Source organism: Narcine bancroftii, chromosome 2 (genome assembly GCF_036971445.1).
Source record: "Narcine bancroftii isolate sNarBan1 chromosome 2, sNarBan1.hap1, whole genome shotgun sequence".
In the NCBI taxonomy this organism is placed as follows: Eukaryota; Metazoa; Chordata; class Chondrichthyes; order Torpediniformes; family Narcinidae; genus Narcine; species Narcine bancroftii.
This window is the reverse complement of record NC_091470.1, coordinates 250,512,398-250,656,576: the sequence shown is the minus strand read 5'-3', so window position 1 is coordinate 250,656,576 and position 144,179 is coordinate 250,512,398. Positions and strand designations below refer to the sequence as shown.

At 39.5% G+C, this 144,179-nt stretch overlaps 1 protein-coding gene and 1 long non-coding RNA gene across 9 annotated transcripts in view; one reads left to right on the top strand and one right to left on the bottom strand.

The window, feature by feature from the left end:
• Positions 1-60,289: 60,289 nt before the first annotated feature.
• Positions 60,290-121,820, bottom strand: LOC138755219 (sal-like protein 3). 5 transcript variants are annotated; one of them, XM_069920810.1, is made up of 4 exons: positions 121,640-121,819; positions 73,826-76,747; positions 73,269-73,609; positions 60,290-64,755 (listed from the first exon to the last, which is right to left on the bottom strand). In XM_069920810.1, the coding sequence occupies exons 1-4, from the start codon at positions 121,713-121,715 to the stop codon at positions 64,324-64,326; spliced, it is 3,771 nt and encodes a 1,256-aa protein (XP_069776911.1). In that variant the 5' UTR covers positions 121,716-121,819; the 3' UTR covers positions 60,290-64,323. The 5 variants fall into 5 exon arrangements, with proteins under 5 accessions (XP_069776911.1, XP_069776910.1, XP_069776909.1 ...); XM_069920809.1 differs by lacking the exon at positions 121,640-121,819 and adding exons at positions 87,985-88,105; positions 90,336-91,326 and having other exon boundaries at positions 73,269-76,747; XM_069920808.1 differs by having other exon boundaries at positions 73,269-76,747; positions 121,640-121,820.
• A 22,132-nt stretch (positions 121,821-143,952) lies between these two features.
• Positions 143,953-144,179, top strand: part of LOC138755218 (uncharacterized) — a 29,119-nt gene continuing 28,892 nt past the window's right edge. Inside the window, exon 1 of one of the 4 annotated variants that reach the window (XR_011352125.1) lies at positions 143,953-144,031. This is a non-coding gene — a long non-coding RNA (uncharacterized lncRNA). The remainder of the gene's footprint in view (positions 144,032-144,179) is intronic. The other 3 variants (XR_011352127.1, XR_011352124.1, XR_011352126.1) reach the window with 3 other exon arrangements.

Here is a 144,179-nt window from a genome sequence, read left to right as displayed (position 1 = left end):
TAAATTTAGGACAGAAATGAGGTGGAACTGCTTTTCCAAGAGGGATGTGAATCTGTGAAATTCACTGCCCATTGAAGCAGTGGAGATGACCTCAGTAATTATATTTAAGACCAGGTTGGATAGATTTCTATATAGTAAGGGAATAACAAATATGGGGAAAAGGCAGGACGGTACAGATGAGCCTATCATCAGATTAGGCTTGATCACATTGAATGGCGGAGCAAGTTCGATGCGCTGGTTGACCTACTCCTGCTCCTATTTCTTGCGTTCTTATATTATTATTCTTTGAACAGATACCTAACAGGATCTAATGTAGGAAAAGGTTTGCTAATAGTTTAGCTATTATCTTATAATCTGTGTTAAGTAAAGATATTGGTCTATATGACGCTGGTGCGAGTGGATCTTTCCCTGTCTTTGGTATTACTGTAATTATTGCTGTTTTGCATGAATCTGGTAAGCTTTGTGTTTTATCAATCTGGTTGATTACTTCCAGGAGGGGAGGAATTAATAAATCTTTAAATGTTTTATAGAATTCTATTGGGAATCCATCCTCTCCTGGTGTTTTATTATTCGGTAGTTTTTTTTTTATTATCTCTTGGATTTCTACTATTTCAAATGGTTCTGTTAATTTATTTTGTTTTTCTGTTTGTAATTTCGGTAGTTCAATTTTAGTTAAAAATTCATCTATTTTGTCTTCTTTCCCTTCGTTTTCAGTTTGGTATAATTGTTTGTAGAATTCTCTGAAGTTTTCATTAATCTCCATTCGATTATATGTGATTTGTTTGTCTGTTTTCCTTGATGCCAATACCATTCTCTTAGTTTGTTCTGTCTTAAGCTGCCACGCTAGAATTTTGTGCGTTTTTTCTCCTAGTTCATAATATTTCTGTTTTGTCTTCATTATGTTCTTCTCCACCTTATAGGTTTGTAGTGTTTCATATTTTATTTTTTTATCTGCCAATTCTCTTCTTTTAGTTGTGTCTTCCTTCATTGCTAATTCTTTTTCTATATTTGCTATTCCCCTTTCCAACTGCTCTGTTTCCTGATTGTAGTCCTTCTTCATCTTGGTTATATAACTTATTATTTGCCTTCTGATGAACGCTTTCATTGCGTCCCATAGTATAAACTTATCTTTCACTGATTCCGTATTTATTTCAAAGTACATTTTAATTTGTAGTTCAATGAATTCTCTAAAATCCTGCCTTTTAAGTAGCATGGAGTTTAATCTCCATCTATACATTCTTGGAGGGATGTCCTCTAACTCTATTGTCAATATCAGGGGTGAGTGGTCCGATAATATTCTAGCTTTATATTCTGTTTTCCTAACTCTGTCTTGGATGCGAGCTGATAACAGGAATAGGTCTATTCTTGAGTATGTTTTATGTCTACCGAAATAATATGAATATTCCTTTTCCTTTGGGTGTTGTTTCCTCCATATATCCAAAAGTTGCATTTCTTGCATCGATTTAATTATAAATTTGGTTACTTTGTTCTTTTTATTAATTTTTTTCCCAGTTTTATCCATGTTTGAATCCAAATTAAGGTCGAAATCCCCTCCTATTAGTATGTTCCCTTGCGTGTCTGCTATCTTCAAAAAAATACCTTGCATAAATTTTTGATCTTCTTCGTTAGGTGAATATACATTGAGTAAATTCCAAAACTCCGAATATATCTGACATTTTATCATTACATATCTCCCTGCTGGATCTATTATTTCCTCTTCTATTTTAATTGGTACATTTTTACTGATTAATATAGCTACTCCTTTAGCTTTTGAATTATATGACACTGCTGTTACATGTCCTATCCAATCTCTCTTTAATTTCTTATGCTCCACTTCAGTTAAGTGTGTTTCTTGCACGAATGCTATATCAATTTTTTATTTTTTCAGTAAATTTAGCAGTTTCTTCCTTTTGATTTGGTTATGTATTCCATTAATATTTAAAGTCATATAGTTCAACATAGCCATTTCATACTTTGTTTATCTTTCCTTTCCGTTTCCTCATCATCACCTTTCCTTCTTATCCATTTCTGCTTTCTTTTTTTGAACATTTTATAAGACAACATTTCTAAAACATAAAACATTTCCCTTATTCTCTTATCTAAAATTTCTTTTACCCCACTATCCCCTCCCCTTCCTGAGTTGCCCTTTATCCCTTGTCGGGCAACCACATCTCCCCTCTCCATTTGGATTTGCGAATTCACTCGCAAGCATCAACTGATTTCGCAGTGACCGTAACTCTTCCCCACCCAGCCCCCCCAGAAAAGATTTTAATTTTCATATACAACAAAGGTCACTCTCTTAATTCCCCCCATACTTCCTTTCTTCCCTTTCTTTCCCTTCTTAGTTCTTACCTATATTCTATTTTTTTTTATATATACATACACACATACACATACATATATATATACCTACATACACACATACATATAGTTTCTGGTAATTTTTGTTCTCGTTACATATCTTCCTCTCTCTGTCTGTTTTGTAGTTGTTCTGCAAATGTTCTTGCTTCCTCCAGATCCAAGAATAGTCTGTTTTCCTGCCCTGGAATAACTATTTTAAGTACCACTGGATACTTTAGCCTGCAGCTGACGTGGACTTTTTACCCCCTCCATAAATCTTCGTCCGCGAAGCCAAGCCAAAGAGAATATCCTTTTTTCCATAGGATCGTTTTTGCTGCATTAAACTCCTTCCTCTTCTTCAGGAGTTCAAAACTTATATCTGGATAGAAAAAAAAATTTTGATCTTTGTATTCCAGTGGTTTTTTGTCTTCTCTTATTTTCCTCATTGCTTTCTCCAATATATTTTCTCTTGTTGTATATCTTAAGAATTTTACTGGAATGGATTTTGGTTTTTGTTGTGGTTGTGGTTTAGGGGCTAATGTTCTGTGTGCCCTTTCTATTTCCATTTCTTCCTGTAATTCTGGTTTTCCTAGGACCCTGGGGATCCATTCTTTTATAAATTCTCTCATATTCTTGCCTTCTTCATCTTCCTTAAGGCCCACTATCTTTATATTGTTTCTTCTACTATAATTTTCCATTATATCTATCTTCTGAGCTAACAGCTCTTGTGTCTCTTTAACTTTTTTATCAGATTCTTCTAATTTCTTTTTTAAGTCCTCTACTTCCATTTCTATGGCTGTTTCTCGTTCTTCCACCTTGTCCACTCTTTTTCCTATATCTGACATGATCATCTCTAATCTATTCATTTTTTCTTCTGTACTTTTTACTCTTCTTTTTATTTCACTGAATTCTTGTGACTGCCATTCTTTTACTGATTCCATATATTCTTTAAAAAAAATATATCCATTGTCTTGCCCTTCCCTTCATCTTCCATTTCTCTGTGTTCTTCCTCTTCTTCTTCTGAGTCCATTCCAGGATCTGTCTCTTCTGGTTTTCTTGTTGGTTTGTTTGTTTTATTTTGTTGGGTATTTTTGGTCTTCTTATTTTTATTTGAAGTGTCTTGCTGCTGGTCTTCTTCCTCTGGGTTGGTCATCTGTTGTTTCTTTTGATTTCTTTTTACTCTCTTCTTTCCTGCTCTCATTATTTTCTGTGTCTTCCTCTTGCTGTTTTGTTGTGGTTGTCATTCTCAGTTGTGGAGATCGACTCCTCAGCTGGTCCCCCCTCCCGTCAGTGTTATTTTTGTCTTGCGCATCAACTCCTCGCGCACTTTTGCTTGGCTTCGTGAGCCATTTTTGTAGTCCCGAGTTTGGGACTTCAACTGACCTGAGGGAGCGGGCTTCTCTCTCCGCGGCGGGCCTCCTCGGACAGGTAAGGCCTTCACCTTCTTCTTCCGACGTCCTTTCTTCTTCTCTTCTTCCCGTTGCTTTTGGCTTTTCTTTTTTCGCTGCCATCTTCTCCACACCTTTATTTTGTGTTTGTGCCTTCGTTTTTTCACTGTCTTTATTTTACTTTTCTGAAGAGGGCTGGAATTCCCCGACCGGCCACTACTCCATCACGTGACTCCTCCCCATGTAGGAAAAGGTTGAGTTCCCATCAGATTGTGATGCCATTAGAGGCAACTTTCTTTTTAGGAGGAGTTTTTATTTTGTTGCTAATCATAAGCCACTTTATTTTCAGGTTTTCTGCTACAATTCCTGGGTACCTAAGGAGCTTGATCTAGCCTACACCAAATTAAGCTTAATGGATATAGAAGGATTAACAAATTCCACATTTAGATAAATTTATCTATCTTCTAAAGCACCTTCAATGAAAATAAATTCTGATAACCGGGTAGTTTCTTCATATACGAATGCAAATCTGTTGGATAATTTCACCATACAACTCAATGGAAAGTAAGGATCCAGCTAGATCTCGTCTCACAATGTCAGCACTAAATAGAGGCAGGTAGGTGTGTACATAGTTGTAATTACTATAGCTGCACATTAATAAGACAACACTTGGAGTATCATGTAATGTTCTTGTTAACCAGATCAAGTTAAGCCAAATCAAGTCAGCTTTATTTATCGTTCATACCATGCTCGCATGGTAAAGACAAGATAGCATTTCTCCAGGACCGTGGAGTATATTTAGAATAGAAATTAAACATATTGAAATATTAAAATATTAAGATGTATACAGTAAAAAGTCCACATATGTTTTGGGAATTCAGGAGCCTGATTGCTTGAGGGAAAAGCTATCGCCCAATCTGGACATAAGAGCCCAAGTTCTTCAGTACTTCCTTCCAGATGGCAGAAGGGAGAACAGTTTACTTGAGGGGTGCATGGAGTCCTTCAAAATGTTTATTGCCTTTCACCTGCATCAAGTGTTGTAGATGTCCTTCATGGTAGGAAGAGACCCCCATGATCTTTTCTGCTGACTTCACTATCCTCAGCAGGGTCTTGCATTCCAAGATAGTACAGCTTCCAAACCAGGCAGTAATGCAGTGGCACAGCCTGCTCTCAATACATCCTCTGTAGTATGTAATGAGGATGGAGGAAGTAGAGGCTTTCTTCGTTATGGAGCTGGTGTTAAGGGCCCAGTGCATTCCAAGGAACTTGATGACCTCAACTTTCAAGGTGTCAATGGTCAGCGGAGCGGGGTATCCCAAGGTCCTTCTGAAGTTGACAACCGTCTCTTTTGTTCATATACAAGTTGTTGGCTCTGTGCCAGTCTGTTAGTGACTGCACCTCATCTCTGTATGCTGACTCCTCATTCTTACTGATAAGGCCCACCACGGTCATGTCATCAGTGAATTTGATGATGTGGCTCGAGCTGTGTTTAGTTGTCCAGTCATGGGCCAGCAGAGTGAACACTCCCCCATGCTCATTGTGATAGGCTTAGAAGTGTTGTTACCAATCTGGACTGCTTGAGGTCTCCCCGACAAGAAGTCTAAAATTCAACTGCAGAAGGAGATGTTTAGACCCACCAGGTTCAACTTCCTTATCAGGTACTGAGGTATGATTGTATTGAATGCTGAACTGAAGTTGATAAACAGCATTTTAACATACGAGCTCTTATTTTCTAGGTGGGTGGGGGCTAGATGTAGGGTGGTGGCAATGGCATCATCTGTGGAGCGGTTGGATCTGTATGCAAACTGCAGGGGGTCCAGTGACGGGGGCAACAGGAGTATGATGTGGCCATGATGAGCCTCTCGAAGCACTTCATGATGATTAATGCGAGTGCGACGGGGGGGCGGGGAGGGGGGTAGTCATTGAGGCAGGACACCAATGAGTTATATTGGAATAATAAGTTGGAAACGGTGTAGAAAAGATTCACAAGAATGTTACTGTGACTGCTGGGCTCTAATTATAAGAATAGGGTGTATAGCCTGGGAATTCTTTTTCCTTCGAGCGTAGAAGGGTGAGGGAGGAACTTGTGGAAGTTCATGAAATCACAGAGGGACAGAGAAAAGATAAATAGTCATTATGTTTCCCACAGTCAGGGAGTCTTAAACTAGCTTTAAGGTGAGAGGGGAAAAAGTTAAAAAGAGCTGAGAGCTACCTTTATTATGCATTGGAGGTGGGTATATAAAATGAGCTGCCAGAATACAATTGTAACATTCAAAAAGCATTTAGACAGACACATGAATACGAAAATGTTTAAAGGGATACAGGGCTAATGCAAGCAAATGAGAATAGCTTGGACAGACAACTAAGTTGGCATGGACAAGCTGGAAAGAAGGGCAAAATGTACCATAAATTTGAGAGAGATGATGTTAATGAAAGAATTGTAATGATAAATACGTTTTATGATTCCAGCATGAATGTTTAAATTATTGTTTCACGTCAATGCACAAAATAATCATGATTAAAGAGTTTGCAAAGTTTCCCTCTGCTTTTGTGAAATGAAGGAATGTTTAAAACATTGTAAATGAAATAGCAAGGCCAATTAGGAAAATCCCACAGATTCCTGTCCTTTTAAGAGATTTCACGCCACACAGCTTTCCTTTATTATACACTGCAGGCACATTTCCTAGGCAGTCGCCTTCAATTCTTTCACTGCAGGAGGCTTTTGAGACAAACTTCAGCAGTGAGACCACCCACGTTCATTTCCGTTTGGATCAAGGAGAAAAAAACTTCTTTAAAATTGGTTTATCCACAAAAATAACAAAACCATTTTAATTTTTAAAAGCAGTTTAAAGATTAGGAATCAAATGGTTCAGTGAATTTTATAATGATTTTTGATTGCTGTTTTAGCTTTTAAAAGTTTTTCTTCCTACAGTTGTAGAAGTACAAGTTAGGAGTTTCAGAACTATCCAGTTAAGATACACATTATGCTTTAATTAGGCATCTCAGGAAAAAGTATTGCTACATGGCTGAATAATACTATGAAATGCACCAGGGCACTCCCCACCAAATTAAGAAGGTGTTCATCTTATGGTATTTTACAGGATTCACAAAGGATAGACTTGATACTGCTAGTTTCATATTTCCTTCCCTATGGCCCATCCAGTCCATGCCGACTTTAGAAAAATCCCATCAATCCTATTCTCCTATATATTTCCCTGTAATATATATACTCATTCATTGTAGCAATCAAAACTCCTCTCATACTCCTGTTACCTTCTTCTTAATTGTGTCAAACTATTATTCCAACTAGAATGTATATGAGATGTGGGCAGAAACTCGAGCGCCCCAAGAAAAATATACAGTCACAGAACTAAGGTGCAAACTCCTCAAAGGCAGGAGCGAAGAAACATGAGAGTGACTTAATAGAGGTCTATAAGATTTTGAGAAACATAGATAAGGTAGACAGCCAGTGCCTTTTTCCCAGGGCAGGGATAGCAAACACCAGAGGACATCTATACAAAGTAAAGGGAGGAAAGTTTAGGGGAGACATCAGGGGAAGTTTTTTTTACACAGAGAGTTGTGGGTGCCTGGAATACCTTACCAGGGTTAGTGGTGGAGGGTGAAACATAGGAGCATTTAAAAGAATCTTAGGCACATAAATGAAAGAAAAATAGAGTAGAAGTCTGAAAACCCAGACTGCTTAGAAATTGGGTCATTCTGGATTTTCAGATTTTCCAGATTTCCGGGCAGTACCTTTAAAATTAAAACTTATGGAGGAATAAAGAAGAGATAAACAGGTAAAATTTGACAGTTTATTCATTAGCAAATACAGCATCCTTCATTTATTAAAATGAACAGTTTTAAAGAAAAATAAAGTCAATACTTGTTGCCACTGTGCAGCTGTGGCAATTATGCATGCACACATGCTCACAAAACGTCTGTTAAATTAAAAAAGTTTGAGAGTTTTCAAAATGTCCAGATTCTCAGGTGGTCCAGATCTATGGAATTTGGATTTTTGGACTTCTACCATGAAGGGTTACAAATTTTTTTTTGTAGGATTATATAGGTTGGCTCATCAAGAGCCGAAGGGCGTGTACTGTGCTGCATTTTTCTATATTCTGTGTTCTAAATCTGAGACATTGAGCTATGAGGCAACAATAGTATCTGCTACACCACCTTAGAATTCTGTTACCTTACCCTATAGTATATTGGAAATAGCATCACTCTTCTTATGTGCATCAAATAAATCTTCTTTAAAACTCTGTTTATGAACAATTACACAAGTTTATTCCATCCTGGAATACAATGACAAAAATGATTATGTTCCTCCATCCTAACCTGATGAATTAGTGACATGAGATCAAATCATAGTGCAGCCGCTGTGGAATTCACAGTCAATTGATCGATTCAATTAATCTGAAATTTTAAAAATCTATCAGCAGTTAAGGTGAAACAACCACAATGCTGAATTGTAGCCCTTCCTTCCTTTCTTTCCTTCACTGATACCTTAAGCCTATTGAGTGTATTGGAGATCTCCAGCCTTGGAGAATCAGTAAGTGTTCAGTCAGAAGTATTGCAGATGATGCATTTTGTTTTTCTAAACTTTCTACGTGCCAAAGGGAGAAGAAACTTCTCATAATGTTCTCTTCCAAAACCTAACATGCTTTAGGTTTATCAATTTTTTTTGCACCATGGGAGGAGACATTTTAGATGATTGGGTGTCTGATGGGCCTCAAAACAAACCCTTACCTGCTCATATATCTCTATATGTTTTCTTTCTCACATGTAGTTCAACTCCATTCCAATTCTCCTACTACCAACATCTTTGGCTTGGCTTCGCGGATGAAGATTTATGGAGGGGGTAAATGTCCATGTCAGCTGCAGGCTCATTTGTGGCTGACAAGTCCGATGCGGGATAGGCAGACACGGTTGCAGCGGTTGCAGGGGAAAATTGGTTGGTTGGGGTTGGGTGTTGGGTTTTTCCTCCTTTGTCTTTTGTCAGTGAGGTGGGCTCTGCGGTCTTCTTCAAAGGAGGTTGCTGCCCGCCGAACTGTGAGGCGCCAAGATGTACGGTTTGAGGCGATATCAGCCCACTGGCGGTGGTCAATGTGGCAGGCACCAAGAGATTTCTTTAGGCAGTCCTTGTACCTCTTCTTTGGTGCACCTCTGTCACGGTGGCCAGTGGAGAGCTCGCCATATAACACGATCTTGGGAAGGCGATTGTCCTCCATTCTGGAGACGTGACCCACCCAGCACAGCTGGATCTTCAGCAGCGTGGACTCGATGCTGTCGGCCTCTGCCATCTCGAGTACTTCGATGTTAGGGATGAAGACGCTCCAATGAATGTTGAGGATGGAGCGGAGACAACGCTGGTGGAAGCGTTCTAGGAGCCATAGGTGATGCCGGTAGAGGACCCATGATTCGGAGCCGAACAGGAGTGTGGGTATGACAACGGCTCTGTATACGCTTATCTTTGTGAGGTTTTTCAGTTGGTTGTTTTTCCAGACTCTTTTGTGTAGTCTTCCAAAGGCGCTATTTGCCTTGGCGAGTCTGTTGTCTATCTCGTTGTCGATCCTTGCATCTGATGAAATGGTGCAGCCGAGATAGGTAAACTGGTTGACCGTTTTGAGTTTTGTGTGCCCGATGGAGATGTGGAGGGGCTGGTAGTCATGGTGGGGAGCTGGCTGATGGAGGACCTCAGTTTTCTTCAGGCTGACTTCCAGGCCAAACATTTTGGCAGTTTCCGCAAAACAGGACGTCAAGCGCTGAAGAGCTGGCTCTGAATGGGCAACTAAAGCGGCATCGTCTGCAAAGAGTAGTTCACGGACAAGTTTCTCTTGTGTCTTGGTGTGAGCTTGCAGGCGCCTCAGATTGAAGAGACTGCCATCCGTGCGGTACCGGATGTAAACAGCGTCTTCATTGTTGGGGTCTTTCATGGCTTGGTTCAGCTTCATGCTGAAGAAGATTGAAAAGAGGATTGGTGCGAGAACACAGCCTTGCTTCACGCCATTGTTAATGGAGAAGGGTTCAGAGAGCTCATTGCTGTATCTGACCCGACCTTGTTGGTTTTTGTGCAGTTGGATAACCATGTTGAGGAACTTTGGGGGGCGTCCTGTCCAGAGAAGAAACAAGCCTTCCGTCGCGCATGCAGCCATCTTCAGCGCAAACTCCGGGAGATCCAAAATGAATGGTGGACTAGCCTCGCCAAGCGAACCCAGCTCAGCGCGGACATTGGCGACTTCAGGGGTTTCTACGAGGCTCTAAAGGGTGCGTACCCTCCCCCCGTCCAAAGCCCGCTGCGCAGCTCAGACGGCAAAGTCCTCCTCAGCGACAAGATCTCCATCCTCAACCGATGGTCAGAACACTTCCAATCTCTTTTCAGTGCCAACTGCTCAGTTCAAGATTCCGCCCTGCTCCAGCTCCCTCTACAGCCCCTAAGGCTAGAGCTGGATGAGGTCCTCTCCCAGGATGAGACATATAAAGCAATTGAACAACTGAAAAGTGGCAAAGCAGCAGGTATGGATGGAATCCCCCCAGAGGTCTGGAAGGCTGGCGGCAAAACTCTGCATGTCAAACTGCATGAGTTTTTCAAGCTTTGTTGGGACCAAGGAAAACTGCCTCAGGACCTTCGTGATGCCATCATCATCACCCTGTACAAAAACAAAGGCAAGAAATCAGACTGCTCAAACTACAGGGGAATCACGCTGCTCTCCATTGCAGGCAAAATCTTCGCTAGGATTCTCCTAAATAGAATAATACCTCGTGTCGCCGAGAATATTCTCCCAGAATCACAGAGGAACTACTGACATGGTCTTTGCCCTCAGACAGCTCCAAGAAAAGTGCAGAGAACAAAACAAAGGACTCTACATCACCTTTGTTGACCTCACCAAAGCCTTTGACACCGTGAGCAGGAAAGGGCTTTGGCAAATACTAGAGTTCATCGGATGCCCCCCAAAGTTCCTCAACATGGTTATAGTTGCCAATTATCCTACCAATTAAATGCATTTGAGATATGGGAGGAAATAGGAATTCAGTGGTCATGATCAAACCTAGGTCACTACCTGCTGTGTTTATTTGATGATCTCCTGGGCTGGTGGAAACAGTGAAACAAGATAGAAATGGGGGTGACTAAAATTATTAAAAATGTTGTTCATGTTGCTGTGTTTAAGGCTGATCAGGACAAGCATTATGTTTTGTTCCTCAAGGTTACATTTGGCCTCACCCTGGACAGTGTGTGTATAGGAATACTGTGGAGAATTGAAATACTTGGCTACTACTGGGAGTTCTAGCTTGGACCCACAAACAGAGCCCAGGTGTTTGGTAAAGTGATCATCCAATGTGCATTGACTCTCACCAATGAAGGGGAAGTCACATTGAGTGCACTTCCTCACCTGGAAGATCCTGAATATTGGTGTAGAGCATAGTTCCAAAAAAATTCTAACCCATTTGTACCAAGCAGAAATTCCAGTTATTGGGTTGGAGTAGAGGCACAGGGAACCATATTTTGAGGACAAACCTTATATTCACATCTCTGAATTAAAAATATGTGTGCTCTGAGTTCTGGCTTTCCTTCGGCATTCTTGTTTTAATTCCTTGAAAAACATTTGAAAAAAAATTGCACAACATATTCAGGAAAATCTTGGTCAATGAGGTAGGTTTTAAAGGGCATCTTGAAAGAAGCAAAGGTGATAACTGACTTTAAGGAAGGAATTCCAGAACCCAGTGTCTTGCAGATGAATGCATGGACATTAATGGTGGGCCAGAATTGAGAGAGAAGAGATACTTTGGAGGTTGGAGAGCTGGATAAGATGACTAAGCTTCGGACAAGTATGGCCATAGAAAATGTAGAAACTCAGTGGGAATTTCAAAGATAAATAAAAACATAAAACTTTGGAAACATTCAACAGGTCAATAGAGAGAGAAGGAGAGTTAACGTCAATGAGGATTGTCAAGACACTGAAGGTAAAAAATGTTTTTTTTTTGCTTTTGAGTTGTGGTTGATTTCCTCCTGTGTATATGAAACACAAGCAGACCAGTTAGCCCTTGAGCTGCCTTTACCATTCAATAAGATCATGGCTCATCAAGTTTTCCCCTCAGCACCACTTTCATAACACCGTGGAACACCTGGACCTCAAAGACGCATACATCAGGATGCTCTTTATTGACTACACTTTAACCTTCAACAACATTATCCCCGCAAAACTGATTAGCAAACTCCAAGACCTTGCTACTGTGTAATTGGATCTTGGATTTCCTCACCTCCAGATCCCAATCAGTGCAAAGTGTTAAGAATAACTCCTCCAGAATCTCCATCATCACTGAAGCACCACAGGGCTGTGTACTTCACCCCATGTTCCACTCTTTACAACTACGACTGCATGGCTCGGGTCGACAACAAGACCATCTACAAATTTGCTGATGATACCATAGTAGTCGGCTGTATAAAAAAGGAGAGATGAGTCAGCCTAGAGGAGGGAGACTGAAAACTTGGCTGAATGGTGTACAATCAACAACATCACAGTCAATGGCACTAAAGCCATGAGGTCTTTAAGAAGGGAAAAGCAGAGGTACACATTGGGGGAATCAGAGGTGGAGAGGGTGAGCTAATTTAAATTCCTTGGAGTTACTATCTCAGAGGACCTTTCCTGGACCCAACTAACTAATGTCATTGTGAAGAAAGAATGTCAGCACCCCTACTTCTTAAGGAGTTTGTGGAGATTTGTCACACAAATTTCTACAAAGGTGTATTGGAAAGTGTGCTGACCGGCAGCATCACAGCCTGGTATGGGAGCACCAATACCTCTGAGCGGAAAGCCCTGCAAAAGGTAGTGGACCCAGTCCAGCACATAACAGGCAAAACTCCCCCCACCATCAAGAAAATCTACATGGATCACCGCCATCGGAGAGCAGCAGAAATCATCAAGGAACAACACCACCCAGGACATGCTCTGTTTTTGCTGCTACCATCAGGAAACATAGAAAACACATAGAAACATAGGAGCAGGAGTAGGTCATTCGACCCTTCGAGCTTGCTCCGCCATTCAACGAGATCATGGCTGATCTTAAAGTTCAGTACCCCGTCCCCGCCTTCTCTCCGTAACCTTTAATACCCTTATACTGAAGAAATAGATCTAATTCCCTCTTAAATATATTTAATGAACCTGCCTCTACTGCCCTCTGTGGCAATGAATTCCACAGATTCACCACCCTCTGGGTAAAGAAATTCCTCCTCATCTCGGTCCTAAATGGTTTGCCTATTATCCTCAAACCATGGCCCCGGGTTCTGGATTTTCCCATCATTGGAAACATTCCATCTGCATCCATTCTGTCCAGTCCTGCCAGAATTTTATATGTCTCTATGAGATCCCCTCTCAATCTTCTAAACTCCAGCGAGTACATCCCAATTCACGCAATCTTTCCTCATAAGTCATTCCTGCTATTCCAGGTATCAGCCTGGTGAATCGCCTCTGCACTCCCTCCATTGCAAGAACATCCTTCCTTAGATAAGGTGACCAAAACAACACACAATACTCCAGGTGTGGTCTCACCAAGGCCCTGGACAGCTGCAGTAAGGTATCCTTGTTCCTATACTCAAACCCTCTTGATATGAAGGCCAACATACCATTTGCCTTTTTAACCACCTGCTGTACCTGCATGCTTGTCTTCAGAGACTGGTGTACAAGTACCCCTAGGTCTCTCTGCACTTCCCCATCTCTTAATCTATTGCCGTTCAAATAGTAATCTGCCCTCCGGTTTGTATTACCAAAGTGGATAACCTCACATTTATCCACATTGTAGTGCATTTGCCATGTATCTGCCCAGTCCCTCAATTTATCCAAATCACACTGGAGCTTCCTGACCCCCCTCTTCCGTGCACACAACCCCTTCTAGCTTAATGTCATCTGCAAATTTGGAGATATTACATCCAATCCCCTCATCCAGATCATTAATGTAAATTGTGAACAGCTGGGGTCCCAGTACAGATCCCTGTGGCACCCCACTGGTCACTGCCTGCCACTCAGAAAACAAGCCATTTATCCCAACTCTCTGTCTTCTACCTGCCAGCCAGTTCTAAATCCACATCAATACTTTGCCCCCAATCCCATGAACCTTGATTTTGTAAGCCAGTCATTTATGCGGGACCTTATCGAAGGCCTTTTGGAAGTCCAGGTACACCACATCCACTGGCTCTCCCCCATCTATTTTACCTGTCACCATTTCAAAGAATTCCAATAGATTTGTCAAGCACGATTTACCTTTTGTAAATCCATGTTGACTCTGTCCAATCCCTTCTCTGCTAGTCATATGCTCCGCTATTACATCCTTTATAATGGATTCTATCATTTTGCCCACTACTGATGTCAGGCTCACTGGCCTATAATTCCCCGCTTTTTCTCTACCCCCCTTTTTAAATAGTGGGGTAACATTAGCTACCCTCCAATCCATGGGTACTAATCCTGAGTCTATCAAGTTCTGGAAAATAATTCTTAAAGCATCTGCTATCTGAATGGCCACTTCCTTAAGTATCCTAGGATGTAGATTATCAGGCCCTTGGGATTTATCTGCCTTCAATCCCATCAATTTCCCCAAGACCATGTCCTTAGAGATACTGATTTCTTTCAGTTCCTCCCTTGCATTAGTCTCTATGTTTCCCAACATCCTTGGGAGGTTATTTGTATCCTCTCTTGTATAAACAGAACTAAAGTAAGAATTTAATTGCTCTGCCATTTCCTTATTCCCCATTATATATTCCCTTGATTCAGACTGCAAAGGACCTACTCTGGATTTCATCAATCTTTTCCTCTTGACATATTTATAAAAGCTTTTGGAGACGGTTTTTATATTTGCCGCAAGCTTACTTTCGTAATTTATTTTTGCTCTCTTGATTAATCCCTTTGTCCTCCTTTGGTGCATCTTGAACTGCTCCCAGTCTTCGGTTGTGGTACTTTTTTTGGCCAATTGATATGCTCTCTCTTTGGACCTAATGCTGTCTCTAATTTCCCTTGTTATCCACGGTTGAGTCACCTTTTTTGGTTTATTTTTATGCCAAACCGGTATAAACGATTTTTGCAATTTCTCCGTTAGATCTGTGAATGCTTTCCATTGTCTATCCACAGTCAATTCCCCCATAAACACCACCCAATCAATCTTACTCAACTCCCGTCTCATACCATCATAATTCCCTTTATTTAAATTCAGGACCTTAGTCTCGGTTTTAATTTCATCACTTTCCATGTCAAGTGAGAATTCGATCATATTGTGATCGCTCCTACCCAAAGGGCAGGACTGTTGATTAGCCCCTTATCATTGCATAATACCCAATCTAAAATGGCCTGCTCCCGAGTTGGTTTCTCGACATATTGGTCTAGATAACCGTCCCATAAACATTCAAGGAATTCCTCCTCCTCAGTATTTTTACTAATTTGGCTAGTCCAATCTATATGCAAATTAAAGTCTCCCATGATGACAGCTGTTCCCTTATTGCACCCTTTTCTAATTTCTCCTTTAATGCCTTCCCTCACCTCTACACTACTATTTGGAGGCCTATATACTACCTCCACTAACGTTTTCTGCCCCTTGCTATTCCTCAGTTCTACCCATATAGATTCCGCATCTTCCGAGTTGATATTCTTTCTGTCAATTGTGTTGGTCCCTTCTCTCACCATCAATGCTACCCCACCCCCTTTTCTTTCTTGCCGATCCCTCCTAAATATCGTATACCCCGGGATGTTAAGTTCCCAGGCTTGCCCACCCTGCAGTCATGTTTCTGTAATCCCAATCAAATCATATTTGTTTATCTCAATTTCCACAGCTAATTCATCTACCTTGTTCCGAATGCTTCTTGCATTAAGATATAAAGCCTTCAGATTTGTTTTTTTCACCCTCCTTGCTCTTTCTGATTTTTTTACTTTCACTGCCTAACCTAACTTTCCAGGAAAGAGGGATTGGTGTCACAAGACTTGTACCAACAGGATGAGGAATTGTTGCTACCCCTCCACCATCAGACTCTTAAACAACAGACTCAATCAGAGACTTATTTAAGGACTCTTACTTTGCATGTTATTTATTACTGATTTTTTTCTGTATTTGTACAGCCAGTTTGTTTGCATTTCTTTCTTTGTTTACATTTCTCTCTTTTGCATATGTACCTTTTTCTTGAGTTCAGTTTACACTACGGATAAATAAAAATTCTGCATGGCGCACAGGAAAAAAATCTCAGCGTTGTTTTTAATGTCTTGTATGTACTCTGGCAATAAATTTGAACTTGAACTTCCTACTCTCCCCATACATCATAACTCCCTGAAATTTCAAGGATCTGCTTCTCTCCTCCTTGAATATTTTAAATGGCCCCACCTCCAGAGTTCTCAAGGTTAAGAATTCCAAAGATCCAAGTTATTAAGAGAGCGAAAATACTTCCCCATCTCCATTTTAAAACTTCCACATTTCAGATTGTTTCTCTCAGCATCCACAGGGTCAGTTCCTCAAACCATAAAGTTAGGTTTGATTATTGCTACACTGGGAGAAACTACTCTTCTGAGATGTTCTGTCCTTATCCATCTAGTGAGAAGAATGTAGCACTCAATCAGTCTTGCAGTTTTGTAAACCACAGAAATTTGAGAAGCATGCTGACGCCATTACATGCTATCCAATTAATATTAAGTGAGAAATCACCGCTTCATGAACAGTATTTAATAGTTTTCTCATACAGTGTGAAATATAATGTTGCAATTTTATTTGCTCCATTAACAACATGCAGGAGCAGAATCTTAATCATAGACAATTGCATTTTGGGCTGTGCTGAACTCTAATATAAATAGATATTTAATTCAGTCACAGTTATATTTTGAGAAAGTTAGAACTCTTGTGCACTAATCGGAATGATATATGCTCCTTACTTTGATATTTTTGTTAAAAATGTAAAGTTCATTTTCCTTCCAAAGGTTTTATGACATTGAATTAAACTCTTTCTTGTGAAATTAGAAGCTAATATTTTACATTGCTTGTCCCTGCATGGAACTAACATTCACAATTGCAACAAATTGCTGAAATATACAGTATGTATTCCCTCCCATCATCTCAATTCACACTGGAATATGGAAATGCAAGCTCAAGGTGTCTAAAATAAACTGCAAACTTTTTTCCACATTTGAGAACAAAGTGAAGCACATGCAACAATCAAATAATACTGTTATTTTTGTCCAATACTCAAAAGCAAAAGCTTGTATTGTTACAATAGATCTCAAATTTGCAGTAATTGTTATTAAAGTGCATCATTTGTAGTCTTCATGTAAAAGGACTTCATGTCATTTACAACTTCACTGCTTTATATTTAGACCACAAATTTGACCCAATGATCAAGTTAAAAGACCCTTCAGCTGTATTGTACACTGGTATCCTGCATGTTTTTCTTAGGTATATCCATCAGATGACATTTCCCATCCAGGATCCTATGCAGCAATTTAGATTTAAATTTAGACTCAGCACTGTAACAGGCCCTTTTGGCCCACAAGCCAGTGCCGCCCAATTACACTCAATTGACTTACAACCCCGGCATTTTTAGAAGGGTGGGAGGAAACTGGAGTACCCAGAGGAAACCCATGTGGACATGAGGAGAAAATACAAATTCTTTACAGACAGCACCAGATTCGAACCCAAGTCGCTGGTGCTGTAACAGCATTGCGCTAACTGCTACATTAACCATGGAACAGCTAATTGTGGTAAAGAGAAAAAAAAGAGCACATTATTTTTCAGTAATGTGGAGAAAGAAATGAGGAATGGGGAGAACAAAGAGGCTTCAATAGCTCAGTGGTTAGGTGTTGGTCTTGTAAACCTGGGGACATGAGTTTGTTGCTTGCTGGGGTTTCATTTCTGTGAGGGGCACTAGACAAAGTGACAACTCCCTACCTTCCTTATGGTAGACAAAGATAACGAATTTCATGTATGTTACATTCTAAATGTAGTATTACTTGACAATAATGGAACCTTTACCATCTTGTAGAAGGGTAAATGATAAGCATGCTAATAAGAAAAGAATAAATTGAATTAGTTTACTTTTTTTAATTTTCACCTGCACTGTGATTCAGTGAAAAGCTTTGTTTTGTGTGTTATCCAGGCAAGTTATAGATTAATCTATACTTAAGTATAGCAGGAGGAGCAATAATAAAAAAAAATGCAAGGTACAATATTTCAGTGATTCAAAGAGTGCAGGATATAGTGTTACAAAGACACAAATAGTGCAGGGTGAAGAGAAAAGTACAGTTAAAACAGTGCAAGGGTGTCTCTTTTGCCAATGAAAGGCCCATTAAAGACCTTGATAATAGAAGAATAAAATCAAATCTAAACTAACCAGCAAGAAGGTAGTTTTATAGTGAGGATCAATCTACCCATCCATCTCCTACTGGCACTCTTCACTAAACCTTGCTCACAATACTCCTGAAATGCACATTTGGCCTGGGTAGCAAACTGCCACATTCAGAGGAGGCAGTTTTTTGAAAACTCCAGAGTATGTGAACAAACAAAATATGTTCACTCTATCCTAAACCTCCAGACGAACAAACGAATACCACAATTTCAATTTTCACCACAGCAACTGGAGAATTTCATTAATGCTAGAAGAAACTAGAATCCCCAAGCAGTCTGGATTTTCAGAATTCTATATTTTTCTTCCATCCTTGTGCCTGTTTAAGAGTTTCTTAAATGCTTCTTATGTTTGAGACTCCACCACTACCCCTAAAAAGACATTCCAAGCATCCACAACTCTCTGTATAAAAAAACGTACCCCTGATATCTACCCTAAACCTTCCTCAATTCACGTTATACAAATGTCCTCTGGTGTTTGCTACTCCCACCCTGGGGAAAAGGTGCTGGCTGTTGACCTTGTTTATGCCTCTCAGAATCTTGTAGACCTCTATTAAGTCATTTCTCATCCTTCTTCACTCCAAAGAGAAAAGTCCTCGCTCTGCTAACCATGCCTCATCCTGGTAAATCTCCTCTGCACCCTCTCCATGGCTTCCATATTCCTCCTATAATGAGGTGATCAGAAGTAAACACAATTCTCTCAATGTAGTCTCACCAGATATTTGTAGAGTTGCACCAGAGAGGCTGGAACCTTAGGAGCATTTAAGTAACTCTTGGTCAGACATATGGATGAAAGAAAAGTAGAGGATTGTGAGGTAGCATTATTTTGTTGGTAGGAATATGTAGGTTAGCACAACATCGTGGATTGAAGGGCCTGTACTGTGAGTGATGTTCTATGTACTATTAAGATTTTAAATGATATTCACAACCATGATAGGGCAAAGATATACCTTTTGGTGCAAGAAAATTTCAAGTTGTCCTGGGCGACAATGAAGTTGTAAATTCCTTTGTAGTTATTCATTTGCTAATAATAGTACATTTTTTGGTCCTGACATTTCACTGCCAAGGCTGGAGGTGCTAACAAGTCGGAATAGTTTTAAAAACCCTAATCGCCAATGCATCTGTAAATGGGCTGCCTTTGGCGCTGTTTTATTTGAATATTTTATTTATTCAACATATATAATGTCAAAAAATTAAGAATGTTATAGCATAAGTACATAATAAAATATTAATAAATATATACTGAAACTCTATTTATAAAAAAATAAAATACTAAAATCTAAAAACTAAAAAAGACTACAAACTACAAAAAAAACCTATTAGTCCACCCTCCCCCCCCCACCTCCAAGCTAAAATATTTCATTATAAAACAATTACAAGTAATTAATTTGGATTGCATCAGTTGACACTCAAAGACCTCAAAAACGTTAAAAATTGTTTTATTTTTAGGGAAATTTTCACTGATCAAGAAATAAATTAATAAAATTATAATTTTAATTTCATTATTTTAGCATACAGACTCCAAATTTGCAAAAATAAAGAATGAAGATATCAATGTTTTAGCTGCCTTGGATTTCACTGTATTTCTTCAAGACTTATCCAATACAGGTTCTAAACAAAAATTAAAATCATCACCCATCAAAACATTTTCATGTACATTCACTAAGTTTAAAAAAGTATCCTGTATAAATTTCTGATCATCTAAATTCAGGGCATAAATATTCAATAAAGTCCATTCTTCAGAAAATATTTGACAATTTACTATAAGATACCTTCCCGCTAGATCTGTAATTACATCTTGAATTTTAACTAGTAATTTTTTAAAATAAAATTACCACTCCCCTAACTTTATAGTTAAATGTAGAGAAAGCTACTTAACCTACCCAATCTCTTTTCAATTTTAAGTGTTGACTTTCAGTTAATTGAGTCTCCTGTAAAAAAGAAATATTTACTCCTAATTTTGTGATATACAATACCTTCTTTCTTTTAATGTTCCCATTAATCCCATTAATATTAAAACTTAATAATGTTATCTGTTTACCCATTATTTTACAAATTATTAACATACATTCCTATCCAGGAAGATTCCCATAATTAAATTGGTTTTAGGTGTCATCATCTGCAATCCAAAAACACTGAACTTATTCAAAATAAAAATATTATGTAAAATGCCAGAAAGACCAGCATCACTACCCTCCATTTTATGGGTTGTGGTTAAACCATGAAAACACATGTAGTCATCAGAAACGAACAAACACAACCCCTGCCTCCTGGGAGAAAAAGAAAAAAAAATTATAGAAAGAGGAGAACATACTCCCCATTTTAATAAATTGTTTCAACAAGTCCACTTGTGGTAAGTGAGCCATGGGCAGATCGTTAACAAAATCTCCATGCTGAATATAGTTGGTGAAAAAGACATTCTGCAGATCTGGAATAAAAACTTTCAAAGTTGCTGGATATCGCTACACAAATCTATAGCCTTTAACCAGGTTAAACTCTTTCCTCCTCTTCAAAAGAGCTCGACTCACATCTGGATTTAAAAAAAAGATCTTGTCACCCTTGTAATTCAAAGTTCCATGTTCCTTAGCTCTTCTCATTGCCGATCCAAATATCTTATCTCTATCTTGATAGTTTAAAAATCTAATCATTATAGGCCAAGGTCTTTGATTCAGTCCTGGTTTTGGTCAGAGAGCTCTATGAGCTCTTGCAATCAAAATGTTCTCATCCAAAAAATGAATTACATCTTGGCCTTTATCATTTTATCCATATTTTTTCTTTACAAGCTTTGCCTTGCCTTTAAATTCTTCTTCTTCTGTAGTTGTGTCTTCATCTTCACTTGTAGAGTCACTAGAATCATCTTCCATACCTGGTAAGTCTTCTTCTCCTTCTTCTTGCAGACCTGAAGCACTGGACTGGCCCTTTAAAAGGGATGAAGATTTTTTTCCCTTTAATTTTTCAGCCGCAACGCACATGCGCAGTGCAGGCGTAGTTTTTGGGACGGCGCCATCATTGCAGAGAGCCACAAGGAGAGCTCCGTAAGATGGTCCCTCTCCAGGGCTGTCTCCAGCGGGTCCAGGAAGAATTCCAACAGCCAGCTTCATTGAAGAGGTAGGCCCAAGTTCTTTTTCTTTCTTTGGTTCGCATTTTTCTTTCAGTGTAGTTTTCAGAGTTTTCCTTTTTACGGTGACATTATAATTAAAGTTGTCAGTAAAAAGACTTTAAATTAAACTTTATTGGTAAAAACTTTACTTAATTATCACTTTTAAACTAAAATCCCCGGGAGTCGTAAGGGAGCATTGTGTTCCCTATGGCATCACGTGACCTCCCATTGTCTTTGGCACTGTTTATCTTGAAAAAGAATTTGGCCCAATCAACTTCCAGACCAGTGGGTCACATGATCTCCTGGAACACTTGAGGGAATGTAGAGGAATTATTGAGCAATCCACCGACCTTTGCCTTTGTGATTTTTTTCAAAATCACAAAGCTACCCTGAAATTCAAGTCAAGTTTAATATCATCTGAACACACAAGAACTATCTAATGAAATAGCATTCTCCAGTCCTCAGTGCAAAACACACAGACACACAACCAGACATCATACATATACAGACAAACAGTATATAATGTGGACTAGTATTCCGAGATACAAATAAATAAATAAATATTGTTTCATAAATATGAGAGTCTCGAATGGTTAGTGTGCGCAGATCCTTTGGTCATTCAGTATTCTCACTGCCCATAATAAAAAGTTGTTTCTCAGTCTGCTGGTGGAGGCTCTGATACTGATGGGAGCAGTTGAAAGATGCTGTGTGCAGGGTGGAAGGGGTCCTCACTGATTTTGTGTGTCTTTTTCAGACAACAATCCTGGTGATCCCCTCTGCCACCTTGATAGTCCTGTGGATTGATCTCCGATCCATTTCTCTACAGCAACTGTTCCACACTGTGTGGCAGCCAGCCAGGACACTCTCGATAGAGCTCCTGTAGAAGTTTGACATGATGGTGGTTGGTAGCCTTAGTGTCTTCCTGACAAGTGAGGAATTGTATGTCTGCAATAGGTAACTAGTTCAGTAAATTCCAAGAAATTTAATCTGCTCTCAAAAAAAATCACACCAGAAAAGAAAGGACCACTTAAAAGTAGGAAATGGGTTTTGGCAGTTTTTCAATTGTCCCTCAAATGGTATTTTGAAACTCGATGTGGGGCTGTAAATGATCATGTCCATCTGATTGCATAAATAGAGAAAACAAACTTTGTCCTAATGTTAGCAACTTTGTATATAGTTCCTTCAGGCAATAGTTTAAGTTCAAGTTCAAGCAATAGTTTAAGTTCAAGTTCAAGATTGTACCAGTATAACCCGAAGAAACAGCGTTCTTAGGTCCAGTGCAAAACAGTGCAAACACACATACAGACAAGTACAGTACATGTATACATATACTTAATATAAATATTATTAATAAATAGTGGAGTTACTTAGTGTTGTTCTAGCAATCCATGAGTCATCCGGCAGTCTCACTGCCCTTAAGTAGAAGTTGTTCCTCAGTCTGGTGGTTTCATAAGAACATAAGAAATTCTGGCTCTAAATTCTGTACTTTTTTCCCTATGGGAGTAGCTAGAAGATGCTGTGCACGGGGTGGTTAGGGCCATCAGAAATTTTATGAGCTCTCTTTAAGCAATAATTCCTGTAAATCACATTGATGTGGAGGGGGTGGGAGTCCCTTCTGATCCTCTCTGCTGCTTTTATGTTTCTGTGGATCAAATGCTGTACAGGAACTGTACAACTATGTGAGGCAGCTAGCCAGTATGCCCTCCATAGAGCTCCTGTAGAAAGTTCATAGAAGTTCAGTCAATGTTTTACCTTCCTGACAAATGAGGAGATGTTGTGTGTCCAGGATAGGTCATTTCTCAAGTGGACTCTGAGGAACTTGGTGCTCTCTACTTGCTCCACTACTGAGGTATTAACGTGTAGTGGAGGGTGGTCATCCCTGGACTTCCTAAAGTCCACAATCATCTCCTTTTGTTTTACCCACATTGAGACTCAGGATGTTATTCTAGCACCATTTCACAAAACTTTCCAACTCTGCTCTGTAGTGTGACTCATTATTGTTGCTGATGAGGGCAACTACTGTCGTGTCATCTGCAAACCTGATGACTGTGTTTGTGCTGGATCTGGCGATGCAATCATGGATCAGTAGCATGAACAGAAGAGCACACAGCCCTGAGATGCACCAGCACTCAGCCTGATAATTCAAAGTCTGCTGCTAACCTGGACAGAATGTATTTTTCCATTAGGAAGTCTAGAGCTCAGTTACAGAGAAGGGTGTTGAGTCCCAGCAAGGGCAGTTTCTCCACTAGACTCTGGGGTTTGATTGTATTAAATGCCAAAAAAAGACAATGAAAAACAGCCTAGCGTATGAGACATTGTTGTCCAGGTGGGTCAAGATGGAGTGGAGGGTGTTAGGTCTGCTTTGTTCATGAATGAGTGAGTCAGACACCAGACTGAGTCGAAATCAAGGTTCTTTGTTCTTTATTACCGGATTGTAACACTTGCAACTAACAGTGTTAGTTGGAGAAGGCGCATTCTGCCGTTATCAGCAAGTGGTGTTTTTTTTATACCTCAGGATACGTACTTAGTAAATTATCATACCATTACATTGTCCAATGAATAAACTGTTGCTATCCTTCTCTGTTAGTCTGCTGCACATCATTCTTGTTAGTGCAAAGCTTATCTTGAGTGTACAAGGTCACATCTGCATTCTGTTACTCCTTAGTACTGGGTGACTCCTTCTCCGGTCCCATCTCATGATGTTTTTACCTTCCAAGGGACAAAGCTATAGCATTATCAATGGAACAGTTCTGTCTGTAGGTGAACTGAAATGAATCCAGTGTCTCTGGGAAGTACACTTTGATATGTTCCATCACCTGGCCAGTTGTCATTGAGGCCTGCTACAGTCACCCTCTTTGGTACTGAGATGATGGTGGCTGCCTTGAAATCCGTGGGGATGATGGAGTGCTGTAATGATGTGTTGAAGATGTCTATAAGGTCCTCCATCAGTTGCTCTGGACGGTGCTTCAGTACGTGGCCAGGTATGTTGTCTGGTCCGCTGCCTTGAGTGGGATTGCTTTGGATAGGATTCACCTCACCTCAGCCACAGCTATGCAAAGGGCATGTTCTTTACAGGGAGACAGAGCAGTCTCTGGTAATGTCCAGTCTGTTCAAAACAGAGGTGTCATTATTGTTGACTCACAAAGTTGTCTTGTGATCTGTTATTGTTTGATACCTTGCCACACGCATCTCATGTCACTGGTGCGGCACAGCTGATTATGAATCTTCTGTGCATATCCATTCCTTGCCTTCCAGATTGCACGGGAGGGTTTAGCCCTGGCTGATCTTAGTGCCATCTTGTCACCTGTTCTGAAGGCTGCATCCTGTGCATGAACCTCTTTGACCAATCATGGTTTCTGGTTAGCCCGGGCTGTGTGGGATTGTGAGGCATTTGCTTATGAAGCCAGTCACCGAGTTTGTAACAATAGATTTTGCTTATTTTTCTTCTCTCATTCATTTTTGTCACTCTCGTAAAGACTTGTGGATGATAGGATTAGACTAGTTCAAAGAGCTATCCAGCAGCACTAGTCTCAGGTAGAGAAAAATAAAAAGTGAGAAGAACTCAGCAGATCAAGCAACATCTGTAAAGTCAGGGATGGTTGTCATTTCAGGCTGAGACCCTGCATCAGGACTGACAGTTTAGAAGAAAGATAGCCAGCAGATAGAAATGAGAGGGAGAGGTAAGATAAGTCTTGGTAAGTGATGGATAGAACCTGATGAGAGGGAGTGATGATGGGGTGATGGAACTAGGTGGGAGATGGAAGGCAGAGTATGGACACAAACTGGTATATGATAGGTGGGAAAAAAGGAAAAGAAGAAAAGCAATGAGCAGATGAAGCCAGACAGGGAAGGGGAGAGGGGTTGGGAGAAAGAGTCATGACAGAGGCTAGTTGGTGAAAGGTTGAACCAGATAAGGGAGTGATTATGGCTGGATGGAATCAGATAAGGGAGTGATGAGGGGAAAATCAAGGTGAACCAAGAAGATAGGTGCATAGGTGGTCAGCAGATGGAACCTAGTGGCGGAGGACGACAAATTAACTAGTGAAGGAATGGGGATGGAAAAGATCATCAAATGGAGAGACCCTAGATGGACGTGGACATGGGGAAGGAATTCAGGGGATGGAATATTCATACATTGGATGGTAGGGTCCCTGAGCAGAATATATGATGCTGTTATTCTCATTTATGATTGACCTCAACCTGGCAGTGTAGAAGGCCAAAGACAGACAGGTCAGTGTAGAAATGGGAAGGAGATTTCTCACTTGTCCTATCACATTTATATACTGGCAATCTGCCTTCTACACTCACAGCCCTGATTCAGGTGTTCAACACAAAACATAGACCTTAATTTTGTCTGCAGAGATGCTGCTTGGCTTGCTGAGTTCTTCCAACAAATTGTTTTTTTGCTCCAGATTCCAGTATTTGCGGTCTCTTACTATCAGATATCTGTGAAAAGTTCAAAGCATACTGTCTGATCAAGCTGCAAGCACACTGAAAAATAATAATTGAATTCAGATATTTGTGCAATCATAAAGCTATGTGATATTTCATTAATTAGCCAGAAATGTATAGACAGGAGAGCCTGGACTATATCTGTTGAAGCACCAGATTAATAAATGATGAAATTGGTGCAATAGGACGTACATCACCTAAAATGCCTTTGACTCAATATTCTCTTATATCTTTTTCAAAAGCTAATCACTTTTTGGATATTTGGTTTTGTAAGGGGATTATAAATGGGATTAGAAATAGTCTTTCACAGAATTCACAAATAGCTTCACAAAAGAATAAAATTTGTCCTCACCAAACTTATGTAAAAAAAAAACCACAAAATTAATTTTTTTCAAAACTCACATTTCTTAACCATGTGCAAATTAAGTGCCTTTATTATGGAAAATTGTGATGAGGAATGCAACCTTCCCTGTACACTTAAATAGCAGGAGACCGGAGGAGTCACGTGATGGAGTAGTGGCCGGTAGGAGAACCAGCCCTCTCCAGAAAAGAAGGAAAAAAGTGAAGAAAAAACAAAGCCCCAGACACACATATCACAACAAATTAAAAAATAAAGGTGTGGAGAAAATGGCACCTCAGAAAGAAAAGCCAAAAACAACTGGAAGAAAAGAAGAAAGAAAGACGCCAGAAGAGAAAGATGAAGGCCTTACTGCACGAAAAAGCAGGGACCTGCCCGTGGAAAGAGGAGCCCACTCCCCAAGGTTAATGGAGACCCCGCAGGGTCATGACCCAATGAACCGCAGGACTGCAAAAATGGCTCACAAAGCCAAACAGAGGTGCTCGATGTGCACGACAAGGACAACATCGACGGGAGGGGGGGACCAGCTGTGGAGTGAAACTCCACAGTACGAACAGCTGAGAGAGACCTGACAGCAGGGTTCCTAGTTGAAAGATAAAGAAAACAACGGGAACAGGAGGGGTGAGAACGAAAAAAGGAAACTAGAGACACAACAGATAACCATCCCAGAAGAAGTGGACCAACATCAAGACACCATGGTAAAAAAAATACCCAACAAACTGAGACAAACAGCTCAACAAGAAAGTCAGAAGAGACACAGATACAAGGAAGAGAAATAGAAGACACAAACCCAAGAGCAGACACAGAAGAAGAAGAAGGAGAACACCAAGCTCTACACAGAGGAATAGGAGGTAAAATGAATGGACAGTACATAGATAAAAAAAATTTTCAAGAACAAATGAAACCATTGAGAGAATGGCTGACACTAGAATTTAGTGAAATGAAAAGAAAAATGAAAAGTACAGAAGAAAAAGTGAGTAGAATAGAGCTGGTCATAACAGATGTAGGGAAAAGATTAGAAAATGTGGAATAATGTATAATGGCGGTAGATTAAAAAGAAAATTGGAAGAATGATAAAAAAGTTAAAGAAACACAAGAGTTGTTAGCTCAGAAGACGGATATAATGGAAAACTATAGTAGGGGAAACAATATAAAGATAGTGGGCCTTGAGAAAGATGAAGAAGGAAAAGATATGAAAGAATTTATAAAAGAATGGACCCCAAAAGACCTGGGAATGCAAGAAATGCAGGAAGGAACGGAAATAGAAAGAGCACCCAGAACATTAGCCCCGAACCCACAGTCACAACAAAAACCAAGATCCGTTTTAGTAAAATTCCTGAGATACACGACAAGAGAAAATATATTGGAGAAGGCAATGAATAAAATGAGATAAGAGAAAAAACCACTGGAATACAAAGGTCAAAAAAATTATTTTCTACCCAGACATAAGTTTTGAGCTCCTGAAGAAGAGGAAGGAGTTTAACACAGCAAAATCGATCCTATGGAAGAAAGGCTATAAATTTATGTTAAGATATCCAGCGGTGCCTAAAAGAGTTATCCCGGGGCAGCAAAACAGACTGTTCTCAGATCCGGAGAAAGCACAAGAATTTGCAGAATGCCTGCAAGACAGAAAGAGAGATGAAGAGATGTAACAAGAACAAAGAACGACAACAAACTACATATAAAGAAGTAAAAATAATGAATAAGTAAGAACTAAAGGAGGGAAGAAAAAGGAAGTAAGGGAGAAGGGGGGGGAAGAGGAGGGGGTGTTAAAAAAATTAATAATAAATAAATAAAACAAAAATAAAAAGAGAAGAAACGAGGGGGAGCTTTGTTGTAATGGGAAGATAAAAGTCTTTTCTGGAGGGGGTTGGGTGGGAAAGAATAACAGTCACTGCAAAATCAGTTGACACTTGCGAACGGGTTCACAGTCCGAATGGAGAGGGGAGTTGTGGTTGCCCAGCAAGGGACAAGGGGTGACTCGGGGGGGGGGGGGGGGGGGGGAGAAACACTTGGGGTTAAGGGAATTTTAGATGTGGGAATGGTTGAAATATTTCATGTTTTAGAAGTGTTGTCATACAGTGCATTCAAAACAAGAAAACTGACAAATGGAAATGGGGAAAAGGGGAAAGGTGGTGGTGATGAAGCTGAAATGAGATGTAAACAAAGTATGAAATGGCCATGTTGAACTATATGAGTATAAATATTAACAGAATACATAACCAAATCAAAATGAATAGGCTAAATTTACTGAAAAAAGAAAAAAATTGATATAGCATTCATGCAGGAAACGCATCTAACGGAAGTGGAACACAAGAAATTAAGGAGAGACTGGGTAGGGCACGTAACAGCAGCATCATATAACTCAAAAGCCAGAGGTGTAGCTATATTAATCAATAAAAATGTACCAGTCAAAGTAGAGGAAGAAATAATAGATCCAGCAGGGAGGTATGTAATGATAAAATGTCAGATATATTCAGAATTTTGGAATTTGCTCAATATATATGCAACTAATGAAGAGGATCAAAAGTTTATGCAAGATATCTTTTTGAAGATTGTAGATACGCAGGGGAATATATTGATAGGAGGGGACTTTAACATTAATTTGGATTCAAAGATGGATAAAACTGGACAAAAGACTAGCAGAAACAACAAAGTAGCCAAATTTATGGTTAAATCAATGCAGGAAATGCAACTTATGGATATATGGAGGAGACAACACCCAAAGGAGAAGGAATACTCATATTATTCGAGTAGACATCAAACATACTCAAGGATTGACCTGTTCCTGTTGTCAGCCCATATCCAAGGGAGAGTTAAGAAAATGAAATATAAACCTAGATTATTATTGGATCACTCACCCCTGCTATTAGTAATAGAGCTGGAGGACATCCCACCAAGAACATATAGATAGAAATTAAACCCCATGCTACTTAAAAGACAGGATTTTAGAGAATTAATTGAGCGCCAAATTAAAATGTACTTTGAAATAAATACGGAATCAGTGAAAGATAAATTTATATTATGGGATGCAATGAAAGCTTTCATCAGAGGGCAGATAATTAGTTATGTAACTTAAGTTGAAGAAAGACAACAATCGGGAAATAAAACAGCTGGAAAGGGAGATAGTAAGTACAGAAAAAGAACTAGCAACAAGGGAAGATACAACAAAAAGAGAATTGGCAGACAAAAAAATAAAATACGAAACACTACAAATGTATAAGGTAGAGAAGAACATAATGAAGACAAAGCAGAAGTATTATGAGCTAGGAGAAAAAATGCAAAATACTAGCTTGGCAGCTTAAAACAGGACAAGCTAAAAGAACGGTATTGGCATCAAGGAAAAAGGACAAACAAATTACATATAACCCAACAGAGATCAATGAAAACTTCAAGGAATTCTACGAGCAATTATACCGAACTGAGAACAAAGGGAAAGAAGACAAAATAGATGAGTTTCTAGCTAAAATTGAACTACCGAAATTGCAAGAAGAGGAGCAAAACAAATTAATAAAACCATTTGAAATAGAGAAAATACAGGATATATTAAAAAAGCTACTGAACAATAAAATGCCTGGAGAGGACAGACTCCCAGTAGAATTCTATAAAACATTTAAAGACTTATTAATTCCTCCTCTCCTGGAAGTAATGAACCAGATTGAAGAAACACAAAACATGCCATATTCATGTAAAACAGCAATAATTACAGTAATACCAAAGACGGGGAAAGATCCACTAACACCAGCATCATATAGTCCAATATCTCTACTTAACTCAGATTATAAGATAATAGCAAAACTATTAGCAAACAGATTGGCCGACTGTGTACCAAAAATAGTAAAACTAGATCAAACTGGATTTATTAAGAAAAGTCGAACAACGGACAATATCTGTAAGTTCATTAAATAAGACGCCAACAGTGGTGGTTGCTTTAGACGCAGAGAAAGCCTTTGACAGGATAGAATGGAATTATTTATTCAAAGTACTACAAAGGTTCAACCTACCAGATAAATATATTAATTGGATTAAAGCATTATATAAGGGACCATTGGCGAAGGTGACAGTAAATGGATATATATCGAACCAATTTAAATTAAGCAGATCAACTAGGCAGGGATGTCCACTATCTCCCTCACTGTTCGCTTTAGCTATAGAACCCTTGGCAGAACTGATAAGAACAGAAAATAAAATAAAAGGGATAAAAATAAAAGAGAAGGAATATAAAATCAGTCTATTTGCAGATGACATCATAGTATACTGCTTAATGTTTATAAAGGTAAGTTTTAGTCGATAAGATTTTCGGAGATCCAAGTTGATGACCATGAGTCAGAAAGCAAGATGGAGATCAAGAATCTGGTTGTGTGGTGCCAGGACAACAATCTTGCTTTCAATTTCAATAAGATTCCACCTGCATTGAATTCGCCCGTCATTATTGAATGAAGATCTACCGGGACCAGTACCTGAAGAGGGCGCACAAAATCAGTGAACCGGTGTGGACTCGAAAGGCCAACATGGCCTGTTTCCACTCCGTAAATGGTTATATGGTTATATGGTTAAATGGCAAACACAAGCAATCTGATACCTAGGTATTAGACTAGATAATAATATAGACCATCTATACAAATTAAATTATCAGCCATTAATGAAGAAATTACAAGATGACTTAGAACATTGTTAAGATTTACAACTAACAATGATTAGGAAGGGTAAATTGCATTAAAATGAATATCTTCCCAAGGACACAATACCTATTTCAATCGTTACCAATTCCCTTAACAGAGAAATTCTTCAATGAGCTAAGAAAATAATAAGGAAATTCTTATGGAAAGGGGGGAAACCGAGGATAGTGCTAGATAAATTAACAGAATGGTACAAACAGCTACCAAACTTTAAGAATTATTATAGAGCAGCACAATTAAGATATCTATCAGATTTTTATCAAACAGTGAAAAAACCAGATTGGACCAGGTTAGAGCTAGATAAAATAGGGGAGAAGGTACCAGAACATGTACTTAATAAGTGGGATGAAAAATTGGTGCAACATAGAAATTCACCAGTACTGCACCATCTGCTCAACATTTGGAAGAAGATTCACGTAGAAAGGAAAAAAACAAATTACCAACGACCAAAATTATTATTGACGTAAAATCAACTAATCCCTTTCACAATAGATAACCTTTCCTTTAGAGAAGGGGAGAGAAAAGGGATCAAAAGAATAGAAAATTGTTTTTTGGGAAATAATTTATTATCTTTTGAACAAATGAAGTACAAATATGGTATAACTCACGGTACAATGTTTGCATACCACCAACTGAAAACCTTCTTGAAGGACAAATTGGGAAGCAGGTTGAGGTTACCAGAAGGAAGCAGTTTTAAATATGTGATTACGGACACAATGATAATTAAAAGATTTATAACAAACATGTACATCAAACTGCAAGAGAAAGAGAACGAGAAAATAAGCTGTAAACCCAAACAAATGTGGGAACAAGATCTAAACATAAAGATAAAAAATGAAAAATGGGAAAAGCTATGCTCCGGAACTATGAGAAATACAATAAACATGAGGTTACGCATGATACAATATAATTGGTTACACAGGCTATATATCACACCCCAAAAGTTAAATAAATGGGACCCAACAGTATCAGATAGATATTTTCGCTGTAAGAAGGAAATGGGAACAACAGTACATGCAATTTGGGCATGTGAGAAAGTGGAAAAGTTTTGGAAATCACAAAAAGCAACATGCCAAAAAATCCAGAGATCTTTCTTCTATGTAATACAAGAAGTAAAGAACTAGGCCTCAATTTGGATGAAGCCCAAAAAAGATTTATTATGATAGCCTTAGCTGTAGCAAAAAAATGTATAATGTCAACCTGGAAATCAGAAGAGAGGCTGAGAGTACAGCAATGATACATGGAAATGAATAAATGTATTCCATTGGAAAAAAAACATATAATTTAAAAAATAACGTCAAAGTATTTGAACAAATTTGGGAACCGTACATGGAACACAACAGAGAGGACTTACTGCGGACCTCCACCCCCTAAAATTATAGAATGAGAAGAAGACAAAATGAACTGACCCAGTGTGTCAAAGCAGATGACACAATTTTCTTGTTTATTTTCATTGTGTGATGACATTGTTTAATGGGTTTATTGTATTGTATATGTTGAATGTTTAGTGGGTATGGAGGGGGGTGGGAAGGAGGGAGGGAAGGGAGGGGGGAAAAAGGGGAGAAATGACACTATGTATATTCAAGAGGGAAATGTTTGTGTGTATTTTGGTTAATATGGTTCATAGTGTGAAAAAAAATTTTTTTAAACCACACCTTAAAAAAAATAGCAGGAGACCAACTCAGAAAATAGAAGAGGAACCTTTTCTGTTTTCTATTTCACCCTCAATTGTCAACTCCACTAGAGCATTTTAGAGCATTGATTCCTCAGTTCGGAAGTAATAATTTCCACACTTCCTTCTTTCTGTTATAATAAAAACCAAAAATGTTGGAAACACACAATCAGCATCTGTGGAAAGAAAAACAGAATTAATGTTTCAGGTCAAAGAGTAATGGACTCAAGGGATTGCCTGAGGAGATCGCTTCGTCATGCAATAAGTAGAATTCCTGCAGACTCGGAGAAGTTTATTCATCCCTCAAACTTGCTTTCACATTCAGATAAATTGTGAGCAAATATAAGTTAAATTCCATTTACCCTCCTTTTCTTTGTAGCATTTCACCCTTCTCCTGCAAAAAATCTCTGCTGGACTCTGGAACTCATCGATATATGAAATACATTGTTCTATGTTTCAATTGTTTATTCTGTTATTTTATTAAATCTACACAAAAAAATTAATCACTAACACAGCATCATTGATAAAACAATTAAGTGGCTTTTCCAATTATATTATTTAATGTTTATAAACAGATTACATTTTAATTCAATATGTGATGGTGCCATATTTTAAATAATTGACCAATTAATATATCAACATTTTATTAATCTTAAAACTACTGAATTTAATTATAACCCTGAATATAAATACTCAAAATAAAGATTTCCAGCATCTGCAGTGTTTTGCTTTTGGATATAATAAAATTGCAATTTGAAATATTGTATGTTGCTCATTGAATGCCCAATCTCTGCAGGACATAAAACTTTAACTCCCTGCATGTTTCACTTCAGCTCGTGAACTGTCAGATTCAGGAGAACTTGAGATTTTACAGTTCATCTTTTTTTTAAAAGAAGGATTCAATTGCCTTGAAGGCAGTGCAAAGACAGTTAATTAGAATAATTTCACTTTCAAGGATTGATTTTATGAGGAAAGATTATGGAGATTGGGTCTATACTTTGAGTTTAAGAAAATGAGCAACGATCCCATTGAAACATAAGATCCTGAAGGGGTTAACAGATTAGATGCTGAAAGGTTATTACCCCCTCCAGGGCAATGTAGAATTTGATGACATTATCACCAATTTAAGACAGAGAAAATAAGGAATTTCTTCCCTTAAAATTGGTGAATATTTGAAATAACCAATCTTTGGTCATTTGAGGAGTGAGTTGTTTGTATGGATAACAATACAATGATTTGGCACCCTTGTGGCTTCAGTGATGCCAGATTGACCGATATTTCAGACTATCGGATATTATATAGAACAGTACAGCATAGGGAACAAGCTTCTCAGTCCAAGTGTCTATGCCAAACATAGTGTTAAAGTTATACTAAATCTCTGCTACTTGCACGTTTCCTGCATATTCATATCTAGAATCCTTTTAAATTAAATTAAATTTAGTGAAAAGGCACAGTAACAGGCCATTTCAGCCCAAGAGCCCGTGCCGCCCAATTTGACCACCACACCTAAAACATTGATCAGATAAGTCTGATTTTGATCTATTCATTTTTTGTGGTGTAAGGTATAACTGATTAAAAAAATCATACTCAACTAATCTATACCTTACATTAATAGTGTTAGTTCTACAATCTCTGCAAAGATCTGCCCATCTTTGTTCATCAATTGCAATATTCAAATCTAGTTCCAACTTTTGTCTAGATTTATGAACTCCATGTTTAGGACTTCCTATTTGTAATAAAGAATATATTGTAGAAGTAAACTTCTTACAATTCCTCTCCTAATAAGAATTTCTATTTCACTACAACAGGTAACAACATGGTTAGTCCTGGCTTGTTTCTGAAATATGCTCTCAATTGAAAATAACAAAACAAAAGGTATTTTGGGTTTATTCCATATTTATTTCTCAAGTGTTCAAATGACATTAATTGACCCCTTTCATAACAATGTTCAACATTTATAATCCCCTTACGAAACCAAATATCCAAAAAGTGATTAGCTTTTGAAAAAGATACAAGAGAATTTTGAGTCACATGCATTCTAGGTGATGTTTGTCCTATTGCACCGATTTCATCATTTATTAATCAGGTGCTTCAACAATGGTGTTTCTTTTTTACCAATCATCAATTTTGCATTCTATTTGTCTGTGAATTCTTCTGCTTTTCTCTCTCTTATTTTATTCAATTCTATTTTAACCCATGCCCGTTTTCTTCTCTTTGAAAAGAATGAAGTAAGAAATGTCATTTGTTTTGCTTGATAATAGTTTTTGAAATTAGGAAGCTGTAAGTCTCCCAATTCATATTTCCAAATTAACTTTTCTATAGAAACTCTTTACATTTTACCTTTCCAGAGGAATTTCCAAACATATTTGTTCAATTATTTTTTAAAAATTGTGGTATTAAAATATGTAATGTTTGAAAAAGATATTGTATACCTGGAAATATATTAATCTTAATGCAATTAACCCTTCCCACTAAAGTTATAGGTAGATTGATCCATTTTTAAAAATCTTCTTCAACCTTTTTAAGTAATGATAAATAATTCAATTTATATAAATTCTTCAATTATCTGTATGAATCCCTAAATATTTAATACTCTAGTGGCCTGCAAACAGAGATACGGACCAGCCCGCAAAATGGCCAATGAATGCGGCGATCACGCAGACCTGGGGATGATACCAGCCATCATCCCAGGTGACCTCCGCAAGTGGGAAGATGGGAAACTCTGACGGGAATGCTGGCCAATCGAAGTCCGACGCTCCGATGACGTGGGGCTCTGATGTCAATGCCTGGGGGGCCCATACAAGTGCAACAGCCAAAGCAATAAACCAGTCTCATTTTCCAAGGCTTTGGTTTGAGTGTCATTCTTATCCATGCTTGCATAGCACGAATGCTACATTGATGACGTCGACAGGTCCAAATGGCAGCTGGACCTGAAGACGATGGATCAAGCAGAGCCAGTGACAATCCACGTGGTCTCTATCAGGCTTCCAACATTTTGAGCGTTACAGCCACACATATAATTCGAAGAGGCCAAGGCTCAGTTCCAGCTTCACCACATTACCACCAATGACACCCACTACTTCTACATCGTGAACGCTTTTGATCAGGACACAACGGCAAGAGTCATAGATTCCCTATGGCAGCCTCGAGAACAAGGCAAATGTGCGACCCTCAAAGAGCTCCTAACCCACACTTTTGGGATATCCTAACGTGAGTGCACTGCCAGATTGTTGCACATGGATGGATTGGGGGATAGGGCCCCGTCTGCCCTCATGAGTGAGATGCTCATTCTAACCAATGGCCACAAGCCTTGTCTGCACTTTGAGAAGATCCTTCTGGAGCAGCTGCCCAAGGATATCTGACTCTTGCTCACAGATGAGGACTTCAGCAAGCCTTGGAGGATCACTGCCTGGGCAGACATTCTCTGGAGAGCAAAGAAGCACACCAGTGACATCGTAGACCACATCAACAAGCCCCATGAACAGCCTTCAGTGAGATCAAGGCGAGAGGAGAGGCAAGTGAATACACTGAGACAGCTATGTTACTTCCATTAGCAATGGGGTGCGGAGGCCCATCAATGCCACCCTGCGAGTTTCCAGAAAATGCTCTGGCCAACTGTTGTCGATGGCTACGGTAGTTGTCCCATGTGATAGCCTCCTCTACATCTGGGACTCCTTGTCAGGCAGGCATTCCTGGTCGACACTGGCACTGAGATAAGCATCCTACCCCCCACCCCCCCACCGGCCTCGACACCCACAACGGCAAGCAGGGCCCAGCACTGAAGGCAGCCATCAGCTCCTGCATCTGAACATTTTGGACCTGCACCATTCCCCTTTGGTTCAGCAACAGCTGCTTTACATGGATCTTCACCCTCGTGGCAGTTGTGCAAACACTCCTGGAGGCTGAATTCCTTCATGCCCACTGCTTGTTTGTTCACTTCAAGGGATGGTGCTTGGTGCACGCCCACATTTTTTCAGATGCTGCCTCTGAGGGAAGCCAAGCTACCCCCCACCTCCAGCTGGACTCTTTTACATTTTGGGACAATTAATTTGCCCGCATCCTGGTGGACTTCTCCTCGATAGTGGAGCAACAGTTATCCTCAGCTGAGCCAAAGTACGGGGTAAGGCACCACACATTGACCAGGGCGCACAGGCTGAACCTTTTGGGAGGAAGGTTCAGCCTGGCGAAGGAGAAGTTTAGGAAAATGGAGGAGCTGGGGATTGTGCAGCGCTTGACAGTCCCTGGGCCACCCCCCTCCACATGGTTCCCAAATCAGCAGGGGCTTGGAGACCATGTGGTGACCACCGCTGCCTCAACAAGGCCACAATGCCCGGACAGATATCCAATGCCCCACATCAAAGACTTTACCGCCAACCTGTACAGTGTACCTCATCTGGGGGGGAAACCACCAAATCCCACTTCTCCCCCAGGATGTCTGCAAGACTGCAATCAAAACCCCCTTTAGCTTGTTTGAATTTCTCCACATGCTCTTCAGTCTAAAGAACGCGGCACAAACATTTCAGTGGCTGATAGACGCAGAGGGCCGGGACCTCCCATTTGCATTCATCTATTTGGACAAAATCGTCGTTGCCACCTGCAGTCCCAAAGACCATGCCACTCACCTGAGACAACTCTGCACCCACTTAAACAAGTTCAGGTTGACTATCAACCTCGCAAAGTGCCAATTCAGTCTGGACACCATCGACTTCCTGGGGCACAGGATTAACTGACATGGGAGGGCTACATTCTTCCAAGAGAAGGTCAAGGCATTTCGCTAAGCCACGCACGGTAAAAGAGCTACAAGAATTAGCCAGTATAATAAACTTTTACCACAGGTGCATACCAGCAGCGGAATGCACAGATAATGGGCAAGTCAAAAGATATTACTTGGGATGATGAGTCTTCCAGGGTGTTCCAGAATGCCACCCCCCTGGTCCACCTAGACCAGCGTCACCTACCGCCCTGACACCTCCAGCGCAGCATGCTGGAACAACCCACTGAGGGCCAGTGGCAACCCCTGGCCTTCTTCAGCAGGCACCTCAGCCCCCCAGAGCTCAAATACAGTGCTTTTGACTGAGAGCTATTGGAGCTGTACCTGGTGATAAGATAGTTCTGTTACTTTTTGGAAAGCTGTAAATTCAAGGCGTTCACTGATCACAAGCTACTGACCTTTGCCTTCCATAAGGTATCGGACCCGTGGTTGGCCTGACAACAGCAACACTTGTCCTATGTTTCCGAATTCACCATGAACATACAGTACATTGAGGGGAAAAACAACGTGATAGCCGATGCTCTGTCACGCCCCGCGATCGAGTCAGTACACACCCTGTCCCAAAAGGTCTATACATGGCTCTCGCCAAAGCACAGCAACAAGACCCTGAACTCTCCGCATATTGGACAGCCCCGTCAGCCCAGGTAACCTGACACTGCTGAGCGACGTCTCTACTGGCAGCCCACGCTGCACTGTTCCGACTGCATGGAGGAGCCAGTTTTTCAAGGCTATCCACAACCTTGCGCACTCCATAATCCGCACCACGGTAAAAATGGTGGCTATGTAAACAGATCAGCCAGTGGGTCAAAATAACACGAACTGTCAGTCCTCCATAATGTAGGTTCACATAAGAGTGCCCACACAGATTTTTGAACCAGCACGACGCAGGTTCAGCCATGCACACATCAACATAATGGGGCCATTATCAGTTTCCCATGGGGTGAGATAGCTCTTGACCATGGTTGACCGCTCCACGAGGTTGTTGGAGGTAGTCCCACTGGGTGATACCACCACAGAAGCCTGCACTAAGGCTTTCATTGACACATGGGTGGGGAGCACAATTCACCTCTGGGCTCTGGGCAGCGCTCGCTAACTTTCTGGGGATGCAGCTCCACCATACCATGGCATTGGTGGAGTGCTTCAACAGGCACCTCAAGGCAGATTTGATGGGCTGGTTCCAGGGTTCCAAATGGGTGGATGAAGTACCTTGGGTCTTGTTGGGAATTCTTACTGCACCGAATGAGGACTTTAATGCCTTGGCAGCTGAGATGGTCCATGGCATGCCTTTAATCATGGCAACCCTCAATAACTTGCAGTGAAAATTGAGGTGCTTGGTCCTGCAGCAATGCCCACCACATGACCAGCCCAAAAATAACATCCAAGGGACTTAAAGGCTTGTCAGTACATATTCTTGAGAAGGGGTGCACACTGGCTACTCTTTCAATGGGCTTAAAAGGGGCCCAACAAGGTCATTAATGACAATGGCCCCATCTTCATCCTCAACATCAGCAGTAAGGAGTACTTTTAATGTCAACTGCCTGAAACTGGACTGTAATGAGCCGGTCTTCACTCCTACCCTGTGATGCAATGGCCTGGGAGCCGATTCTGGGGGGGGGGGGGGCTTGTAGTGGCCTGCGCGTGGAGATACTAACCATCCCGCAAAATGGCCGACAAATGCGGCGACCGTGTGAACCTGAGGGTGACACAGGCCATGATCCCAGTTGGCTTCCACACAGCAAGAAGATGGGGAACTGTTGGGAATGTCAGCTGATCCTAGGCCGCCAATCTGATGATGCAGGGCCCTGACATCAGTGCAACAGCCAAAGCAATAAACCAGTCTTGTTTTCCAAGCCTTTGGTGTGCATTTCATTCTTCTCCACATCTGCATAGTGTGAATGCTACAATACTATCTTTTGGCCATTTAAATTGGGTATCCCTTTGGCATTGACTATAGTCTCCTTCCATTATTGGCATAATTTTACTTTTATCCAAATTTATTTTATAACCCCAAATTCTATCACTTTAACATATAGTTTTTGTAAAGAAGTCTCAGGTTCAGTCAAGTATATTAAAATATCATCTGCAAATAAACTAATTTTACACTCTTCTTGACTAACTCTAAATTCCTTAATTTCCAAATCACTCTGAATTGCTTCTGCAAGTGGTTCTATAGCTAAAATAAACAAAGCTGGAGATAAGGGACATCCTTGTCTACTTGACCTCACCAAATGAAACAGTGCTGATATTTCTCCATTAGACACTACTTTAGCTTCAGGATTATTATATAATACCTAATCCAGTTTACAAAGGTGGATTCAAATCTAAATTTTTTTCCAACCGCTTAAACTAAAAGCCCCATTCCAGTCTATCAAATGCTTTTTCTGCATCTAGAGCCATTACAACACTCAGATCTCCTATTATTTGCACAAAATGGATTATACTAAGTAATCTGGACAGATCTTCATCCGATTATCTCCTTTTTACAAACCTGTCTATCCATATTTATTAATTAAGGTAGTAGTTTAGTCATTCTATTTGCAACAATCTTATAATCTACATTTAATAATGAAATAGATCTATAAGATGAAGGCTTTAAAGGGTATCTACCTTTTTTTTAGGTATCACTGTAATTATTGTCATTGAAAATTATTCTGGGAGAGTATGGGTTTCTGAACCTTAATCTAATACTTCCATAAAAAAAGGAATTAACAAGTCTGTAAATTCTTTATAAAATTCAGGTAGGAATCTATCCTCCACTGGAGATTTATTATTTTGTACTGAACTCATAGCCTCTCTCACCTCTAACTGGATAAAGTGAGCGCTCAATTAAATTTGCGTTTCAAAACTTAATCTAGGCAAAGTTATCTGTGATAAATATCTATCTATTTTATTTTCATCTTTTAAATATTCCGAGCTACACAATTTTAAATAAAAATTCTTAAAGGATTTGTTTATTTCTTGAGGCTTATAAGTAATAACAAGTGTCCTTTTTAATTGCATAAATTGTTCTTGAGACCTGCTTTGCTTTTAATTGCCAAGTAAATACTTTATGTGATCTTTCACCTAATTCATAATATATTTGTTTTGTTCTGGTAATTGCTTTCTCTGTTCTGTAAGTTTGTAATGTTTTGTACTGAAGTTTTTTATTAATTAATTGCCTATACTTACCTTTAGAATCCCATTTTTGAATATTCTTTACCAAGACTGTTATTTCTCTTTCTAACTGATCAGTCTCTCTCATATACTTTTTTAATTTTAGAAGTAAAGCTTTTAATTTGACCTCTTAAATACGCTTTCGAAACATCATTTACCGGGTTCAAATTTATATCACAAAATGACCAAATTTGTGATCACAAAAATGATTTATTTTCAATAATAAAGAATTAAATCTCTTGTGGCGGCCCTTCGCAGCCCCCTCTGGGTGCCTCACGAAATGAAGGACGAACATGATGATCCAGCAGGCTGCACGAGGCCCACAGCACTGCCCTCCAGTTGGCCACAACTAAAGGAGCCTAACTGGCCTGTCAAGGAAAGTGGATCGCAAATGCATCAATCAGTGCTGAGGGGGTTTTGACCACACCCAATAAAGCTCAATGTTAACTGGGGTTCATGTTGTTCTTCCCGGGAACAGCGTGTTCTTTCTATAGCATGCCACTATAACCTCTCCTGTGCTACAGTTGCAGAGCTGTAGCTTGCAGCAGCTAGCTACACTCTATCTATAAATTATTTTCTCCTTATCAAGCATTTTAATAGTTATTAATAAAGGTGAATGATCAGATAAGATTCTTGCTTTATAATCAGCTTCAAAAATCCTAGTTTGCATTTGTGCTGAAATTAAAAATAAATCAATTCTAGAATAAGAATCATGCCTACTCAAATAAAATGAATAATCTTTCTCTCTAGGATGAATCCTCCTCCATACATCTATTAACTTCAGGCCTCTCATTAATACCAATGTAGGTTTTGTTCTCTTCACTACTCAAATGGATCTATCTAACAATGGATCTAAAGAGAAATTAAAATCCCCTCCTATTAAAATATTTTCATGTGCCTCTGCTAAATAAAGAAATGTTTCTCATCATCAATATTTGGAGTGTACCTATTTTTTAAAAAGTCCATAATTCAGAATATACTTGTCAATGTATCATTACACCTCTTCCTGCAGGATCTGTCATGACATTTTGACTTTTAATTGAAAGATTCTTTTTTTAGCATAATTACCACACCTCTTGCCTTAGAATTAAATGAAGGAGCCACTACATATCCAGACCAGTCCCTTTTTAATTTCAAGTGTTCTTTTTTTGGGTAGATTCATTTCTTGGAGAAAAGCCACATCAACTCCCATTTTCTTAATATGTGTTACATGTCTGTTTAACCCATTAACATAAAAATGTATAAATTTCAATAATTTACTCATCTTGATAAATTATAATCAATCCCTTTTATGTTACTTCCATTACCTCACCCCACAAATCTCCTAATTCCATTGTTTGATATCCTATGTGTCAGAAGGCATCTCCTCCAGCAACCCAAATAAAAGACAGATAAACATTTAAAAAATATATAATACCACACTTATAACTCTCTATATATAAAACAAAATCTTCACTATAAGTGTTGTTTAAATAATGTACAACACTACCTCCCTTCATTTTACAGGCTGTGACCAGGGTCACAAAACACACATAATCCTTTAGCAATCAGTACCTTCCACTCCTCCCAACTCCCTTTGTACATTTTCTAAATAATCTTTAATTAATTAGTTATCCACAACTAAAATAGCTTCCCGGAAATCAAAAAGAAAGTAAAAAAAGAATAATTCTCATTCTAATTTCTTTTGTCTTACAAACTTCTGCTTTTTCAATAATAATGAATCAGGGAAAATGAAACAGTTTATTTCAGCAGAGATAAAGTGTCTTCTTGGGACTGCCCTCTAGGGACACCCTGTACAAATTCTTCTGCTTGAACAAAATCAGAAAAGAATTTATTTTTCTCTCCCGGCATGAAAATTTTCAAAGTCACAGGGTAACATAGCACAAATTTGTAGCCTTTATAAAAAAAGAGTTTTTTAACGCCTTCTGGAAATCCAGGTAAACAATGTCCACCTGCTCCCCTCTATCTACCATACTCATTACATCCTCAAAGAACTCCAGTAAATTTATCAAATTGAACCTGCCTCTGCTGTGTCTGCCTGATGGATCCATTTTGCTCCTGATGTCTTAATATTTCTTCTTTAATGATAGCTTCAAAAGTTTTCTCAACTACAGATGTTAAATTAACTGGACTATAGTTCCCTGCCTTTTGGCCACATCCTTTTTGAATAGTTCCATGACATTCACCATTTTCCAATTCACCTGGGCTTGCCCAGAGTCCAGAGAATTTTGGTAAATTATCACCAAAGCCTTCACTATAACTTCTATCTTTTCTTTCAATACCCTGAGATGCATTCTGTCAAGATGAGTGGTCATCTATCTTTAGACCCTCAAATTTTTGAGTGCTACCTCTTTAGTAATAGTTATTTGATACACTGTCAATAATTTCAAAAGACTGGAAGTTACCAGACAACAGGATTTTATTCCCATAAGACTGAACATGGACACATGTTGCTGGCCCGATTCCAGGGTTCATACTGGAGGAGGGACTTGGGCGCAACTACCTTTATTAGGGAATTCCAAGGGGAGGAATGACAGGATTAGTTAGCAAGGAGGCAGGCCAGCCATACACATAGAGACAGTACCAATGGAACAAATAGTATTACTGTGGCATCACCACATTCAACCCCTCTTTTAAAAGAAAGTCCAGCTGGGTGGAATGGGTTCAGTGTCCATCACAAAGTCAGCTGGTCCAGTGGTTTTTTCTATCTCTGGGACTGCCGTAGCACTGGCTGTGGCTCAGCTGTCAGTGTGATGTGTGTCAGCAGATTGCATGTCTGGTGACTGGGGTGGGGCAGCTGTAGTGGGGGTGGGGTATGGTATCGGGATATGTTGTGGTAGGTCACGGTGGCAAGACCAGCTGAGGTGGGGGTGAAGTAGGGTGCCCAGGTGGCTGATCATGGTGGTGGAGCTCACTGGGCTGTCAGTGGCAGACTCGGGATCTCCCATGTGCACCAGGTCTTGGATGGAGACAGTGTCCTCTTGCCCACCAGGTACACCACATACATGTATTGGGGGTTGGCGTGGAGGAGATGGACCTTCTCGATCAGTGGGTCAGTCTTATGGCATTTCCCATGCCTCCGAAGCAGCACTGGTCCTGGAGACATCAACCAGGATGGCAGCGGGGTCCACCACACAGACTTCCTGGGGAAGGAAAACATTCGTTCATGTGGCATGGTGTTGGTGGCCATACATAAGAGGAACCTAATCTTGTGGAGTGCCTCGAGGAGTACCCCTTGCCAATGGGAAACAGGCAGGCCTTTTGATTTCAGGACTAGGAGGACCACCTTCCAAACAGTGGTGTTCTCCCTTTCCACCTGGCCATTACCCCAGTGGTTGAGTGCCTTGGCCATTTGGAAGTTTTCTTTTTTTTGGATTTTGGAACAACAAACAATGGCAGGCTTTTTGAGTGCTGACATGACCCCTTCCACCTGATAGCCCGCTATCAGTCCCCACATCAATCCCAATAGCCCGCCATCAGTCCCCACAATGATCACACCACCCCACTTCCCCCCAACAACCAGTCCCCACACTGATCCCATTGCACTGAACATTCCACTTGTGATGTCACATGCCAGCAATCAACAAGTTTTGGATTTTTTCGGATTTTGAAAACTTGTGTTAACGAGTTCTCCATCTTGCACTATGCCTTACCCTTAGTGGAGAAGCCCAAGGTCAACAGGTTGATGTGGAATTGGAAGGAAAGTTGAATGGGAGCTCAGATGCCCCTCGCACCCTTCTCTACCTTACTTGGCTACATCTGTCTGTCATCTACTAGGATTGGTTGAGACAGGAACGGGAGGACATGGGTGAAGGGTGAAAGGTGAATAGTTGAAGGGGAACATTAGAGGCAACCTCACAGAGGCTGGTGAGAGTGTGGAATGAGCAGCCAGCAGAGGAGGTAGATTCATGTTTAATTTTGACATTTAAAGGAAGTTTGAATAGGTACATGGATGGGAGAGGAATGGAGGACTCCACTCTTGGTGCAGATTGATGGGGCTAGGCAAAATAAATAGGTCAGCAAGGTCTGGAAGGCTGTTTCTGTGCTGTAGTGTTTCGTGGTTGTTTGGTTTTATTCCTTACCACCTCCTTCACTGCCCCTCACCTTTTTATTCTCAATGTTGATGCAGGACCTCAAACTGAAACACAGACAATTCCTTTTTCCCCACAGATGCTTCTTCACCCATTGAGTTCCTCCAGCATTCTGTTTCTTTTCTGCTTTGGATTTCAACACCTGTTGTGTATTGAGTATCCTCTAAGAAAGGAACTGCTCACAGTAAAGCTACATCCTCTAGGTTATTTGAAGTCAAAAGAGGAAATACTTGAAACACACAGTCACAGGGCATCTGTGAAGAGAGAAATAAGAGTTCACGTTTCAAATATATGATCTTTCTTTCTCTTGGTCATTGATGTCAGAAATTGGAGATTATAACTTTGTAACAAAACCATCTTTAATTTGACATTCAAAATGCCATTTCAAGTTGAGATCGAGAATAATAATCAAACTGGTTACATGACCTAATTGCAATAGTGCTGAGTTTATTTTTAAGATTACTTCAATCTGTAGAGGATACGTTTTCTCTCGAGGGTTCTATTCTTTTTTTTGATCAACTTCTAAATAAACCTGAAACTAGGACTGGCGCTGTGTCTGCAATGTAAGAACCATCCACGTAGGAATCATTGATCTATCTGCCTGATCCCTTTTCCTTAGCGAGCTCCTGACTCATTTTGGCCTAGTGTTTCCCAATCAAAGTAAGTAGATGCATATAAACATGGGCAGAACTTTAGGGGCTCCTGCCAGAATTGTAAAGTAAATAACCACAAATGGAAAAGTAATTAATTCAGATGTTAAAAACGTAGCGGATGTTAGCAAAGATCGTCACTGTTCTGTATGTATAAAACTCGGAAAAATATTTTTAAAATTGCATGCCTTAAAAATGAAAAATAAAACCACCTAGCAAGACCATCTGCTAGGGAGGTGGTCCAAGTGATAGGCTCAAAGTGTTGTCGGTTAACCAATTTCTAATTTATTCCTCTCTGACACCAAACTCTCATGAAACCCTTAAAACTCCAATATTACTACGAAGGCACTGACAATATTTTAGCTTACGCATTTTTCAACTGCAACAGGAGTATTTACAGTCAGCTTCAACCTCTTCCTGCTACAGACTGATACCATAGGCAGGAGAGGTCCCAGAGGACTGGAGAGTGGCTTATGTTGTACCTTTGCTCAAAAAAAGAAAAAAGGATAATCCAGGAAATTATGGGTCAGATAGCCTCATATTAGTGGTAGGGAAATGACTGGAATAGATTCTTAGGGATAGGATTTATGCATATTTAGAATGTCACAGCCAGATTAGGAACAGTCAAATTGACTTTGTGAGGAACAGGTCATATCTTGCAAATTTGATTAAGTTTTTTGAAGGGATGACAAATATGGTTGATGAAAGTAGGGCAATGGATATTGGATACATGGACTTCAGCAAGGCATTTCACAACTTCCCTCATGGTAGACTGATTTAGATGATGAGTGACAGTTTGGATACAAAATTGGCTGACCCACAGAAGATAGAGTGTAGTGATGGAAGGCTGTTATTTAGCTGGAGGCCCGTAACCAGTGGTGTTCTGCAGGGATTGAAGTTGGGACTCCTGTTCTTTGTAACAGAAATGAATGATTTGGACTAAAACGTAGCTGGCGGTAAGTTCATAAGTTTTCAGATGATGCAAAGGTTGATAGAGTTGTGGATAGTGTAGAGGGTTGTCAAAGAATCCAACAAGATGCAAATCAGTTACCAATATGGGTAGAGAAATGGCGGATGAAGATTAATCTGGATGTGTGAGATGTTGATATTGGAAGATCAAATGTAAGGATCAAATGTATAGAGTTAAGGGTAGGGTTCTTAAGTGAATTAATGTGCAGAGGGATCTGGGGGTCCAGGTCTATAGACCATTAAAAGTGGTCATGCAGGTGAATAGGCGTTTGGCATGTTTGGCTTCATTAGGTAAAGCATTGAGTATAAAAGTAAAGAGGATAAGTTGCAGCGATACAAAACTTTGCTCAGGCCACATTCTGCAAATTTGGTTGTCCCATTACAGGAAGGAAGTGGAAGCTTTGGAATGGATATTCATGAGGTTTAAAAGGATGTTGCCTGGTTTAGAGGGCGTAAGCTATAGGGAGAGATTGGACAACTTTGGGTTTTATCTGGAGCAAAAGAGGCGAGGGGGTGACCCAACTGAGTGTATAAAATCATGAGAGGCATTGATAGGATGGACAGTTAGAATCTTTTCCCTAGGACAAAAGTGTCATGTACTTTCCCCAGGTCATGTGTTTAAACTGAGGGGGAGGAAGTTTAAGGGAGATATACAGGACAACTATTTAACACAGAGAGTGGTAGGGGCTTGGAATGGACTGCCAGGAGTTGTGGTGGAAGCAGATACGACAGTAGCATATTTGATACTTCTAGATAGATACATGAATATGAAGAGGATGGCGGGACACCCATCAGGAGCAAGTAATTTTATTTGGACATAATATTCAGCACAGACACATGGGCTGAAGGGCTTTTTCCTCTGCTGGGCTTTTTTATGTTCGATGCTTCACCTACCACCACAATAAGTTAATAGCAGAATGCCATCTCTTTGACCCTCCACTCAGTCCTGGAACACCTGACAACAAGGATACCTACGTCAGATACTACTTGTTGACTACAACAGGATAGTACCAAACAAACATCCCCAAACTCTGACCTTGGCCTCAGCACTCCTCTCTGCAACTGGATCCATGACCTCCTATTCTGCATGCCTTAATCAGCAAGGATTAGCAGCAGCTCCTCCACGATTATTCTTAATACCAGGACCTTGAAAGACTGTGTATTCAGTCCCAAATATACTCCATGCACATGCAAATACCACTCCGACTCCATCTTTAAGTTTGGGAATGACACCACCATCATCAGCCTGATCGCTAACAAATGAGCTGAAAATATAGAAGGGAGATAGAGGGACTATTAGCCTGCAGCTGGGAGAACAACATATCCCTCAACACCAAGATTAAGAAGCTGGTCACAGACTTCCAGTTTGGGGGGTGAGGGGGTGGGGGGAGGTAACTCAGTCCAAAATCCACATCAATGTGTTGAAAAGGAGATAGTAGACAGGTTTTAAATTCCTGGGATTAAACACCTCCAGCAAACTACCTCTTGCACCCTTGTCAATGCAATAGCTGAGAAAATACAACACCTCTACTTAGAAGTCTGAAGATATTTGGCATATCACCTACAGTACATTCCTTAACATCTGCAGATGCATCATTAAAAGTATCCTGCTGGGGTGTATCACTGCGAAATACAGGAACTGTTTTGCCTAAGACTGAAAGAAACCACAAAGGATTAACACAGCCCAGACCATCACACAAACATTCCTTGCATCCATCGACACATCTCTGTTACCTTGGAAAAAACAGCATTTATATTAAAAGTTTGCAAATGCTGTGACTGCAGTAAAAACAAAATGCTGGAGGAACTCAGCAGACCACGCTGCATCCATAGGATGTAAAGATATATAAGCAATGTTTCAGGCCTGAGCCATTCTTCAAAATATGAGTATGAGCAAAGAGCGAGCAGGCAATGGAATAAAAAAATCTGGGGGAGGAGGAGCATAAGCCAACAGGGAAAGGCCATAATTTGGACGTAGATAGGACAGGAAAGGCGAGGAATGATAAGGCAAGGGACGTGGCTCTGTGAATGCAGAGCTGCAGGAAAGGAGACATAGGGATAGGTGAAGGAGTGAGATGAGGGGGGTGGGGCTAATGGAAACCGGAGAAGCCGATGTTTATGTCATCTGGTTGGATGGTGCTCAGATGGAATAAAAGACTCATCCTACTCTGGCCACCCCCTTCCCACCAAGAAGAAGATTCAGGATAACACACCACCAGATTCAAGGACAGTTCCTTTCCTGTTATGCATGGTCCTCGTAATTTTAAAATTATGTTGCCCCTGCTCTCTACCATCTGATCTCTCTCTGGAAAACTATGCTTCAGTCTGTGTTTTACTTGCTGTCCTGTGTCTGTGATTTCTTGCTGGACTATTCACAAACCACTCTGCCCCTTTGTATATATGTCAATAAACTTGAACTTGATAAGACTCGAGATCATTGGATGATTTCATAATATGGGAAGAAAGTAGAGGAAGAGGTGAATGAAAAAAATTATGCTGATTCCCATTTTGTTCTGAGAAGTGGGAATTTAGTATTGTGATTGAGCATCAACCATGATCTAGATTAAAAGAACTACTCCTGCTCCAATTCGCTATGTTTTTATGTAAATACAAGTCTCAATTTACACATCCACAGCTTTTTTTTCAGATGAACTTGAATGGGAGAAAGACGTGGATGGTCCATTGTTGAACAAATGGATTTAAAATCCCACTCTCAAAAAAATTCTTATCTCAATACCTGGTCTCTTATGTCGAGACCATTCTCCTTAATTCTATCCCTAAACTTTTCAAGCCTCTGTACATTAACCATGACCAGACTCCTGGAATCCTTTATGGAATGGGTTTGCAATAACAATTTTTGCAATTAATGTTCCATTTCTCCAATAGTCCCATGCTGCAGAGTCAATTTCCCATCATTATTAAAAGGTTGGTGAGCTGCAATCTGTAGATATAAGAGGCAGTTCAGCATTTGAGCTGCCTTGCTTGGTTGCCTGGCATTCCTCCACAAGCACACAATAACTGTATTTGGGCACTTCAAAATCAACTAACATCATCTTAATTTGACTTGCCAGCTCCTACAGGACTTTTCATTTGGATATTCTGACACTCCCTAAACTCCTGCATAAATCTGGATTGCAAGAAGCCTTTATTTCTACTCTTCCTGCTCTGGCTGAAACCTTGGAAACGTTTCAGTTAATGTCAGCTTTCTGGTGAATTTACACACAAATCAACCATTTAGATCCCATATGAATATATTCCTCGAACAAACTTATGAAATAGATCCATTTTTTTAAAAGTATATTCAACAACTGCAATTAATTTGTTTTGCAAAATTGGAAAATAACAAGATGTGGCTAAATACCCCATGACTATAAGAGCTTCATTATCCAAATGCCTGCTCCACATGAGCAAGGAGATTGATTCAATCCTCTCCGAAGCAGACAGGAAAATGCTACACGTTTCAGTTTAATGGATTGTATGTTATTGTTAAAAACCCATAATGTACATGATGCAAGCTCACTTTGGATGTCTAAATGGATACCAGACCAATGCTCAGTATTTAAGTGGCGCAGATTGGAATACAATCCAGATTTTTGGATTTCGTCCAGAGTTTATCACACTTGGGAAACAGGAAGTAGACCCTTTGATATTCCCTTTGGTAATCTGGAAGTTGACAGAGGAATGATCGAGGGAGGGTGGGTAAATTGATGGTTGTGGTTATATACACATGTAAAGAATAGAAACATGATAGACCATCTAATAAACTCAAGGCCAATCTTATCGTGCTATCCCATTTTATACCAAGTCACCATTTACCTTAATTCTTTCATTAATTACAGTTATGAATGTACTCAATAATTCAGAATCCACAACTGCCTAGGGATTGACTATATGGATTTTAACCTATCTTAAACATAAATTCCTTCATATCAAAGTTCTAAATGGCCAATTCCTTATCCTTAGAATATGTCCCTTAATTTCAGCCTCTACAGAGTGATGAAATAGCCAATCAATTCATGAGATCACTTCTAATTTCTCAAACTACAAATGGTTATGAATAATTCCCAATATCTCATCACACAAACGAAGTTTTAATTTCAGAAATTAGTTGAGCAACTTGACTGGTGCAGACATTTGTATGAATTTCTCTGCTACTCTCTCATCCTCTCTCAAAGTCAAAGAAGGCAGTGGCTTCCAGCCATTTTCAGGCAACTATACATTAATGATACATTAACTATACATTAATTGGGATGTCATGCCCAATGCAGTAGCTGATTAATATATTACAAAGCTGATACTATCAGAGAGCAGAAAAAAAGATTTGGAATTGGTCAAAGAACCTTTGACAGAGGCAGATCTTTGTTAGAGCATTAATAACTAGCTCTTGGCCAACATCTGTGAGCTAATTAAGATCTGTGGCATTTGTAAAGATGCAGGGTCTAACACAGGGTTTGGAACTGAAATACTGAGAATTGTTTCCACCCCATCCAACAGAAGCTGCTTGATCAGCTTCGTTCCTCCAGCAGTTTGATTTTTGGACTGAAAGGACAATTTCTAGCACTTGTCTTCAAGACTTGGCAATTCCTGCTTTGGACTGCCACCAGCCTCCCACTCTTCAATTTAAATTTCTCTGCTGACCACTTAATTGAGTCCCCACATGCTTTTTTGAAGGTATCTCTTGAATGGGCAGATTTATGCATGGTAAAAATTAAGAAATGGGAATAAGATTGCTTAATCCTGATATTTTAAAATCACTAATCCTTTGAGTCTTGTGGACTATGCTTGACATCTTTGGCAGCATTTCCTTACACGAGTTATTCCCCCTCTGCCAAGAAAAATGCCAAGGCAGGAAGAAAATTAATCTTTTCTGAGCAGAATTCATTCGTGAAAATATTAGAGCTGTTTTTGTAATTCAATGCTCCGCCTTCTTGTTTTGAAATAAAACCTATCTTGTGTGTGACTGTCTCAATGACAAACAAGCAGATACATGCATTTGATACAGAATTTCTTGAGTGTTGACCACTGAGAACAATTTGGGGCATACTTCTGATTAGTATAAGAACACATGAAAGAGAGAGAGAGGATTTTGCCCATTTGTGTCTCTTCTAGCTCATTCTTGTGAATGAGCTTACTAATTAGTCCCACTTCCAATCCCTTTATGTTCAGCTCTGCAATATTCCACTCCAAGAAATTATCCAACCCTCCTTTTGAACTTGCCATTAAATCAGATTGCACCAGGTTTTCAGGAATCACAGTCTAGCTCACAGCAACTAGTTATGCAAGAATAATTCTCTCCTCAGGTTTTACCTCAAACCCATGCCCTTTTGTATCTGAACCTTTTGCCCACGTAACAAATAGAAGCCAAGTCCCAAATGCTCCCTACTTCCACAATAAATTGCAAGGAACACCCAACAGAGTTTATTCAGCTTTCTTAATGCTATTTCTGATTCAATTACCAGTGAAAATATTAAATTTTCCACAAATATATCCTATACAAGATCTGATTTAATCCAGTTGAACTCTAGTACATTCAGTTCCACATGAATGACAAGTGTATGCATACAACCAGAAATAAAGCAAAGCAAATGTGCATTATAAAGCAATTTACTTGAACCCAATTTTTATGATCTTATTGAAGGCTTATTTCCAGCCACACGGGGCTGTGACCTTGTAACCACGTCATTTAGATTTCTCATTCATTTTTAACCAACCACTCTATGCCAATGGTAAATGGCCGCATGGATCATTTTCATATTTTGATCAAATCCAGATAAATAATTGAAAAGCATTAACTCTGTCATGGCACTGCGCTGAATCCCTTGTTCCGATGCGATAAAATTCTATGTAATCACATCACGACTGATCATGAATGTTTGTGCTCGAACCATCTCATCAGGACAGAATGATTCTTTCTGACACATGATACCAGGATCTACAGTATCAGTCGATTTTAAAAAAACATATTCGTAAACACTTAGACTTAATGGACCAGTAAAAGCAGCTAACACTTCACTATGACGTTTGAAGTCCAGTTATTAAATCCTTCGCTAGAATTTCTCACCGTCATTGGCAAGTAATAATCCTTAAATTTTTCCCTCCCTGCGAGAGAACCGGATTTCGTTCTCTTCTGATGAGCGCCAATTACTGGTGCCAGCGACTGATCTGTAATGCGAACTGTTTCATGTGATCCGCTGTTTCTTTTGCCCGCTGACCGATTCTATTTTTTACGCCGCGACAAATAATTGAGCAATGGGCACAATATTTTCAATTAATTGTTTAATATTCACAAAAAGATGTACTCTATTTTATTAAATATCGCTTCGTCCGACGTGTAATTTATCGGAAAGAATCCGCGATGATACCTAGGGGAAAGCATACATTAGCATTTAAATTATAATTGATGTCTTTAACAAAATACAGTCTAAATAATTTGATATTGCCGTTGTTGTTGGAAATAAAGAACATATATTACAGCCACAAGCCATGTTTTAAGTGCGTTCATTAAATCATAACACAAGAATAAAACGGTGACTAATTTACCAAGGTAATGAAACCCCTATAAATCTCCCAGCAGGTAGTCGAAGTAATTTCCTGCAATTTTAAATGAAAAATAGTAAACTGAACTGCTGATAGATCCTTAAAAAACATATTTGTTTAATGTGCATTCGCGTTCATTGGGGCGAATTCAGGGGAGTTTATTTCCGCGAGGATGTGCATTCTGTACTTGTAACTGATTAGAAGATCAAAGTTGCCACGTTCATTGGTCGGGTCGCCATTACCGCTTCTCTCTAGTTGTCATTGGAACAGCAGTGCCCGTTGTTGTCTCCTCACTGGGGAAGCGATTTCTGCCTGCCCATTTTAAGCAGTTAGTCGCTCGTTATTGGGCCCCGGTGTTTAGAGTTGCAATAAATCTCAGCAACGCATTTCACATTGCAACTCTTTTCTAGTCACCGTGCACTTGTGCTTTCCATTGCAGCAATGCACGACGAGCCGCAGTTGGCCGATATCGTCACACGAGAAATAGCATGTTCGGAGAAGACCAACTCTCGCCAGATTGAATTCTTGGCGCCTCTTATAAATTAGACCCAATTCGTTGATGTCATCTTAAAGATAACCTTGTCATTTTATGAATAATGTATTGTGTACCAAAATCTGAGAATTATGATGCAGGGCTGGGGTGATTTCGGTAGTAATAATTTACAATGCAAAGAAACGAAAAGTTTGCATAACCATTATCAGTCTCTCTCACACACGCTTAACCGTTTGGGGTTTTGACATCTTACCGCAATAACCCGAAAGTAAACGGCCTGAGCTGACATCACCGCGAAACCTGCGGTTTAAAATATTCCCACTTCATTGTAAGTCGAGTGATGTGTTACATCTTCAGAGGCGAGCCCATGAACAGCGAGGTTAATCACTGGGCGTGATTAACCTTCACGATTACAGTAATTTCACGGGCAAATCACAGCAAGAAAGAGTCGACCCAACGAGACACCTTATCTTTAGTACTCAATCCGTGGGAGACGGAGGCAGCTGTTAAACTTCACTGATGCTTCCAGTGATATTCCATTTATTCACATAATCCTTCTCTGTTCTATTCGCCCGATATTTGCATTCAAAAACCCACCTGTTTGCACATTAGCAAGCAATCTTTTTTGACAGTCCATTGGCTCCTGTTAAATTGCCCTTTAAGTGGATCCGACATTCTGATATAATTGATTTATTAAGAATTAATGCTGTGCTCGTTACAATCTACTGAGCGGTCATCTTTCCTGCAACAATCAAATAATAAAACTGGGGACCTCCAGCTTCAAAGTTTCTTGTAAACGTGGCAAAATATTGCCTTTTTTTACACTGCAGTGACAGGATGCTCAAAGCAAACTTAAAGACAGATGTCTGCTCATATAAAGCTTTATTTTAATTCTGGGAAGGCGATCGCCAAGGTTCTGTAATAAATTAAGAAGTAATATTAATTCAGAGAATGTTGATTTTTCCATAAAAATAACACGGCATAAAATAGGACTTTTAAACTGGGTGGCCTTTTTACATTGGAGCCGGTGTTTATCTTTCATCATATTAGCAAGGCAGTATACTTTTGATGATCTTTTGATTTGGCAAACTTTACACTCGTCTTGTTCTCTTTACCTGGGCATTCTGACTCGTACACCCCCATCTGCTCAGAAACCTCAGTCACAAAGAAACCAATGCAACTTGGAAAGCAGGAAATGTCTTCTACAGGTCGTAAACCCGAACAGCAATTAAAATCACGAATAAAAGAGTAACCGTTTATTTAGGCTTAACATAATATCATGAGGGTGGGAGGCTCTCCTTAAATCACAATCGACAGAAACTCCTGGGGCAGCATACAAAATTTGAAAACATTTAACACAAGGTGCCACATTTTGGGAATTGAAAGTGAGACTTTGAGAACAAATACGAACATATTCAACATATTCCGTCGGAAGCAGTCGCAAGGCCCCTTTGTTTTCAAAATTGCATTGAACGTTATGACAAAATAAAGGATTAATATCTAGTAATTCCAGATCTTATACTGAAATAATCTCCCTTGGGGCAATTAGGTTGACTCGTAAATCAATTGAAAATTCGCTCTCACAATTGCAAATACACTATTACTAATAAGTGGACCCACATATTCTGAGAGGAAATGAGACTCCAGCAGGTTTTGTGTTCCATTTTTATAACATACAAAGTTTTGTTTCATTCTGTTAATGTACTATTTTACGATAGTGTGATCGTGAATTTAAAAGAAAAACACTGCAAGGGAACCAAGCAACCACGAAGATAAATTGTTAGGTGCAATGCAACCCTCCTCAATTCTGGCATTGAAATTTTCAATTAAGAATTATTTAAAAAGTATTTAAAAAAAAACATCGATCCTTGACGCGTTTGTGACATTGTCTTTGTTGTGAGAGGCAGAGACTCGAACTAACAGAGAAAATAGGTTTGAAGCAAAATAAATGACACCGTTTAACTGTGCAAATGAGACATCGAACCTGGACATTTTGAATGGTCGGTCTATTTGGAGACGGAGTGGATGAAGTCGAGAGGCAGAACTTAAAAGACATTTAAATATTTAAATGACTCTATGCTTCGAGACAGTGTCCAATGGTGACCTCCGGCTTCAAGTAATTTACAACTAGTTCACAAACGATTCCAGGGGGAGTTGAAATACAACCTTCGCATTTACAAATTGATATTTTTTTTAAAAAGTTAACTCCCGGAATTAGGGAATCACCTCCCGCCAAAATCCACAAAAACAGAAATGATAATATTTGGAAAAACTCGGACATTATTAGTTGTACATTTGAAATAAATAATTCATCCGCCTTTTTAATGCACATTTCCAAATCTGCAGAACGTTCAATGTGTTGACCGGAATTTGATTTTATTTCCTGTGGCTGAAGTGTAGCCCTCGGAATATGATCGAAATGTTGACAACTGCCATCATTAAGTGCGTGGTAAAAACACAAAATAAAACCTGGAGGAATTCAGCGTCTGTAGGAGGTAAACGTTTCGGGCCTGATCCCTTCTTCAAGGCATGACACACCTCAGTAAATGTGTAGAGTGATTTCCAACAATTATCCACTGCGTTTTCTGAAATGTTAGTCTAAGAGTTTTAATGAGATCTGTTTAGCTGCAAGTTCCCAAGTTATTCTATGCATTGGTTTCTCACTCTCTCTACAGCTACTGTCTGTCCTGCCGGTTATTTCCAGCTCCTTCTGATTTTATATTATTATTATCATTGAATAATCTGACTGATAAAGCTTCAATGTTTTTTTTAATTGAAAACCGGGTTCTTTTAACCAGTAAGTGTTTATCGAACAAAAGTGCTTAAAACACAAAAACCATCGTAAACAAAAATCTGTTCAATGTGACACCTCGTGTCTTTACCACTGCGCCAATTTAAATAATCAATCCGGAGGTTTTAGTTCATGTAACTATCCCATGTATGTTTTGGCATTATCTTGAATTCCTGAATATTGATGATTAGATGCATCTCACAGTGGATACTGAGGAAGATCACTCTTTTTGCACAGATGCTAATTTTTCTCCCCAATAGTTTCTGCATTTGCTTCAGATTTCTGTGTTGTTTCAGTTTTGCATTCGGAATCGACATCTCCAACTGGGATGACTGAACGCGCAGTCGGAAACGAGAAACTGAACGGCGAGGAGTGCAGTTGAGATCAATGAGAAGGCGTCATCTGAGATTTGCATGGAACTAGCGTGTGCAGCTGCCTCATCTGATCACGTGAACATCGGTAACCAGTCTGATTTCGTCTCAGGTGGGTGGAGAGACGAATGTTAACTTCACGTTCTCTTAAGATACAATTTTCAAACACCGTTTTCTTTTTCTGGGTTGTATTGGTCCAAACATGTTCAGGTGAATGATCAACAGCTATTAAGTGTGGGAGCTCTGAGCAGCATGACAGTGGAAATTGTTGTTGAACATTCCCAATTCAGAAGATGCTACTGAGTTTTTTTTCTAGCCATTTGCCGGTTGCAGGGTTGATAAAATTAGTTTAGCCGACTTCGTAATTTTCCGTGTTTTTGGTTTGCTCTTTCCTGAATCTGTTTTTCAGTCTTGCTCCTCCCACTTTGTTTCTCCTTTCTCGTTTGACACCTCTCCTTTTAATTTTCAGTCTTCATTGTGCCCACCCTGTTTAATATTCCCCACATTCAGTGTTGACTATTCAACATGATCTTACCCTGGTGGGTTTGGCAAAGTATGTTAGCTGTAGTTAATTTTTAAAATCCTCTTTATGGCTGCTTCACCCGTGTTTGTTCACTGTGGATGCAGTCATAAATTCCCTCCAATCTCACGATCTGGTGGGTTCCTCTGCACAATTAGAGTTCGACGATTGAGCCATAAGTTGCCTGCATTCCTGCCCCTAACCTTAGTCTTTCAAGCCATTGCATAGCAATTGAGAATGCTGCATTGGATTCAACAATGCTGATTTGTATTGCTTTCTGGTGCAGAACCTCTAACTTATACTGGCATTTTAAAAAAAAACAGGATTAAATTAATTGATAACTTTTTTTGAAATTAACAAATATTACTTTCACCAGATAGGTATTCCACATTCATTTATTAAAACCATTTACTTGTACAGTTTGATCAAGTTGGAACTGCTTGTCAGCTTTAAAGGTCTGGATAATATGAAATTTAACTTTGAATCAATAATTGGTATTTAACAGATAATATTGGTCAAAGGTTTACAATGGCATTACATAGGCAATTCAAAGCTATATACCATTTCTGTGGTATGATTGATTTAGCTTTCAATAAAAATATTTAATACAGAATTTTGGAGAGATATTTTGAAAATCATTTTGATTGAAATCAAGAGCACAGGTGGAAGAAAGTTGCTATCCTTTTTTTTCTTTGGCTTGGCTTCGCGGACGAAAATTTATGGAGGGGTATGTCCACATCTGCTGGAGGCTCGTTGGTGACTGATAAGTCTGATGCTGGACAGGAAGGCACGGTTGCAGCGGTTGCAAGGGAAAATTGGTTGGTTGGGGTTGGGTGTTGGGTTTTTCCTCCTATGTCTTTTGTCAGTGAGGTGGGCTGTGCGGTCTTTTTCAAAGGAGGTTGCTGCCTGCCGAACTGTGAGGCGCCAAGATGCACAGTTGGAGGCGATATCAGCCCACTGGCGGTGGTCAATGTGGCAGGCACCAAGAGATTTCTTTAAGCAGTCCTTGTACCTTTTCTTTGGTGCACCTCTATCTCGGTGGTCAGTGGAGAGCTCGCCATAGAACACGACGCTGAGGAGGCGATGGTCCTGCAGAATACTCTGCCAAGTGGTGTGAAGGTCACTTTGAAAAAGTACTTTTGTTCTCCAGAACCGGCAAATAAATTTCTGGTTAATTCTTTGCTGTCACTAAAAGTTTAATTGACGTATGTGGATGTTAGTGAGTGCAACCTTGGTGACAATTCTACTCTCCTGTGTAAAGCACAGTGAATTGATCACTTTAACTCAGCATTGTTAACTCTGCACTTTTGAAAGTTATTGAAAAACAAAATAGTGCCATTTCTGTTCATATTTGTTGGCATTTTAAAAACCTTTCAATGTGTTCTAATTCTAAATATAGAATTCACCTAAAAAGTGAGGTTGTTTTAAAAAAAATTGAGAAGACCCTGACTAGGGCCTGTGGAAAACATGTACATTAAATAACTTTAGCATATTTTCAGGGATTTATAATTTGCGTAATTATTTTACTTAAATCCTTCTTAATATTACATGTATTTTTATGGAATTAAGAGGAAATCATGCTCGATGTGGCTTATTCAAAGGATATGTCATGTTTTAAATTTAAGATGCAATTATAGTAAATAAAGTTTTCCATGATGATATTGCATGAATGCAATGGCAACAATTTTGGTGAGTTATGACATCTAAATTCTAACTTTCTGTGTTCTGCCATTTATCTCACTGGTTCTCAACCTCTTTTTCACCCACAGGTTACCTTAAATTTTTCTTTACTTACTACAGATGACCACTGGGAGGAGGAGAGGGGGTGGAGTCAAGCAGGCTTAAATCCCTTCCCAGACAATGGATGGTATCTTTGTTTTGGTGGTAAAAGATAAGATTTTGTTTTTTTATGAATTTGTTTTACATATAACTTGTTTACTTTAAGAATAATCTTTATCTTTCCCATGAAACATTAGGTTGAGAAATAAAATTGTGTGTGTGTGTTTCTCAGTTTAGAAACTTGCAAGAGTGCATGAAAGAGGAGATGTCTTCTGTGCTCGTTTCTCTTTCAACGAAGAGAACCGAATGCAGTTTAGTTTTTTAAGAAAGTCAGAGGGTATCGTTAAATTCTAATTTTAAAAATTAAAATTAAAATCCAACATTTCCTGGACAGAGTTATTAAGGGTACCAGGGAAATTAATTTATTGCTCTGGAGCAATTCGTACAGCAGCTTTAACAGGAGTTTTGTTTCTGTTCTAAGAGAACAACTTTAACAATGATGGGGAATTTGGATTGATTAAAAAAAATTGTCTTTTTTTATGTCACTTCAAGAAAACTCTGAAAGTTGAAGAAATAAATATGCAGTATTGCAAGGACACGTTAATTTAATCATTTAGGAGAATCGGTGAATGAGGAAGGAATTGGATCTTTTGAATTTTAACCCTCAATGCAATGCTTCCTCTGATCTAAATGATCCACTGAAGTTACAGGCATTTTGAAATAGAAGGTTATGAAGCTCATCACGTCTGTGTCCCTGCTAGCCATCGTATTATCTATTTGTTCCCGCCACCACTTCCTTCTTGATCCTTAGAGTCAAAGGTAATGGTTGTTGCAATTGTCATCCAAGAACCTTTCAAACACGTTGAATGGTTTTGTTTCCATTACCCTTCAGAGTGAGTTCCAGATCCTTTGCTGAACATTCTCCTCCAATACTTTGATAAATTAACTGATATGTGTGCCTTTGAATATTTGCTTCACTGCAAAGGGTAATGGATCTTCCTGTTCAGGCTGACTAAGCCTCTCATAACTTCAGGCACTCAAATTAAATCTCTTCATGACCCTTTTTTTTCCCCACTGAAAATATACCTGACTTGGACAATTTCCCTGAATAATTATAAACTTATAGCTTTGGTGACATCCTTTCAAATCTCTTTAAGCACCCTCTCCATTGATAGGGTATCCTTTCTGTAATAAGGCGACTGTATACCCATTCTAACAGTGGCTGAACTGGTGGTTTATGCAATTTGTGTGCAACCTTGCATCATTTCCTCAATCATTACGGGTAAATATCACGAATATCTTATCTTCCCATCTTGCTACGTCAGCCATTTATGGTATACACTTCAAGACCCTCCTGTTCCTTTATGCTTCGTAGTTTCCTATTATTTATTATGTATTCCCTTAAATAAGTATATGTAATAAACAAAGGTTAAATAAGATATAGCTTCTCAGTTTCAGAAGTAATATTCCACTTCATATTAATAAATTATAGCCAATGAATGATGGTCCCATTTTAACCCCCAGCAGGTCATTTAATAATTCACATTTAATAGTTTATTTTAAATTAGATAACACTTACATCAAATTCCGTTCAAAAAGGATACTGCAGTGTTAAATACTCTCATTAACAGGTTCTATAGAAGGACATCATCATAAACCACAAATTCCTACTCTGTTTTTCTTTGAAAATTGACAGGCCAGGAAAGAAAAAAAAAACACATTTTTTACCTTGCAAATCATATCCTGCATTTGCTTTATTTATTCCATATGACAAAAATAGTAACCTAGACTAAGACATCCATTTCAGTCAGTAGATGTGTCAAGCCATCAAGATTTAATAAAAATATTGGATATAGGTAACAATTCCCAAGTCGTTCAGGTTGGCTTCCCAGCTCCACATGGTATCGCAGTAAAAAAATAGTGTCTCTCTTTACCATGTAGAGAGGAAAACCAGCATCTGAATGCAAAAGGGTTCCGTTTACCTACTGCCCTATTTACATTGCTTTAGAAGTCTTAAGTTACAGATCCTTATGGATAGAACACTACATGGTACCAAATGCTACCATTTGGATAACAAAATTTTCACACTGAAAATGACACAGATAAATAAAACATTCAACTGCTGAAAATACAGCAACGTTAAGTCACCTTACAACTTGTTTTGTTTCATTTTATTTATGCTTTTGAAAGGTTCCCATATTCACCCACACTTAGTGCTATAAAGGTGGAAGTACCACAGGATTGACACATTGTTCTCTCTGCAGGAACAAATCCCCTTGCATTAAATACAACAGTTTTAGAGGGGGGGGCAAAACAGCTCTTCTGCGATCGATCTTGACACTTTATGTTGGTTGATCATGACAAGATGGCAGAAACAACCAGAAAAGTGATTCTTCAAACATTCCTTAAAAGGAGTTGTAAAATTTTCTCTTCAACAAGCGGATTGCCCACTTTTAGTCCATTCGTTATACCTGCTGTGCAAACTCCACCATGATATTACCATGTATTTAGCCCAATTCATATTGCATTATCTCTTCAAATACAATTTGCAGTTTTTACACTACCGTCACCGTGCTTTCAACGCAAATAAAAATGAGGTAGTACTGTACACGAAACGGTTACTGTTAGTTCAAGTTTTGATTAAGCTCCACCCATCACAATTTGCTAGCTTACTTAATATGTAGATTCAAAACATTGTCAAACTCTTAATATGATGTACCATTAATAAACCATCACTTGTTGTGTCACTCTTTTACCATTTGTTTCCAAAGTACTGGTATGTCAAGGAGAAAAAAAGTCAGTTTGGAAGGCATTTCCAGCATTTTAAAGATAAAGGAAAGTTTACAACAGTTTCATCAGCTTCATAAGATAGGCCTTCTTATCATATGCATGTAATGGTTGTGGAAATTGTATTCAACCTTAAATCTGCTGGGTTTAAGAAGGTCAAAGTCCTCTTTTACTCATCTCAACCATATGATAAGGTGCAAGGTATTTATCCCAGCTTCATCACAGAATTAAATCAGTTTAGTGTGAAATTTTTCCAGTTGATAATTTAATGAAGTACAAAATGGGATTTCCTGCTTGTTGATATATTCAGTAAAACTGTTCAGAGGAGGAGCTTCACCTCCCTAAAGATCAGTGGCACAAAGGTCAGACCTGCAACAATACCAAGAGAACCTTTGGAAACAAAATAAAGTTACTCCCCTTGACTTCATTTTGCTTCATTTCCAGGTCTGCATTTTGTCCTATCTGTTTATTACATAACAAAATTTAGACTCACACAGAATGGGGCAACTTTATCATCTTGTTCTAGGAAGAAAACTTTGTCAATCAGAATAATCAAATGGTACATAAACAAAGATGTGCTCTAGTCCATGAATTGACAACACATTTGTAGCAACTTTCACTCTCACATCTCTGTGCATGTGGCTAATAGTGACTTTAGGAAGAATGGGTAATGCTATAACAGGGTTGCTGCTGGTAACCTAGCAGTACTTCGGAGGAGGGTGCGAATGCCAACTCTTGAAGCAGACAAATCCATATGATGTGGATTTTCACAGCACTTCAGTCACGCTTTACAACAACAGTTCCAGATGTGCGTTTATAATTGGGTGTCACTGTGAAGATGAGGGTTCCAGTTAAAGGAAATCCTGAATTAGCAAGATTACTGGATTTTAAACAAAACTCTCTTCTCTATCCTACAGTGGCATGTATATGGGGGAAAGTATGGGCATATGGGCAAAGTTGTTTAAAGATTCTTCATGGACTCTTACTTGTCCTTGGTAAAAGCTCCCTGAAGTGTGCAAAATATAAGCAACTCAAAATTCTTGGGGCAGAAAACTTATGCTCCAGTGTACAAATGCCCCATCTATGGTCACTATTAAAAAAAAATGGAGGAAGTCCAGATTCATGCTGGCATGTGAATTAAAAGAAAATCTTTACAAGCCTTCCATCTTGGTGTGTGCTTTACTAAAAATAATGGAAACAGAACAATTAAATTAGAACTTGCCAGATCGACTTTCTCATGAGCTGCAGCATGTAAAAGTTATTTTCCATCAGAGAAAATAACAGTAAAAGATTTAATGTTGACACCTACTTTAGGGGACAAATAAAATGTCCAGTTTCTAACCAATTAAACAATATAGGACTCTGGTGGTTTCAGTTTCCTTTCTGCAACTTTAGCACACCCATTAACATGTTTCCATAAATTCATGTCTATGCCATTTTAATGTGGAGTCTAAGCCATTCAAAATAATTGAGGTGTGTCAAAAGTGCTCAGATGGATTTTTTGGGGGGAAAATGTTAATTGTACTAAAAAAAGATTGTAATAAATCTACAAGGATTACTGTCTTTAAACAAAAAAAATTATGTTTTGAAATATTTGAAGTACAATGACAGCAAACATATTCTTAGTCCCAAAAATGCATGCTATTTAGCAATCTTTATTAGTGTGCAGAATTGGGGAAGCAAGATGATCACTTAAATATTATTAATTAAAAGAAATGTGCACAAACTATAGTTAGTTTGGGGGAGAAGGGTGGATTGTTCGGAAATCATTTTTTTATCAATAGATCTGTGAAAATAATGCTTTGACACAAACATGTTAAAATAAAACAAGGAATTTCTTTCCTGGGCTGAGATACCATATTTCATAAATTAACTAAAAAATCCCATATATATATATGCTTTTAGGAATAAACAGTGTGTTCTCTCAAAATACTGTAAAATCTGGTGTACGTCTATTTTTGAGGACTCTTGAAAAGTTGTGCATGTAAAAGTGACTTGTACACTGGTATTTAAAGTAACTGAAGTTGGAAGTGAATGCATCTAGAGCATGTTAAAGTTTTAAAATGTCATTTAATGGAGATTTCACTTCCTCACACAAAACTTTATATTTTTTTTATCTGAAATACATATCTGACTTAAAAGGGCATAGCAGCATTAAAAACATTAATTTTATCTCATTCTCACTCCACCCCTCAAAAAAAGTGGTTGCAATAGCAATCGCTTGCAATTGGGGGAAAACGGAGTAAAAATGACAGGTCTGCAACCTTATATTCTTCCTAAAGATGAGAAGAGAGACTTCCAGAATTAACCAAAGTATCTGTGTTCAACTTAAGGTGGTTCTTACAAAGCTGTCAGGAACAGATTTTCATCTGAGAAACATGTTGCTGTTTGTATATACTTTGCATGTATTTATGCAAATGACGAAAAAAGACCATGGGACTGGATACTATTTCTGACCCGCATAATCTTGACATCATAAATAGTACAGATGAGCACACTTTTCATAGAACACGTCTCTGGGGACACAAAATCACTTTTTAAAAAAACAGAGCAGGATATCTTCAAAGAAAAAAAATAAAATTTCAAGTTTCTACTTCATGTGAAGACAATTAGCACACTTGTCCATCCATACTCCAGCCAGTTTTATGCTTTCCAGGCCCTTTAGCAATTCACTTTCAGTACCGTTGTCAAGGAACTAAATTAGAGCCCTGGCCCCACCTTGATTCCAATCCAGCTTGTCCATTCGTTATAATCAAGGGCCTATTAATTTTAAGAATGTACAATTTTTCTAAAAATTTTGAAGTACTTTTCTGAAAAATTTACTATTGAAACAAGTAGTACCATGCAAATCTTGCAAGACAACTCAAACCAAAATCAGAATGTGAAACTTTTGTGATTCCGGCTATGAGTAAAGGAGCAAGAAAAACACAACAACTGAGTATTTGGAGTTGAAGTCATATCTTAACAACTATTGAAGGTATGCTTCAAAAACTGTACACAATATAGTACAAGATTCCAAAGATAAAATGGTCCATTTGTTACTTATGTTTGAGAGTGCCACATTTTAGTTAATGCCAATTTCTTTGCCATCTTCGATAAATCTAGCGAATGGGCGACTTGCACCTCCTTCTGTGCTTTGTTTCTCCAGACTAGCAACTGGTGGGCTGCTCCCTGTACGGACCCTGTCCATTCCGCTGGCCACACTAGTTAAAGCTGGAATACCACTGGCTCCCAGGCTAACAGGGAGCTGAGGGATGCCTCCATTCTGTATAACAGAAATCTCATTATTTTTCATGGCTAGACCATTCGTGATGGCTGCAGCGTATTGGTTCCAGAATGTTGCGTCAACATTCATTGCCCGAGCTGCCAAGTCCTTTTGAAACATCTCTGAGAACTTCACAGCATCACCGCCTAGTAAAGCCATTGGGTTCTCTACTGATAAACGACGTCCTCGTCTTGCTGGAGAGTTATTCCACATATGGGTTCCCATGTGAACCTAACAAGAAACATAAAATGGTAACAAAAAGAAAATGTACTATTAAACAGAATGCACTTTTCAAACAGGATACACTTTCGATATGCAATCATCCCATTTATATGACTGTCTGCAAAGATTCTTTTAACATTTCATTGAACAGAAGAAGCTGATAATAGTGATGGGCAGCATTTACAATTTTGAAATGGAACCGTGGGGACTCTAGAGATGCAAAGCAGATTTGATATGTATCTGAAAGGGGATAAGCTTACACTTTTGATGTGACCCTCATCAAAATACTATTTATCCATTCTGCACCAGACGCAAATCAACCTGTACAACATTTCCAGCAGCTTTTCTACTCATTTCAGATTTTCATTAATTTTTTTTCCTTGGTCGTTATTTCTCAAAATATCTACACTGCTCATGTTACCAGAACTATTTGGCTTGAATTACAAGGAGAGGCTGGGATTTTGCTCCCTGGAGTAAAGAAATGTAAGGGAGGACTTAAGAGAGGAAATATCATGAGGGGCATAGTTAAGTCATCGTCTTGTTCCCTGGGTAGGGGCATCTAAAATTAGAAGGCCTCGATGAATGGCAAGAAGGGAAAGATTTAAAAGGGATTTGAGCAGCATCTTCTCACTCAGAGGATGGTGGGTATATCAAATTATTTGCCAGAGGAAGTGGTAGAAGTGGGGATCATTGAAATGTTCAAAAGGCATCTAGACAGGTACATGGGTAGGGATCTGGGTTGAATACAGGCAAATGGGACTAGCTGGGTCGGTATGGGCAAGTTGCGCTGTGGATCTGTTTCCAAGCTAGAAACTCAATGACTCTATATAATTATAATTGCATCAAGTCGAACATTTGAAACACAATCATAGTTTATACCCACTCAGCTGAAAATTTATAATTCAAGAGATAATGCATTTGTTTTCATTTTCAACTTTTCTTTGTTACTTGTGCACTTCATGTCAATTAGTCATACAATTTTAGAAGGATTCAGAGGTAAACAAGAAAATCTGCAGATGTTGAGGTCCAGTGCAGAAAACAAAAAGTGCTGGAGAAACTCAGCAGGTCATACAGTGAGTCTTCCTTCAGGAGTGCCAAAAAGTCAGACAGATGCCCAAATAAAGAGGGGCGGGGGAAAGCGGAAGGAGGAGGAATGCGGGCCAACAACAAAGAAGTCATAGGTGGACAGAGGAGGAGAGAAGAGGAAGATGCTGAGAAGTTGAAAGAAACTCTCCTCAGTTTATTTCTCTTCAATCTTTACACCCTTACCTCTTACATGTTCCACCCTCTTCTCCTCCCCTCCCACCTTTTTATTCAGGATGCCTGGTTTTCAGCACTCCAGAAGGGAGGTCCATGTCCAAAATGTTGACGGCCTTTTACTTCCAATGGATGCTGCGTGACGCGCTGACTATTTTTGTAAGCACTTTTGTATGCCTGTGAATTTGTATTTACATGAATGTAGAGAAGAAAATTCAAAGTGCTTTGTGGAAGTTAATAAAAAAAGGGGGGGGGGGGGAAGGTATATGGGAAAATGACCACTAATTGATGAAGTTGTTGAGACTTAAAATAATTGTTTTGGCCCACCTACTGTTTGTTCAGGGTAGATGTGGCTGCATGGTGACAAATGTAGAGCTCAGTGTCATCAATACAGGTCAGCAGAACATAATTTCACACCAGGAAAGATGATACTATTACTTTTAACTTGCCACTTGATCATAAATCTTGTGTGGCCACTTTGTTGGCTCTTACAGAAACTGCTTGCTTCATGTACCCAAATGGAAGGAGAAAAGCTATTTTTCATAAGGAAAACAAAAGTTTGCTTTCATAGCAATGAGCAATTGACAAGCCAGTTTTATTCCTCAATTTTAAACTATAAATCTATTGTAGCATGTAGGTGAGGAGGAAGAAGGTAATCCACAATAGGTGCTTGTAAGATTCAGGAGACTGGAGTGTTAAGAGTTGGATGGAAAACTAGATGGACCGAGGGAAAAATCAGGAAGGTAAATTTAAATAGTCAATCCCACAATCTGTATCAAGTAGGCAAAAAAAAACACTGAATTCTGAACAACAGACAGGCTTTAATTCCATAATGACCAAATCTGTTTTGGCAAGTTTAACCTGAGCATGGAATTTAAGAAAAAAAATCACATTATTGTTTTCAAATCCTTCCCTGATTTTGCCACTCTCTATCTATGGAACATCGTTCCCTCTGAAACTATTGCTGTTAGATTTACCTGGTTGCTGGAAGTATTTTGTCATTGGATACAAACTGTGGACTTGAAATTAGAAACTCCAATGAACCCAGCTTCACTAAGAAATAATAATAATTTTATCATTTTATTATTGGGAGACCATTGAGATGATTGAGTCTGTAGCATCTATAACTAGAGCTATCATGTCAGTTCCTTTCTTCCACTCTTTCCCCAAATCCTGCAAATGACGACATTTGTACCTATCCTATCCCCTTTTGAACATACTAATTGTTTTCATTGCCCTTAACGGCAGTGAATTCTCGATTATGAGCATTCTCTGGATACACTATACTTTGGGAATTATGTGATATGATATCTATCTTGAGAAAGCCATTGAAGGATATAAGGTCTCTAACTCCCACCACCACTACCCTCCTCACCCTCCAATAAACCCCATGAACTGATTGCCCTCCTTTGAAATCTATTTTTATAAACAAAGTTTGGTATTTTGGTCCCTACTCTATCTCTATTTGAAACTCCTTGGTCTTGCAAAGAGTAAAAATTGACAGTCGAAGGTTAGCATGAAGAATTGATGAAGAATTATTTTTTGTCTTCAGAATTTTTTTTCCAATGTAACTGGCTTATTCCAAAGGTATGGCCACACAGGGATAGATGCAGAGCCAAGAGTCATCAGTATAGATGAATGGAAAGTAATCTCATATGAGGAATGGAGTATTATCACAGCATGAATCTTATGCAGCGGTTGGATGCCTGATATAGAACACGTTCAATTCACAATTCCAAATGGATGTGAAACATTCTTAATAGGCATCTTGGGATGTTTTACTATGTTACAAATCACCACATAACTGTAGGCTATTGTGCGAATGCAGCACACATCAGGCAGTTACCTAATTTTGTACATATCTGTGTCTTTCTGTCCAGGATCTGCTTAATCCAGGATATATGTTTTTACCAGTAATTTCTCATGACAGTATTATACATTATTAAATTATTCTTGCCTCTGATTTTGAGCTGTGCTTAAATAGCTTCTGATTTTATGGCCACAGGTTCTTCTTATCTTTCAGCAAACATGGGCAATATGCATCCAGAAGAGAGAGGCAATTTGCATCCAAGGGAAATTGCAATTTTGAATGCACTTGTTTGTTTTACTTTGCAATCAAGATGCTTTGCAGATTTAGGCATGTACGCTTTCTGAAGTGAAATGTTTATGTATGCTGCTACATTATTTTAATGAATTCTAAAGATAGATAACAGTGCAAAAGCTTGGTCTGAGAAAGCAACCATTTTTTGAACAGGATTAAATGACTGAGTGGGTTCACTATATGTGTAATAATTTTTAATAACATGGAATTAATCAGTTATTGCTTCTCTATATTGAAATGTTTTATAATAATTTAATGTTATTGATTATGTATTATGTATTAATTTTTCTCTCTTAAATCATGGTTCATACTGCTGCAGAATTCCTGATGTCCTGAATTTGATCTTAAAATTTAAACAGTCACACACTTTATTGAAAACTAATTTATATCAAAAGCAGGGCAGTTATTGGGACTTGCAACACAGTGGTCTGTGGACACTTATTTCCTTTCAAAGGAGGTTTACTGGTTTCAGTTGGGTTGCCAAGAATGAAGGAAGTGTGGAAATATCTTTTAGCATTACCTGTGCAAAGTGAAGCATGGAGTGACATTGAAAGAGGAAATCAGGAAAATGAGAAATCCCACCCAGCAAATTAACAGGGACAGTCTGAATCCACAGGCTTTGGAGAGAACAAAGTATGTCTGTTGTTGTATTAACATTTAGAGAAACTTGTCTCATTCCAGTCATCACAGGTTTCAGAGTCTTGAAGTTGACTTATTCAGTGTCTCATAACTTTGGAGGGAACTGAGTTAGCCTGTGCAAATGGAAAATGTAATAAGCATTTTGAGAAGCTCGTGTGCCTGTCATCCTGAGGAAACTTCTGCCAATTAGTTATTCTGACCGTTGTTGGTTGGGAAGGTGAACCAAATGAAGGAGACATTTTGTGCCATACAAGTTCCCACAAACAGTAGTAAAAAGTGGTTAATCTGCTCTGATAGTCAAGTTGAGAAAAATGCTACCAAGGTCATAGAGAAGCCACAATGCTCTTTCTGAATTGGTGCAATTAGATTTTTAACATCTATTTGAAATGGAACAAGTCCCTGGTTTTAAACCACCCAATATGTTGAAAATTACAAATAACAATAGCCAGATCAGATTTTACCAACTACTGAATGGGAGAAATGGTATCATTTATTCAGAAATTCATTGGTTGCACAAACTGCTGTGCAGAGTTGCTGCAGAGTCTATGTCTGAAAGTCAGTTCTATAAAACAATTGGAACTGAATTTCAAATACAGAGCACAACACAGTTATCACTATTTTATAACAGAATGTTGCCAACCAGAGATGAATTTCCCTGAAGATATAATGTTTGAACTTTAACAAAGGTAATCATCAATCCAGAGATGTACAAATGAACAAACAGCACTGGTCAAAGTAAAGGTTGAACTGGTCTGGGGAAACATTTTAAACTTGGCAAGTGTGGCTGATCAAAATTTTAACTGTGTGTTCACAGTGTGCATTCACTGTGAAGTGAGAAACAACAATTATAATTTAAGATCTAGTCTAATACTTGCTGAAACCAATGTCTGGCAAATGTGATTTTGTTAACTAAGCAGCATCAACAGAAAGTATGATGCCAAACACTTTTATTTCAAAGGAACACTGCAACGCAAGTAACTTTGACCTCCAGTGTGATGAGGCATGGAGAAAGGAATCCTGTTGAAGTGGAGAGAACTTCCTTCAAAGGGGTATGTGACTAAAGCTGAGTGAGTGAGGGAAGAACCGAGGTTGAAATTGCTATGATCAACTCCGGAGCTCCCATTTTTAATTCCCAATCAGTAGTTAATCAGACTGAGGTAGATAAAGATGTCAAGGGATGGGAGAACTGTCCTCATTGTACTGATCCTATAATTAGATTGGTATTTACTAAAGCTCCAGATTTGCCAAAGAAAAGTGATATAACCTATTACAATTTGTTACTTCGCTTTACTTACACTCAGATGATTATTAGCAGTAAGTGAAGCTTAAAATTGTGGACAATGTTATCCATGAGGAAATCAGGATCAAATATGTACTTGGTAAGGGATAAGCATTTGTGGGAATATCAGTTAGCAATTATCCTGAGCTCTTTGTATTTGGTCTTTGACTTAAAACATCTAGCCATCAGAGGTAGGTCCATTTGATTTTCTCATCCTACTGCTAATGTCAAATGTAAGTCCGTGTCTGTAAAGTAAGGGAGCACATTTTACCATCTTTCATGTCGATTGTCACCATTCTAACTAATTATAGGACCAGAAAATGCTGGAAAAACTCAGCAGGCCAGTCAGCATCTCTGGAAAATAGTTAATAATCTAAGTTGAAAACTTCATTAAACTGCCTGAATTGGTGAGCTGTTCCATGACCCTACTGTTTTTATTTCAGACTTCAAGTAACTGCAGAATTTTGATTCTGATTTCCATTTCAGCAAAAGAAATTCCTCCCACTGTTAACATCTATGTCTATCCTTAGCCTCTATGGGTTACTGAATATGGACAAAAATGGGAAAATTCAGGTACAGGAAATTTAAGATGTGAACTCCAACTATGAGTGAATGTGTTTGCAAGGATTTTGACCCATATTTCACATTCCTGCTATTTTCATGAATAAGTCCCTCCAAGTGCATCCAGACATTGTAGTAAAGTAAAATATGAATGAAATTATTTTCCATCCAATTATAAATCTCTTCAAAGGCCCAACTAATATTTGGAGACAAAAAGATTATTAATAAACTAAGGAAATGCTTCTGAAGAGTTTGAACATTTTTTTTATATTTCTTTAATAATATGAAACAATATGAGCTTGAAAACAGATTATGAGTAAGTTATTATAACATGTAATGATGTAGCACCAATCAGCAATGAGGAAAATTTAATTTTCAAACTAAATTACTCTGATTAACAGCAGTTTTTATTCTGACAGGGGAAATACCACAGTTAATTAATCTGCAAATACAGTATTAACAACATTAATGAAAATATACTTTTTGCTTAGTTGATGATACCACGTTTAAAAAAACACGATGGTAGGTTTATGTAAGATAGAGGATATGATGCTGCTTCCCTCTGCTCTGTTAGCTAACTTCTCACAGACATGGGATAAGCAGACCATTAACAAGCTATACTTTGTAATTCTTGCAATTCCAATCTTATTAGCTCAGAACATGCATGCAAATAAAACATTGCGCAGAGATTTTCCCAATTATCAATCATGGTTGAATTTCCTCCTTCTTTCTCCAGGATCTTTGATTTCAGTTGGGCTACAGGCAGAAGGCAGATAGAAATATGTCCTCAGTCAATTGTGATCCAGTATCTCTCCAGTTGTACTCCATTTTTGAAATTTGGCTCCAATGGTTTCATTGCAGTCACTATTCATTCAGTGCAAGCAGCTGAAGATGAATTTCTAGTCCTTGGCACCTTATCATCATGAAAGAGTAACTGAGAAGGGCAGGGGGAAAGAGATGGCCTGCTTCTATTCTCAGCTGTCATTGGCTGGAAGTGAACATCCCCATGGTAATTATGTAAATTGAACTGGGGAGTGGAGCAAAATTTAACCTGGCCATCTGGTTCAAAAGCAAGCCAAAAAATTTGGAAATAAACCACAAGCTGTAAGTGCACAACTTTAGCTTTCAAGAATCAACTCTATCCAGTTTATACCTACAATCTCTTCTAATTAAATTGGTCAACGGTCAAATGATAAAATGTTGAGACATCACAGCTTTAAAATATTTTGGTTATTACATCTGAGAAGGAAAGGAATGTTAATTCAGTGCAGCACATGAACGTTCAGTTACCATGCACAAATTTATTACCAAGTTACTTAAGCAGACATCAGTTTAAAAAGATAGTGGCTTAAAATTCATTCCTGCTTGGCTAGACTGAAGCAGGCCTCGGCCTGTCGCACTCTGCTTCTGAAAATTCATTTCCTAGAACTTCAAGGCAAGGCCCTGCAGAGGTGGAGTCAACTTGCTGATGCTGCTCAAGCACAACCAATTGGCATTGAATTTCCAAGCAGGAATGCTTTATTGTAAAGAGAAAATCAATGCAACATTTTGACTTTGATTTGCCAGTAGTAGTCATTGAAGGAGATGATGCGAACTGATCTGTTTAATGTTTCCTGCGTTTTATTTCAGATTCCATGTGTCTGTCATTTTTATATTTTCATTGCCAGCAATACTGTTACATGACACTTTTAAGAACTGTCAATGCTTAGGATATCAAAAATCAGCACTCTTTTCTGTTCACCAGATAAGCATGGACAGTTTGAGGGATTAATGAAAAGAACACCTTGTATTCATTCTTATGAAATGCATGCCTCAGATCATATATTTAACAGTATTTTAGTAGAGAGGCCAGAGAGTGGAACAGGACGGATCTTGTCTGGTTGTCAATTTGGTCAAGTTGAATTTAAGACTTTATGGTGGTGTGCTCACAAATACTTCAATAACGCATGCAACTACAATCCTTTACTTATGCTATGCATTTGGGAGCCCCCTCATAAAAGAAATGAATGGCAGGCAAAGGTTTTCTCATTTTATAGGACAAAATAAACCTTTCTTGAATATGTTTAGTTTTGTAAGTGAATGTTCAAAGTTTAGCCAGATGTTATGATATCACAGATTTTTTTTTTTAATTAAGTTGACAGTAGAGTCCTTTTTCATGGGTAAACTCCATCACACTTGCTGAATTTACAGTGAGATAATTTCCACAAGAAAATACTATTCAAATAAATCAACTGACAAATGCAGATAGTGCGGTGTGAGACGTGAACTTTGAACAGTGGTCATTGTCAAGCAGTTTTTTTAGATATTTAGTAATGTTTACAATTCAATTGTATGTAAAATTATGATACAATTATTCATTAAAAATAAGTTAACCTATTTTGTTTGTTCATTTAAATAATCTTGTATTCGATTCCCTATAAGATTAGTGTGCATAATATATTAGTATGTCAAACTGTTATTAGTATCTGTGTGTGTGTTTGCTTCTAAAAGTCCACTTAGTCTAAAGTATTAAAGTGAAGATAAATGATCGAAGTGGATATAGTCACAGTTTTCAACCATTAAAACACGGGTCATTATAATTGCTGTGCCAACATTTTACTTCAGATTTATATCTGCAGGTTCATGGTTAAAAGAGAAGCAGCTGATACATTCTTATCACTAATTTATACATCAAAATGATCTTACCTTAAGATTCCCTTTTGTTGTAAAAGCTCTGCCACAGATTGTGCAGCCAAAAGGCTTCTCACCAGTGTGAGTGCGCTCATGGATCTGAAGAGCACTTGCAGAAGAAAAGGTCTTCCCACAGGATGGACAGTTATGCTGCTTGGGAGTCCGACGAGGTGGTGGTGCCAGAATGGGTGTCATACCTGGACTCATAGCTGTCTGTGGTGCAGATGGAGCCTGTATACCAACTGGAACCTGCGTGCCATCACCTAGGGAGATCGGCTTGCTGTGACCATTGACTTCCATTTTGACCACGGTTGGTGCAGTGCTGGTGACCAGGCTAGGAGTACTTTGGGTGGGACCTAGAGTGGAGTTGGGTTCAAATAACTGAGAAGGAAGTTCTTTCATCTTGTGAGTCAGTAAGTGCTGTTTTAAATTACCCATAGTGGAGCAACCACGATTGCAGATTGTGCAAAGGAATGGACGCTCTTTAGTATGGCTGCGGTAGTGAATTTCCAACGCACTTTTACAAGCAAAAGGTTTCCCACAGATACTACAAACAGTACTTTTCAACTTACCACATTCTTGGTTGGGGAACAGCATACAAAAAGCCTCTTCTTTGATGATCGGCCGGCTCAGGTTGTTGGCTGTCAGATCAAGTGCACCATCATTCTCCCGATGAGTTGACGGACTGTCCAATTTTTCTAATTTCACTGGAGTCTCGTGTGGCTCTTCAGGGTTCCCAAAGCCTGGAGACTTTGACCTTTGACTTCCAGCATTGCTGGGCACAGGTGACAAAGCCTGCATTGAAGAAGAGCACTCGGACAGTGCAGGGCTACCAGCACTTTGACTTTCCAGATCACCTACTGCAGAGGAAGAGTCGTTTGTTAAGCGATCGCTCTCCATGGATCCGTTCTCAACAGATTTCACGCTGGATCGCTGCTGTGTGCTTAGGGCGCAATCTATTATCTTCATCTGATTCTCTAGTGCGGCAATGTTAGAAATCATCGAAGGTGGTGAGTTTGGCGATGAGCCAGAATAGCATAACAACTGTTTTGAAGATTCTGTTGTGGCAATGTTTAATTCTGCTTCCTCATCCATTGAATTTTCGTCCATCAGTTCATCATCAGGATAGTTGCTCATTAGTTCTGCATTCATTTCATCACAGGTTAAGTCTCTGTCCAGGCTATCCGAGAAGCCTTCAGGCAATGGAGTGTTGGGAATTTGCCCCCCCATGTGCATGCGAATATGTTGCTGTAAAACAACGGCATTTGTAAATTTCTTCTGGCAAATGGGACAAGAATGCTGTACCCGAAGAGGCGGCTTTGCGCGATGAACTCCAAAGTGTGTCTTTAAGTTCCCCTTGGTGGTAAAAGCCCGTCCACAGATCTTGCATTTGAAGGGCCTCTCGCCTGTGTGTGTGCGGTAATGCATCTTCAGAGCACTCTGACAACTGAGTACACGGTGACAGATAACACACTGGTTGGGGTCTGTCATCTTTTTGTCAATGTTCTCCACCAATTGTTGCAGTTTTGAGGTCTCAGACGTTTGCATAGAATCCAACAGACCGCCAAAGGGAAACTTTGCCTTGAACTGATCAGATATGATCGGGAGCAGAGGACTGGAAAGGGTTGTGGGAACACTGTTTACTTCAGTCTCTGCACATGTAGAAAACGTGGTGGAGCATGCAGCTGAAGAACCTGACTGCCCAGATGCACAGCCTTCTACTGTCTTGAAACTTGAAGTAGGTATGCTTGAACCTTGCACCATGGAAACAATATTACTAGTAATTGACTTTGGGGACTCTGCGGTTATTGGAATGATAGAATCATTCTTGTTCATGTTTGGTGACAAAGAAGCACATTCACTTGATGGAGGTGATGGTCTTTGGGGTGACCTACTTAAAGGAGTCACTGTTGGGGATTCACTGGTAATACTTGACAGAGTTGGAGGCAACTGTAATCCAACTGATGTTGGTATGGTTGACAGCACAGGTTTGGTGTCCAACCAGGTTGTGACTGGTTTTTCAGGTGGCAAGGACATCCCATATGGAATACCTGTGCTAGTTGGTACATTATCCAGGTATTCAGGGACTGGATATGGGTTCATCTGGATGTGAGGGTATTTTTCTTTATGCCTCTGGAAGTGTACTTTGAGATTACCTTTGGTGGAAAACCGATTTCCACAAATATTACACTTGAATGGTCTCTCTCCAGTGTGAGAACGAAGGTGAATCTGCAATGCACTGTCACTTCCAAAGACCTTAGCACAAAACCTACACTTGTGCTTGAAAAATGGATCTTCTGAACTTGTTTTCGGGTCAAAGACAGAAACATTGGGTGGTTTCCCTTTGCGATGCTTCATAAGGGCAGCCAGTGGGTCCAGAGCATTGGTTGTGGCAGCTATGCTGACCAAGGGGTTTGGGAAGATCACACCACTTGAGGAATTCTGAGGTAGCAGTGGATTAGGCATGCTGGAAGTTGGACTGAGGAGACTACCGTGTGCAAGCGATGATGTTGAATACTGCAATTGAGAGGAAGTGTTATTTGTGTTTGAACTGGAACTTGGAGTCAGGGAAGATGCAATTCCACTTGTTGATGGAGGCAAAGTGGACTCCAATCTTGGTGATGCACTTCTGGGCAAAACAGGAGTGCTAGCCCCAGAGGTTGGCTGAGTGATTGGCTGGGAACCATCGAAAGCTGCAGAGTGGGCATTGGGTGCCTGCACTGTGCCCGAAGCTGAAATAACTCCTGACAAGGGGTTAGAAGAATTGTCACTGAAGGAGGCTTGCTGGCTCGTAGCAGATACCGAAGTACCTTGGGAGGGTGCAGAAGGATTTAGAGGGGGCAGCGTCTGTGGGTTCATCATCGCTACCTGGTTCCGGATTTGTTCAATCAGTTGCAGTTGGTGCAGCTGTTGCTGTTGCAAAGCCACTAACTGCTCTAGAATCATAGGAATAGCCATGGTGGGTAATGTATGACTTGAAGTGGGGCTGTTAGATCGGGTGTCCTGTGAGAACTGTGCCACTGCCACTTTCGTGCTCTGCAAGGTCTCTAATGTCACATTAGTGTTTGGCATATTATAATTGGTCATGGAAGATGATTCAGAGATCTGAGGTAGCAAAGTAGCAGTGCTGGAGGCCACTTGATTCTGGTAACCTTTGTCAGTGGATGTGTCCACCTCCATTGGCTCGTCCTGCTCGGTACTCTTTATCTCAGAGCAGTCATTCCCCTCTAACGGAGCACTGTCCTCACCAGCTTCACTCTCCACCTGATCACTCGGGCTACTGGCTGGGGAAGCCTCGGGGAAGTCCTCTGAGCGTGCTGCCTCCTCGTCGTTGACGATTAAGACGAGCGGGTTCTTCGTGCAATTCTTCTGATGCTCCATGAAGTCAGACCACTTGAAGAACTCAGCACAGCATTTCTCGCAGATGTGCGTTTCCTCACTTCCACTTCTACTTTCATTCCCACTGTCTGCATCATCTGGTCCTTCTCCTGGGACTACAAGGAAATGAAAGGGACACATCATCAAGCAATGACTTTTACCGGACAACCCCTCCCTCCAATTTCAAGTTTTTGCACATAAGTAAAATCAATATTTTTTTATTTTGTACAAATTACCTCACTTCAATACATCTCAGGTCCCTCTGTGTGGGTTCTATCACTCCTTCTGCCCAGCTAATCATTTTCTTTGCACAATCCATCAAATTATGAAGCCCTATCAATTGTGGATACCGCTGCTTAATGAAATTCCATAGAAGCTATTGATTTCCAATATTTTCATACAATTCACAGCTGCCTTGTCTGTTGGGTACAAATCAAGCTTTTGATGGACTCATTAGGATTCCCCTTTACCATCAGGTTTCCTCATTTCCAACAAAATTAGAGAAGTCTTTGTCAGTTCACTTGACATGACTAAACTAATCTGTAACCTTTCTGGCTCAAATCAGTACCTGACAGGACAAACTGGCCCTCTGTTACTCAAATGTGGTGTTGGACTGACCAGATTTATTATCTTTATACAGTATCAAGGCAGTATGGATTTAATGTTAGTCTATATATTGTCTTAAATCAATGACTTTAGTGGCTTCAGAAACCTGAAGAGCAATGCACCCTTAAAGCATTAATAAGAGTGCAGTAGCTTTCAGTGCGCTGCTCAATTGAGCTAAATTAATTATTTCCTGTGCTGCCAGTAAAAAAAAACAAAGACTGTGCTGTATCTATTAAAAGTTGTTGATAGAAACTAAATCCTTTGAAACTTTGAATAACATAAGGCCATATTATGTGAGGTGATTTCTTCACTGAACAAAACTGAAACTATCACTGCTATGAAAGAGCCAGAATTTAGACTTATTTTGGCTGCAAAATATTTTTATGATCCTCAATGAGGCCTTCATATATTTATACACTGCCTTCAGTATTTTATACCCTTACCTCACTAGAAAGTGCCTTAAAAGGCTTAGTTAGTCAACATACAAGAAATTTCAATACTTGTCACATTTATACAAGAGAATACTCAGGCACTCACTGATCTGTGCTCAAAAAATACCATGGTGTCTGTGCCAGGAAAAATTACTAACTGGAACACATGTTTAATTACCATTGTTGGTAGTCACTGACTGGACTTGTCTTGTTCCAAATGCCAAACCAACACCTAACATACAAGAAACAGAACTTCAATGGACACCTGATCAACCAGGTAGATTTATAATACAAGTATTCTTTTGTTGTTATCACTGTATTAGTAGGCACCATTATGTCAACTGATATGATTCATCGTTTTTCCACATTCAGCTATTTTGCATAACTGGTTGGCTATTTAACATGATGAAATTAAAGTAAATGTAAACCTTCTGCTGCTTTTTTGTGTAAAGGATTTCCTCTAGTAATTCAATTGGGAAATGTAGTGTTATGCTGGGCCATTGTCTATGAGATGGCCCATTGATGGTGGAGTGTGCTTTGGTAGGAAGTCACTGGTCGGGCAATGGTTAAAAACTGGGTTTCTCAAAGATGAAGAGATTTGACATAACATCCCCAAATGGGTACAGGAATTGTTCTCTACATTCCAATGCAGTATGAGGTCTTCTCAGCCAGCGCCCCTTCCAGCAGTTTTGGTTTCTGTCCCAAACTGTGGCTCAATTGAAAGAATTCTTGTCATTGTGCTGTTAGCCTTTGGTGCAGTCTCATATTAATTTTAGTTTTGAGGGGGTGCTCCACTGTTGCAGAAAATCTCTTTCAGTTGAGACATTGAAGCAAAGTTATCATCTGAATAGAAAAGATCCCACATCACTGTTTTCAGAAGAACTGCAAATAATTTACAATGATATGATCAGCGTTTATCGCTCAGTAGAATACCTGGTTAGAAACATACTTGGCCTTTTATGTGACGAATTGAACTGTCATCAATTCTCTGTAATAATAAGGCTATGCATCAAAATTGTTTCATTGGGTATAAATTACACTGGCACATTCTGAAAACAACACCAAAAGTGCAATACAAGTTGAGGGCATTTTATACTATCAATATACAGTATTTGCCTTGGAGATGGTGCAGCATCGATTCATTAGATTGATTCGTGTGTAATTGCTTGCAGCTTTATCACACACACCTTTCCAGCAATTTTAAGACATTATTTATCGGCATACAACACAGAAACACTGAGTTTGTGGTGTCCATCGAGTACCCATTAAATGAATCCCAATTTATTTTCTCCACATTCTCATCAATGTCCCCACAGTTCCCGACACTCACACTAGGGGCAACTAACAGTGGCTAATTAACCTAACAACCCTGATTGTAGTGTTGTCCTATGAGTATAATTGGCCCAAACCCTCTGGACCTAGGGATTTAAGATTCCATTATTGTCATGTAATAGTTCAGAACATGTAATATTACACAAAATTGCTTTCTGCCTGCCATAAGGCAGACAAAGAGTGACCATGTGTCGCCAAGTGCCCCTGATGGTAAGAGAGAAAGAGAAGCAAAAGAGAGTCCTTTCAGAGTCACCAATTTTCATGGATTCGCTTCCAACACTCCCACAGCCTCTGCAGCCGCATAGACTTCTGTTCAATCCGTCAGCAGCCTGAGCTCTAGGTCCAGCCTTCGGATATAATCAGAAAGCCTTCAGTGCCTGAGGCCTTTTGGAGCCCTTCTTGCCCTCATCACCCTCCTGAATGGAGAAGAGGTATTCTCCCTGTACCATGCAAGATTCTGAGGGATTGACAGGATGGCTGCTGAGATGCTCTGACTGGTCTTTCTAAATGGATGGTATTGTCTGTAGAAAAGCAGTCAGCCATTGAAGCCCAAGAAGAGGAGAATACTCAGAGGGTTAGGAATTTAGGTATTCTTTGCCTGCAAAGGTAGCTGTTGAATGTATTCAAAGGTAGACTTTTGGTCACAGAGTACAAATATGTGTGGAAAGGAAGAAAATTAGCTTGAGCTATAGGAACTTACTGAATTGCAAACAGCTTGGGGGGGAGAGGGGAGGGAATGAGATATAGCATACGGGTCAGGACCTTCTGTCGAGATTTAAGTGGGAAGGGGAGAGAGCATACATAAAAGGCAGGTAGCTGGAGATGGGTCAAGAGGTAAAATAATATATTCCTCCTGAGTAGTCTAGAACCCAATGGCAAGAACATGGGTTTCCAAGTTAGATAACTCCCTCCCTGAATCAATTCCATTGTTTCATTCTCTTATTTACCTCCTCAGTTCCCACTGTTCTCTCAAACCCCAACCCCCCCCCCCCCACCCTACACCCTGTCTCTCCACCTCTCCTACCTGTTTTTGTCCTGTATCCTATCACTTCTTGGCCTCTCTTCAGCACCCACCTCTTTTATTAATGCTTGTCATCTCCCCATCCCACTTTTTCAACAAAGGGCCTTGACCTAAAATATTGACTGTCCTTTTCTAACCGTGGATACTGCCGAAACTGCTGAGCTCCTCCAGCTTCTCTTTGTTCACTTAAGATCCTGGTGTCTGCTTTCTTGTGTTTGTCCTGTTTCTTAGATTTCAGGATACACTGATTCATCTGCATCCTGACATGGTAAGTCACTGTAAAGCATGCAAGTAGTCTCAGTAACTCTGGGTTGGGTAGAGGGGATAAAGATAAGAGGGAATTTCTGTTCCCAGCCACTCAGATAGTCCTGCTCAATTATGTGTGTGTCGGTATGGTGCTTTTGCACACTGAACAAATGATGACCTTCTACATGCCGTTCTGATCTTAGCTGCAGTGAATCAAAACCTCATGGTGTTCCCGTAGGGAAGCAATATCGGATTAATGAAACTGTTGTCATGTTGTCACGACTTCACTTCCTAGCAGCCAGCAGTAAAGAGCACGAACTGAGGTCTGGAAACAGTCTATGAGCTGGTTCTCCTAACAGGAAACTCATAAAACCCACTGGGCCCTTGACTATAATGGAAAGTGTGCCAAGGCAGTGTGTCCTTCACGAGGTGTTGAATGGTTGATCAATAGATTCAAAAATGAAAAGTCCCTTCAAAGCTAATGACTGACAGGACTAGAATCAACCCACAATCCATACATGACATCGGGCAGATACTATGTGCATTTTTATGTTCACATACACATTTCTTGGAGTGTTTCAGATTTAATACTACGTTTGCTTTTAATTTACACAAAGTAGCTGCAATTGAAAATTCATTCACTTGGATGTTTTGTCGTGCTATGTAAATTCAACCTCCCTTTTAAGATCGACTGAGTGTAAATCTGCCCTCCATAATACTCTCTTCCAATATGTCTGATCCCATCTGTGCCACATCAAAGCCTCATGATGTCCCTGTAGGGAAGGGAGATCAGAACTCTGCTTTTTAATATCAAGCAGATGTAATCTTTTGATTGTTGATACATGATAAAAAGATTGCTTATATTAAATGCAATTATTGATGCATTGTGTTTGAGCACAATTTTTGCACAAAACAACACTGGGGCATTTGTTCATCTTCTAGATATAAACCAAGTGCTCAATGCTGGTTATTGTATTCCATTTTCAAAAATCAGTGAATGGAACCGTATTTCAGAATAGTTCAACATGTTATAAATTAGCACATGTAACAGAGGGTGAATCTCTACACATGTAACCTTGTGGAAAGCATAATTGGAGACAAGATGGTTTTTTGAAGGGCAAGAGACTCGCAATTTCCTACCAAATAGTAAAAAGTAATAGTACATGCCAAGCTGCAGAGACAAAGTTCAGTGAGCAATATTCAACAAATAAATTAAAACTAAGTTAGTGGAGACACAAAAGACTGCAGATGCTGCAATCTGTAGGAAATAAAAACAAACTGCTGGAGGAACTCAACAGGTTGAGCAACATTTGTGGATTGAGACCTTGCAGCAGGACAGAGTGGGAAGGGAAGATAACTGTGTAAAGAGGAGAGGGGAAGGGACGATATTGGGGCCAGTAGGCGATGGGTGAATCTAGGATGGATAAAAAATGATGGGCAGGTGGAACCAGGAAAGGGAGGAAGAAGATTGGAGTTGGGCATGAAAGCAGGTGGGTGATAGGTGAGCAAAAAGGAAAAAAGGGAAAATGGAACCATGGGGAGGGAAGAGTGAAGGAGGACACAATCTTTTGGGGTGTGATAAGTGGGAACACAAAGGCTACCAGTGCAGGAATCTGATAGGTAAGGAAGGTGAAAATGGGAAGCATTAAGGGGAAAGAGGAAGGGCAAATGGATCCACATGGGGGGAGGGGGGGGCAGAGACTGGTGGGTGAAATGTATCAAGTCAGTGGATGGAAGGAAGAGGGGTGTGAGAATGGGTTCTGCAAAGAGTCTGGGGGGGGGGGGGGGGGTTAACGAAAGGGAGATCCAGATGTGAGTCAGAGGGAGAGAAGAACACAGAGGTAAATGGCTACCAAAAATGGGAAAATTCAATGTTTGTACCATTGCGTAGATCCAGCTAGTGGTAGGATACCATTGCTGTGAGGAGAATAGTTTAGCCAATGGGTAATCCAATGTAAATTAAGAAGTGAGCAAAGGCTAATTAGGTCCTCTTTTGCCCTGTTGTGTAAAATGTCCCTCAGAATCATTCAAAGAAAAGATGTTGGCAGATTAGTATGTATCATTAATTTAACAGTTGTTGTCAGATTACCTGATCCTATTCTCACTGCTATACACAAGAACGTCCTGAGTCCGAGTGAGATACTGCACTTTCCTGCAGCACAATGATAATAAGTAGAGTTTGCAAGAAGGTTGTCAAACCATTTGCAGTGGTAATGTGATGCATCTGGGAGATCTGCTGCCTCACAGGTCCAGTGTCCAGAGTGTGATCCTGTCCTCTGACGTTGCCTGAATTTAGTTTGCACATTCTCCCTGTGACTGTGTGGATTTCCTCTGGGTGTTGTAGTTTCCTTTCCCATCCCAAAGATGTGGAATTAGCTATTGTCTATCATCACTAGTGTAGGTAGGTGATGGCATTGTATGGAGAATAGGCTATAGGCAAAATTAGTTGGGGGATGGGATTGTCAGAGAGCTAGCAGAAACACAATGAGTGGAATGGCTTCCTTCTGTGTCATAATGAAATTCTAGGATGTCCTGGAATTGTGAAATTTGTTACAGAAATGCAAGCCTTTCTTTTTTTCCCCAAAAACCTTTTCTGAGAACAATTAAAACATTTTTGAGAAATGATAAGATAGTACATTCCAAGATACAATATATATTACTTCACAGGGAAATAATAAAGCAATATTTTCAACTTGTTCTTCTTTAATAAGCTTTTAAAAATCACACACTGAATTATTTCAAATTCACCCTTATATTCTATGGGGGGGGATAAATCTTCACTGTTTATTTAATTCATCAAGAAAGAGTTTTGTCTCTTGTTTAACTGTAACATATAAAAGAATAAGCAGTAGGAAGAGAGTTGTCACACTGTCACCCAGCCCAGAGATTCAGATGAGGTCAAATGTTTTAAAAACCATTTTTGGAATCTTGAAAATGACAATACTGCAAATCTCTGCTTGGCATATAAAATTTTACCACAGATGATAAAACAATAATTATTAAAACATATTGCTAAATCTTGCAGTTGTACTGCATTTGGTTGCATCCACGTTGCAAAGTAAATGTTAGCACAGAATTAAAGGATCAAGTGGATATACGATGTGCCAAACGTTCTAATGGTCAAGCTGGTGAAATAGCTAGATTCTGCCTGTTACTTAAACCCTAAAGCACTAATTTGGCCATATGGCCCATCATATTCACCGAAACATTAGTGCAATTTGTCGCATCCTCCCACTCTCATGGAGACGTATATCAGAGAAGCAGGGTCTTTAGGTCACCATGTCCTTGCTGGCAATCAAGTACCCATCTCTACTTATCTTGGCACTTGGTCCGAAGCCATGTATGATTTGGTCATTTAGGAGCTCTTGTAGATGCCTCTTAAATGTTAAGATAGCACCTGCCTCCATTGCTCCCTCAGGCAGTATGTTCTGGATTGCATCCATCCTCTGGATGAAACAAAAAACCTTCTCAGATCCCTTCAGAACCATATCCTTTACCTTAAATCAATAACCAATGTTAGACCCTTCTCCTGCTGTTTATTTTATCTAGGATTCCCATATGTTTCCTTTTTCAAATATTTATCCAATTCCCTTTTGATAAAGACGATTTAATGCAGTGGTTCTCGACCTTTTTCTTTCCACTCACAGACCACTTTAAGTAATCCCTATGCCATCGGTGCTCTATGATTAGTAAGGGGTTGCTTAAGTTGGTATGTGAGTGGGGAAAAAAAGGTAGAGAATCACTGCTCTAGACCCAGTTGTTACTGAAATATTTTGCATGAGAAAACTCTCATTGGCCCGTGCATATAGCGAGTCAATTAAGTATGATTAAAACAGTGGTTTTCAAACATTTCTTTCTCCACACATACCACCTTACGTAATCCCTTACTAATCACAGAGCACCTATGGCATGGGGAGTACTTAAAGTGGTATGTGAGTGGAAAGAAAAAGGTTGAGAACCACTTATGCATTTCTACAAGCCTTTCGAACAGTGCATTCCAATCACATCAAGTTGGTCCAAACAGTGTCTCTTCCCATCTCTGCTCAGTTTGCTTTTCCAAACAAAAATCTGCAGACATCACGGCTGAAGTAAAAACACACACTGCTGGAGAAACTCAGCAGGTCAAACAGTGTCCTTTATATAGCAATGGTAAAAATACAGAACTGACATTTTGGGCTGGAGCCCATCATCAAGGTATGGGAAAATGTTGGTAGATGTCTGAACAAAGGAGTAGGGGGGGTGGGGGAGGTGCAAAGTAGGAGGTGATAGGTGGAGAAGGGAGGGAGGGGATAGCAGACATCAAGTGGTGGAGGGTTGGCTAGGTGAAGGGAAGGGGAAAGGAGAGATGGGGAAGAGGAGATCAGGTTAGCAGAAACTGGAAAAGTTGATGTTAATGCCATTTGGCCTCAATTTGTAATATACGTTGGTGGAAAGCATGTCTCCAGAGGTGGAGATGGAAAGATCCAGAAAGGGAGAGTGTTTTCAGAGATGAATATATGTTGGCGGAAAGCATTTTGCTTCTTTCTGAACCAGAGACCCAACAAGTCACCCTCTACCCCCACCCTCCTCCACATAGCAGAACTTGTTCTCACATTAAACAACTTCTCACTTCCTCCAAATCAAAGTAGCCGTGGGTACCACTTGAGGCCCAGCTACACCTGCCTGTTTGTGGGCTTTGTGGCGTAATCCATGCTGCAAACCTACACAGGCAAGACCCGTCAACTCTTCCTTTGATATATTGATGACTACATTAGGGCTGCCTCATGCACAAACAATGAGCCTGCCAACTTCTTACACTTTGTGGCTGACTTCCACCCCAATATCAAAGTCAGCTGGTCCATCTTCGACAACACTCTCCCTCTTCCTGGATCTCTCTTTCTCCATCTCGGGAGACAAGCTTTCCACCGACATATATTACAAATCTACTAATTCCCACAACTTGACTACACTTCCTCACACCCTGTTCCCTGCAAGGATTTTATCCCCTTCTCTCAATTTCTCTGTCTCTACTGCATCTGTTCCCAAGATGAGGCCTTCCAGTCCAGATCATCTGAAATGTCTGCTTTCTTCCACAAATGTAGCTTCCCCTCCAAGGCTATTAACTCAGCCCTCACCTGCATCTCCTCCATTTCCTGCTCATCTGCCCTGGCCCCCTCTGCCGCCAGATGCAACAAACATAGAATTCCCCCCCATGCTCACCTATCACCCCACCAGCCTCCACATCCAACACACCATTTTCCAGAATGTCTGGTACTTAGTACAGGATCCCACCACCAGATGCATTTTTCCCTCTCCTCCCCTCTTGGCCTTCTGCAGGGGCCATTCCCTCTGCGATTCTCTCATGAACTCATCCCTCCCCACCTATTGCCCCCACCCTCCCCCAGCACCTTTCCCTATGCCCACAGGAGAACCACTTGCAACCACACCTCCTCCCTCACCACAGTCCAGGGCCCTAAACAGGCCTTTTATGTGAAGCAACACTTCACTTGTTCATCCAGAGGACTTATTTACTGTATCTGGTGCATCCTTTGTGGCTTTCCCTACATCAGAGAGACTTGGTGCAGATTGGGAGATCACTTCGCTGAGCATCTTCACTCCATCCGCAACAGCAAACGATCCTCCCTGTAGCCAACCACTTCAGTTCTGTGTCACTCTCCCACACTTACATGCTGTCCATGGCCTTATGCACTGTCCCACCAGGACCACCTGCAAATTGGATCAACACCTTATTTTTCCGTCTAGGCACCCTCCAGCCAGATGGCATTAACATCAACTTTTCTGGTTTCTGCTAACCTTCCCTTCCCCTTTCCAGTTCTCCTCCCTCCATCTAGCCATCCTTCCCTCCCTTCTCCACTATCACCTCCTGCCTTGCGACTACCCCTTTCCCCTTACTCTTGTTCGGATGCCTACTGACATTTTCCCATACCTTGATGAAGGGCTCAAGCCCAAAATGTCGGTGATGTATTTTCACCTTCGCTAAATGAACGACACTGATTGACCTGCTGAGTTTCTCTAGCGTTGTGTTTTTAACTTAAATTTGCCCTCTGGTTTACCAATCCAACATCCATTGGTATCTTTGAGCTATAAAATTCAGCAGCTCAGAAACCGGCCCCTTGGCCCAACTTGTCCAGAACATCTGCACTAGGTCCATTTACTTGCGTTCAGCCCATATCCCTCTAAATCTTTCTTATGCACATACCTGACTCAATATTCTTTAATCTCTTATCAAACATCTTATATACTTTTTTTTTTATAAATTTTTTTATTTTTCACACCATAAATCACATTAGCCATGATATACACTATTTCTTTTCACACATATACAGTGACTTTTTCTCCCCCCCCCCCCCTTTCCTCCCAAACCACCCCCCCACCCCCCCCCCTCATCCATTTTAGGTATACAATCTAGGTTGCATTAAGCCAGTCAGACAATGTTGTCATTCAACAAAATTACACCAGAAATTCTACTGAGTCCATTCTTTTCTTTCCTTCTCCTTCCATCAACTTAGGTAATGTTTGTCCCCGGTAGGTTTTCGCTATTGTATTTAATGTAAGGCTCCTATACTTGTTCGAATATTTCAATATTATTTCTTAACCAATATGTTATTTTTTCTAATGGAATACATTTATTCATTTAAATTTGGTAGTTTCTTCCTTTTAATTTGGTTATGTATTCCATTAATATTTAAAGACATATAGTTCAGCGTAGCCCTTTTATATTTTGTTTATCTTCTCTTTCTGTTTTTCCATCATTACCTTTCCTCCTTTTCCATTTCTGTTTTCTTATTTTCAACTCTTTATAAGACAACATTAAACATCTTATATACTTGAAGAGCAGGTTCAAGATGAAGAATGCCTGTTTCTTTTTTTATAGTTCAACAATCTAGCATTACACTTCACCAAAGAAATCATTGTACAGTTGGTTTAAGCAATAGCTTCTATGTAGTTTCAAGACGGAGCAGTAAATGTTTTAAAATGTCCTTCTCTTTGAAGCTTTTCCCAGTGACTTTTAATATCCTCAGCTGCCTTGGCTGCTGTATTGGTGATCTCACTACACCATTCTCAGGAATTTTACAGGAAAGTACTGGAGAGTTCCTGCCAAAATCTTACTCCATACGGCAAAACAGACAACACCCCGGAAAATAGGTTGAAGGTTATGGCGGGTTCAAAGCAATTTGTGGAGCTCACCATCTTGCCAACGAGGAAAATACAGGGCTTTGTGTGTTTCAAATTCTTTGCTCTGCTATTTATTTTGAGTGGGCTAATGCATCTGCTGAAATAACAGAGAGGAATTTCAGCTAAAGGTGTCAAATATTCAAACTGCAATATCCCAAAGAGCACTTTTGAGGGCCTAGGTTTTTGCATAAGGTATTAAACTGCAGCCTTAAGAATTTATGTAATCTATTATGCAAAATACATTTACACAATTCATCATTTTACTTTTCTAAACCTATGTCTATGGAATACTTGCACTCCAGACATTTTTAAAAAGTCAAAGGTCCCCTAAATTTTTATCTTTGTGGTGTACAATGTAAATTAAGTGACCTATGCACAGAAATCAAATTCTGAGTTTACAAAAATGTACCAGGCTGAGAGACATCCCCACAAAAAGGAACAGACTATTCAAATATTAAGGGACAGGAGAACATTCGTGATGAAGTTATCAAATAATATGGATAAATGCACATCCAAAGCAACACTTGCTGGAGTTGCTTACCTAAGCAGTCAATTCCCGTGGAACATCTGTTTGCTTGAGAATGCTTCTAACTCTTGGCTCAGTGCCCAATTTCTGACGCACGCTTACACCAAAATGACATGGGCCAAAAGAAGCCTTGGAACTGAGACCCAAGAATTGGTTGAATACAAAGATTATAAAGCAAAAGACATCAATTTTAAAATAAATCAGCAAGAAAGGCAGTTCAGATTGTTCTGTTTTTTTACATGATGTGGAAAATACCAGGGGCTGATTACATTAGTCAATTGATTAAGCACCTACTGATATTCCATATTAATTGGGGCCAAAAGGTTAAACCTTTCAGTCAAGCTTCAGAAATGTTAGGTAATGGCAATATTTTGTGTATTTCTAGAAGACTCATCCAAGGGGGAAAAAATGGAACACTGAAGATGATTTTCTGATGAACAGATAATTTGATCAATTTACACCATTATAAATTTACATTGGAAAAAAATTAGCTAATTTTTTTATGGTACTAAGGCTTGAAATGCTCTTCCAGATGGATGTAAAAGATATGCATTGTACAATTTGAAGAAATCAAGGGAAAGTGTTCTTAATGTTGTGATAATATTGTCCCTCCGTCGATGCCACTAAAAGTTATTCAGCCATAATCTGCCAACTTGTCCTCCTTCCCCCTCCCCCTCACCTTTTTATTTGAGCATCTGCCCATTTCTTGCTATTCCTGATGAAGGAGTTCAGCCCGAAACGTCGACTATCCATTGCCTTCTATGGATGGTGTCTGACCCGCTGAGTTCCTCCAGCATTCTGTGTGGTTCTCCCATGAACGGGAAATTCTTTTCATGATCCCTCAATGTGCCGGTGTCTGGGGATCACAAGAAGAATTTCCTCATTATGAATGCCATATTTCTGGGAAGCTATCATCTGAGGGAGTCAAAGACTAATTTAAGGACTCTTACTTTTCACATTATTCATCACTATTGATTCATTATTTTCTGTATTACACAGTCAGTTAGTTTGCACATTCTTCTTTGTTTACATTTCTCTCTTTTGTATGCACATTTTTTCTTAAGTACAGTTTTTTTCCCCCCTACCGTTAAGTAGAAATTTTGCCTAGCCCACAGGAAAAAGAATCTCAGGGTTGTATGTAATGTTATGTATTTACAATGACAATAAATCTGAACTTTGAACGCCGTATGGCAGAGTGACGAGACATGGTCAAAACAGTATGAGGTCATGAATTCTGGAGGCTCCTGTTTTGGATCTTGTTTCTTGGAGCCATTTCAAACTGGATTTGCCATGCTTGCAATTTTTTTAATGATTGGAATTTCACACCACACATACTGTATTTTAGCACACAATCCTATTTATTGTAAACTGTAAGACATTTATCCTTAACCTAACTGGAAGATTTATGCAAGAAATTATTTCTATGAATTGACTCTCCCTGTCAAAATACAAAAAGCCAGCACTGACACTTCACTGAAAGGTCCTCAAGAGGAGTTTTAATTAAGTGTGAAGAAGTAAATGTATATACTTCTCCCAGCAGAAAATCTGCCTAGTCAGAAAAGCCTTTTGGTGCCAGAGAAGGGCAATGAAGTATTCTATGTGTTCTGTTGAGACATTGATAACCAGAAATTGTGCAAAAGAGCTTGGAAAAGCAAAAATAAGAAGGCAATACCCACAACTAAACAAATACTTAGACATTCAAAATGTACCTTCTGATCCACCAAACGTATTACACTGTGAATTTATTAACTTTTTTTGTATTTATTTTTTTTCCCTTTAATTCAATTTTAAATTCAACTATAACCTTATAACCACTTACAGCACAGAACAGGCCAGTTCGGCCCTACTAGTCCATGCCGTAGCAAATCCCCACCCTCCTAGTCCCACTGACTAACACCCGGTCCATACCCCTCTAGTCCCCTCCTATCCATGTAACGATCCAGTCTTTCCTTAAATGTAACCAATGATCCGCCTCGACCACGTCTGCCTGAAGCTCATTCCACATCCACACCACCCTCTGCGTAAAGAAATTTCCCCTCATGTTCCCCTTATAATTTTCCCCCTTCAATCTTAAACCATGTCCTCTAGTTTGAATCTCCCCCTTTCTTAAATGAAAAAGCCTATCCACATTTACTCTGTCTGTCCCTTTTAAAATCTTAAACACCTCTATCAAGTCCCCTCTCAATCTTCTAATTAACTATACTTTTTTTTTACAGTTTTTTCTTGTTTTTTTTAAAAAATAAAGTACCTGTTCAGTTGCAGCATCTAACAAGCTTGGCACATGTATAATTGTACAATGTATAGGGTAATAACCTCATCATCATTAAAGAGCAAGAAAACATTTGAAAATGAAAAGCAAAACTCACAACCATGGCAAACGATCTGTCTCCACAACGGGTCATCAGGAGGGTTAAATACTGCTACTTGGTGTGAAAGATTGGAATCTCTAACTCATGGAAAGTAATGGAATGAATGGAAATATAAAAAAGGGAGAAAAACAAAGATGAAATGGAGAGAAATCGGATGATGAGAAAAAGAGAAAGAAAAAACGGGAAGAGAATAAGTGAGAACTTATGAACACCCACATCCTTCAGGGCCCATGGAAGTACCAATGCTTTATAGCTCATGAAGTGTAGTCAAGGTCAGGAACACCAAACTTAGTTGTCACAGCAAGATCCTACAAAAAGCAATAATTTTATCTGCTGTTAGTTAATGGTTAAATTTTGTCCTGGCTCGAGAACTTCCAAGCTCAATTTTGAAAGGTTCATGAGAAAATATGAAGCATGAAATAAATATCATTGGGACAAGCTCATCGAAAGAGAAGGTTGAGAGGAATATGGGATAAGCACAGGCAATGGGACTAGCTTGCATGTGCAGTATAGCACATGGTCTGATCTTAAGGCTCCTTAGAGCAGGAGATTGCAAACAAAAGTATAATAAAAGGATAAAACTAACAAACCTTGATAGTTACACATAGGTCTTTGAATTGGGACAAACTTGCAACTCTCTGGTTAAAGCATAGAGTTCTGGCATTGAATTTGAGAATCATGGCATTTATTTCTCTTTGCTCGACACAACTTCTAAATCCAACACCATAGAATAAAACATTAGGAAGAAAACTGGAGAAAGAAAGTCATTAATAAAAAGGGAAATGTACTCCAGCCAAGAGGACAGGGTGTCAGCAGATGAGCCAAAGATATGGGTCCTACAATATTACCTGATCTCAAGCTCTTTGAATATAGATAAGTAGTTTGCCTCTGTGCTGCTCGTGCTCTCTGTGTCGTCCCTCATGGATGGAAATGAGGTTATAATTTACATTAAGGTAGTGTTTGGCAAGAATTAGATAGCCATGGACATCATTTTAATGTGAAAGTAACTGTGCCACTAGCTACTGATGGATCACTCAAGCAATGTTAATTGACTGGATTAAAATAAGTAATCCTCCAAATTATGAAGTATCCTGTCAATTTTCATGCAATATTTGGATAGTTAAAAACAACAAGCCAGGGATCATATAAAATTACTTAAAACAGTATATTGGAGGGACCAATTATAATCGTAGCTGGGAGTCTACCTTTGGAACAGAGTCAACAACAGTGGTGTTTACAGAGATGATTGCAGCTCAGCAACTGAGAGGCACAAGTAGGTGAATCTCTCAAGAATATCCCACTTCTGCCAAAGAGTAAAGTGCATGTTGGAATGCTAGGAAGATCCAGGGGGCATATGGGATTTGGTGTGGGGAAAGCTCCTGCTTTCAATCAAGGGAGAACAATCTTCATCTAGACTTAGTGCTCTGATTTCATGTGGTGAGATGGGAAATTGGCTGGTCATCACTTCTCTGTCATCGTTCCTTATCCATAGAAATTACAACGAGGAGCTGAGATACCAGAGAGCCCACAGTTCTTGGCACTTATGCAACACTGTCAAGGTCTGTTGCAGATGCAGTTGTTGGGCTTTCTGAAGGAAGGGCAGTTTGCCAGTTGAATGTGGGTTTTGCCACCGACAGTAGATGTCACAGAGGAAAAAGTGAAGTAATAATTAATATTAAAATTCTACACCTTGTGATCAAATATTATCTTCACCTCACCTTTATTTCGGAAAGCAAATTCAGAAGTAGCTGTGAAAAAACTCTCCTCTGGGCTAATGACTTCAACCAATGAAAAGATAATGAGTTCAAAATTCTATCTCATCACTAACCATGAATTTGTCAAAATGCAACTGAACACTACCAATATTTTTCCTCCAATAGATGCTGCTCATCTCCAGCAGTTTCTTTTTAATTGAACTTGTTGGGAGTAAGACATTTCATTTGTAATTCTGAGATTTTATAACTAAAGCCATGAATGGACAATAAATATGTTCCCCATTTAATTAAGAGTAGCAAGATACTCTGGAAAAACATGGAAAAATGCTAGCATTTTTGCTGCAATTCCACATATATAATCGTACATTATTCTTTAAATGTAAGCCTTCGTTTAGACTAATCAAATGTATTTAATTCACTCTTGGCAGCTACTTCTAATGCATTTGTTCAAGGTTTGCAGTGATGTAGTGTGCAAACGAGTTTTCCATTATGTATTTAAGATAGAAATGCTGAAGAAACTCAGCAGGTCTTGCAGCATCCTTAAGAGATATACAGCATAACTAATGTTTCAGGCCTGAGACCTTCTTCAAGGTATGAGTGAAAAGCAGGCAAGTGGCTGAATTAAAAGTCAGGGGGGAAAGTACAAACTAATAGACAAAAGATGTTAATCAGATATGGATAGGAGAGAGGAAAGGTGAGAATTTATTGGGGGTGGGGTTTTGACTCTGTCAATACAGAGCTGGTCAAAAGGAGACAGTGAAAATGGAAAAGAGAGAGAGCCCTGGAGGAAAGGAGACATAGGGATAGATTGGGTGGGGGGTGGGTGGCGGGAGGCTGCTAACAGAAACTAGAGAGGGTGCCCAGACAGAATACGAGGTGTTTTTCCAATTTCCAGGTGGTATCAGACTGGCAGTTCACGAGACCATGGACAGACACATTGGCAAGGGAATGGGTGGCCACTGAGATATTCCTGCTATTGAGCCAGACAGAGCTGAGGCGCTCAATGAAGTGACCTCCCAGTTTGCATTTAGTCCCTCTGAGATTGAGGAGAACGCAATGGGAGAATTGGATGCAGTAGATAATTCCTGCAGTTTCATAAGTGAAGTGTTGCTTTGGATGGACTGTTTGGGGCACCGAATGGTGGTGAATGAGGAGGTGTGGGCACAAGTCGAGCCTCTCCTGCAGTTACAGGGGTAGGTGGTACGGGCACAATTGGTGGGAAGGAAGGAATATAGATGAGGAGCTCACAGAGGGAGTGATCCCTGCACAAGGCAGAAAGGAGACGAGAGGGTAATATGTATCTGGTGGTGGAATCATGTGTTAAGTGGTGGAAATACCAGAGGATGATATGTTGGATGCAAAGGCTGGTGGGGTGGTAGGCAAGGGCAATGGGAATCCTGCCTTTATTGCGTGTGGGTGAAGGGGGGGCCAGGGCAGATGAGAGGCTATGGAGGATATGTACGTGAAGGCCGAGTTGATGGTGGTAGATGGGAAACCATGTTTTTTTTTTAAGGAAGACACCTCAGATGATCTGGCATGGAAAACCTTGTCCTGGGTGCAGTTGTGATAGAGACAGAGGAATTGAGACAAAGAAATAGAATCCTTAGATGTGAACAGGTTATGAAGAGGTGTAGTCGAGGAGGCTGTGGGAGTTGGTCGGTTTGTAGAAGATGTTTATTGAGTTCATCTTCCGAGCTGGAGACAGAAAGAAATCGAGGAAGTGGAGAGTGTTGCTATAGATGGACCAAGTGAATATGAGGTTGGGGTGGAAGTTGGCAACAAAGTGGATGAAATTGATATATAATTCTTCTAATCCTGAAATGTTTTCAGGATCCCAGACCATATTTCAAAATCATTTTAAGTTTCACGTCCGCACTTGCTTAGGCAATGACTAATGACAAGTTTCCCCACTCCATCCAATCACTGGTCTTCTGGTAATATAAATGCTTGACTCATATTCCCACTAAAACTTTTCAGAGACATTGGTATCTATTTGAGTAGCAGAACTTCAATGTTGAATTTATTGAAATTCAAAGAAAGGACTGAGCTAAATCCATATTACCATACTGACAGTTCAGTAGCTTCAAGCTGGTGTAAATGCGTGGATAATCAGTGAAGTCCAAATGTTGATGCCCAAGGTGCAATTTGCCTCCATTAGCCTTGTGGAGAGGAACATGTGTTGTTTGCTTAACCACTGAAATGCATTGAATTGTGCAGTTAATGTATTTGTTTGGCCAATATTCAGCAGGCCAGGGAATAATGCCTTGTACGTTTAAACCCATAAAAACCCTTTTAACCTCATGTTATTGCTAGTCAGACAGAGCCTAAAAAGAGAGGCTCCGGAGATCAGAACAGCTAGAAAGTGGTCACAGGAGGCTGAAGAACAGTTACAGGACTTCAAGTCAGCGGGTTGGGCAGTGTTCAACGACTGTGCTGAGAATCTGAACGAGTGCACAGAGGTCGTCACACACTTTTTCAAAACAGCTGTGGATGAGGATGTCCCCACCAAATCATTCAGGGTTTTCCCCAGCCAGAAACCCTGGATGAACATTGAAATCCAGAACCTACTGAGAGCCAGATTGCAGGCATTTAAGTCTGGAGATCCAGATCAGTACAGCAGGAGCAGGTATGACCTGCGGAAAGCTATCTCCCGGGCCAAGTGGAAATTCTAGATCAAAATGGAAACAACAAGGGATACCTGACAACTGTAGCAGGGCCTAAATGGCATAACCTGTTACAAAACCAAAATCGACAAAGCTTCTCTCCCAAAGGAGCTCAATGCCTTCTATGCCCGGTTTGATGACAGTAACTGCAAAGAACCATCCCTCTGTACCTCCACATCCCCTGACGAAACCATCCTGTCCATATTTGAGGATGACGTGCATGCTGCCTTCAGGAGAGTGAATTCGAGGAAAGTATTCAGCTTGGACGGAGTACCTGGCCGAGTATTAAAGATCTGACCAACTTACCGAGGTATTCACAGATATCTTCAACATCTCACTCCAGCAGGGTGTGATACCTAGCGGTTTCAAACAGGCATCAATCATACCAGTACCCAAGAAAAGTGCAGTAACCTGCCTTAATGACTATCGATCAGTAGCACTTACATCAACAGTGATGAAGTATTTTGAAAGGCTGGTGATGAAGCCTATCAGCTCCTGTCTGAGCAATGACATGGATACATTCCAGTTCACCTATGGTAGTACAGGTCTACGGCAGATGCCAATTCACTGGCTCTATACATAGCCCTGGAAGACCTGGACAGTTCCGCATTTAACACCATCATCCCCTCAAAACTGATCAGCAATCTCCAAGACCTGGGAGTTAACACCCTACTATGTAATTGGATCATGGATTTCCTCACCTCCAGACCATAATCTTCTCCTCCACAATCTTCATCAGTACTAGAGTACTACAGGGCCGTGTTCTTAGCACCCTGCTCTACTTATTTTGTACTGTCTGGCTCAGTACAACAATAATACCATCTAAACTTTTCTGACAATACCACAATAGTCGGTTGTATAAAGGATGGGGATGAGTCGGCATACAAGATGGGTATTGAAAACTTGGCTGAATGGTTCACCAACAACAACCTAGCACTCAATCTCACCAAAACTAAGAAGCTGATTGTTGAATTCAGGAAAGGAAAGCCAGAGATATATAATCCAGTGAACATTAGGGGACCAGTGGTGGAGAGGATGAGCAAATTAAGGTTCTTGGGAGTCACTATCTCAGAGGATCTTTCTTGGACACAACACACCAATGGCACCATGAAGAAAGCACGTCAGAGCCTCTATTTCTTCAGGAGTTTGCAGAGGTTTGGTATGACATCAGAAACCCTCGCAAATTTCTACAGAGGTGTGGTAGAAAGTGTGATGATCAGCTGCATCATGGTCTGGTATGGGAATGCCAATGCCCCTGAGTGTAAAACCCTCCAAAGTGGACACTGCCAAGGACATCAAAGTCAAAATTCTCCCCACTACTGAGTACATCTACAGGGAACGCTGCCATCAGAGGGCAGCATCAATCATCAAAGACCCACACCACCCAGCACATGCTCTGTTCTTGCTGCTGCCATCAGGAAAGTGGTCTAGGTGACACAAGACTCACACCACCATGTTCAGGAACAGCTGCTACCCCTCCACTATCAGACTCCTCAATAACAAACTCAATCTGGGTCTTATTCAAGAACTCTTACTTTTGCACCATTGATTTTCTTATTGTTCTCTCTGTATTGCAGTTTATTTACATTCATTATCTGTTGACAGTTCTTTATATGTTTACATGTTTACACTGTGTAGTTTATTTTTTGCACTACCAATTTATGGTAATTCTGCCACGCCTGCAGGAAAACAGAATCTCGGTTGTATGTGATATCATGTATATATTCTGACAATAAATCTGAATCAACTGTCAGTCAATGGGTGGCACAGGAGTACAGTTACCACGATTCAATCTTGACCTCAGGTGCAATTTGAATAGAGTTTGTCTGGTCTCCCCGTGACCATGTGGGTCTGGTCTGGGTTCTCCAGTTTCTTCCTACATCACAAAGGTGTACTGGTTAGAGAAACACAAACACTGCAGGTGTTGAAATTTTGAGCAAAATAATTAGTTGCTGGTGGGATACAGCAGCTCAGGCAGCATCCATGCGCAGAAATGGTCAGTCAATGTTGGGACCCCTTATTGACACCAACAAAGGGTCCCAACTTGAGTTCCTCCAGCATCTCATTGATGTGCAGGTTAATTGGCTTTAGCATGTAAACAAATAATCGAGCTAAGGGAATAATTGGGGAAATAAAATGGGATCAGATACGATTAGTGTAAAACTAGTGGTCAATGGTTGGCAGTTGCCATGGTCATTATCAGTCAGTGGCCTGCTTCCACACTGCCTAACTCTCACACCAAATAAGTAGAAGAGTGGCATGGCAACATTGCTATTACACTGCTGGCGACCTGGGTTCCAATCTTCCGCTGTCTATAAGGAGTTTGTACGTTCTCCCCAATCTGCGTCGATTTCTTCTGGTTGCTCCGGTTTCCTCCCATATTCTAAAAGTGTTCATGTTAGCCAGTTCATTGGTCACGTGTGTAATTGGGTGTTGCGGGCATGTAACCCTTCTGTTTCTGAATTAAAATTATATAAAATTCTGAGGCACCAAAATGTGGCCCTTATATTTATTTCATCATTATTCCAAAATGTTTTAAATGTGACTGATTTTTTGTGTTTTTCTCTCTCTTAAGCCCACCTTTATTTTTCCTGTTTACTCCCCCATCTGCATCTGATTATAAGTTGAATGCACGTGATTAATCCTTTCATACACTTTCACTCTGACTGGTCAAAAAAGATGTAGAGTTACCTAACCTTTGTTTGGGTGTGATTTCTTGTTTTTCTGCCCAGTTTTATCAAATCTTAACATGATCGAACAAAAATTTGTCTGCACTTCAGCATTTAATACCATCACCCCCTCAAAATTGAACAGCAAGCTTCAAGACCTGGGATTCAACACACCACTGTGTAGTTGGATCCTAGATTTCCTCACCTCCAGACCACAATCAGTGAGGATTGGTAAGAACTTTTCATCCACAATCTCCATCAGTACTGAAGCACCTCAGAAGTCCATTCTACTCACTTTCCACCCATCACTGTGTGGCTTGGTACAACAATAATACCATCTACAAATTTTCTGACAATACCACAGTAGTTGGTTGTATAAAAGAAGGGGATATGTCAGCTGCAGGAGGGAAATCGAAAACTTGGCTGAATGGTGCACCAACAACAACTTCACTCTTAATGTCACCAAAACCAAGGAGGTGATTGTTGACTTCAGGAAGGGAAAAGCAAAGGTGTACGATCCAGTGATCATTGGGGAAATCGAAGGTGGAGAGAGTGAGCACATTTAAATTCTTAGGAGTCACCATCTTGGAGGATCTTTCCTTTTCATAGATGAGTGGTGGGTAGTGTGCTGATTGGCTGCTTCATGGTCTGGTATGGGAACATCAATACCCCGGAACATAAAATCTTGCAAAAGGTAGTGAACGTAATCCAGACATCACAGGTAAAACTGTCCCCACAATCGAGAACAGCTAGAGGGAACACTGCCCTAGGAGAGCAGCAGCAATGATCAAGGATACACACCACTCAGCACATGCTCTATTCTCTCTGTTACCATCAGGAAAGAGGTATGGGTGCCACAAGACTCGGACCACCGGGTTCAGGAACAGCTGCTACCCCTCCACCATCAGACTCCTCAACGATAAACTCAATCAGGGACTTATTTAAGGACTCTTACTTTTGCACATTATTGATTTTTTCTCTCTCTCTGTATTGCACAGTTTGTATACATTTCTTTACCTGTTTTCATGTGTACATTGAGTCCGTTTTTAATTGCACTGCCAGTAAGTAGTAATCTTGCCTCCCCCTCAGGAAAAGAATCTCAGGGTTGTATGTCATGTCAAGTCTGACAATAAACTTGAAATCTGAAATCCCATCCCCACCTGTTTACTGGTGAGATAATGAGAAATCGGACGTGTCATGGGTATCTCTAAATAATAGCAGGTAGTGTAAGATGCTCTGCTTCATCAAAACAAGGCCCATTACTTTGAAGGGTTGTAAATATGTTTCATAGCTTATTGGTAAAAGGTACAGGGTTAAACTGTAACACCCCTCAGTTCTTTGGTGTGTGCAAAAGTATTTAGAAGTCTCAATTTACATAGTTCTTTCTATTTCCCATTCCTTGTCGGGTAGTGTGTGTTGGGGTGGGGGTGGGAGTGGAAGGTGAGTGTGTCAGAAGTGGGCAAATTCCACCATTGACTGTGAGGTCAAGCAGAGCACTTGGCCCATTCATAGCCAGAGACAATAGTGGCCTTTGTAATGAATAACACTCAAATAGCTTTTAATGCTGATCCTTATTCAGTAACTGCAGCTGCTAGTGGGAGTGTGAGGTGGGGACAGAGAGAGAGAGAGAGAGAGAGAGAGAGAGAGAGAGAGAGATAGAGATGACCAATGCTTAGCCTCAGAGAGGTGAGGGGGGAGTTGTTTCCAACGTGAGGGAGTTTGATTTCCGACTCCGGTGATGGCCTTTACACATGGGCTAGGGGCAATTTCGGTCCTCAGGAAAGAGCACTACAAAGCCACTTGTCTTGCTGCCTGGAATTTCCAAGGCTCTAGACGTCAGTATAGAAAGGGTTAAACTTGTAGAAGAGATTTAATCACCTACATTAAGATAGGCCCATTTTCACCATGAACCAATTTGTTACTTTGCCTTTCATTCTGCCTTTGTACCCCAGAACATTGTGTTTTTCAAACAGAGTCACAAGCAGGATTGCTAACCAGATCATCCCTAATTTCTGTTATGATGGAGAAAATGAGAAGTCTTCTTGCCCCTCTGCTCTTTTGTGTGATGAGGGTGCTCCCAGACTGCTGTTGAGTTGGGACTTACAGGACTTGGAACCAAGGACAACCAAGCAATATATTTTCAAGTGTGGCTGCTGGGTGATTTGGAGGAGATCTCAGGAGGTGGAGATCTCAAATATCATTGCCCTTATTTTTAATAGGGGGAGAAGCTGCAGGTTTTGCAGTGCTGCTGAACTTGTCTGTAGATGTATTCTCTGCAGTCACTGTGTGCAGGTGGGTGGAGGGAATTTGGTCTGCCCTGGATATTGTTGACACTGCGGTGGAGATTTTAAATACTTTGTCTTTCAGGCAAAGTCTGCTGATATTGGTTTGATATCCTTGTAGGCCTCACCAGAACTCAGGTACGTATGCTGCATTGACTGCTGCTCTCTTCACTTCTCTCTTGCATTTGGTCCTAACCGAGGTTGGGGGGGGGGGGGGGGGGTGTTAAAATTCACCTATGTGCATGAATGTATGAGAGAGAGAGAGAGAGAGAGAGAGAGAGAGAGAGAGAGAAAACAGTAGGTCTACCCAGAACAATGATCTCTCCTTCATAGTTACTTTCATGGAGCGAGATGCATCTGTAAAACAATAAGCCATAAGAAAACCATGAGAAAGTAGCTTACTACCAAACCTGCATCAGGAAAAAAAATTAAAAACAATAAAGCAATAGACTTTAGCTTTTCTGCCAAAAACAAAATTCCAAGATCAACAATAGCTTGGAATGAACTTCATAGATTTCCTGTGTTTTAGTATAAATGTGAAAAGAAAATAATATTTTTAGGCACTTCAGATGACAAAATGGCCTTCCTAAAAATCTCCACGTAGACCTGAAATATCCACCATCTCTGCACTGTGGCATTTTACAGAAATCTTTTTGAGATAGAAATCTTTCAACTTTAAGTTTTCTTAATGAATAAGTTATTTACTTCCCTGGCAGACGTGAATATAACTCATTACTTTACAAGAAAGCCCTCTTTATTAAATGTTCCTGAAGGCCCACTTAACGCACGGTATCTATTGCCTCATGCACTGGTATAATCTGCAGCACTAATGTACCTTCCAAAGCTGGCTATGCATGCAAATTTCCATGAGTGACAATGGCCACCTTGCTCTAGACCTACCCCACCCATGCAAAAACACCCCATCCTCCTCATGTTCCATCTTTTGACCCACATAAGCAGCCTTTGTGGTTCATGACTTTGGCTTCTATGATTTATATGCAGACACACAGTTGGCAGTCCAGTGGATGCGTATGTTTGCTTCAACATGGACCTAATGAGCTTTTCAACCCCACACCTCTTCCTTCACAATCCTCCTTCATAAGTCATAGAGTGTGCCACCTAGTAGTTTACATCAGAACCTGTGATGTCTGACCATCAGAAATACTGGGAATGTGATCACATTTATATTCTGGACCTTACAACAGATTTGGAAAGCAGATAACTTCATGTCTACATCTACCAGTTCTCTCCATTGCTAATTTCCAGACAAAATCCATTATCATGGCCTTATCTTGTGGCTGGATGTGAGAAACCACTGATTTCAATGGGGATTTTAGGGATATGCATCAGAGACAAAGAGCCACAAAGCTCTATAGCACAGAAACAGGCTCCTTCAACCTAGCTTGTCCATGTTGTCCAACCAAGTTCCAGTTTCCTCTCAACCTTATCAAACCATGTACCAGTCCAAATGTTTTTTTTTGAAAATTACATTTGTTTCCTCTTCTACTACTTCCTCTGGCAGATTGTTTCATATATTGACCACCATTCGTGTGAAAGTGCCCCTTAGGTCCCTTTTAAATCCTTTCCCTCTCACCTTAAATCTATACCCTCTAGTTTTAGATTTTCCAGGGAGAAAAGTCCCAGCCTATTCATTCAGAGGCAAGGGAGAGGCTGAATTTTATTTTTTAAATATAAAAACAATTTCTCTTTTGTTCACTTTAAATTGTTGAGAATTATTTACTTAAAATGATTTTAGCTGTTTAATTAACTATTAATTCAAAATTGTCAACAAATAAATAGTTGTGAAATGCACCTGAATGACAAGCGACATTTAAAAATAATTAAAGTTATAGTCTTTGCAGGTGGCAAAGCTGAGTGTGTGACTTTGCCAGCCAGAGACAAATTCAGGGGTGGGGCTTCTCCAAATAGCTGGAGTCCAGAATGATGTCTGATGATTGGGTCTTCACATCTGGACTTGGTCAGTACAGCTGTGGTATGAAGCTCAAGTCAGCTGTTCTATATAGGTGATCTGGTTAATGAGATCTGGCCCATTAACATGACACAGTCAACAGCAGTGTTTAAAAGGATTTCAATTTGTGTATTATGTGAATTGAATTGTTTATTGTCATCTGTACTGAAGTACAGTGAAAACTGTTTTATGTGCTATTTAGTCATGTTAACTTATCATCAAGAACAACATGTAGTGCAAACATAAAAGAGAAGTTTTATGTGTTCGAGAGAAACAGTTCAGTTAAAAATGGAGCAAGGGCAGCCTCATTTTACTCATGAGAGGTCTGTTCAATAGTCTGATAGGAGCAGGGAACAAATTGTCTTCAAATCTGGTGGTATGTGTTTTCAAACTCAAGCTGCCTCGCCGGAGCATTATGGGAACTTCTTCAATGAATTCAAGATTTTCTTCTATTTCTGAATGTGAATTGAGTTTTAAAGCAACGCTAAGGTCAAGGCAGCAGCCATGAGATGCAAGACAGAGAAAATGTATATAGTATCATTTCTATGACAGAAATTAGTTACCCCTTCTCACCTACCAGTACCAGGCCCATTGCCCTCTGGTTAGTATCCATATACTATATAAAAGTTGAAAAGTTATATAGTTGTGTGGAAAATTCTGAATCCTTAAAGGTCTGAAGATGAAGAGCATGCCAAATAATGAGATGAAACTGTTGTTAACTCGTGCATTAGAACAGGAATTTGTGCAGTTTTAGTTTTAGCAAACTAACGGTGGAAGGGGCTAACATTTTGTCAGTGAGAGGAACAGGCAGGGCTAGACTAGAGGGAATGGACCAGCAGTGAAACAGGGAGAACAGCAAGAAAGTGTAGGCCAGGGAAGAACATGTTGCAAGGCTTGATGGGGAGCAAGGAGAGTGAAGAAGTATCACCACATAGATGTTTCTTCTGTTCTCCTTCCTCAGGAAGAACAAGGTGCTAATACAGTCCTTCCAGATAATCTGTTCTAACCTGGGTTTTATAGATTAAGAACATTTAAGGAGAAAATAAGGGTTTAGCATGAAAAAGGAACCTAAAAATTTCAATGACTTTGGCAATGGAGGATATGTGAGGTGGGTAAATATCTGCCTGAGGAATTGATCGAGGGAAGTACAATTGTAATGTTTAAAAGACATTTAAAGAGGTACAAAGATAGGAAAGGTTGAGAAGGATATGAGCTGAATGCTGGCAAATAAGACTAGCTTGGATAGAAAACTTGGTCGGCAAGAACAAGTTAGACTGAAGGGTCTCTTTCTGTGTTGTGAAATTCCATGACTAAAAATTTATGACTCTTGTCTCTATTACCTTTACTTGAGGTTATTGAGCGTAAGGAAGTTGACAGTTGTTCAAAGGACTAAATTTAATGCACTTAGAAGAAATAAGAAATAAAATGCAGTAAGTATGTAATACTCCATTGAATATGGGTAAAATAGAATGTAAAAACCACCAGATGTCATGAACATTGAAGACTGGTAATCTGAAGGACATTGAAAGCACTGGACAACATAATTTTTCAAAAGGTTTGTTTCCCGGAAAAATAAAATGGGGATAACGATAGACAACTTTAAGCTGAACTCAAAGATAATTTCAGATTTGCTGAATCATTTAGGAAGTTGGAGAAATATTAAATGAACTTTTATTAAATTTAGCCTGTTCAATCACATGATGATGCTAACACATTCCATTTGTTCAACTGACCTAAAAATGTTCTGCCGCTGACTTTCATTTGTACTCAACACCTGATGCCTCTCGTGTCAGTGTCTAACAATAGTCATCCAGGATTGATGGATTCCAGTTGCCCTGATATTGCTTTTCCGTGGTTGAAATGTCCTGGTGAAATGTTTCACCATGTTCGTCACTGACAGCACCAAGATCAGCAGGGAAGACGTCCAAGTGCAAATGCAGAAAATGAATTTTCAATGGCATGTTGCACTTCATAGTTTTGTAAGCTTGAAGTGGACTTAAATATGACAGAGAATCACAAAAATAGGTTATATCTAAAAAAACAGTAGGTTATAGGACAATTTAAAGGTGATTTTTTTCGTGATTAGCAGCCTCAAATCCATAAAATACACCCAAAAGTGTTCAGGAAGCAAAATCTTTTTTGTCCAATGTAATCTGCGAGATAGAATAGTTTGTAAATGAATAAACTAGGTCACATAATAAATGAAGAAGACCTTTATATGAAGGACTAATATAATAGGTTAAACTCCTTCCTAGCTCATACTGTCAGCATGAGAAAAAAAACTGTATAGGCATAAACACAAGTTTAGTGACTTGTCATACATTGCATTGAAACTCAGAAATGCTGGAGCAACTCAGCAGGTCTCAGAATCCACAAAGGTTAAAGAGAGATTACTGAAGTTTCCGGCATGAACCCTTCCTTGAGACCCAAAACATATCTTTAACTCCGATGGACACTGCGAGACTTGCTGAGTTCCTTCAGCCTTTCTGTCTTTTATCTACAGTCACAGCATCTGGAGACTTTTGTGTTTTACTACATATATTGAATTGAAGCAAGACCCTGCAAGAGGTTTTGGAGCTGGAATGACAATGTTCAAGGAAATTTTAATATTGTAATAATCCTACTGAAAATTCCACAAAGATTTTTTTTTTGCTGATCACACATTTGTTACTGAAAGTTAATTGTCCTTTTCATCTTCTTCAGCAATCCCTAAGGGATGACTTGCTTGTACAATAAAACCCCTGGTGTCAGGAATTCAAGCAACGAGCAAAAAAATCTTGGAAAATAAATTAAAAAATATTAAAATAAGTAAGAATAAAATAATAGGTTAAAAATACATAAATTTAAAATTGTAAAAGTAAATGTTCTCTGAATTCACACATAAACCATTGGTGAAGATGGGAGCAGATATACAGCCAGCAGAGTGCCTTGGTCGTGCTTTGCTCGTAGCAGCTGTTGGAATAAAGTTGTGTGAAACATCAATGGCGTCGCCCAGGATGAAAAGCTGGTTAATGCTGCTTGCCGTTGGGATGACTCTCTCAATGTGCCTCCTTATCCCTACTTAGTAAGAGTTGCCCTGGTCAGAGGCTTTATCTGTAAACTTGGGGGAGGGAGGGCTTAATTATCTAAGAATATTGTTCGTTTTTTGGGTGGCTCTGTGGAGGGGGAGGAACATGCAGCGATGGTTAAATGTTTTCAAAGAATGCGACTGAAGATAAAGTAAAATGCTTTAAGATTTATATATTCATGCAAGTGAAGTTTGTTCAGTGTAAATACAGTATAGTATTTTTCTTTTTCTTTTTCAATCTTTTTATTATAATTTATAAACACACAGTTCAAAGAGATATAAAAAATACATAGTAAGTAATGAATTAATACAGAGATATTAAACAATAATATCAGTATAGTATTTTTGTACTGTTTATTCTTCTTGCAGGTGTATTAATGAGACATTGTAAGAGCAAAGTCACAAGCAACTGGAAAATACACTTATCTGGCATCTACCAATCTCCATAGGTGCTGGACACATGGGGCTTTAGTGTAATTGGGATCCGTGGGCTGCAAGGTGAAGGATGGAGCTAATGTGAGAACTAAAGACACCTCCGCAGATGCAACATCAGGGTATCTGAGTTGGTGGTTGTGTGGAATAGGATGGCAAGGTGCAACAACAAACTTGGCAGAAGGGGATCAGTAATATGTCAAGTCTTCCAGGTTAGCTTCAATAATTTCAATTGGTTCACAGGTCCTGATAGCAATTATAAGATCTCAGTGGACCAGGTAAAATAGTGAAGAACTCCCAAGGATTATTGCCACTGGGTTGAATTATACAGTCATGCATGGCAGAGTAATTTGTACTTCATAAGTTCTTGATTTATCTGAAATAAAATAATCTAATAAGTTCTAATAATATTTCAAGCAGCAGAGCTGAATAAAATGAAAATTGGATTGTACAATGCCCTTTGTGACCTCTGCAGATATCAACTGAACTGTAGCAATTGTTCCAATGGAGAGAAAATCAGTGACCTGTTTAAACACTGCAAGCTCCACAAAGTCCACTGAGAGACATCCTAGATAACCTGTCATAAGTAAGAAAGGTTGAGGGATAAATACTGACCAGGAATTGAGAAAACTCACCCTCCTTTCAGGATAATGCCGCTGGGGTATTCCATGACCACATATCCAACTATAAACTCAGCACTTCAAACAATGCAACACCCCTGTACTGAAGAATCACATATCCATGTGTCTTGAAAAGAAAGGGTATTGGAGGTTTTATAAAGTAGTCCCATAGACTGATCAGTTGTACAAGGCAGAACCATAACAGCAAATGAAAATTATATCTGCCATTGACTTTAAGAGAAATTATATTTGATACATTATATTTGATCAAGATTAAATAGAGTTTGACAAAAATTTGAAAGATTTTCTGGCACCAGCACTCTTGGGACAATATCCTCCTCCAAATTGAATCATCAATCATTGCTCTTACCAAGTTGAAAGCTCTAGAATTCTCTCACTAAACTTTCTTTTTCTCTCTCTCCTCCTATGAAACCCTTGTTGAAATTTTCAGGAACCTGATGACCATTTGCTCCAATAATGATAATGAGTTTATCGTCATAGACAATGTACATACGCATCATAATTTTTATTTGCTGCAGCCAAACAGATGTCTTAGATATCCTCAATGGATGGGAGATTGGAATCTGTGATGAACCTGGCTTTGTTTGCTGCCTTTTATCAGACTTCTGCCTTCCTGGGTACTTGAATTACAAAACAGGTTGTTACATATAACAGTGACACCATTTCTGCAAAGCTCTTTGGATGCTTTTGCCATGTTAACGGTGCTATATAAAAGGAAATTATAGTTTTTATTGTAGGGCACTACCATGGGATTGGGTCGGGGTGAATAACAAGTTAGTTTCATCAGGCGAAAGACTGAGCTTCTAACAGTAAAATTGAAATTCAATGTTTTATCACAGCTAAGCAAACAGCAGGGTATCCGGATGAACAATGGCACAGATCAAGATCAGATTCAATCAGTCTTGCTTCAGAAGGTTTAGGGTTTAAGTCTCACCATGGGATTTGATCGTTATTTATTGAGGGCAGTGCTGAATTATAAGAAAGTACTTCAAGTTTCTCCACCTATTTACACCTCCTTCTGACACCTCTCTCTGACTGAACCATCTGTATCATTCAGTTTCTCATGGAATCTGGCCCATCACATTCAAGCAGAGCTTTTTGTCCATTCACACTACAACTCACTGCAGCATTAGGACAGTACCTGTCTATGTCATGCCTATTTACGTTTCTCCCCTTAAATATAACATTTATTTCTCAACCACCTCTTCTCGCCGTGTTTTCCAGATACCAGGCACCCCATGGCAGTGGAGAAGGCCAAGGATGGACAGGGTGCTGTGGAAATGAAAAAAAAGAGTTGAAGTCATGCAACTAGGTGTTGAAGGTGGCCATAATGGAGTTCCTCTGCAAATTAGTTGCCTAGCGTAGCTGATATAGAAGAAACCTCATCAGGTGTACTGAGTACAGTACATGAGCTTGGAGGAGATGCATGTCAATCTCTACTTTACCTAGGTTCCTTGTTAGTGAGGTGGTGAGGAAGGAGGGATAAGGACAAGACTATGGTCGTGTTTGTTTGGATGGACACACACACACACACATCCTTTACAACACATACATCAATAGTGGTACACACACACACACACACACACACACACACACACACACTTTAGAAATCTAATGTGCTGTTCATTAAGAAGGAGACGGAAAAAAAATCTGGTGCCATAGTTTCAAGACCACTTTTGCTAAAGTCAGTATCCTTAGTATTGAATCTGGGCTCTTGGATCCACAATGGCTTTAACTGTTGAGCAAGCAAAAATGATCCCTTAGTTTTACCATAAGATTTCGAACCAATGGAGGACACGGATACTTTCATTAACAAAAAAAAGTGTTGAAAATTTGCAATGGATGGACAGTGCGTGTATTTAAAACTCAGTCATGAACTCCAACTGAAGCACTGTTTTTTTGTGAAATTTATGTGGAAGAGGGGAAAACTGAGTTTTGACAACTTTGGTCTGAATGATTAACCAGCAATGTTCCTTTAAACTTTTGAGTGGAAGACGTAATTAGACTGGTGTTCTGTAAAAATTAATTTTTTTTAATTGAGTTTCTCATTGAGTTTCCATGAGAGGTTGAGGGGCAACTACCTCTAACTCATGCTGTTGGGTCCTGAGCAGACACATCAGCAATTGCTGGAAAGAAATTTGGAACCAATCTGCTTGAATGCAACATGAATCATGGGCTACAGTACATGTGCAACTTTATCCCTTGAAGTCATATAGAGCAGCAATCACTCTCAACCCTTTTGTCCCATGAGTCCATGCCGCCCAATTACATTCAATTGACCTACAACCACTGGTACATTTTTGAATGGTGGGAGGAAATCGGAGCACCCAGAGAAAATCCATGCAGACATGGGGAGAATGTACAAACTCCTCAAAGACAGTGCAGGATTCAAATACTGGTCCCAATCACTGATGCTGTAACAACTTTGCGTTAACTGCTAGGCTAACCACGCTGCTCGGTTCTAAACAAGATTTGGAATGTGGCAGATCCTGCAAAATGGAAAGATTTGGGGAATTTTAAATTCCATCGTGTGTAAATTGTGTTCAAAGAGCAAAAGCATAAAGTTCAGACAAAATACAGAATCAGAATTTATTGTCACAGTAGATGTCATGAAGTTTGTTGTTTTGTGGGAGCATCATTAGTGCAAACATTTATATATAAATCACCTTACAAATTAAATAAAAATTAGTGCAAAGAAGAAAAAATAAAAGTAAGGCAATGTCAGTGGTTCCTTGATTATTCCGGAATCTGATGGGGAAGAAGCTGTCCTTGTGCCACTAAGTGCTTATCTTCAGGCTCCTGTACCTTTTTCCAGATGGCAGCAGAATGAAAAGGGCATGGCATGGATGGTGAGGGTCCTTGAGGATAGAGGCTGCTTTCTTAAGACACTGCATCTTGTAGATGTCCTTGATGGAGTGAAGTCTGATGCCTATAATGTCTCAGGCTGAGTTGACAATCCTCTGGAGTTTTTCCTGTCCTGAGCTTTGGCACCTCCATACCTGTGAGGCAACTGGCCAGAATGCTCTCCATGGTACACCTGAAGAAGTTTTTGAGAGTCTTTGGTGACATACCGAATCTCCTCAAACTCCTCACAAAGAATGGATGGTGCCTAGCCTTCTTCATGTTTGCATTGACATAGAGGCTCCAGGACAGATCCTCAGAGATGTTAACACCCAGGAATTTGAAGTTCTTGACCCACTTCACTGCTGAGCCCCTGATGAGGACTTTATCATGTTCTCGTGACTTCCTCCTGAAGTTCTTCATTTTGCTAGTGTAGAGTGCAAGGTTATTGGTATGGCACCACTCAATGAACTAATCTATCTCCCACCTGTATGCTTCCTCATTGCCGACAATCATGGTGTCAATAGCAAATTTGTAGATAGCATTAGAATTGTGCCTAGCCACACAAGTCATGGATGAATAGTGAGTAGAGTAGTGGGTTAAGCACTCATCCTTGAGCTTCAGCTGTGTTGATTGTCAGTGAGGAGGAGACCTTGTTTCCAATTCATATTGACTGTGATCTTCTGATGAGGAAGACAAGGATCCTGTTGCAGAAGGGGGTTCAGAGGCTCAGGGTTTGGAGCTTGTTGACCAGTAATGAAGGAATAATGGAATTGAAAGCTCAGCTGTAGTCGATGAAGAGCAGCTATATGCATGAACTGCTGTTTTCTAGGAGATCCAGAGCTGAGCGGACAGCCAGTGATAATGCATCTGCTGTGGAGTGTTTGTGACAATAGCAAATTGCAGGGAGTCCAGTCCTTTGCTTTGGTACATGTTAATTCTGGCCATAACTAACCACTCAAAGCATTTCATCAAAGTTGATGTTAGTGCTACTGGGTGATAGTCATTGAGCCAGCTCACCCTGCTTTTCTTTGGCACTGGGGTGATTGACGCCCTTTTGAAGCAGCTGGGGACCTCCACGCAGCAGTGAGAGATTAAAAATGACCATGAACAGATTTTCAGTACTTTGCCAGGTACGCCATCAGGGCCTGATACCCGATACCTACCTTGATTGACGTTCTGATGTCAGCCTCAGAGACAGATATCACAGGGTCTTTAACCTTTGCAGGGATTCTCATTGCCACTGTTGGGTTTCCGTTCTCAAAGTAGGCATAGATGGCGATGGACAGGGATGGGTTTTGAAATTAGGGCAAAGACCCTGATAACAAAGAATTGAGTAATTAAGAACAATTGAAAGTCCAGGCCAAATCAAATGATAATGGAGTCCTGCTGATGGCATAATTTGGGGTTGAAATAGTTCAGGGTCAGGAAGGGTTCAATGTTCTTCTCCAAGATGGCACTTAGACTTTGGACAAGGACAATGAACAAAACTAATATAGCTTTAGCCTGGATTCATGAAGAGGCAATTGTCTTTTTCACAACTGATCTTGGAGCGAAGATTGACAATTGAGCCTTAGCTGATGAACCAAGTAGAGCCATGACTGTGTGCTGTGGCTGTCAAAGTGAATTCTGGAGGGGTATTGGAAGGGGACTTGTTGAGAAAATGGAAAATACTGAAATATATTAACATTTGGAAAAATACTGAAAGAAATTTGTTGTATAAATGAAAGAAAATGGAATTCAACTGAGATAGGTTCTGCCAAACCAAAAACATCTAAAAATGTACAAAACCTGTAGGACATTACTATTTTAGGATTGTTATTTCAAATATTGACATTAATGAAACTACTTTCCAAGCAGAAACAAACATAAAAACCATAGCTGTGCGATTCAGATCCACCTTTCTGGAGATTTCAATGTGGCAACTGTGCCCATGGTCATAATACAGCCATTTTATCTAAACATTCAAGAGGATTGAGAATTACTCTAATCCACATGCTGAGGCAGTTGAGTGAAAATAAACCCGTCTGTCACCTTATTGTGGGAGCAGGGGTGGGGTGACACAGCATCAATGGAAGCAAAGCTAGTGAAATTGAAGTGCAACGAAATTGGAGCTTGAGTAGATTCTGCCAAGTGAGACGGACAACATAACCCATACAGTTATTCAAAGGGGGCTCTAACCATTCTCTACTGTGGTGTAAATTAAGGAACGTGCTTAATTAGAATAGTGACAGGCCACGTTTTAAAGATCAAGAAGAAGGAGGGGAAGAGAAAATTGAAATGAAAAGTGGGTATCACTTATCATCAATAAATAAATACAATTTATATGCTGTAAAATGACTTTAGTATTCAAGAGACCCAATTTCAAGTATCCATTACAACGCTGCTGATGCATGAACGGCTTGGCGTACACAGTTTCTGGCAGTCTCAGGCTGAGTGAAAGGGGCTAATGGCATGTTAGCAACTCTTTCTGTAAAACATCTTTTTTTAAAAAAAGTCTCCATCCGCAGATCAAAATAATTTCTATTATTGCTGATAGAGAGTAAAGCCTTCAGGACAAATAGATTGGTTTTTTTTTCATCTGTTACTGCTGCACCGCTGCCTCAAGTCACAGGAGCTAAATAGCAAGAATACACAGATCACTGGTTTGGGTAATAGTGAACTACATTACAAGCGCAAAAGAAAAAAACCCAGACAAAATCTGAATCAGCTATTCAGCTTGTCACAGACTTAAATTCCCAATTCTCTCTCTATTTACTTTTAAGAAGTAGCTCAGTTTTTGCCCTTAATTTGCAGTTGTTCTGTGTTTACGTATATCGTGTTAATTTTACAGATTTTCTGTTCAGCCTGCTCTATGATCCAGCAAAATGTCTTAAACAAAAATCTCACAGTACTGATTTGAAAACAACAGTGCACTGGAGTGATTCAAATCAAGCCCATGTAAACAGCCCGCTTCAAATCCCTTGCTGGTTTCCACTCCCTTGTACAACACAAGAGTAAGCATTGACATGAATGTGATACAGTATGCAGCGGCCCCTCCCCTGGTACCATGTAAGTGGAGTACCATAACTGAATTTAGCTCCAGTCAATAGATCCATACAAAACTCAATAAGCAATCTTGGAGCACAATATGATTTCAAATAATATATTGGCGGCTTATTTGGTATAATGTTGTAACTTGATGCAAGTACACAAGATTAAAGGTTCTATATACTGATCTACTCCAGACTTCTTGCAATGAAGTGATACTGCCATACATCTCAAAAATACTCCTTTAAATCTATATGGCAATCTTCCTTAACAAGGGATTTGCTGTCAATTTTTTTTGTTTGTTAATATTCCAAGCAATCTCGTTGAATCTTTCTATATGTCAGAAATGCTATTAAAATTGTTGTTAACACCTACTAATTATGAGTTAAGTGAAACATACAAGTGGAATAAGAATTTGTGATTATTTCTATCATGCAGTTGTGCCTCATCTTTTACACGTACGATAGATCGTTTGAATATGACTTCAGTTTCTGATAGGTCCTACATAGTTGGTATAAGATGCATTTTTATCTTGTTTATTTCATTTGTTTCCCCAAAAAAAGGATTAAAAAGTGAAGTCTTTGTAAAATGCAACAAATCCAAAATATATAGTTTGACCTGCATTTCAAATAGTCCACTGTCAATCAGTGGTAGGAACATTTATGTAAATCGTTATATTGCATCCTTGAATCCAACAGCAAAATTTGCAAGGATGGTAGAGCGAGTTAGAAAACTGTAACTACAAAGAATTTTTTCTGGTATTCTTTAGGTATATCAATGATTCTCTTGAATCTTCCAAATGATTAAAGTTAAAGCAAATGATTCAAATCACTACAGAATCTGTTTTCAAATAATGAACACAGATTCTGTACTATACAAGAATATTGAGGGTTTAGTAGGTCCATTGACTGACTTAATTTGCAAGCTCTTCAAATCAATCTGTGCATCTTGACTTTTCTGGCATATTAGAGACAGTTATCCATCAATGGTTATTGAAACCCATGACAATATTACAATGGTCCTTTTGAAATACTTAATCTTTGCATTGGCAATCCCAATTCAGAACTTCTTCCTACACTTTACAACTAACCGATTACTTTGGATATTCTTCCCAATATAGATATAAATAAATTTAACCGTATATTATAAGAAAATGTTATATATCAAAATGAATAATTTATCATTCCTGAAACAACTTTTCATTTAAAACATAAAATCTGGGCCTGGTTTGGTCCATTGCTTATTTACAGAACATTTTAATTAATCATAACTATTTCATTCTACTATTATGGCACACCACAGAAACCTAATCAGCAAATGGACAAATGCTTTTGCAAGTATTCAGCAGTAATAAACAAAACTTAAAAACAATTGCTGCAAGTTAGATTTAAAAATAAATCCCTCTCTGATTATGCATAAAACAAAGAAAAATAGAATCACAGAGGGCATTAGGCGGTGTAATTCAATCTTTGCATTCTGAAACATTCATTAATGACTCGAGCCTCTTATGTGATTCATGCCGACAGAACCCTCAAGTTAAATAAAATCCATTAGCTTTTTGCCTCGCATTTATTATTCCCCATTCTAAAAAATCTATCCAAAAATAGGTTTTCTCCACAAGCATAAAAAAATCTTAAATTCAAGTATCAGAAATGAGCCCATTTCCCTTTGTTAAAGTTACCATTTTGTTTTGCCCAATAATATATCCGAACAATAGCCATTGTCTTCAAGAAGGCAAAGCAGAGCACAAATATTCAACACAATTAATAACGATCATCATCCATCACTTTCATAATCTGCAATCCTCGGTTGCATGTTTGCATACCTGGAAATTGTATTAACTTATTGATCTACAATTTAAAAAAAAATGAAGTACAATATATATCAGAAACTTCGGCAAACCTTTGTATTTAAAGGTTTGTTTTGATGCTAATTTTCCAAAAATAAAATTTTAAATTACGCAGTACAACAACTAATTCAGTTAAAAACAGTTTAATCATAACTTCTGTAAAAAAAACATTATGATTTGCTTTACACTGGCTGCACTGTTGGACATTTCTTGTTCTCCCATCTGTGACTACTTCTGCCAAAATTTCCTGGCGACAAAATAAAAATTGGTTTGTTCCTTCTTATTTACAGTCATTAAGTAAGTAAAACGCTAAAAATTCTGGCACCCTAATGCACAATCTTAAATGCAAGGCACTTGCTTGCGATCCCTACCAATGTTGTTCTATTTAAGGTACAGTTGAACCCGATTTTGTGTATTGGGTCAGTGTGGAAGGAAATTGTTTCGGCCCAAAACACTTTACATATTCAAACTGCAATTCCAATTCTTAGTATTTGCTTCAGAAATTTACTACCTGCAGTTTTCTCACGTCATGTTTGCATTTGATTGAACTTATGCAAATACAACAAAAATAGGAAAATGCCAGGCAAGCAAAATTAAATAATTTTTCAAAGCTATTTCAGACATTTACTGATCATTGAGCCCCAACGAAAGAAACTCCATATTAACAGGCCAAGCAATTTTTTTAAATGCATAATTCAAGGCGTTTTTTAATATAAAAACCACACTGAACTTTTTCCAGAAGACTGGTGCCAGTTGTAAATAACTGCTCAACTTAAATAGCAGAAGAATGGGACTAATGTCTGTGTTACTTGGAATTGGAGTTCATCAGAATGTTTCCTTGCGGTATATTTTCACTGAAAATTTGTGATGAAGTGATCTCTGCTAGTTGAATAAAATTAATTGTTTTTTTTAACTCTTTATGATGCTAGGAATGCTGTGAAAAGAAGGATGAATCATTACAGACAGAATTCACGCTGAGAGACAGGAGGAGATAAATAGGGATTTCCCACAGAGTTTAACAATGCGGGAAAAATTCCAGAATGAATGGCAGATTCTCCCACCGTGGTCTTGCAATCCAAAAGACTGCCAGCAAGAGGCTGAACAGAGGAGGGCACTCTCGCTATGCTAAACCCTATCACTGACCTGGCACATTCATTAAAATCTATTCAGTGGCCCAAGTCTCAGGATCTGTAGCATGGAACCACCTGTGGTACGGCCTGCCATAGTGTTCTATTGGAACAGTTGCATTTTCTAAGTATTACAGCATTGCATTACTCAGAGAAAACAATCAGCTCATTGTACACAAAGCACAGATGTGAATAGGGTTAAAACATTCCTGATATGATGCATTACTCTATCCTGAAAGAGTACTGTGATTTCCTTAGTCTTGAGTGAACAAAAATGATTTTAAAGTTTAAAACGTTGATGTTACTTCCAGAATTGCTGATGAGCAGATGAGTGTTATTTTGCATAAAATACTGATTGCATGGGACATGAACTTTTAACAAGTCTTATTGACACACCTGGTGGGTGGTCTTAAAGAACTCAGCAAAATGGTTGACTAAGGAACAGTGAACAAACAGGAGATTAAAAGAAAAAAACAGTGCCTTCTCTCACTGTGCTATTGTCTGCACACCAGGAACAAAACATTGCATTTAGGAAGACAACACGAAGGTTGAAGCTGACACACATCAAATTAAAAACTTTCAGTGTTCCTTTTGCAAAAGTGGCCTCATGTTAATGAGCCAACAAATGGTTTTGCTTCTGCACTCAAAAATCGGAGTTGGTTGATTCACAATTGAATGGATCTGTCAAGAATCAGGTTATTACAAGATTTGAGAGCTGTTCCATGCATCAGTGAAATATATCATAGTTAATAGGAATAAGCAAATGTTACGTTTTAATTAATAGCATTTAAAATTTGATCTGTACCTGCCTGCTTTGTGATGGTATCTGAAAAGTCCTCCTCTAAGACACAGCAAATTCAACAATGTGTCAACGTTCGTGTTGGTTTGAAGGTTCTGTCTCAATGACGTTATAGATGGGCAACTGATAAATCTGAGACAGACACATATTCAACTTTTTCAGTGCTCTGAATCAGACCCAACAGTTCCCATTTTACAGCTTCCACACACACAGTCATATTTCCCTTCCTTTACTGTCATGGCAAGGACTTCAACATTTGGCAGCAGGTGTGGCTTATGACACAATCTGCAACCATGACATCACATCCAGGTCATGCAGTTTGTGATACAGATTGCTCCATTGCCAGGAGGAAAGTTAATAAACAAAACAAGCAACAAAAAGAGGAAAGCCTTTGATTTTGAATCGAGAGAGTCCTCAACAATAATGCTGAAGTTTCCATGTTAAAATTGTGAAAACCAAGCAAAACAGAATGAAAGAATGTGATGTCCCATCATAGCATTCATTTGAAAACTAAAGAATGGCAATAATCTCAATTTTGCTGACAACACGACAAGATTTGCTTTTGGAAGGTTAAGAAACCAACCCCAGAATAAGCATTCTCCCTACTTAAATAAAAACATTTCTCTTTATCTAGATGGGGCTGTGATAAGCTGCCACATGTAACAAACTCGCTGTGATCCCTGTTTAACACTCAAATTCAGTGTTAACACTAAACAGAACAGTGGTAAGCTGTGCTGCCAAGGTCAACGGCACAGATGTACTAATTGTATTATGAGCTTGACATCTAGTGGCCACCTAAGGCAGGGCAAACCAGGCAAAGGTTAAATCAGCAAGCTCTGTCAAAGCACTTCTAACTACCCACCCTCAGGGATAACCCATCAGATGCTTGTTGGCACACCATGCAATCCCACCTTTTCAGTGAAGCCAAACAAAAGGAACTAATGCATTACACTAGACAACAATGTCGTGCTAATATAGAAAGGAAGCACAAAGGGGTCAAAACAACTCCATGGCTTTTGTTAGCGACCACAAATAAACCCAGCAACAATTTCTAACCATAATTACACTAAAATGTTTCAGTCACAATCGGCACCATTTTCCTGAGCAGGAACGCTCACCACTAGTTGGACTGTCCCCTAATATTGAGGCTTGAAATATATATAAAATGAAAGAACCATTCCAACTACAAGTTACAATATCTTTGCTTTGAAAATAATATAACATGCTTTGCGCAAATGAGCCCCACCTTTGAGAATATTTCCATATCCATATAAAACGTTCACTTCACAAGTAGTAGAATTACCAAATTCTGGTTAACATATACTGCCATCAACCAGCAGCGCTGCTCTGATCAATGTCCAAAGAAAAGGAAGAAATTATCAAACCTGTTTCTTGTAACAGCAGCCAAGAAAATGAATAAAATTAAATCACTCAAAAAAACCTTGAAATAAATGAGAAATTAAATTTATCCTAAATGCAGCATGTTGTAATTTTCATAAACTAGTTATTACTTAAAACCTTTTGCAGCTACCCAAACATGGTCCCAAAAAATGAAACAAAATGGTAATTACAAAATGATCTCTTAAAATATTTGACCAAAACTTTGGAATTATAAGATCTAAATACTGTCAAATTAACATTGTCCTTCGCATTTTATACATGTTCACTCATAAACCAGAATAAGCAAGTTAAATTAGACTACCTGCATTCAAACCATTTTCTGATCAGCAGCTTTAATACGACCATGGACATTTTTACTTTTGCTTTCTCTATCAAGTTAAATTTTCTTTAAAAACTGCACCAGTAAAGCAAGAGCTTGACCTGAAACAGATTTTAGAATGAGATTAAATAAATTAATCAAACTAAAATTTCAATTTTTAATCCAAGGAGAAAATTCTATTATAATATTATTTAATCTCCTTGGCCTACAAGTTCTAAATTTTAATTCCTGTAAAATCTGTTGTCTTCAAAGGCCACAGACACATTAAAAAAAAATCAGAGTACAAAATGCTTTTGCAAAGTATTTAATTTGATTATTTTTACGTGAAGGGAGAACAATCGCAGCAGCATTTAACTACTTTTTAGTTGTGGAAACATGACACTGCATTAAGCTGCGTAAGCCTATGTTAAAAAGTACAATGTGCAGCCATAGATATAGTAACACTGACAGAGTTGGCTGTGTTCACTGGAGAAGATTTTTCTTCAGTACGTAAAGTTCCAAGCAGATGCTATTTATTGCTGTTACTCTTACTGCCCAAGGAGATGAATGTTTGTTAACGGTGCAACTGAGGGCGGTTTTTTTTACTGGAAGTTGCAATTTCAAAAGGTAAGGCCTTACAAAAAAAAAACCAGTTCATACTTTCCCTACCGACTTCTTTGGAAGGAAAATTCATTTCAACAGGCATTAACAAAAATGAATGAATGATCCACAAACATCATTGTTTTACGTTGGCAACATAATAAACTGGTACAAATTTACCAGTGTTTAACAAAATAAATCAAGGGTCATCCTTTACTGAAACAAATTATTTCACTAACCATACCACCATCTGTCACAATTTAAAACGAAATGATCTTTTCTGGTCCCCCCCCCCCCCCCCCCTTTGTAATGACAACTTAAAATTCCTGTTATATTTTCATTAATCAGTCATTAATGTGACATAAAAAAGCACAAGGCAGTTCGATCTGTGCGGATAAAATTTATTTACAGTTGTTGCAAACTCAACCTGCTACGAGTGAACAGCTTTAATTCAGCAGAGCAGCTAGAAAGCAGAAGCAGAGATTTGGTACTGTCCATTGATGCCTTTTACCAAGCTATTGTACTAAATAGATTACTATCATTACAAATGACAGGTCATAATACTTCCCACAGAGCTGTTTTTTCTCCAGTATTATCATTCAATTCTGCAAATATTAACACAAAACTGCACCCTGAGAGGAGTGTTTAGTCTTTATTAAAGATGGTTTTTGAAGCATAAATCATTGAGCACACTCAGCCATGCAGTGTATCGGGATGGGAAATTTAACTGACTCAATGGCATTAGAAACTCTTATTACAGTATCCCTTATCGTAGTATTCAAGTTATTCACTGTGTCAACTAACTTTAAGCTTGACCTCTGCTATTTCAGTTCAGAAGGCGTGCATTTTCCATATTAATTCATGCAGGATTTACAGTAAGTGAAATCAATATAATCATCTTTAATTCTGCAGGATTAACACGTACCTTTAGTAGAAATTAGCAAAGGAAATTCCATTCTCTATTTCATTATACCATCTCCAAAGTATGTCACAATAAGAATTATTGCACCGTCAATGCCAAGGAATTCAACACTTCACACACTGAAAAATAATGCATACTTGATTCACCAAAGGAAGGGGGAAATTACAACCCAGAGACTCTCTTACCCAATTAAATAATAACATGTAAACTTGGTTGATAACGCTCCTCATCGCGGTGGGTTTAAAAAAAAACAGCCATTCATTCCTCTTCCGCTGAACTTCAATCAGTTTCTCTGTTGACTGCCAGATTGATGATGCGATGATCTGATTAAACCACCGCATTATATCGCAATCCCAATCTGAATGTGCGAAAACTAAACTTCAAACTTTTCCACCAACCCATTGCTCCTAGTGTGCAAAAATAAAACCTCCCGAATAATTGCGGATCCTCAATTAAATGGATAAATCTATTTTCCTTCCAACATTACTGCAGGATACAATTTTCCTACCCAGGAATTGTGCTGCAGATCTTTTCGTGTATGGAAGTTTGTGGGTAAATATTGAACTAACATTACGATTTTTATTTTGCACAAAACAGCAAAAATAGATGGATTATTTCTGAAGGCCTCTCTCCCGTTTAGTTTAGAATGGCCTGAAATCGTTACATTGTTGAACTGATCTCTTGTGAGAGCCGATTTACAGCTATTCACACGTTACAATAATAAGCTAAAAATTCCACACTGGGGTGCAGTGTAGTCCTTTTGATTGTCAAGCTGATCCATTCTCTACCCCCGCAGAAATAAATCCATTCATTTGGTCATGTAGTCATTGAGAGTGATAAAAACAAGCCCAAGTGTGAGAAATTCTACGTGATGAAGTAAACAAAAACATTTCCATGACACAAAAAAATACTTTGTAGTTTTACTCCCTGTCTTATGCAAGCGAAAGGTTCAATTGGTTGATTTTATTTAAACCGGGCCCGCTTGAAATCGACCAGGTGAAAACCGTGCGCCCAATCGGTATTTTCTTACAGATTTAAATTCCAGCGTGATCATTTTCATGTAATATAAATTTCCACGAAAAAGTCACGTGAAGTTCCTATCAGGAAGGTAACTGTTTATTGTGCCTGCGCGACTTCACAGATAAACTTTGAGCTTTAATTTGCCACACAAATACATATAGATGTAGAGAGAGAGAGAGGAAAACAGTAATGTAAAATAGCAGGGTAACGCGAAGGACAATCTGGGAATCCCTTTTGTAAATCAGATACAATATGGTTCTTGTCTTACTTTCTCTCAATGTGATTTTCTCTCTGTCCTGACTCTGGGGAAAAGATTCAGTCCTTGAGTATGATGAAACAAATAGCATCTAAACAGAGGCGCCTATTTTCACCCGCTATGGCCTTCACAATAAGTGCAAACACGTTTTGACAGTTTAATGCCGTCACCTCTTTTTTTTAAATTAGGGAGGCTCTTTTTCTCTCCTTCGCCTCCTGATTACTTGCATTTTTAAAACCGAATTTCGCTTCCCCAAAATAAAATTGAATGACCTAACCTGCAACAGCGAGTCGAATAAAGATGCTCGCCAGTAAATGGACAGTTACATTTAATCGTCAGTTATGCAGCTATATATATATATATATATATATATATAAATAAAAACAAGGACAGGAAGAAACCCCTGTGCCCGTGTTAGAAGAGCGAATTCTTATTTTTGCTTAACGTTGAATATTTGTTTATTTTTTTAATGCTATTGTTGAATGGTGTTGAGGGTGACAAATATCGTGGGCGCTAGATTACCAAGAGCAAGTAGACTTCACTTCAGGAGGGCAAGTCTAAAATTCGATGCCTTTAATGTAGCCAGCTTTAGGGGTCAAGCTCGATGCCTTTAATGTCGCCAGCTTTGGGGGTCAAGCCCTGGAGTGGGAGATCAAAGATGGCTGGAAACTCAAAGTGGAGCTGGACTTCCCCCCCCCCCCCAAACACAACACACATACACAAACACGAACACACACCCACAATGACTGACCACCGACCAGACCGCCGACACCCACCGAGGCACAACGTAGATGTCTCGATTCTTCGAACAATCAAGCTAAATTTCTCTCCACCGTCTCACACCAAGACTGAAAACTTCTGGCAAGCCCCAAACAAACCAGGATGTCCTTTCGCGATCACGCAGTTTATTTCTAAAAGCACGCGCGAACACACACACACACGTACTCGCTCTCTTGCCTCTATCAATTGAAAGTTACAAGGTCCGGTATTAGGCGAATTAATAGCCCGGGGAGTAAAGGATTTAGCGACCAACGTAGTGTTCGCTCACATCTGTTACTTAAAACACTTGATCTGAAAGGTCTCTTGGAAACAACTCAGCTGGGAATGAGAGTGAGGGGAGGGGTGTTTGCATTTGTAGTTTGGTTTCCGGGGACCGAATCTCCGATTCCATCTGCCTCCAGTTCCCGTCTGTAGATTGAGAGCGAGAGAGAGTGGGGGAAGAGAGAGAGAGAGAGAGCAGGAATCACCCTCACTTTCTCCTCCTCCACATCCACTGCTCCCATCCCACCACACCACACCCCCCCCCCTTCCAAAACATCTCGCAACAAACAAACAAACACGGCAAATAAAAGTGAAAGATAATGCACTAATCCGGCTCTATCACTTTCTCAAACTAACCGAACTCGTGAAACTACTGGCGGTCTGTGCCGCTCACTCACAAGCAACCTAAAAACCGGGGGCGGGGGGAACACTGCTGCATTCCCTCCTAAGTCTTGTTCCGAAGTCCGAAAGGTGGAAGAGATAGAGTGGGGGGGTACAAGCATTGCACAGAGTTGGAAGCTCGCACGAAAATAGGATGCAAGCCCCCCTTTAAACCAAAATAAGGGGGCAGGGGAGAGAAAAAAAATCTCCCTCTCGTCAACTTCACCCGTGTGCTTTTCGGGACACGAATAATTCTGCAGGAAACCCCGGGGAAAGGAGAGTAGAAACGCATACTTACAATTGGGCGAAACTATTGCCACCGCTTCCTCGTCCGACTTGAGATGCTGGGGTTTAGCTTGCTTGCGGCGCGACATGGTGGCAGATACATCAGCGAGGCAGATAAAAATTGTTCACAAATCCGGACTTGCAAAATTACGGAAATTAGCCGGGTAGGAGCGGCGCGAGTGCGCATGTCAGTATATAATTATGATTATCAATAATGCATTGCGATTAATCATCGCCGCATCTGACAGACGATTGGATCCTTTCCAGAGGGGGGAGACACTTTGAGATTATTCAAATGAGGAAGCGAGGAGGAGAGAGAGCGAGGAATAGAGCCAGTGATCGATTAGGCTGTGGCCCCAGTGGCCGCCGCCGCTTTCGGTCCGTTCCCGAGTGCAGCGGACGGAAGGGCAGCGAGTTTGCAGACCCTCAGGAAGGGTCTGTCCGGAACGATCGCTCTCTTCTTTCTGGTTGTGCCAAGTCGTCTTCGCGGCCAGGGCTGAGACCCAGCCCGACCAACGCGCGCCCGCACACCCTGTTTCGAAATGGATGGGCGCAGACCTAGGTTTATGATCGATTGTCACTTCCACTTGGACGGCTTTTAAAAACAAACTTTTTTCTCTGTCGTGTGTGCTTTATAGACTTGTGTGTGTGTGTGTGTGTGTGTTCCCAGAGAGAGGGGCAACAGAAGGGAGCGAGGAGGAGCGAAGGGACCGACGTCTCTCTTGTCGTCGGTCTCCCTGCACTCTGCATGCGAGGCCGACACTCCGCATCACCGAACCAAAAATAAACAGTCCACCACCAGAGAGAGATTTTTTTTAAAAAGCCACCCCGTCACAGACCGATTACTTTTAATGTCCTGGGTCATATTCTCCGCGCTGTCCCTCACCGTAACGTTTTGAGCAGCGAGTTTGCAGGTGCACGGTGCTGGATGCAAGAAGATGCTTCCCAGGCTGAGCCAACAAGTTGTTGCCTTTCCGCGAACAGGATCAACGCAGCCAACACTACGAAATGCCGCCGCTAGGATGTACCAGATAGTTACTTTCACCCAACTCCCAAACATCGGCTCCGATCCTCTCTCCCCCACCCCACCCCCCTCACCATACACACACACAAACGCACCTATTTTATTTCCTTTTCCACACTCCATAGGCGCCCAATTTTATTCCAGATTTCTTGCCTTTTGACAAATGTTCTTGGAATTTTTTTTTGAAACAACTTCGCATGGGGGGGGGGGGGCCTCGGTTACACACGTCGTTTGGTCTTCACCAGGAACTGAGTATATATATATATATTTTTGCTTGGACTGACCAGAAAAGCCATTAAAGACCCTATGATCACGATAAACACTTGTTGGTCGCTGGCGAAAGCGTCGCCCGGCATGCGCGATGTGACCAGAAACTTGCGGGAACGACCACGAAAGATTGCATCTCGGTCACCTGCCCCTTTAATAATGATCACTTAAAAATGTTAGATTGAAGAGGAAAACTGGGATTATTTTTTAATACAATATTGAATTCAAAGTACTTTTAAAACACGTGGGCTCTGCTTTAAACGCATCTTCTGATTTCAAACAAGCCAAAAAAATTAAGCCAATTGATGTCTAACCGCTTTAATGAATGCAGAACGCGCCTTTTCTCACTTTACATACTTTTTTTGCAACTTAATAATGCAGGCGAAGGGATGAAGATATGTTTACACCGCAGCGATCGAAGTGTTCACGGTGATTATCCAAGTGCGGCTCCACACGAAGCCAACATCTCTCCGCGCAGTAAGGCAGAATCATTTGAATAGATGTTCAATACATTTGACCCATTCGTTAACCCGAAACACCGATCGTGGCTCACCCCCACCCCGCCGTCTCCCCAAACTCCTTGGAAACTCACATTTACAAGCCGCTGCTGAATGCGAAACGGATCTCGCAATATTTGGATTCAATTAACATTTAAAATCCGTGATTTGTAAATTCGCGGATTTATCGAAATGTGAAGATTGTTTTAGACAACATCTCACGAGTAAAGCTGAAATAAAACGAATTCACATCTTTAATATACATTTAAACCCTGTCAGTAATGTCTTCTATAGTTTTGAGAATCTTTAAAATAACATGCTGAATCTTAAAGTCAAACAAAGCCCAGATATTATTAACAAGAAGGCATTTCAATGAGTATTTAGTTTAAAAATACGAATAAGTGGTCTCCGGGGGGGATAGTAGAGTTGAGGACGGGGAAATGTGAGAATTTATCAGATCTCAGCGAAGTTGCATCCATAAAACTTGCAAAAAACACAATCTACTTGTTTTCCTCTTTTTTAAAAAAAAAACTAACTACTTCTTAATTCTTGGTGTCTGCGTCCTAGTAGTTTGAATTATAATAATTTTTCAGAAGTCGCGATGAAACATATTTATCACTGAGATCGATCGAGCGATAAGTATTTGAAGGCGAGTTTGAAACTATGCTTTTGGTTTTTTTATGGGAAATGTGAAATGTTCGTAAATACTTTTAAGTATTAAAGAGGAAAAATTGCAACGTCTTTTATCTTGGAGCGTTCTGACTTCTTGACGCGTCAGCGAAATAAGGTTGGCAAAGTATGAGACAGGTTAAATGATCAGCCATCGTCATTTCTTTTTCTCGCACCTTACAGAAAACGACAAACGAACACTTTTTGGGGGTCAGGTATCGCTGAGCTGAGCGAAGTCAAATGCTGACATCGGTGCAAAGATTACATGGGAAAAAAAAATCCCAAAAGATCAAGTTGGAATAAGATTGTGAAAGCGGAATCCTTTACTGTGCATTCGGTTTGTTCTGGTGTTTATTGGGGCATTCGGACTATGTTGTCGATGCGAGCGCCTATGTTACAGCTTCAGAACTTGAGTTTTGCACAGAAATGTCAAACAGTTTCCAAATATTCGCCCAAGAGTCCACCATGATTCGGGAGAAGGCTCATCAATTCCGGATTTTTGTGCCGACATGCCTCGTTCTCAAATCATAAACAGGGTTAAAAAAAAACCCTTTATGTGTGAAATGTTCGCTAAGTAAGCGACAATTAATTACACATCTGCTCACGTCCCCGTTACACGGGACAGATGTTAACATACCTATATTATATATTGTTATTAGACCGACTGATAATTGATAATACAGCCTGTCATCCTGCAGCAATCACCTTGATATATGTTAACATCAAATGGAAATCTCAGTTTCCGCCACCACGGCTAAATCCAAACAGCCTGTCAAACATCAATTGTAGTCATTTTTTTTTTGGTTGTCTATTTGAACTCTTTTTCATCGCTCCTCTCTTGCACTCCCCTACGGACAGATTTCTTGTTGGACAGATACGCGCCGTCCCATCCAGAAGGTTACCATTAACCAACATTATAGAACCCAGCCCGGGATGAGTCAAGCCAGCTATTGATAATTGCAAGCAGCTACTGTATCGATCGGTTTGTCCCTTATTCCCCTGGTATAGGCGAGATAAGAAGCCACACTATTTAGTGGAATATAATTTCTTTCGACCTATCTACTTCGTACAGACTTATGATGAATAGCCAGAGTGGCTCTAGTGCTTTATCAAGAAACTTGCTGCTATTCTATGTCTGTCCCCCTCCCCCCCCCCAAAAAAAAAAATCTGTCTACCATCCTATCATCGTCAATATCATTTACAAAGGCGCCAGAATAAAGATCTACTCGAGATTAAAGTACGGCTGTATTATCTGACCAACTGATCTGCATCAGCGAGGGGGGGGGGGGGGTGGGGGGGTGGGGGAGGGAACGAGGGGTGGACTGTCGTTTAAACTTTTTACCCGAGAAAAAGAAAAATAAAGGGCACAAATGAAACCATTCAGATACCCGGCGCAGAACCTAAACAGTTATCAAAGCTATTGATGGATCAGCTTCTGAAACCATCTGAGCGGAGAGATACTGGGGACAGAAGGAGCGACCCGGGTGTGCCTGCTGCTCAGTTGCCCCTTCGCCTTTTTGATAAATCTTCCCATCCGCTTTACTGAAATTGGAACAGGGACTTCAACCAGAAACGAGTTTTGGTTTCTTTCAGGTCTTCGGCTGAAAAAATGTATCAAAATATCACGTTGAGGGTAACAGTGAACAAACGAGCGAGCGATCTCAACGTGCATGTGAAAAATGTGTGCATCGAAATCTGGTCGCGTATTCACAAGGCAGGATGATTTTAAGAGGAGGGATTATTGAACCCCTTTCCAATTAAGGCATCGTGTGAGATTAGGGACGGAGGGTGGAGTGGGAAGCGGGATTGGAAATACAACTCCTCAATGAAGCAAGCGGACGGAGGTTTAATTTCAATGAACACGCCAAGTTACACTCTGGTGTGGGGATGCCTCTTCAAGTAGACGGCTCACCATGTAATTTTTTTTCCCGCGAGTGCACTCCTGGACAAACGTTTTCTCCCCTCGCAAGTCAAATCGTAAAATGATCCGTAACATCTCCCGTGCACCGATTTTTTTAAAAAAAAGTAACCAAAATAAAAACCCAACCCAAAAAAAATGACACCCCTTCAATAACAAAATGTTATTCTGCCAACTTAAAAAAAATATTGCACCTGGATGAAGGTTTGCTCGCTGAGTCCTATTCGTGCAGTTGCGATTTTAATTGTCGTTTAAAGTTCAGCAGCTCGTCATTTTAATGCTGTGACTAGTCTCCTACAAACTTCTAACTTCCAGTGAAAAACAAAGAATTTCCTTTGTGTTGTGGAACTTTATATTGCTTTTAGGAAACTGACAGTCAATAGTTTACCTCAAATGTTCTCAGAAAAGAGAACTCTCAGAATGAACAGTAATTCTAAAGTAAACCCACCTAAACCAATGGGGGGGGGGGGGGGGGGAAATACACACGCCTTTATTTTTACAACTTTTTTTTGTTAATAATTCTCCAAGCCAGAAGAAAACGAGTTGCAGAAAATATTACACATTTGTGCATTACCAGACAGCGAACATTGATTAAAATGGACACGTTAGAATGCCTGAAGAAATACATTGATTTCAGGATATATTTGCCTCATTCACTTCCTTGGATACTTTTTTTTGCCCTAAGAATTCTGGATAACCCAGACCACCCTAATTACGTTTGTTTCATGATGTTCGTTACTAAGAGGCGAAGCTCAGAATGATACAGCTGGAGCCGCGAGGACACTCTGTTGGTGGAAGGTTCTCTAAACTGTTGTGGCAGGAGCAACGCTTCCATGTCCTACTGATGCAAGTGATGAATCAAACAGGGTTCGTATACATTAGGTAACCGGATCTAATGTGCTAATAGTAGAAATAAAATAAGGCAATAATAGGTCGTATAAGCAGCCTGAACTATTGTCGAGCAGACAGAAAAGTAACAGCAGTAACTGATAACTTAAAATACAAAAAAAAGTGATGATACTCTTTGTCAAGAAAGGTCACATTTGGAACACCCATCAATCTCCTGCAATTTATTCTGTGGACAATCCAAACACTTACCACTCCAATTCTGCAAACATGCTCGATCTCATTTCAGATTAAGATTAAAACTTTGTATCATTGTGGCTATTGAAGTAAAGAAAGTTTTAAAAAAAAAATGGACTCCCTGGGCAGGCTGGTTGCATTTGGAGCCAATTATATTTTTTTATATTAATTGAACTGGAACTGACTTGTAAACTATTTAAATGCATCCGGATTAGGTATAAATTATATTGGCTCATCGACAATTTAAAATCTGTTCCTGATCCATGAACAGTCCCAGATTGATAAGAATTTAGCCATAAAATGTTTGAATTGTTTGATGACAGGTATGTTTTGAATAATCTCTAAATATGCAAGTACTTTAGATAGTGAAATTAGATATTTGCTAGGATTTAGTGTTGCAAATTATATTGAATTGCAGGCAATTAAGAGCGATTAAAATAGGACTGGAGTGAACCAAGGCTTTTTCCTTGCATATGAAAATGCACGTGTAATTTAAACCTATTAAGTAGCTGCTGGTTGTCTCTCTTCAGTCGTTTTTTTTTGCGGTTGCCTGTTATCTTTCTATACCCTGAAAAAGAGTTATCATACAAAAGAGATTTTGAGGGGAAAATGTAGACCAAAAGTCCAAAAGACATGAGCATAGTCTCAATGTTTAATAGTCAGCTTTGAAAACAATCATTTTAATTGAAAATATTACCTCTCTGGAAATAAGCAAATGTTTGTGTAACTGACAAGGGCACAAATATGTTTTTAATCTTAAAGCATGATTGTGTGATATTTTGTCAGTATCAGTTATTTAAAATGGTAACATGACAACCATTAATATGAACCCAGTTCAATCATCAAGTGGGCTTGTAGATTGTTTTCCTTGCTATGTCCCAGACTATGTTGTAGCATTTTGGATTGTCCTGGTCATTTTTGATAATGTTTGAATGTAATTTTATATGAAAGACTTTTTGAAAGTGTCACCTTTGCAAGCATGGAATTCCACTTTGAAGTAGATGTGAACAAAACCATAAATGTTGTGAAATTAAGGAGAAAACCTCATAGTGAAAGTGATCCAAAAATAGAAAATGCACACGCAATGATTTTTTTTGCTGTTTGCTTTGGTTGACTACTGCTGAAATCCATTCATTGTCAATTTTTTGACTTGATTTGAAATGTTATTGTTTTGGCTGAAATTTAAATAAATACTGGGCATTTGATAAATAATTTAAAATATTTAACAAGCTCCATCCCTTCTTTGTATGCCTGCCTGTGTTAGCATTGAGAGAGCTGGCTTGCAGTGGCAAAGAGCCTGTCACACTCAGTTGCCACTCAGTGAAGTTTCACAGACATTCCTTCATTATTTATGCATGCTGTACTTTATTACATACACCAGGTGTGAGCCCTGAACACTCCACTACACACAGGCAGTTAAAAAAAGGTCAAATGTCATTGTTGGAGTAATAACAATAAAAACCTCAAGAGCAGAGGTGTGTTGTCATGTGACTGACCAGGTTTGTCACACAAATACTATCAAACAGTGCTTAGTGAAATGACCACTTCATCTAGCACCTTACAACAGCAAGTCTCATTCCTTCAGCAAGGCCAGAATTCTGGCAACTTACAAACGGGTCAACGTTAAACCACCTTCCTATTGTTACTTCATCTGCAGTCATTTTGGATTCTTCACATGGCACTGAAAATGAATAATTTCCTACTAAAGGCTAAGTAAATTAATCCCTCCATTAATTGCCAGCATTTGTATTAAGTCAAATATACCGATACTGACCAGAAAATAATTTAACCATCATAGAAAATCATTCAAATTTTATTGATTGAAATACAGTGCATATTTTGCTTCGACAAATCACCGTGGTTTTCTGTCATTCCCTCCCCCTCCTTCCACCCCATTTGATTTCTCTCAAAGCCACTGAGTGATCACCCATATTAAATTTTAATTTAATAATTGTTATATTTTCTGGTGTGTTGTGTTTATCTATTAAGTATGCCAGGCTGGTGCATTTTACTTCTTACCTATCCCTGTGGCACCCTCTATAATATTGACAGATACATTTTTTTTCCAAAGCTTGTCATGAATAACCCATATACTTTTAAGAAGAACATTTTATTTGATATAAACACTCCTGAGCCATTTAGCTCCACTTTCAAAATCCTCAATCAGAATGAATAAGCTCATTGTTCACTTGTCATAATTTGTAATTGTTACTGAAATCCCCTTTAAGTCTTTGTTTTAAAGGTAGTAGACCACAAGATTGATAAAATGAGATCTGCATGCCTTTAGATTATTCACATTTTGTAAACAATGTTTTGTGTTTAATTATAATTCTCCACACATTTAACATTCCCCTTAATTTTTGCAGTAAGTAGGGGTTGCTTGCAGTTATAGAAATGGGTTTATAAATAGCTTTGTATTTGGGTTATACTGAAAACAAATAAAACCTTCCAGGGATATACATACACACATAAATGCATAAACACAAATTTACACTAACGAACACACAAAAACAGACACAAACACATCATACTAACAAATACATACACACCAATGTTTACCCAATTTGTTTGACTCCAATGTCATTTTAGAATTTGAAGGAATTTCGTATCGATGGAGACAGTAAAGAATTAAATATTAGTGGGAGACTTAAGATATTTTATCTCTACCAAACACATTTCTTTGAGACATTAGTTTATCAAGAATGACAAAATATGACAGTGTCGACAAAAAGTCCCTCTGGAGTTATGTGGGGAAAAGACTGGTTCATTTTGAAAAGGGAAAGGGAAGACACAATCTGAGTTTCAGGCAGTGTTGAGATCATGGACTGCAATGGAATGGGCATAGGAATGGAATCCTACCATCAGGCCAAAGAAGGGATCGAAGCACTCAGGATCCAGTGATCTCTGCTGCATGGAGCAAACAATGAAATGCTGGAGGAACTCAACAGGTCAGGCACCATCCATGGGTAAAAATGGTCAGTCCATTCCTGCCCTTGGATGCTGTCTGACCCACTGAGTTCCACCAGTATCCTATTTTTTTGGTCAAAAATTTCAGCATCTGCAGTTTTTTTAATGTTTCTGTGCTACAGGATGTCCATTGTGTTCATCAGACAGAGGGAACTGGAATTGCATTAGTTGTGATGTTGTCTTGGTAGAGTGATTTTATGATACTCACCACTTTGCCTTATGTACATACAATATCCATTGAGACATTAAAAGATAATCAGAAGAAATCATCCTTTGGCTGGTTCAATATATTTTGGACAAAAAGAAGAATCTGACCAAAATAATGACTTTGCACCTTATATTTCTTCCATGCAAAGTACTTCTGTGGTTTGTGTTTTTTTGGTCAACTACTCTTGATCTGTTTTAATAAATTTACTTTAAAGTCTGCTTAGACTCTTATAACATCAGTGTTCCCTGAACCAATTTGGCTTCCAAAACCCCCATCCGTGGTCTCTCTGCCTCTAATCTGAACTCTTTCATTTCTCTTTCACTTATTACCTATCCATTGTTAATTCTTTCAAACTATGACCTCATTCATCAGGTGTTCTATTCGCTGCTCATCATCTGTGCTCACTGACCGACTTGATGCCTGGTTTGGAAATGGCTCCATTTACATGTTGCATCTGAAGTTTTTAAATCTCTTTACAACCTTGCCCTCCTCAACCTCTGTAACTGTCTCCAACTTCACTCTCTTCCAATTCTGGCCTGTTGTACGCTCTTTTGACAGTATTTTTGTGAAGTGCCGCAAGATGTTTTGATACTTTTAAAAGTGTGATATTAATGCCAGTTATTAATTGATAAAGAAGAATTAATGGAATAGCTCTTCCACTCAAATTAGGGATTTCTAGTAGTCTAATGAAAAGTTTTCAATTTGAATTTTGAAATGTTCCTTTTGTTCAATTTATCAGGTTTGAGATGAAGGAATGGAACGCGTGTTTTAGCCACATAGTGTGCCTTTTGCATAGATTACTTATACCCAGATGAAATGCAGCCTGCCCTGCCTTCAGAAAACACCGCATGTACATAAATTCATACGCTGAGCATTATCACTCCAATGAATTACTTGTTAAAATATTGTCTTTAGGAACCATCATATTCTGCAAGGATTCTGTCAACTAAATCTGAAGACACATGGAGTTTATACATTACGCAATGCGAAGGAACTACAGAAAAAGTATAATCTGCACAAGGCCATCTAGCCCATTGGTTTGTGCCAGTCTTGGCCTGTCATATTCCATTATTGAACCATTTAGTCTTCTCCTTTCACACACTTATCCAGATTTCCCTTAAAACTTTATAGATTCTCTGTGGGAGTGAGTTCCACATTCTCACCACACTCTGCATAAAGTTCTGAATGAGGAATTTGAAAAATGGAAGAATACCCTGGCTTTGCTATTGATACAGTTTAAGACGGGGTTTAAATCTGTAGAATCAGTGCAGAGCAAAAATTAACCCTGCAAATACAAGTCATATTCCATTCAGTGAAAAGGTGCAGCAGTTTGAAGTGACCTCTTTGTGGTTGCTGCACTTTTAGTATAAAAGATATATTGTACTGTTAATTTGTGGTGTAGCTATCTGCCACCTAGAATAAAAAGGTTCTTTACATCTTTTGAAAAATATCCTGTTACTTTTTCAATGTATGTATTATTTGTGGGAAGTGAATATTGCTGGCAACGCCATCACTTACTGCTCAGTCTTGGTTAGGTCTGAACTGCTCGCTTGCAGGGTAAATTACATTTTCATGAAGTCACATATAGATCAGACTGGTAGATACCATCCCCAAAGGTGACGGGCAAACCAAAAGGAGTTTTATATCAATCTGGCGGTTATATGATTGTAATGCGCGTCGAAAGAACCAAAGACTTATTGATCCAAACCAAGGCTTTTATTAACTAAAAGACTGGAGCATATCACAAGTAGGTCGACCAGTCCAGATTGACCTGGTCTGGCTAGGAGCAATCCTTTCAGACCTGCCAGTTGGTGTGGCTACGCTCTCAGCCAATCACAGTCATCCTACACTACCATATGTACATAGACACATTGGTGATAGAATCTGTTCTATCACACTGATCGCCATTGGCAAACTCACATTTTAATTCTAAAATTTACTATATTAAACTGAAGTTAACATTCCACTTTTGGTGTGGAGAATTTGAACACAAATCAGTAAACTACAAGTTTAGATTGCTGGCTCACTAACTTAACCATTGGGCTAACATACACAGCAAGATAAGGTGAATTGTTCTTATCTGTTGGCCTGGATATTGCTGTATCTTACCCAGAGAAGCATCTGATATTTTTAGAACTCCTGCACAGAGGCAGGAACCTTGGTCTTGCATGTTGGATTCTACCGATGATTTTCCAGTTTTCACTGAAATGCAAAACTAGAGCAGGAGTGATGGAAATTCCTGTGGATTGGCTGGTCCATTTGTTTGAAGGGAAATTTTATGCCCAAGAAGAATAAAGAATAAGACATACCACATTTTTATTAGCATTTACTTCAATGTTCTGGATTGTTTTTACGTGCTTGTGTGCAAGCTAACTTTTGTATATGTTGAGGAATGTGATTTAATGTGCAAGTAATGCAGTTCAGGGACAACTAAGACTGGGCAGTAAGTGCTGGCCTTACTCGCAACACTGACATCCTACGAATAAGTTCAACCTACATTGAAAAATTAATGAGCACATCTTCTGCTATCATTCGATTGCTGGCTGTCTGCCCATGTCCACAGCTGTGATTCCACTGTGATCTTGTAGCACAGTTATCTAATGGGAAGCTCAGCTCCTCATTCATTGGCTTGATCCTGGTCAACACAAGGCTTTAGCCAGCACAAGTAGCTGGCTGCACTCACAGAAGGGGTTTGATGGCTGGTGAGGCTGTCCAAACTCTTGGTGCTGTCAAATGAATTGAACTGTTCATCATCACATGTACTGAGATACAATGAAAAACTTTGGTGTGCTCTCCAGGTAAGTCAGCCTCAACATGGTACAGAAAATAGTGCAAGAATAAAAGCAGAGTGTTACTTTAAAACTAAAGTGCAGGGGATAGTGTCACATTGGACAGAATTGCAAGGCATAGAGTTAAAAAAAGGTAAAATTAAACAGCACAAGATGTCAATTTTAATGACTGAGAGGTTTGATAAAGAGTAAATCACTCAGCACTTGCATTGCAAAATTAAAAAGAAAGTTAAAAAATGAAACATTTACACAAACTTTAATGAAATCAAATAGAAATCTTTACTGACTTTCCTACTAGCAGGTAATTTTTTCAACTCATTGTAATGCATGTTTACAAGCAAATTCTACAAACTGGAATTTATGGTTGTAAAACTAAAAATGCTGGGCAGCTTAATCTGCGGATCAGCGGCCAGGGTTACTCATCTAGTATGGACACTGTAACTGAAGAAGGCAACGGGAAACCTCTTCAGTATTTTTCCCTTGTATAATCATGAACTCAACATCGATTATGGTATTACCTGGTAGCAGGAAAGTCAGTAAAAATTTCTATTTAATTTCATTAATTTTGTGTAAATGTTTAATTTTTTAATTTGCGATGCAAGTGCTGTGTGATTTACTCTTTATCAAACCTTTCAATCATTAAAATTGACACCTTGCACTGTTTAACTGTACTTTTTAACTCTATGCCTTGCAATTCTGTCCAATGTGACACTATCACTGAAGGAGAACAGAGGAGGCAATAAATACAATTTAGAGGGTCAGAGATTGTGATGCATGGAGGGACATGATTGCCTACACTGGCATCTGAATGAATGAATATAATGTATGAAGAGCCCAACAATTTCTCTATTTGCATCTATCTGAAACCCAGTGCCCTGATGGGCTAAGGTAAAATAGGAAAGCGTTTGATTGTGTTCATGACACTGTGGTGCCATGTGTGTTGGTATGTGGGTCTATGTGTGAGTACATGTGCATATATGTGCCTGTGCCTTTGTGTGTGCATGTGTATTAGTGAAGAGATCCCCAAATGAGCTGGAACATCTGTCGTGGTTGGTGGAATCCATTGGTGCAGTGATGGTGTCTGATAACTGGCTCTCTGCAGAATGGAAGGGTATGCTGCAGATATGGTCTTATTTTTCAGCAAACCTCAGCAGATTAGAATTTGACCACATGGTCACCAAGAAATGTTGTTGCTGTGTTTCTGCAATGTTTGGCCTCAGAGTCTCTCCTGCTGTTAACTAAAACGTGCTAACCTGGGCATACTTTGGTTGAGATCAACAGGGCTTTCGATCTGTTGCTGAGTGCAACATAGCCAATGTCACACCAGCATCTTCAGTGACATTTCTTTTAGCTCCATCCAGTCATACATCACAGGAACAGGCCTTTCAGCCAAGTAGGTCCAAACTATTATCAAGAACTGATCTGTACTAATCCCATTTTCTAGCACTTGTTCTACAGCCTCCTTGGCTATTCAAATGCTCCTCTGGATAATTCTTATGTGCTATGAGAATCCCTGCCTCCAGCACCTCCTAAGATAGTGCATTTCATTGTGGAAACCTCCAAGAGCTCTACTCTCCTTAGTTCACGACGCTTGTCTTGCTCTATGTTAATTATCTGACCACAGTTGACTGTTGTTTGATCTGCCCTTGCCCGAAGCTGCAGGTCCTGGAATTTTCTCCTCATTCCCTCATATCCCCCTCTCTCTCTCCCACACACACACACACACACACACACACACACACACACACACACACACACACACACACACACACACACACACACACACACACACACACACACACACAATCTCTTGCATGCTCTCTCCATCTCCCTCATTTCTTTTTAAGACTTACTTTTGGTTGCCCATTGATGTCTTTTTAAATTTAATTTTTTAAAATTTAAATGTAAAATTTGAATAAAATTTTATTTACAGCTCAGTACAAGACAATTCCGGTCACTTAAATCCCTGCCGTCTAATTAGACCCAAATTAACCCACAACCCTGTACATTTTGAAGGGTAGGAAGAAATCAGAGCACCTGGGAAAATTCCATGGAGGGACAGGGAGAATGTATAAACTTCTTACAGACAACGCTGGATTCGAATCTGGGTTGCTTGCTCTGCAATAGCATCATGCTAACCGTTATGCTCCGAAGATAAACGTAGGCAGTTGATTAATAAAAAAAAACTTCAGTATAAAACGTTACAAACTTATAGAACTGAGAAAGCAATTAAAAGAAGGAAACAAAGATATTATGAACTAGATGAGAGGTCACATAAAGTATTAGCTTTATGAAGGGCTCAAGCCTGAAACATCCGTTATGTATCTTTGCCTTTGATACATAAAAGACACTATTTGACCTGTTGAGTTTCTCCAGCATCTTGTGTTTTTACTTGAACCATGGTGTCTACAGAATTTTGTGATTTGCTTCTAAAGTATTAGGTTGGCAATTAAAGGCAGAGCAGGCTTCAAGAACAATTGATACCATTAAAAAAGATACTAATGTTACCTATAAGCCTCAATAAATCAATTAATCTTTTAAAAACTTTTACTTGAAATTATATAGTTCAGAGTCTTTAAGGGATGAAAATAAAATAAACAATTATTTATCACAGATAATATTGCCTAGATTAAGATTGGAAGAACAGATTAAACTGAGGTAGAAGTATGGGAAGTTATGGCTTCCAGGAAAAGGTGGATTTACACCTGAATTTTATGAAGAATTTAAGGATTTATGAATTCCTATATTTATGCAGGTATTAGATCAGGCTTCAGAAACATACACTCCTGTTCGGCTCCGAATCATGGGTCCTTTACTGACATCACCTATGGCTCCTAGAACGCTTCCACCAGCTTTGTCTCCACTCCATCCTCAACATTCATTGGAGCGACTTCATCTCCAACATCGAAGTACTCGAGATGGCAGAGGCCGACAGCATCAAATCCACGCTGCTGAAGATCCAACTGCACTGGGTAGGTCACGTCTCCAGAATGGAGAACCATCACCTTCCCAAGATTGTGTTATATGGCGAGCTCTCCACTGGCCACTGAGACAGAAGTGCATCAAAGAAGAGGTACAAGGACTGCCTAAAGAAAGCTCTTGGTGCCTGCCACATTGACTATCACCAGTGGGCTGATATCGCCTCACAGTTTGGCGGGCAGCAACCTCCTTTGAAGAAGACCGGAGAGCCCACCTCACTGTCAAAAGACAAAGGAGGAAAAATCCAACACCCAACCCCAACCAACCAATTCTCCCTTGCAACCGCTGCAACCGTGTCTGCCTGTCCCGTATCGGACTTGTCAGCCACAAATGAGCCTGCAGCTGATGTGGACATTACCCCTTCATAAATCTTCGTCCGCGAAGCCAAGCCAAAGAAGAAGAAGAAGATCAGGCTTCAGAAACATATACTTATCCAGAATAATTTTCGATGGCAATACTTACAGTGATTCCTAAAAAAGATAGAGACCCTTTAAATCTTTCATCTTATAGACCCATTTCATTATTAAATGCAGATTATAAAATTGTTGCAAAAATTTTAGCAAATAGGATGAATAAACTGTTACCTAAATTAATACATATGGACAAGACAGATTTTGTTTAAAAAAAGGCAATAGTCAGAGTTGAGTGTTGCAGTGAACTTAGATGCTGAAAAGGCATTTAATAGATTACAAAGCGATTTTTTGTTTAAGGTGCTGGGGAAATTTGGCTTTTGGATTCAATTTTTAAAAAATTGGATGAGCATTATATAATAATCCTAAAGTGAAAGAGGGTAACTAATGAGCAGGTATCTACCCTGTTTAAATTGACGAGATCTAATAGGCAAGAATGTCCTTTATCCCCAGCTTTACTTACTTTAGATATAGAACCACTTGCCCAAGCAATTTGGTCTCATTTACAAATTAAGTGTTTCAGGGTAGGTCAAGAAGAACATAAAATTAATTTATTTGCAGATGATGTTTTCATATATTTGGGTTATAAACTAAATTGGGATGAAAGTAAAATTATGCCATTAACGGTAGGTGATTATACTAAATGTTAAAGGGATACTCAGTTTAAATTGCCAAAAGAGGGTATTAAATATTTAGGTATATGTACAGATATAAATTGAATTATTTATCATTCTTAAAAAGATTGAAGATTAGAAAAAAATGGATAAATTTACCTATAACTTTAATTAGAATGGTTAACTGTATAAAGATTAATATATTTCCAAGAATACAATATTTTTTCCAAATATTACCTATTTTAATACCTCAAATTTTTTTCAAGAACTAAATAAACATGTAAGGAAAATCTTTGGCAAGGCAAAATGTCGAGAGTTTCTATAGAAAGGTTAACATGGAAATATGAACGATAGCTTCCTAATTTTAGAAATGATTACCGAGTGGGACAAATGAGATTTCTTGCTTCCTTTTTTGAAAGTAAAAGGTCAGAATGGGTTAATATTGAACTGAATAGAATGGAGAAAGGAAAGCAGGAGAATTTATATATAAGCGGCAACCAAAATTGATGGTTGCTGATAAGGAGACACTATTATTGAAACATTTGTTTAATATTTAGTGTAAAATAAATGATGATATTGGTGTAAGAGGGTCTATATCACCTAAAATGGCATTGATCCAAAATCTCCTCATAGCTTTTTCAATGGATAATCAGTTTTTGAATATCTGGTTTTATAAATGTCGAAGATTGTTATGAAAGCAGTCAATTAATGTCATTTGAGCAATTGAGGAACAAATATGCTATACCACATAATACTGTTTTGTTATTTTCAATTAAGAATAAGCTCGATCTGATTATGTTTCTGTCTAGTTGTACTGAAGTAAAACATTTTATTAGGAGAAGAATTGCTAAAAAATTATTTCTATGGTATATTGAATTTTACAAGCAGGAACTCCCAAACAAGGACAGAGATGGGAAACAGATTTAATATTACGATTGATCAACAAATATGAGAAGATTTATGTAAGGATTGTATGACTAATACTATTAATGTAAGATATAGATTAGTCTAATATAATTTTTTACATCAGCTATATCTTACACCACAGAAATTGAATAGTCTGAAATCAGATTTATCCAATCAATGTTTTAGATGTGGTCCAGATGTTGGATCTTTCTTACATTCAACTTGGTCTTGTTCCATTGCAAGGCCTGTTTTGGAACAAATTACAGGAATTATCTTCTCGCAAAGTTCTGATTTATTTATATGAGAAAATATTGAAGGTACAGGACCTAAATTAAAATGATCAATTTATCAATTGAAATTTGTTAAATTAGCTTGAGCAGTAGCGAGGAAATGCCTTGCAGGTACTTGGAAGTCTGATACATTTTTGGATATGCTATGGTGGCATGTAGAAATTCAACGCTGTATGCCTTTGGAAAAAATTACATAGAATTTGAGAAATAAGTATTCTATGTTTTTGCAAATTTGGTGCCCATGCACCCAAATAATGGGATTAAATTTGTAACAATATCCTTCCTGTGCATCTAGACCTGCGGGATTTTCTCCTCTGAGTGGTTATAAAGAATTTGGAGATATGTGCCGGACAATGCCTCTCTGTGCATTCCAAAAACTCCTTCCTTCTTTCTTTTCTACACAGTGTGTGTATTATTTTTTGATGGGGGAGGTTGGATGTGAGGGGGTTTTGGGATGAAGGCAAAAACCATCATTATGTATTTTTGAAATCTGTATTATTACATTAATTATGATCACTACATGTATGGAAACATTTTAAATAAAATATACTAAAAAAAATGATGCTAATTGTACTGCCCTGGCAGGACATTGAGGCAGATTCATAATACAGCTCTGTTACATCTTGGGATGAGGTTAAAGGCCTCAGTAATGTAAATTGTAGTTAGTGAGCTTGTTTGAACTCAAAGATTATTTTTAGTTCTCATTACTCCCTTGCATCTCAGGTTAAGAACTCCAGAGATTCAAAGAATTTGATGAAAACCACTTGGAGTTTGATGAAAGTCTTCAATTCAGTAGGAAAACTCCAGCATAGAACACTAATATTTGCAGCTATAGGGATGCGGTAGGTTTGAAGCAAAAACTGCATATGGTGGATAACAAAAACAGAAAAAAACTAAAATGCTCATCAGATCAGTGGAGAGAGCAGAGTCAATATTTCAGGTGACACATGAGAGCCTGCAGATGTGCAACCTGGAGCAGAAATCAATCTACTGGAGGGACCCAGTGGGTTGAGTAGCTTAATAATGAAGGCCCGAAATCAGTGGCATATCAAAGGTATGGCAGGTGCCCTGGGCACCACTTAAAGGGGGCGCCATTGAGCAGTTTCTATTAAATTCAGACACGCAATCCTCTGAGGAGCAGAATTTTGGAGCATTTTTGCCCGTGCATTGATGTGGCTGCTGCTACGGCTCTAACTCTGGCAAAGTGACGTATCAGCTACCATAGGAAGGGGAGTAAATGCAGTGATCTCCATGGAGGTGGGTCTCTGGCATGTGCCCAGGGGTCGAGGCCGCGAACTCAGGCATTTTTGCGCGGATCTGGCGGTGAAGCAGAACGGCCATGTTAGTCGATGCCCCCCTCCTTGAGTGGCTCTGGGAATGCATTTATGAGGCATTCGGCCTGAGTGAGCCGGAGTATTTTGAGGAGCTGCTGAATCGCGATGGTGGGCTGCAGGAGCTCGTCATCCTCCGTTTCCTCAATGACACGCATGCCGAAGACTGCCTGTCATCAGGAGCATCTGCACCGAGCCTCCATGGGTCAAGGAAGGCTCTGTGATCTTGCTCTGCTGAGGGTAGAAAGGGAAGAAACTGAAAAAACTGACTTTGATCACATCATTGTCCAATTTGCTTCAGTGAAAGCAAGGAAGGCACAGTTATAATTTCATGTAGTGCCCTAAGTTATCTAAAAGAATGGGTGACAGTTGTTTGGATAGAGGTGCAATTTCAGTGTGCTTGCCATAGATGCTATTTTCCATAGATATGCCCCCTGGCAGAAATGTTGACCTTTCTTTCCTCCTGCTGATGCTGCCCACCAACTGAATTCCTCTAACAGATTGTTTTTTTGCACAACATTTCTAGTCGTTATGAGATTGGACATGAAAATTCCTGTTGTATGCTTCATTAGGCCAATTCAGCTTAAAAAATAACTTGCTAAATTTTCCCATTTTTTATAGCAAATGCAATATACTTGCAGGTGTTGCTTTTCAAATTCATTGCTCTTTTGGAGTCAGTATTATTAAATTGATATTCTGTCAGACCCTATGACAGTTGGCACCTTAGACATAGCAACAGTAAGAAATCACAAGCAAAATTTGCTGCCTTAATTTTTAATAGAGGTAAAACAAAACCACCAACAATTTATTGATGAATTTTTTCAGATATTTGGAAAACATAGTGTTCTGGAGTCTGAGTCTTCTGCTTTCCAATGTTCAGAATCTGAGATGGATTAACTGTCTTGTGACCAGGCAAAAAGCATCTGTACTTTGTCCATGCATTTCACTGAAGCAGAAGTGAAATACAGTATATTTACTCCTAAAGTAACTGCCCTTTCCCAGTGAGACATGTCATCAGTGGAAATGTCAGTTTTGCTTCTATCAATGTTTATTTTCACATTTAATCTGATCAGTGGCCAAAATGACTGAATTCATTAATTATGACATTCATTCAGTTCTGCTTTGCGATTAACCTGGTCAAACAATTTAATTATCATCTTGTTTTGTATACATTATTGGCACAGCAGGCCACAATATGGCATATATTAGAAGTGAGTTCATTTCACACCTGCAGTGCACTGTGTGCCATATTGGTCTGCAGCCTGATGCTAGTTTGAGCCAGCCCCCATACTCACATCCCTCTTCTCTTTCTCTCTGATGCATTTGTTACAAGCCCAGAGGATCCCAAAACACAGCAGCAATAGATATTCACCAAGACAAATGGTTACTTAAGCAAAAGTTGCTTTTAATTATCTTTAAACATGAAAACAGGATCAAACTTTAACTTATTACCATTAACTTAACTAACCTAACTTAACTCCCTTCTAATTCTAAGCGCACGTGTGTGTAAGTTTAGAAAACTTTGATTCAGAAACCAATCTCATTTCTCCAAGTTCACTGGTTGCAGGCAATTCTTATACTGTGCACAGAATTTAACATTTATAAAGTTCACCAGGCTTTGGTGCTTGAAAGGTAAATGGTTACCACTCAGGAAAGTTCTTGTCAGTTTTCAAAGAGAGATTTGTTGTTTGCTTGTCACCCACAACTGATTCCTTGTAACCAGCCACTTCAGTGTCTTGCCAAAGAAACTTGCTCCATCAGGGTTCTCCAGATGATAACCTCTTTCTTTCAGTTCACCACAGAGTTCCTTTTTGTTTCTCTTATTTCATGTGAAACATTAGGCAGCCAGTCCTCACCTCTTGCATGAACCACAAGGGCTTTGACCAGGCCAAATTGAGCAGTCACAACCAGTCTTCCAAGTGGGGTTTTCCACAAGCTTGCCAGCTTGTCCTGTTCCAATCCCAGCTGCTGCTGCTGACTGTAAAACTACAGAACTGAATTCCCTCTCTCTCTCTCACTGAGAAAAAGCCTGTTTTACTCTCTCTGCTTGCAAAACCACATGACCCCCTTAGAACAGCAAGTTCCACTCCAGGCAGCCTGAGATTCTGATAAGTTCTTTCATCTGTTGCCTTTTTGTAAACAACAATCCTTTAGTGAAGTCTCTTGGGCACTCTCCACAGCTTTTTGCAAAGGCTCTGGGGCCAACAAGTCTAGCATTGGCAGAGCTCCAGTATTTTAAATAAATCTGTTTTAAAGTGTTTGTATGTGACCTACACTAAAAAATCTGCTCCAATTTATCTCCCAAAAACATATCTATAATCTGTCACAAATTGCGCACATGGAATAGTGCAAACTCCAGGAAGTTCCTAGCCACACAGGCAACAGCCTCAGGCAGTACCTCTGTGGGAGGTGAAATTATAGCACTGGGTACATGTTTGCTCTAGCTGCGCAGTCTTGCATCATAGATGTGGTGGACACACTATTTCCTTTTCTCTTTCTTTCCTTCACTCTCTCTCTCCTCATCTCCAATGTAACTCTACTGTCATTCAAAAGGACACTCACTTTGGGTGCCAAAGTGAAGGAAAATACAGCAACCTGGCTTCAAAAGTTGCATAGACTGGGCAGCAGGAAGTTGGTATTCTGATTTAAACCCAAAATAGTTGACTCATCCTCTCAACAATTTCAGGGGGGCCAACCTCACCCTTTGTTGATAACGTGGTGGTGCATCCTGGAACAGAAGTGGGAAGCTTCCTGTGCTTTTTCAAACTACAAACATCCAAACTGAACAGAAATATATATTGCCTGAGATCATGGTGCATCCTTTTCTTTTCACGTTCAACCATAGTCCACTGTGCAGGAATGTCTTTATGCTGGTTTTCGTTGTTGTACAGGGGTTAGCACATTTTTCTTTTATGCAGAGCTGAAGAATTCAAGCTCCACATTAGAGATAAAAAGATAAATCTAGCCTCTCACTCTGGTGCGCACAGTATGGGGGCAGCATAGTGGTGCAGCTAGCATAGCTGTTGCCTCACAACACCAGAGACCCGGGTTCAATTTGGATGGTGTCAGTGTGGAGTTTGCACATTCACCCTGTGACCATGAAGGTTTCTTCTGAGGGCTCCAGTTTCCTCTCACATCACAAAGATTTGCAGCTTGGAAGGTTAATTGGTTCCTGGTGTCTACTGACAGCTAGTAACTGGAGAGAAATGTGATAGAATGTAGGGAGAATGGGATTAATGGAGGACAAGAGTAAATGGGTGGTTGTTGGTTGGTGTTGACCTGGTAAATTTGTTTTTGTGCTGTATCTGCCTATTTCTAACAATTCTTCTTTTGAGTGGATTCAATGTCCAAGCCCCTGCCCCACTCCAGAGTAGAACATTCCAAAGATTCATAATCTTCATTCTCTGACTGCTCTTGGATCTCAGCTCCTCAGCCAGGGAAACCTTTTTCCTGCATCCAGCCTGTTGAGCCCTGTTGAATTTTGTATGTTTTGGTGAGATCTTTTCTCTTTCTTCCAAATTCCAGGGAACATTGGCCTAGTCTATTCAATCTGGTATCACTGGAATCGGTTCAGTGTATTTTTATTGCACTCCCTTGAGAGCAAACATAAGGCATATCCCGAAGCCTTCTCAGTCAATGCTTGGGACTTCAATCAGGCTAGCTTAAAGAGGTACTTCCAAACTACCATCCTCATGTCTTCTGCAACACTAAGGGATGGAATACTCTTGATCACTTCTACACTAGCATCAAGAATGCTCACCACTCCACTTCCTGCCTGCACATGGGAAAAGTGAACCACCTGGTTGTTATTCTCCTTCACAGTAGTGAAGACTGCATAGAGCTGTATAGAGCCGCTCTGGAGAGGTTGAAGAACAGCTGTGTCTTGAGCCATAGACTTGGCCATGGTTGAGGACTTGCCAGTGAACATAAATGAATATCAGCCGTCATCAGAAGTGCATGGATGATTGTGTAGCGTCTAAGACTATCTGGGTGTATCCTAGCCAAAAGTCACAGACAAACCCAAAAATCTGCAACCTATTGAAGGTGGCATTCAGATTAGGTGACTCCAAGACATACAGGAAGTCAAAGTACAATTCCAAACCAAGCTGGGGTCTTAGACAGATCCTTGGTAGCTATGGCTGAGCTTGCATGTGAGCACATCCTACTGTATAAAATGAGGTCATACCACTAACTACAAAACATCTCTTCTGGATGAGCTTTGAAAGAAAAAAACAATGATGTACCCACACAAGCTCCCACACACCCTGGTGACTCTGCGCAAAGGCTAGGACCTCATCACTCAGTTGTACATGGTATTTGTGAGACAACACTTGGGGTATTATGTGCAGTTCTGGTTGCCTAGCAATAGGAAGGCTATCAATAAGTTGTAAGGGGTGCAAAAGTGATTTGCCAGGTTGTGGCTGTGACTGGAGGGCTTGACTTTCAATGAAAGGTGAGGCAGGCTGAGTTTTTATTCCTGAGAATGTAGGAAGCTGGTTTTATAGATGACTATATAATCATGAACGGCATAGATAAAGTGAATGCTCATAGTCTCTTTCCTCAGTGTAAATGGTTCTAGAATTAGAGGGCTTAGCTTTAAG

Bases quoted from the DNA above. Each gene is read 5' to 3' on its own strand.
- LOC138755219 (XM_069920808.1), bottom strand. From the start codon at position 121,715: ATGTCGCGCCGCAAGCAAGCTAAACCCCAGCATCTCAAGTCGGACGAG. The intron at 76,748-121,639 runs GTAAGTATGCGT...ATTTCCTTGTAG, and splicing joins GGCAATAGTTTCGCCCAATT to TCCCAGGAGAAGGACCAGAT. The intron at 64,756-73,268 runs GTAAGATCATTT...GTTTCTTGTTAG, and splicing joins CAACAAAAGGGAATCTTAAG to GTTCACATGGGAACCCATAT.